General features: G+C 60.5%; 1 protein-coding gene across 2 annotated transcripts; it reads left to right on the top strand.

Moving 5' to 3' along the window:
* The first annotated feature begins 35,540 nt into the window (after nucleotides 1-35,540).
* PAX7 (paired box 7) lies at nucleotides 35,541-128,758 on the top strand. Of its 2 annotated transcripts, none has more exons than XM_051858050.2 (9): nucleotides 35,541-35,740; nucleotides 38,195-38,430; nucleotides 38,867-38,996; nucleotides 39,798-39,926; nucleotides 87,348-87,547; nucleotides 93,307-93,472; nucleotides 95,207-95,409; nucleotides 121,677-121,923; nucleotides 128,499-128,758. In XM_051858050.2, exons 1-9 carry the CDS (start codon nucleotides 35,656-35,658, stop codon nucleotides 128,612-128,614), a joined length of 1,512 nt encoding a protein of 503 aa, XP_051714010.1. In that variant the 5' UTR covers nucleotides 35,541-35,655; the 3' UTR covers nucleotides 128,615-128,758. The 2 variants fall into 2 exon arrangements, with proteins under 2 accessions (XP_051714010.1, XP_051714008.1); XM_051858048.2 differs by having other exon boundaries at nucleotides 39,792-39,926.
* The last annotated feature ends 9,755 nt before the right edge of the window (nucleotides 128,759-138,513 follow it).

The raw sequence follows: 138,513 nt of genomic DNA, 5'->3' as shown, positions 1-138,513 counted from the left end.
CGTCGGAGTTCCTGGCTCCTGGCTTCAACCTGGCCCAGCCCCAGCTGTTGCAAGCATTTGGGAAGCGCTGTGGTGTAGAGGGCAAAGCCGCCGCCTGCAATGCCGGCCTCCCATATCGGTGCTGTTTTGAGTCCTGGCTGCTCCACTTCTGATCCAGCTCTCTGCTATGGCCTGGGAAAGCAGTGGAAGATGGCCCAAGTCCTTGGGCCCCTGCACCTGTGTGGGAGACCCAGAGGAAGCTCCTGGCTTCTGGCTTCAGATTGGGGCAGCTCCAGCCTTTGCGGCCAATTGGGGAGTGAACCAGCAGATGGAAGATGGAAGACCTCTCTCCCTCTCTCTCTCTCTCCCTCCCTCTCTGTAGCTCTGCTTTTTAAATGGATAAATAAAATCTTTTTAAAAAACAAAAGAAGGAAGAAGGAAGAAAATAAAGACATACTCTGATGCTAAGCATCCCAGAGGTCCATAAGGATGTCCCTGAACTTGGGTCTGAACCAGCGGCTCTGCAGGCCCCACGTGACACCGACCCCCACCACAAAGTCTGCAATGTCAGAAGGAGGCACAGAGGTGAATTCATGGCAGGCTTAGCCCAGCAGCAGCTCAGGGTGTGGACGAGACACGGGTTCTTTTCCTCGTTGTTCTCCGTCTTTGGACGCGAGGGCTCTCCCCTGAGCTGGCCGCCCCCATGATCCCAACATACCAGACAGCTCTTCCCCCGGGCTGTCGGCACCTGGTTCATGCCCCGTGTGGCCAGGATGGCATCTTTATCCAGGCATCCCCAGTACGGGCAGCCTCGCACAGTGCCAGGGTGCCGGGCGGGTGTGCACAGTGCGGGTGTGGACAGGAGGCGTCTATCCCTTGGTGACCAAAGGGTGGGGCTCTGGGCATGGCGAGGGAGGGGGAGACAGGAAGCAGGAGTGTAACTGGCCCCAGACGGTCTCTGGTTGCCCCAGGAAGGCTCTTTGGAATGGGTGAGGGTTGTCTGCTCCCGGGCAGGGAGTAGGGGAGACAGAGAGAGGTCACGCCCAGGCTTGTCAGAGGACGCATTTGAGAGCAGACACCAGAGGGTGCGGCCTGCAGCATGGCCTTGGCAGTTTGGGGTTCCTCCCTCCCTCCTGCCCGCCCTCCCTGCATCCCTATTTGAAAAGGAGGGAAGGAGAGAGAGAGAGAGAGAGAGAGAGAGAGAGAGAGATCAGAGAGAGAATGCTCTGGTCTGCTGGTTCACTTCTGAAAGGCTGGAGCAGGCAAGGCTGGGCCCAGGCGAGAGCCGGGAGCCCCACACTCAGTGCAGGTCTCCCCTGTGGGTACAGAACCCACCCCCTTGAGCCGTCACCGCTTCCTCCCCGGGTCTGCGGTAGCAGGGGCTGGGGGGGAAGGGATTAAACCCAGGCAACCCCGAGCGGGCGTGGCAGCTTCGTCACTGGGCTGAGCACTCACTCACCCTTAGGCCATGCTATGTTTTATTTTCACTTCCTTTCAATTTGTTAAAAGATTTATTTATTTATTTATTTATTTGAAAGGCAGAGTTACAGAGATAGGGAGGGAGAGAGAGAGGTCTTCCATCCGCTGCTTCACTCCCCAAATGGCCACAAGAGCTAGGACTGGGCCAGGTTGAAGCCAGGAGCCAGGAGCTTCTTCCAGGTCTCCCATGGGGTGCAGGTGCCCAAGGACTTGGGCCATCTTCCACTGCTTTCCCAGGCCACAGCAGAGAGCTGGATCGGAAGTGGAGCAGCCGGGACTTGACTGGCACCTACATGGGATGCTGGCACTGCAGGCAGGGACTTAACCCACCACGCCACAGCACCAGCCCTCAATTTTAATTTTAAAAAATCAAATGCACTCATCTGCTTCAGAAAGTAGAGGACATAAAAATGCACATCCTGACAATTCTTGTTCCAAACCTCCCGCCTGCATCCGGGTTCCCAGCCCGGCCCCACAGCGGACCGCCCATCCGAGCTCCTCCAGGGTCTCTCCAGGGTCTGTTCTGCAAATCCACTCGGGATGATAGCCACGGGTTCCTGGCCAGCCCCCTTTCCACCCAAAACGTGAAGCAGTAAACACCATCTCTCTCTGTAGCTGGCTCGCTGAGCACCACTGTTCTGCTGAACGGATGGCCCACGTTTAATCTGCCCCGAGCTCTGGGCAATGGGTGGCTTCTCCCACCTGGCTGGCAGAAACAGGGCCGACATGAACAGCCTTGCGTGCACTGTCATTCATGTGTGTGCACGCTCTCCGCAGGCTACGTCCCCACGGGGAGTCACCGGTCCCAGAGAGCCTGCACTTGACATTGGGGTGGCCTTGCCCGCGGCACAGCCGCCCGCACGGGCAGCACAGGAGAGTGGCTGCCTCCCCTGCAGATCCAGCCTCGGAAGGCCTCGCCCTGCACCCGGATGCTTGTCAGTTAGGTAAGGGGAGGCGCCCCAGGCCGCGCTGCTCCGCCTGCACCTCAGCACCGCCCGCTGCGCCCCAGCCTCTGTCCGACTTCCTCATCCGTGTCCGGGGGCTCTTCCCAGGGAGGAAGGCGAGCCCTGTGCCCCGGAAAAGCTGCAAATGTCGTTCCCGGGGTCTGTCACTGGCGTCTTTTTGCCTTTGCTCACGGCAGGGTTCTTACACAGCACGCAGAATAGTTTTTCTTGTTTTAATTTTTTTCAGGTTTATTTATTTATTTGAAAGGCAGAGTGACAGAGAGAAGGAGACACACAGAGAGCAGAGAGAGAGAGAGAGAGATCTTCCATCGGCTGGCTCTCTCCCCAAATGCCTGCAATGGCCAGGGCTGGGCCAGGCCAAAGCCCGGAGCCAAGAGCTCCATGCTGGGTCTCCCACGAGGGAGGCAGAGGCCCAAGCACTTGGCCCACGTTCTGCTGCCTTCCCCGCACATCAGCAGGGAGCTGGATCAGAAGTGGAGCAGCCAGGACTCAAACTCACACTCAGACGTGGGACCCTGGCTTGCAAGTAGCAGTGTAACCAGCTGCACTGCAACGCCAGGCTGGCGGTTTGTTGTTTTTTTAATGTAAACAAATCGGGCCGGCGCCGCAGCTCAATAGGCTAATCCTCCGCCTTGCGGCGCCGGCACACCGGGTTCTAGTCCCGGTCGGGGCGCCGGATTCTGTCCCGGTTGCCCCTCTTCCAGGCCAGCTCTCTGCTGTGGCCTGGGAGTGCAGTGGAGGATGGCCCAGGTCCTTGGGCCCTGCACCCCATGGGAGACCAGGATAAGTACCTGGCTCCTGGCTTCGGATCAGCGTGGTGCGCCAGCCGCGGAGGCCATTGGAGGGTGAACCAACAGCAAAGGAAGACCTTTCTCTCTGTCTCTCTCTCTCTCTCACTGTCCACTCTGCCTGTCAAAAAAAAAATGTAAACAAATCCGTTAGTCTTTCTTAACAGCCTCTAGATTTTTTTTAAAAAGATTTTTATTTATTTATTTGACAGGTAGAGTTACGGACATTGAGAGTGAGAGACAGAGAGAAAGGTCTTCGCTGGTTCACTCCCCAGATGGCCACAACGGCCGGAGACGTGCCGATCCAGAGCCAGGAGCCAGGAGCTTCCTCCGGGTCTCCCACACGGGTGCAGGGGCCCAAAGACTTGGGTCATCCTCCACTGCTTTCCCGGGACGTAGCAGAGAGCTGGATCCGAAGAGGAGCAGCCGGGGCTAGAACCAGTGCCCGTATGGGATGCCAGCACTGCAGGCGGAGGATTAACCTCCTGCGCCGCAGCGCGGGCCCCAGCAGCCTCTGGATTTTTGAGTCGTAACTGTAAAGTCTCCCCTGGCCGTGCCCTGCTTTCCTGTCGTAAAGGAATTCTCCCATATTTTCTCCTAAAACGTTGAAGGCTTCCTCCGCACACTCCGCTCTCAGATTCCTCCGTAATTTATTTTCGGTACAAAGTGGGAATCCAGATTTTTCCCCAGGTGGCTCCCCGCTTGTTCCTGCGGCCTGTGTTGAACAACTCAGCGTCTATGCTCCGGCTTCGGAGTCCTGTACAAATACGCAGCCCTGTCCTCATGTGGAGCCGGGGCAGGGATTTCGGGCGTGTGTCACCGTCCCACTGAGAGTACACGGGTCAGCCTGCATGGCCGAGGGCCGGCGTCAAGCTGCCACCTGCAATGATGGACCCCACATCGAAGTGCTGGTTCGAGTCCCGGCTGCGCCACTTCCTGTCTGCTTCCTGCCAATGCACCTGGGAAGGCAGCAAGTGCTTGGGCCCCTGCTACCCACGTGGGAGACCCGGCTTGGAGCCCCAGGCTCCTGGCTTCGGCCTGGCCCAGCCCTGGCCATTGTGGCATTAGGGGAAGGAAGCAGAGGATGGAAGACTCCTGCCCCAAGTCCCGCATGACTCTTTTAAATGAATGAATAACTCTTTAAAAAATACCAAGCGTCACACGGGTTAATGATTTAGCCTTCACAGCGTGTCTGACCCTTCTCCCTTGGCAGTCTCATTTTCCAGAATTTTCCTGGCTGTGCTTTCTGGTTAATTTTTCAAAGGCATTTTCAGATAAAGGAACCGGGCTCAGCAAAAGCTATTGATATTGTTATCAGAATCCAAGTACACTTATCAATGAGCTGAGAGAATTCCTACTTCCTGGAGCGGAGTCTCGCTCCTGAACCGTGCCGCGTCTCCCTGCTGGCTCACATCCTCTTATCGCCTCGTAGTTTTGTTAATTAAAATGTTGATGGAAACTGAGCCACGTCTACAGGGTCGTCTCCAGTCATTCGGGAGCAGCTCAACGCATCTGCAAAGTGAGCGCCCTCGTGGAACGGCTGCCCAGGCTGAACACGGGAGCCGGACCAGGGACCCACGAGCCCCCTCTGCTGTCTTCCCCAGCCACCTCGCACCTGCTCCTCGTAGGAGCCACCTTCCCCGCCCACGGCATCGTGAGTGTTGCCAGTGTTTGAACTTGAAGACGGAAGTCAAACTGCTGGCACTCTTTGGTATCTGACTGCTTTTACGCCACGCCGGGCCTGGTGCACCTGTGTCCATGTGCGTCACTGGGAGTTTTCCGTGTCATGGGTGTGTCCAAGCAGTCTGCCTCTCCTGGGCATTCGGGCTATTAGGAAGAGGATTATGGTATTGGTAATGCTGCTAATAATGAATAATAGGAATTAGTAATCGCAAATAATAGCATTAGGGAAAGAGCAGTCTAGTCCGCAGTGTACCAAAAATAAGGGTCCTTTACAAAGCCCACAGAAAATGGAATTAAAAGAGAAGCTCAGGGGCTGGCACCATGGTGTAGTGGGCTCAGCCTCCACCTGTGGTGCCAGCATCCCATATGGGCCTTGGTGCGAGTCCCGGCTGCTCCTCTTCCAATCCAGCTCTCTGCTGTGGCCTAGGAAAGCAGTGGAAGATGGCCCAAGTCCTTGGGCCCCTGCATCCATGTGGGAGACCTGGAAGAAGCTCCTGGCTCCTGGCTTCAGATCGGTTCAGCTCTGGCCATTACAGCCTTATGGAAAACCTTTCTCTCTCTGTTTCTCTCTCTGTCTTTAACTCTGCCTCTCAAATAAATCAATAAAATATCTTAAAAAAAAAAAAGAAGCTTATTTTGTACAAGAAATTTTTGAAATCCATGCCCAGTTTTTTTTTTACGCTCCACGTTTTCTGTGAAGTTTTCAAAGCCCCCTCGTAGGTGCTCCTTTCTGTGTGCCTCCCCCCCCCCCGGCCCCGCAGGGACTCCACAGGGGCTCCCAGGCGGGGGCAATGCCTCCACCCCACCCAGCTGTCTGGCTGACCCAGCACCAAGCATGCAAACAACGGCAACACCCCAGGGCAAGACAGAGAAACACGTTGGAGGGCGCGGGCTTCCAGGAGACCCCTTGGGAGCAGAGCTGCCCCACCAGGCAAATAGCTCGGCTCGTACTGCCTAGACTTTGTCCATCAAGCCAATATGTCTTGGCACCTTTTAGTTACAGCAGTTAGATTTTGGTTTTAAATATTTTATTTATTTCTTTGAGGGGCAGTTACAGAGAGAGACAGAGCCAGGTCTTCCATCTGCTGGTTCACTCCCCAAATGGCCATAACAGCCAGAGCTGGGCCAATCCAAAGCCAGGAGCCAGGAGCTTCCTCCTGGTCTACCATGTGGGTGCAGGGGCCCAAGGAATTGGGCCATCTTCCACAGCTTTCCGATGCCACAGTAGAGAGCTGGATCAGAAGAGAAGCAGCCAGGACAAGAACCAGAGCCCATATGGGATGCCGGAGCCACAGCCAGGAGTCGGATCTTTAATCCCCGGCAACACAGGAATTGGCAGCCGGAGTGGGGTACCGACTTGTGACGTTTTCTTGACACCCAGGCCATGGAGGAGGGCTACTGGTCACACTATGAGGATGTCCTACACCTCTGTCTGCCATCTAATGCGGAGTTAAATGGCGTGTGCCCCTCCTTGCATCTTTATAGATACATCTACAGATAGGTAGACAGATTTATTCACTTGAAAGTCAGAGTTACAGAGAGAAAGGGAGAGACAGAGAGAGGCCTTCCATCCTCTGGCTCAGTCCCCAGATGGCCACAACAGCCAGGCTGGGCCAGCCTGAAGCCAGGAGCCAGAAGCTTCACCCGGGTCTCCCTGCGGGTGGTAGGGGCCCAAGTTCTTAGGCAGTCTTCTGTTGCTTTCCCCAGGCCAGGAGCTGGATCAGAAGCGGAGCAGCCAGGACTCAAACTGGTGCCCATGTGGGATGCCAGCACTGCAGGCGGCGGCTTCACCTGCTATGCTACAATGCCGGCCCCTTCTCCTTGCGTCTTATGTGATCACTTTTTTATAAATGCACCTGCTATGTTGTTTATAAATGCACCTGCCGTGTTGTTTAGAGCATAGGTGGTCATAACTGCTATCTTCACTGTGAAGTATATGCTTTAAAATTCCTTTCTTTGTCTTATTAAATACTTTTTATCTGAACTCCACATTGTATAGTGTTAATCTTATAATGTTAATTTTATGATATGCTATATAAAATCTTATATATTATTAATCTTTTGATAAATTTTGTTTTATGTATTTTGTATAACATACTTATATAATGTATAATATAGATTGATCATATCTTCCTAATTTATGATACATTTTATCTTATGTTTATATATTTTATACAGCTTATATGTTATATAATGTTATGATCTTATGATATAATAATCAGATCCTATTAACTTTATGATATATTTTATCTGCATCTGCCTAGTGTATTTTGCCCAACTTCTATGTTCAACCATTCTGAATTATTTTGATTTAGGTGAACTTCCTGTAGATGGCACAGAATTGGATTGGATTTGGTAATCCAATTTGAATTTTTTTTTTACTAGAAAAGTTAAGCCTATTTATATGGATTGACATTTCTAATATTCTGTATTAGAATATTAGAAATCTGCATTCTGTCATATAATTTTTTTGTTTTAAAGTTCAGTTTTGGGGCCAGCTGTGGTGTAGCGGATAAAGCGCCGTCTGCAGTGCCAGCATCCCATATGGGCGCCAGTTCAAGTCCCGGCTGCTCCTCTTCCGATCCAGCTCCCTGCTATGGCCTGGGAAAGCAGTGGAAGATGGCCCAAGTCTGGGGCCCCTGCACCACGTGGGAGACCCAGAAGAAGCTCCTGGCTCCTGGCTTTGGGCTGTTGTGGCCATTTGGGGAGTGAACCAGCGGATGGAAGACCTTTCTTTCCGTCTCTCCTTCTCTCTCTCTGTAACTCTGCCTCTCAAATAAATAAATAAATCTTTGAAGAGAAAAAAGAAAGGCTAGTACAGAGCAGTTTCAAATGAAAGAGCAAACTTTGTTTGTAAAAGTTCCGTTTTAACGGATACAGACAGTACCCTCCGTGTCTGCGCTTCCAGTCCGCGCACCGGAACGCGGGCTGCCCTCGGGCGCACCGCTCGGTCAGGACGGCGCCACGGGAGTGCGACGGCGGCGCCCCGACCTCCGTCAGGAAGGAGACGTGGTGCACCGTCTCCATGGTGAATGAGAGGGCGGCGCCCCATCTCCGTCATGAGTGAGACGGCGTCACCCCATCTCATGAGTGTCACCCCGATCTCCGTCATGGACGAGGCGGCGCCCCATCTCCGTCTCCGTCTCCGTCGTGGACGAGGCGGCGCCCGGCTCCGCTCCACACCGCGCTCGTGTCGTTCCTCCTGGGCCGCCAGCAGGCGCAGCCACCCGGAATTCGCCACAGCGCAGGCGGAAGGAGACGCTCGGGTTCGGGGGTTCGGGCTGGGCGCCAGGTGGGCGCCTGCGTCCCCACCGCCATCCGCCCGGCGGCTTCTCAAAGCCCTGGGCGCTGCGCTCCGGCCCCTTCGGGCGCTCCGGGTCTCAACCTTGCGCTTCTTCCTACAGCTTTGCACAGCGGCCTCAGCCCACGGGGCCTCGGAAAACAAGAAGGCTGCCACGTCTCTGCTGTTGCTTCGCCTCCCCGCTTTCCTCTGACGCCCCTAATTAGGCTTTTTTTTTTTTTTTTTTTTTTTTTTTTGGACAGGCAGAGTGGACAGTGAGAGAGAGAGAGAGAAAGGTCTTCCTTTTTGCCGTTGGTTCACCCTCCAATGGCCGCCACGGCCAGATGATCCGAAGGCAGGAGCCAGGTGCTTCTCCTGGTCTCCCATGGGGTGCAGGGCCCAAGGACTTGGGCCATCCTCCACTGCACTCCCTGGCCACAGCAGAGAGCTGGCCTGGAAGAGGGGCAACCGGGACAGAATCTGGCGCCCCGACCGAGACTAGAACCCGGTGTGCCGGCGCCGCTAGGCGGAGGATTAACCTAGTGAGCCACGGCGCTGGCCCTAATTAGGCTTTAAGTTGCCTCTCTCAGCGGTTTCCTACACGCCCCTGCGCACAGGGCACAGGGCACAGGGTACTGATGCTGGTACTGATGCGTCAGGCCTGAATGATGAGCTTTGATGCTTTCTCCTACAGGGACCCAAGCAGATGGGCCGGCACCTGCCGGCTCCCCCGCGTGCACCAGCTGGAAGAGGCACTCGGGAGCAGGGCGAGGGCTTGAACCTGGGCGCGCCAGCTCGGGATGCCAGCAGCCCAAGCGGCATCGCACCCACTGCCTTTGCTCCTCATTCGGACTCGGCTGCGGGCCACACTCCGGGGCTACAGCTCCTTCACTGCCAAGGAGGCGGCAGTCTCCTCCCAGAGAGGGGCCCAGGAGACCTCCAAGGGGCGGTCTGGGTCCCCTCCAGCTCCCGCGCATGCACAAGTTCACCGAAATGCTCCGAAGGCCGTGGGGCAGGCAGCGCGGAAGAGAGCGATGCAGGCTTGGGGCAGAGCGCGGATGACAGGAGTGGCTGGCCATGTAGACACCTGTGAGGGGAGCATGCCACGAGGAGAAAGCAGCAGGTGCCAAGGCCTGGGGCAGGGGAGTGGCGACTGCTTAAGGGCCGGCAGGGTGCCAGGGTGGCTGGAAGGGAGCCGCCAGGGGCAGGTGAGGCCTGGGAGGAGGGCATGGACAATGGATCATCACCGCCGGGCTTAGGGTGGAGGAGTGACCTAGCCTGCCCTGCCTTGAAAGGATCATTCTAGAAGCCAAGTCGAGATCGGGGAAACAAAAGTAGAAACAGGGTTGGGATCAACAAGTGAGTTTCTTGACTTCACAATCAGAGTTGTCACTGTTCTGCCAGGTCAAGTCCGACAGCAGGGGGAGACAAGGGGCTGATTGGGAGCGGCACCCTAAGGGCAGGGGCCCTCTAGTGACCACACCCAGAGTCCTGCGCCTTGGGAGCCTCCTGGGCAGGGGCGCGGACGGTTTGCAGAGGGGCTGCAGGGGGCTTCTCCCAGAGGCTGGTGACTGAGGGTCCGGCCGGTTCCGGAAGAGAAGGGTGCAGGACGGCCACTAGGTGGCAGCATTTCCCCGCCGAGAAGGCAGCTCCCCTTCCCGGAGCTGGGGTGTGGGAGTTGCTGGAGAAAGGCGCCTCCTCCAGACCCCCGGCCTTCACCCCAACGAGGATCGCGATGGCGATTCCCTCACCCCAAGTGCTTCGTGTGACCGCGCAGGTGCAGCGCATGGGGGCAGACACGCACCTGGGGACGCTGCAGGGGCCACCGAACCCTCACGGCAGCGGGCACGGGGGTGTCTGGAGTCACCCCAGGTAAAATGAAATCAGGACCAAACACAAAGGCAACGAAGGACCCGTGCGTGCTTGCCTGCCGCTCCCTGCCCGCCTAACCCACGGGCCCCATCCACGCAGGGGCTGAGCCCTCAGCACAGATGTGCACCAGATCCGGAAACATCCCCCGCCCCCACCCAGCTATGAGCACCGGCAAGCCCAGGACCTGGTCCCTCGGGGCTGCCCGCGGCCTCCGGGGCAGGACATGTGTGTGGCACACGGGAGCGGCTCAGTGCACGTGGATAAGCGTGTGCACGTGTGAACAAATGCACGTATGAATGAATGAATGCAGGCACGAGGGCACGAAAGTCCAGGCCTGGCCCCCGGCCCTCCTTCCTGCCTCAGCTTTGCAAAGCCCAGCGGGCACCTGCCACACATGGACCCACACCAAAGCTAGTTCCACCGCCAAAGCTCCCCGCTCCGGCTCTGAGCCTGGCCTTGGCAGATGGGGCAGGAGGCGAGATGACGCAGCCAGGCCAGCCCCTGCCCATCCTGCCCCGCCCCCGCGGCCTCCCCCCAGGACGCAGGACCGGATGAGACCCCGGGAGAGGCTGGCTCATAAATTATGGGGGGCAGGCTTGGAGCTGGGTTCTCGTGAGCTTCCCTGCAGGAGTGTGGCTCAGGGATAAACAGACCCAGCGTGGAGGGGAGAGGAGTGGGGGGGAGAGGAGGGGGAGAGGGAAGGGGGAGAGAAAGGCAGAGCAAGAGAGACGGCAAGCAGAAGTCACAGCAGTGGCGCGGCTGGGGGGCGCCAGGGTGTGCACGGCCCCTCTGGGCCCCCTTCCCCCAGGCTGGGTGCTGGGGGGCGTGTCCATCACGTCTCCCAAGGACAAGGCTGACGGTCTTCCAGGTCCTAGGAGCCAGAGGAGAAAGCTTCTAGCCCACCAAGGCCCAGACACGGGGAAACGTTGGCCCGAGGCCACACAGCGGCCCTGGAGGCAGACCCCGAGGCTTCAGGACAGGCCCTGGGGCCCCCTGGCTTGCCCCGGCCCTGTGCTGGGGACCTGCGAGTGGCCGGGCTCACCACCGTCTCCCCTGCACTGCAAGGCCTCTGGGGACAACGATGACCAGACTTGCTGCCGTGAGCGGGCAGAGCAGCAAACCAGGGCTCCAGCTCAGCTCAGCCACAAACTCACTGAGCGGCTGCGGGGGCGTCCGCGTGCGGCGTCTGGGCTGATCTCCTGGAGGACGGGCAGCGGGAATGAGGGTCCCCAAGGAGATTTTCCGGCTCCTCCACGATCCTGAACGTACACACGCCTTTGGCAGAGTCCGGGGAGGCTTCACCGAGGGCGGGAGCACTGGACGAGGAGTCTGGAGCCGCCCCGGCCCAGCGGCCTCAGCTCACAGCTCCCTGGCAGGCTTCACGCAGGCGCGGTCTGCCGCCCCGCCCCCACGGCTCCCAGGGCCCGTGGTCCTCCCTGCTGGGTCCACTGCTGTCTCCCCAGGGTGGACAGTGGCGCCTGGCACGTAGCAGGCTCTCTGCACCCAGCTGTGGAGAAGCGAATGCACGGGGGCGGGGCCGGCGTTGTGGTGCAGAGGGTTAAGCCGCCACCTGCAACATGGGCATCCCAGGATGCTCCACTTCCGATCAGCGCCCTGCTGACGCTCTGGGAAAACAGCCAAGGGCAGGCCCAGTGCTTGGGCTCCTGCACCCGTGTGCAAGACCAGATGAAGCTCTGGGCTCGTGGCTTTGGCCTGGCCCAGTGCTGGCCGGTGCAGCCATCTGGGGAGTGAACCAGCAGATAAAAGATTCTCTCTCTCTCTCTCTCTCTCTCTCTCTCTCTTTCTCTTCCCCACCCGTGTGTGTGTGTGTGTGTGTGTGTGTGTACCCCTCCCTGTCTCTCCCTCTCTCCCTGTAACTCTGCCTTTCCAATAAATAAGGCTTATTTTTAAAAGAAGGCAAACCTTCCAAACACAAAAGCACTGTACTGGGTGAGTGCCATTTTCATCCCCTTCTGCAGAAGAGGAAACAGCGGGGAGCGGTGAAGGCAGTGGCCCTGCGAGCTCACGGAGGGAGTGCATTCGACGGCAGCCTGACTCCAGAGCCCAGCGCGCGCCCAAAACAACCCAGGGTGCGTGGAAGCCTGCGTGCATGTGTGAGTGCGTGCACCAGCCTGCACCGCCCACACCGCTCCCTCTGGGGCCTGCGTCCTGCCCCAGCGTGGGGCAAAGCAACCCCTACCAATCTGCCAGCCTGGACGTCAGCTCTCAGGGACCCACTCAGAGACAGACAACAACGACGCTGAGTCACACAGCACACTGGCAGGAGCCCAGCGCTCCTGTCCCCCGGGCCCTCGCAGCTCCGCTGACGCTGCTGTGTGCCCACTGGCTGGGGGTCACCTCCCAGGCTTGCTTTTTCCAGCTGGGCGACGTGACGCCAGCGGCTGCCCCTCTCCAAGTCTCTCGCGTTGTACCACGGGAAGACTGCCGCAGGTCCGCCTGGAAACCTCACAGCTGGGACAAGCTCTATGGGAGGACAAGGCTCTGCCCAGCCAGCTCCACCGCCCTGCCAGACCTGGGCCGGCAGCCCCCTACCACCAACAAACCCAAACCCACCTGACAACTCAGCCAAGGCAGAACCCAGGGATTTAGCAGTTGATAGCGGCATTGTCCGGCAGAGGGCATGGAGACCCCTGCAGGGAGAGCCCTGGGGACCGGAGCAGCCTGCCTTCTGCACTTGACCCTGGAAGAAGTAGGCAAGGGCAGGCGGGTGCTGGTGGCACAGGCCTGAGACGTTCTGGCTTGCTGTGCAGCCTTGGGAACTCCACAGGCCCTCTCTGAGCCTCCTTTCCCTGCAAACCGATAGACCAGGTCGGCCCCACGTGGCCCTGCAGCTCTGCATCAGGGCTGGCTCTAGCCACCCATGGGTGCCAGCCCAGGGAGGAAGGCAGGGATCTGAACTCTCAGCCCAAGTTCCCAAGGCCTCAAGCGAGGGAGCCGGCGGCCGGGGCTCGGCCCCAGAGAGTCCAGCTCCAAACACAGTGACTGCCCGGCAGAGGCCTCAGAGGACATGCCCCGGCCTCGTGGCCCCCGCTGTTCTGCCCAGAACTTCCCCGCAAGGGCACCCAGCCACTGGCCCCAACCCCTTCTGATAATACCCCTCCCCCAACACAGCAGGCTCTGTGCTCGGCGCTACAGAGCGCACCTCCCAGGAGAGGTGGGACTGCACCCCCATTGTACAGGTGAAGCACTTGAGGCACGGGAAGGAGTAATTCATCCAGGTCAGAGCTACGCTGGCCGTTCCGCCGCCAACAGCGCCTCCTGGTCTCACCGCCTCTGCGGCGCTCCGCCTGCTCCCACTGGGTCTTTCCTCGCACTGTCACAGGAAGGAGTTCATCCCAGCCGCCCTGACTTTGTCCAGGGGCCGTCTGCTCCGCTCTCTTCCACGCCGGGGCCCCAGTGCTGGGGACAGGCCCAGGCACTGAGCAGGTGCTCAACGGATATTTGCAAAGCAGGGTTGGAAGCAAGAGACCCGCAGGCTGCTGGGTCCTGGGCTGGACCTGGAACCTGCACGGACCCAAAGCCCACGGTCCCTCGGGCCAGACACGCAGTGCAGCCCACAGGGAGGACGCACCAGGCAGCGGGGGGCCTCCAGGGCTCTCCCTGCCAGCCCCTGCACCACCCATCACGCCTCAGTCTCGGCAGCCCTTCCGGGTGCCGCCGGGGCCCTCGCCCCCTTCCGCACACCCCTCATCCGGGCCCCGTCCTCATCCTCCTCCTCTGCTCCCCCCACCTGCCTGCGCCACCCATCAGAAGTTAATTCCTTGGGGACTTTCCTCAGGAACAATTTCGAGTTCTCATTATGCCCGCTGCGCTGGCCGGCTCGGCTCGGCGCTATCTGGCTCCGTGCAGTGGGGAAGCGGGCTGACACTTACCTGCCGCAGCAGAGGTGACGGAGCGGGGGCGGCTCCTGGGATTACGATAAGGGCCGGCAGGCGCTTGGTATGCCGGCCCAGGCCGCAGGCTCTCCCTGCCATATTGGGGTGATAAAGACAATTCTCCATGCTGGTCCCTATCTCCTATCAAGACCAAACATTCTAACGCAGCCCTGCGTTTTAAGTCCACACGGCCCGTGAGATCCCACCTCCTCCAAAGGAAATGGAACATGACGATTTGAGAGGCAAAAAAAAAAAAAAAAAAAAGTTAATTGAAGTAGCCAGGTCATTCCCTCCATGTCGGCTCCAGGACTTAATGAAAAAATGGAGTCGGCCTTGCAGCCAGGTGGCTTGGGGGTGCGGGAGCACGAGGGGGCGGGGAGGCGGGTATCCGCTCCGCTTCCAGGCCATCGGAAGGGACCCAGGCCAGGGCGCCAGGTCCGAACCCCCCTGCAGGTGCTCGGGCCTCAGCGTTGGCAAATCCCGGCCTGGGAAGGAGACCTTGACCTGGAAGAGAGGATCCTGGGTGGGAGGGGCTGGAGGAGGAGCAGGACTCCACGTCCCATCTTCATCAAATTCCACCAAAGAAACTAGAGACTTCAGGAAGGCTTGGGCGCACTCGTCACATTATTATGATTGCTGTTATTATTATTACCATCATTATTATTTTAGGGCTTCAGAGTTGCGTCCTGGGTCCGACTCCTGTCAGCAGAATATAGATTGCACTTTCCGGGCATTAGGGCTGAGACTGTCTTCCCTCTGCACCCCCCCCCCCCCAGTCTCTCTGGCAGGAGAGTGCATTAGCGGGAGGATTTCTCTTTTTTTGCCAAAGTCAGCAGCTGTGACAGACGCCCAACTCCCGGAACTGGCGGCGGCGGGCGGTGGCATCGCCCACGGGGAGAGGAGGGGGAGGCAGCCGCCCTGTCCCACCCTCCCCCTCAGCATCTCCTGAGCTTTGCCCGGCCCCTGCGTGCCTGCTGTGGGGGCAGGGTGGGGCCCAGGATGGCTACAGGGCTCGAGGGTCTGCCCCCTGCGCCTCCCCACCCACCCCCCAAGCAGAGCACGGCACCCCAAAAGGCCCCAGCGCCAGCCGCAGAGGGCCCTGGCGTGCTGACCAGCAGGGGAGGGCTGGGGGCCCAGGACAAAGGGGTGGGACAGAGAGGCCGCCCGCCCACTGCTGGTCTGACCAGCTTCTCATACAGGTTTTACAGGTCTGCCCGGAGGAGGAGGCGGGAGCCAGCACAAGCCACTAATTACAAATTGGTTCAGGGAGAGCGAGGCTGGAGAAAGGGTTCCACAGCCAGGCTCATCCTCACGTGGGGATTGCTACAGGTGCCCCCACAAGCCCTGAGCTGGGGGTTGGGCCCCAGCACCCCTGGGCCTCGCTTCCCCACACATCCATCACAGAACGGGAGATCATGGAGGGGGCGCAGCACCCTGCGGGAGGAGCTGTCCAGGCGCCGTCTCACGTCTCACCGGACGCTCCCAACAACTCCAGGGACTGAGTACTGGGTTCTCCTCGCAGCGCAAACGGGCAGGGAGGGAACAGCAAGCGGAGGGGGAGGAGGGACCCTGGGCGAGGCGGATGAGCCTCGTCGGGGGCAGGCAGTGAGGGTGCAGGGTGCAGGCCCCCTCGAGACCCTCACATACCCCCCCACCCCAGATGGTTCGAGTCTCAGAGTCTACGTTTCTCTCCCAACTCGGCCTCATGCACTCCAGATGAGTGGAGAGATGTGTCCAGAATCTTAAAGACTTCTGGGTAAGTTCCCAGGCAGCGGCGAGCTGTAATGTGGGAACATTCTAGGTGCTGGAGAAGCTAGGGGCACCTTGGAGGTGCCGTGGCTTAGGCAGTTTCCTGGGGCTAGCCCAATTACCTGATGCCAGGCAATGCATAAAAACGTGGGTCTCACACGCGGCTCCAGAGGTGCCAGAGCAGGTTCAGGGTCTCTGCCAGGCTCCGGTGAGGGCCTCATGGCTGCATCACAGCATGCCGATGGCTCCAAGGAGGGAGCAGGTGCAGAGGCTGCCACTCAGTGAGACAGGAAGCCGGTGAGATTCGGGGGCCTGCCTCGCTCTTTTGGGAACTGCTTGGAGACCTGAAAGAGCCACACCACTCTTCTGAGTGTGAGGTCCCAGGGACCCAACTGCTTTGCACCGGGCCCCACCTCTGACAGCCGCCACCAAGCTCCAGCATCAGACGCCGGGGGAGACACACTCCCTCCGCAGCCACTGCGTGCCAGCCGCCAGTCATCTGCCCTCCTCACCCAATGCCCATCTACCACTCACGGGGCTCACAAGGCCATAGATGGACATGCCCTGTAGATCCTGCACATAAAGCCTCCCGGGTGGACAGCAGGTGCTCAGCCCAGCACCTGGCAAATGGGTGCAACCAGAAAAAACTGCCCTGGAATGGGGGTGACATCCCTCGGAGGTCAGCTGCAGTGCCGGAGGCTGCAGAGCTGGGGCTGCTGTCCACGTGGCTCAGGCGCCACGCAGGCTGAGAAGGTGTCTGCACACTCTGGGATCCTCTGAGGGCATCAGGGCCTGACGCTCACTGCCCAGGCCTTCGTCTGAAGACCCCACGCTGAGGTTGGCGTCCTGTCGCTGGCTCAGCCATTCCCAACCCACGGCCTGCCCTTCAGGACACTCTCACAGCCGGGAGGGGGAACAGGGAGGTGTTGCTGTCATCTTCCCAATAGCAGGAGCCAGGGACACGGCTAAGCATCCTGCAACGCACCGAGCAGCCCCGCAGCAAAGAATTCTCCAGCCCCAAATAGCGACGGGGGCATGGCTGAGACGCCCTGCGTCAGATTGCTTCCACGCCTCTTGTCTTTCTCTTTTTGTCTTGGCCACCAGGAAGCTCACAGCAAAGTTTTATACGCAACTGACACAGCTTCTCTCAGCCTAGCTTTCTGATTCGTCTCTCTCCCCAAACCCATCTTCAATTGTTCTTTAATTCTTTTATCCTTCTGTCAAGAGGCCTATAGAAAGACGGTAGAGAAGCCAGAACCAAAAGGAATTCCTGCTGTTGGTTTGTAACTTTTGTGCGGTTTTCCCTTTCTGGTATAAGTTATTTCATTCTCGACGCTCACAGCAAGCAGGGGAGGAAACAGGCTTGGCCAGGCGGCCGTGAGGGGAAGTGGTGGAGTCGGAGCCTAATGTACACAGCGCGGACACTCACCTGAGCCGGTCTGTGTGCGGACATGCGCAATACAACAGCTCCTCGCGACAGCAGTGAGGAACCGGCCGATTAATCCCCGCAGCGACCTTCGAAACACAGGATTATACGCAGATAAATGTATCTGTTTGAAAAGCAGCGTGACAGAGAGAGAGAGGGAGAGACGGGTGGGGAGGGGGAGCCATTTGCTGGTTCACTCCCCAAATGGCTGCAATGGCCAGGGCTGGGTCAGGGCAAAGCCAGGAGCCAGGAGCTCCATCCAGGTCTCCCACGTGGATGCGGGGGCCCTGGCACTGAGGCCGTCTTCTGCTGCTTTCCCAGGCCATTGGCAGGGAGCTGGATCAGAAGCAGAGTCGGTGGGACTGGAACCAGTGCTCACGTGGGACGACGATGTCGCGAGAGGCGGCAGCTTAACCCGCTATGCCACGGTGTTGTCCCTGATATTTTCTTTAAATGCTAAAGACAACCAGTGTCCCCAGCCTACGCGGATGCCTGCCTTAGACAGTGAATCCTGAGGTCCACACAGGCTGAACTTCCCCGTCTGACACATCCGTGTAACTCTGCTCATTTCCTGGGCCGCCTCGTCACCCAGAGTCCCCCGCCGTGGCCCGATGCACCAGCAGCTCCGGCCGTGCAGTGGACCACTATTCAGCCATCAAAAAGGAATGAGGTGGTGCTTCAGGCCATGAGCATGAGGGAGCCCTGGAAACTGTGCAGAATGAAGACCTCGGGCCCTAAGGTGCACATTAGATGATTCTGCCGTCTGAACATCCAACCCAGGCCACTTCACAGACACAAGAAGTACATTAGTGGGCGCCCGGGGCTGGGGTCAGCAGGAGGAGCGGGGAGTGACGGCCAGGAAGCTCGGGCTCTGTTTTTGGGTGTGGTGAGAATGTTCTAGAAGGGGATGGCGGTCAGGACCGCACAGACGGCGAATGTACTCAGTGCCGCGGAACGGCATAGCTTGAAACGGTGACGGTGGTTACGTGAAACGCATTTGACCGCACATTTTTTTTTTTTAATGTAAGAAAAAGGATAAAGGAAGAAGCAGAGGAGGGAGGGAGGGAGGGAGGGAGGCAGAGCCCCCCAGCTCCTGCTCCAGGAGACAGTCTAAGCATCTTCTTCCCTCTTTTCATCCTGGCTTTTCATAGTGGAATACCGTTTGCACAACAAACCGGCCAAAAAAGAGAAAGGCTGGAACAAAAGCCGCGCCGGGCCGGAGCAGCTGCGGCCCCGCCGCCGCCTCGCAGCCGCGGTCACGGAGCCGCCCGGCTCGCGGTCAGGGCTGACTTGGTCCGCACAACGCGGCCCAGCTGCTCCGGCTCCAGGTTTTGTTTTCTTTCCCCTACTTGGGCTGCTCTCGCTTGGCGAATTAGCAATTTGAGAATGACTGGGGAAAAATAATATTTTCACTCCAGCCCAGGCTTCCAATTTGCCCAATTAATAGGAGAGGGGAGGGGCTGACTTTGAAGGGTCTGGCCTCCAGCATCCAAAACCAAAGTGAGTTTTGGTCCCACGCCAAGCGCTACAAAAATGACGCAATGGGGGGCACACGGGGCTCCGGGCCTGCCCAGGGCCAGGAGAAGGGGTTCCATCTAACAGGTGTACTGGGGCTCCATCCCAGGATGGTCTTTAAAATTTTGTACTCATTTATTTGAAAGGCAGTGACAGCGAAGGAGAGAGAGAGAGAGAGAGAGAGAGAGAGAGAGATCGCCCATCCATTGGTTCACTCCGTAAAATGCCCGTGACAGCCAGGGCTGGGCCGGGCTGAACCCAGACTCCACTGCAGTCCTGAGCCCTCACCTGCCGCCCCCCAGGTGTGCATCAGCAGGGAGCTGGAATCAGAAGCAGAGCGGAGACTTGCACCCAGGGACTCGCATACGGGGTGCGGGTGCCCCAAGCAGCGTCTTTACCACTGCGCCAAGTGCACCCCCTGCTCCAGCAGGGCGTTAGTTACCCCAGGGGCCGGAGGAGCCCACAAAAACAGCTCAGGGGTGGCTAAGAACCTTGCTGCGCCCGCACAATGGCCCAGTGTGCAGCTAATGCATGTGGCGTCTGCAAAAATGAAAACCTAAAGCCATGACGCAATAGCGTCTATAGATTTGAGTAAAGCAGCACTAGGGGCCAGCACTGTAGCACAGCACTATGGCAAAGCCTCTGCCCGTGAAGCCGACATCCCACCTGGGTGCTGGTTCAACTCCCGGCTGCTCCACTTCCAACCCAGCCCTGTGTTCACAAGCCTGGGACAGCAGCAGAAGATGGCCCAAGTCCCTGGGCCCCTGCACCCACGTGGGAGACCTGGAAGAAGCTCCTGGCTCCTGGCTTCCGTCTGGCCCAGCCCTGGCTTTTGCAGCCATCTGGGGAGTGAACCAGCAGGTGGAAGACCTCTCTCTCTCTCTGTCTCTCCCTCTCCCTCTAACTCTGCCTTTCAAATAAATAAAACACATCTTTAAAAAAAAAAATGCAGCACCTGAGCCCATCGCGCAACGGCGGGCACAGATGAGGACAAACACCGGACGCAGACACACGGATACGTCAGAAATTGCTCGGCTGGGTGGTCTTTATTTCACTCTACATACTTTGCAAGGAACGATGCTGCCTTTCTGATCCACCAACAGGATGTCTCCCCCCAGATAGTTCCAGAAAACATCAAGCGCTGGCTTCCTTTGAAAGGGCTCCCAGCTAGCAAACGGCCCAGGCGTGCCTCTGCTCCAGGCCTGGCACCGCGGCCGCCGAGGGGGAGGCGAGCTCCCAGCCAGAGAGGCAGCGTGGCTGCAGGCCGCTGCTGGCCCCGCTGTGCTGCCCCTCGGCCGCCAGCACCAGAGAAGCCCCACCCTAGGAGAGGCCGTGGGGAGCCCGCAGGACACCCAGCCTCCCTCCGGCTGTCTCAGAGGAATTCAGAGCTGTCTCAGATTTATAGACAGCTCTGAATCTTCTGTCTTCCTTGTTGTTGTTGTTTGTTTGTTTATTTGTTTTTGAGAGGCAAAGCAATAGAGTCCCCATCACTGGTTCACTCCCCAAATCTGCAACAGCTGGGGCTGGGCCAGTCCGAACCTGAGAGCCAGGAACTCCATCCACATCTGCCATGTGGGTGGCAGAGCCCCCTACTCGGGCCAGTACCTGCTGCCCCCCAGGGTGCACGTTAGCAGGAAGCTGGAGTGAGGATGCAGAGTCGGGAACAGAACCAAGTACGCCGACATGGATGCAGGCCTGTTAGCCACCAAGCTAAATGCCTGCCCCAAATCTTCTTTCCGAAGCCCTCCACATGAGTTGGCTCAAGTCCCGGCTGCTCCACTTACTACCCAGCTCCCTGCTGCTGTGCCTGGGAAGGCAATGGGGATGGCCCAAGTGCTCGGGGCCCTGCACCCACATGGGAGACCCGGATGGGGTTCCCGGCACAGCCCCAGCCGCAGCCATTGCAGTCATTTGGGAGTGAACCAGCAGATGGAGATCTGGTTTCTCTTGGGCTCGCTCTCTCTCTAACTCTCTTTCAAATGAATAAAATAAACCTTTACAAAGGAAAGAAAAGAAAGTTGTTCCAACAAGGGTCATACTATCTAACCTCAAAAAGCTTGTGGAAATGAGATTTAAAAAGATTACGAGTTTGTTATAAAACCATTGAAATCATCTATAATTTTTTAATTATAGCCATTTTCATGAACTTCTTGAAGATCTCTCACATGCTTGGACTCCAAAATTTTTTGCACCAAAATGAAAAATTTTTTTACAGGTAGAGAGAGGGAGAGATGGAGAGAGAAGTCCTCCATCCTCTGGTTCACTCCTCAAAAGGCCACAACAGCCAGAGTTGCACCGATCTGGAGCCAGGAGCCTTGAGCTTCTTCCAGGTCTCCCACGTGGGTGCAGGGGCCCAAGCACTTGGGCCATCTCCCACTGCTTTCCCAGGCCACAGCAGAGAGCTGGATGGGAAGAGGAGCAGCCGGGAATTGAACCAGCACCCATATGGGATGTCGATGGTGCAGGCGAAGGCTTAGCCTTCTACTCCACAGTGCTGGCCCTCCCCAGATGAACTTTTAGTTATATTTTTCATGAACATTGTAAAGTATCTTCAAATAAGCAAGTCCTGTCCTGCCTGGGCGTTGGGCCACCCTGGTCTGATCGTCTGCGTCTCCGACAGCCGGTGAGGCAGACGCAGCAGTGTTGCCGAGGAGACACGGGCTCCCAGGAGTCCTGCGTGCCACGTGGGCAGAGCAGCAGCACCAGCGCTCACGCTCAGAGCCCCCTCGGCCGCAGGGCCCCAGCCCGTCTGAACTGCTTCCCGGTTGGCGTCCACGTGGTCCGCTCGCTGCAGAGGGGCTTCAGAGCCAACGCCGCGCTGGGCTCAGCAGTTAGTGAGCCCAGGGCAGCTCTTACGGCATCAGCGCTGTGCCAAGCGCTTTTCCTCTATTACCTCATTCCTTCCTTCCAGGCATCTTAAGTCTCCCCATTTACAGAGGAGCAGCTGAAGACACAGAAAGGGGCACCGACACACCCAGCATCACACAGCTGGTGGGTCAGGAAGCCTCTGAACCCCGCGGCGGGGGAGGGGAGGTCCAGTGTGTTAAAGATCATTAGCTCTGTGCTTGGGGACCACAGTTGGTCTCCATGAAGGACCAGGGTGATAGTTTCTAAACCCACAATTTGCCAAGAGGGCCCCCGGAAACCTTGGTCCCTGGTTCCTGTTCCTAGCTGGGGGCCCAGAGCAGCTGGTACCTTGGGCCTCCCTTACCCAGGCGGAGGCTGGGGGGAGGCAGGTGCACACGTGGCCTGACTGCAGGTCGATGCACAGGACACAGAGTGGGCTGCAGGCTCCCTGGCGGAGTAGGGAATCAAGCCACTGAAAGCGGAGCTCTCTGCTTCCTTTGGTCACCACGGCACACACAGACTCTGACGCTATTTGGGAGAGGCAAGACCACCTGCAGATGGAGGCAGCTGGCTCAGCCAACTCACTGCCCGCCCGCACACTCTGCTCCACGTCCCGGGCATCCAGATCTTGGCACAGGATGTGAGAGGCCGAGTTCAGGAACATCCTTCTCCCGTCTCTACCCTCGAGGGCTTCCTTTGCTTTTTGCTCCTTTTTAAAAGATTTCTTTCTTTATTTGAAAGACAGAGAGGGACAGACAGAGAGGGAGAGCCAGAGAGATCTTCCACTCACTGGTTCACTCCCCAGATGGCCACAACAGCTGGCACTGGGCTTGGCTGAAGCCAGGGGCCTGGAACTCCATCCGGGTCTCCTACATGGGCAGCAGGGGCCCAAGGACTTGGGCCATCTTCCACTGCTTTCCCAGGTGCATTAGCAGGGAGCTGGATGGAAGTGGAGCAGCCGGGACTCGAACAGGCGCCCACACGGGATGCTGGCTCCCCGGGCAGCATAACTTGCTGGCCCCTCTAGGATCTACTTTTCAGCCACAGGGAAACAAAGAATTAGCTCACAAAGGCTTTTATTTGTATTTTTTAGAAGGCTTTTAAAGAGCTGCCGGTTCATCCCAAGAAAGCCCTGCTTTCATGTAGATCCATGGCTGTAACGCTACGCCAGGGCGCCCACGAGCAGATGAAAATGTTTGACTTCCCGGCCGGCGCCGCAGCTCACTAGGCTAATCCTCGCCTAGCGGCGCCAGCACACCGGGTTCTAGTCCCGGTCGGGGCGCCGGATTCTGTCCCGGTTGCCCCTCTTCCAGGCCAGCTCTCTGCTGTGGCCAGGGAGTGCAGTGGAGGATGGCCCAGGTGCTTGGGCCCTGCACCCCAGGGGAGACCAGGAAAAGCACCTGGCTCCTGGCTCCTGCCATCGGATCAGCGCGGTGCGCCGGCCGCAGCGCACCGGCCGCGGCAGCCATTGGAGGGTGAACCAGCGGCAAAGGAAGACCTTTCTCTCTGTCTCTCTCACTGTCCACTCTGCCTGTCAAAAAAAAAAAAAAAAAAAAGCTTGACTTCCCAATGAGCACATTTGACTGGTCCGTATTTTGCAACTCACTGCAGCCCAGTGTTGGTCAGCACATTTTGTTAACACATCTCAGGGAATAAAGACAACTGGAACATTCTCTCTCTCTCTCTCTCTCTTTTTTAAAGATTTATTTATTTATTTATTTGAAAATCAGAAATACAGAGACAGAGAGAGGGACAGAGAAATCTTCCATCTGCTGGTTCACTCCCCAAAAGGCCTCAACAGCCAGAGCTGGGCCAGACCTAAGCCGGGAGCTTCATCAGGGTCTCTCTCTCTCTCTCTCTTTTTTAAGATTTATTTATTTATTTGCAAGTCAGAGTTACACAGAGAGAGGAGAGACAGAGAGAGAGAGAGAGAGAGAGAGAGAGAGAGAGAGAAAGGTCTTCCATCTGCTGGTTCACTCCCCAGTTGGCCTCAATGGCTGGAACTGCGCAGATCTGAAGCCAGGAGCCAGGAGCTTCCTCCAGGTCTCCCATGCGGGTGCAGGGGCCCAAGCACTCAGGCCATCCTCTGCTGCTTTCCCAGGTGCATTAGCAGGGGGCCAGACTGGAAGTGGAGCAGCTGGGACTCAAACCATCGTCCACATGAGAAGCCGGCACTGAAGACCATGGCTTAACCCACTGCGCCACAGCCCCTGCCCTTGGAATATGCTCTTTCTACATGCATCAGCTCTTACTTGTGGGCACACAAGCAAACACCACACCTCTGTGAGCCGTTTCAATATCACCCAGCTCTGAAAATTCAGAACAAAATAACGATTCCGGGTTTCAAATCTCGGATGCAACCGTAGGAAGCATCTGACCCCCATAATGAACCAGAGAAGCACACCAAGACCCTGTGGGAAGTGACTTGCCCAAGGTCACACGGTGCATCTGTGCTGGAGCCCCAGTGGGCCCCAGGCCCCTGGGCTCACAGCACTGCCCAGAGAGGTACAAGAATGGAGGTCATTGTCAAAATCGCAAGGAGACCAAGCCAAGCGCTCCCTCCCCGAGGAGAACCAACAGAGGGGATCTTTGCAGGCACAATCGGCACAAAAGTTTTCAAAGACTTTCCTGGCCTAATGTATGTAAAGAAATCTTCAGAGAGTCCTCCGCCATTAATCAGCTGTCAGCGGGGGTGGGGAGGGGGGGCCGCGCTGACTCATTTCCCAGCGCCTGTCTTCCAGGATTTCAAAGATGAGTTTCGCAGAGCCGGCCGCTGTGGAGGCCTTGGAGAAAATGAGAAACGCTTCTAACACCCTCCCGTGCGCCGCACTCCCTCCGCTTCGTGACTCCAGCGCTTCGGGGGGCCTCGGAGTCCTGCGCAAGGCTGGGGGAGCACAGAGGCAGCCTCCCGCCCCCGCCCCCACCCCCACCCGCCGGTGCGTCCGGTCCACACGGACTGGGGCACGGCCCGAGAATGTACATTTCCGCCAGGCTCCCAGGGAGGTGCCGCCGCTGCTGGTCCCTGGCGCACGCTTCGAGAATCATCCAGGTTTGCTGCCGGAGCGACCTGGGGAGGTCAGATGCGAGGGCGAAGAAAACAACTTTGGAAGCAGAATGCTGCCGCGGGGCAGCTCAGAGCAGCTGTGGCCGGGACTGGGGCTCCGCGTGTCTGCCTGGTTACCGCCACTCCCGGGCACCTGGCCGTCACTGACGTCTTGGGTATCCAAGAACTGTGTGTGTCTGGTTGCAACCTTTGTTTTTGAGTGGAGGGGAATCACGCCAGGCCCTCCCACCCCTAAGAGGAAAAGAAGGGAGAGATGGCACAGGGCGTGCAGGGACACCCACAGTGGCCAGGCGGGGCCGGCGCTTCCGATGCCAGAATCCTGTATCAGAGCGCCGGTTCAAGTCCCGGCTGCTCCACGAACCGTCCAGCTTCCTGCCAGTTCACGTCCTGGGAAGGCGGCAGAAGATGGCCCGAGTACTGGGATCCCTGTCACCCAGGGCAGTTCTGGGCCCCTGGCTTTGGCCCAGCCCTGACTGCTGCAGGCATTTGGGGAGTGTGAAATAGCAGACAGAAGATGCCTCTCTGCCTTTCAAATAAAATGAAAATAAATAAGCAAATACACACACACACACACACACACACTAACAGAACACGGGCTCTGGAGCTAGGCTGCCTGAAGTCTCACTGGCATCTGTCACTCACCGGGTTCTCGACCTTGGACGAGTTAACGTCTTCATGCCTCAGTTTCTCTGCCGATAGTGCTGGTTTTAGTTGTTGTGAGGATCAGGCAAGCCCTCGCTTGTCCAGCATTTAGCGTGGTTTTAGCACAGAACGGGAGAGACAGTACACAGACCTTACCTCTTTTGTGCTCCGTGCTGGTTCCGGAGTATTCTGTGATAGTCACATTTGTCAGGACCCTACTAGTGATGTTTGCTCTTTCCCAGTCTTCCCTTTTATAAAAACCTATGATGGCCTTCCATCTTCACTCATACGTGTTATACACTCCCGGACAAATGAGTGATGGGCCGAGGATGCTCTAAACATTTCTGGAGCTTTTTCCAAACCGCCTTTATCCTGCCACAGACCTGTAAGAGTTGCGATGTCCAGAACCGTCTGCAATCGGATAGCATCCTACACCCCCTCTCAACTGCCACTTTGTTTTCCTTAGCTACTGGCGATTTTTCCTATGCACCCAGTCCTCAAGTGTATCTTGCACGAATTGCCTGTCCTTGTCCCTCCCCAGGGTTGTTCAACATCCTTATTGATTTGCAAGAACTCTTTATATAGCAAAGTTGTCCACCTCTGCAGCAGTTGTTGCAAGTGTATCTTGCATTTGCCATTTGCTCTCAGCTGCACTTTCCCTGAGTCCCCCCCCCCAACCCCCGCCCCAGTGTTGCTTTGTTCTCCTCAAATCCCTTTGGCACGGAGCCAGGAGCTCCAGCCCCCCCCCCCCCATCGGCATCCTGCCTCTGCCCAGCCCTAGGCCCTTTTAAGTTCACAGCCTGGGGCAGTGCCTTTAATTTGCTGCCCCCTACATAATGAAAAACCCCAGATTGAAAAGTGGTCGGGCAGGTCTTTCCAGAAGTCTGAGATGACCCCAAATCCACTGGGCTCCTACCCCTGCTGGCTGCCTTATAGGTCACAGGTCACAGGTCATCACGCCCCAGTGACCCCCAAAAAAGGGATAACGCGAGCCCGCCTGGTGACATCAGTTGATGCCAGCCAACTGGTTTGACTGCTTCCTTCTCTAAATTTCCCCGAGAAGTTTTGGTGGAATGTAGGTTGCCGCCTAGGACTGCAAGAAGAAACATAATATTCCACTGAGGATAAGCCATGAGAGGCGCCCCTCCCTGAGCCCCGCTCCGTGCCAGCTGCCCTACAAGGGCAGTCCCTACAAGGTGAATGCTCCCGCGCTCATGTCGGACAAGAGCGCAGGGAGGTTCAAGGGGGTGAAGCGACTTGCCCCCGGAATTCCAGCTCCCCAGGGGGGCCCCTGGCTGAGCCCCACTCTCGGGGTTTCACACTCGCTCTGTGACGCCAGGAAACACTTGACTACGCCAGACTCCCTTCATCGAGGCTGACATCGCCTCCACCCCGTACTAGATCGAGGTGAGAATCGGGCTCGCGAAAGGTGAGCCCAGAGACTGGAGCCCCAAAGGCATAGCTGAACTCTCTCATGCCGTGTAGCCCCTTGCTCCCTTCCCCGCCCCGGCTTCTCTGAGTCAGCACAGCCCACCGAGCCCTCCCCACCCTCACGGCCACAGTCCTGGAGAGAGGGGGACTGTGGCTGTGCCCCTCAGGGGTTCACATTAATGCGCAGGCTCACGTGCTCCTCTCCACGTGAGTTTTCCTTTTCAGTGTCTTTCGCCTCCTGGCCTGGGCTGGGCTGGGCTCTCCAGAGTCTGAGACGCGATCCCTGGGTTCACAAGAAGCCAGCTCCCCTCGGTGCCCAGCCTTCGTGCCGTGTGGCAGATCTGTGTGCACCTGTGCCCCCCCCCCCAACCTGGGGGAAGAGGCGAGCAAGTGTCGTTCTGCCTTTTCAGAACGTGGCAGCCACAGCTGCCTCCACATCTGCCCAGAACATTCTACGGAGACAAGAACGCCGCTGCTCAGGTCTAACCACACCTGCCCGAGAAGTCGACCGTTTTTTTCTGATGATTTGTACATCTATTTATTTGAAGGGCAGACCCAGAGAGAGAAGGAGAGAGAGAGAGAGAGAGAGAGAGAGATCTCCATCCACCAGTTCTCTCCCTAAATGGCTGCATCAGCTGGGCTGGGCCAGGCTGAACCAGGAGCTGGGACTCCTTCCTGGTCTCCCACATGGGTGGCAGAGCCACCTGCCGCTGTAATACCAGTAGCTTTAGCACCACTTGGGATACGTCTATCCCGCATCAGAGGGCCGGGTTCTAGTCCCAGCTGCTCTGCTTCTGATCCAGCTTCTTCTTTGTGTGCACTCGGGAGGCAGCAGACAGTGGCTCAAGCATGTGGGTCCCTGCCACCCGCGTGGGAGACTCAGACTGATTCTGACTCCTGGCTGAACTGCAGCCCTGGCTGTTGCCAGCATTTGAGGAGCGAACCGACAGGAGATATCTCTCTCTCTCTCTCTCTTTCCCCTTCAAATAAAAAAAAGTGTATAAAATATTTATTTCTAATATTTTTCATTTAACTATTGACTAATGCAGTTGACACCCTCAGCCATCATTTGCTGCCTTCCCAGATGCATCAGCAGGAAGCTGCAGCATAAGTGGAGTAGCCAGGACTCAAACCGGCACTCTGATCCGGGACGCGGGCATCCCATGCGGCAGCCTAATCCACCGTGCCCCAACATGGAGCCCAAACAACACTATTTTAAATGTTAAGCCCTGGGGCCAGCACTATTGCATAGTGCGTAAAGCCGCTGCCTGCAGTGCCGGCATCCCATATGGGTGCTGGTTCGAGTCCCAGCTGCTATGACCTGGGAAAGCAGTGGAGGATGGCCCAAGTCCTTGGGCTTCTGCACCTGCGTGGGAGACCTGGAAGAAGCTCCTGGCTCCTGGCTTCGGATCTGCCCAGCTCTGGCTATTGCAGGCATTTGGGGGAGTGAACCAGCAGATGGAAGATTCTCTCTCTCTCTCTCTCTCTCTCTCTCTCTCTCTCTCTGCCTCTGCTTCTCTGTAGCTCTACCTTTCAAATAAAATAAATAAATCTTAAAAAAAAAAGATAAATGTGAAGCCCCACCACCTCCCAGCTGTGTGGCCCTGGATGATCTATCTCACAGCCCTGGCCCTTTCTCTCCCCACGTGCGGGATGAGGATTCTGGCATCTTCTTCATGGATTTGTGTGTGGGCTAAAAGCATGAGGCATGCAAGGTGCCCAGCAGAGCACCCGGCTCCTTGCCGGCACCGAGACACCTTTGTCATCACGGCTACTCACAGCTGAGGAGCCTCCCACCACACACCCGCCTGCACGCACCGGGCATGCTCGTGTGCACACGCACGCACGCACGCACACCCCTTCCCGCGCCAGAGAAATAAGTTCTCCTGCTCCAGGCCCCGCTTCTCCCCGCACCTCGGCACTGGGGGGATGGGGTGCCGGGGCGAGCGAGCCGAGACGACAATGGTGGGAGCGGGGGGAGCCCCTTCACCAAGGCGCTTTTTGATCTGCTCTAACTGCTGCTATAGAGAATTAGATGGAATTCATTTTCATGATGAAGGAATTAATGGTTGTGGAGAGAATCAGGTTCAGGTGGAAGACTTGAATCCAAAGAAGGGAATAAAGCCTTGAAATTCAAATGAAAAATTATTATATAAGCATAAAGGAAACCTATTTTACACCTGTAAGACTAAATGTATAAATATGAACCAACGGCTCCCTCTGGGAAATGGGGATTGTGCTTCTAATTCACCTAGACAAATACGCAGTGCCTTCTCCCTTCCACCCAGACATGCCAATGAGGACCGGGTGCCGGCGGGGGCTCGGCACTCCCCAGCCTGGCCACCTGCTCCCACGGGCCCAGCACCTCCTGGCCTCCCCAGGCCCCCAGAGAGCAGGCAGGCACCTAAGGGCACAAAGTCCTTGACAAGGTCATGGCAAAGGCTCCCTCCCAGCCCCTACCGCCTCCGGCCCCAAGGTCCTCACCCCTCCAGGAGCCCCGGATGGCACAGAACCCTAGGTCCGGTGTTTCTCCTACAAGCTTCCATTCCATTCGCTCAGCTGCCCTCAGGGCTGGGGGTCCTCTCATGTACCAAAGGAGAGGCGGGGGCTGCAGGGGAGGGGCAGCACTGGCTGTGTCTCCATCAGAGAGCTCACTGACCTCGGGCCGGCCTCTGGGCCTCAGTTTCCTCTATAAAACAGAGGGGCCGACAGCTCGCCCACAGGTGGCCCTGCGGTGAAGCAGACTCGCTGAGAGACGGCCGGCACCGAGCGGATATCCCCGCACGGTGGCCCTGGGTGCTGGCGTCCAGGGTGAAGGGGCAGCGTGCACATTCGGCCTGGCGCTTCCCGGAGCTTCCACCGTGCTCTCCCAGAACTGCTCAGCCCCAGCATTGCCCAGGTGAACGCTGGAAGGTGTCAGCGGGACGCGGGGCGAGCCGGGGTGGAGGGCCGCAGGCGTGGATGCCCACAGCAGACCGATGCCCCGTTAGGTGTCCTCACTCAGCACAAGACAGGGCCTGTGAGCTCTCCCGAGCAGCGAGCACCGTTTACAACGCGGAGGCAGCCGTTCGCCCTCCTGCTGCCGCAAGGGGTCAGTCTCCACTGACCCTCTGAACAAGGGTCTGATGTCACACAGCAGACATCTGGCTGCACAGGATCCCGGCCCCTGTCTGGCAGCCTCTTCCCAAGGCTGGAAGTCCTGCTGATCCTGGGGTCGTTCATTCACTCGTTCACCCAGCAAAGACGGAGCTTCTACCCCAGGACGTGACACACAGCCCCGGAAACACAGCTGAGCCGGCACACTCCTCTGCCCTGGTAGGGTGCCCAGCACGTCCTCTGCTCTTGCACCCAGAGGACAAGGAGCAAGCCATGACAGAGGAGGGGGCCTCCTAAGGACAGGAGGAAGCAGCTGCCCTGGGGACCAGAGCAGCCCAACCCCACTAGCTTCCCCCGAGCAGCACGTGATGAGAGGTGGAGAACAGGCAGTGTCTGATCCTTTCGTCCTGATTCCCATCATTCCCTGCCCTCCTGAAAGCCCAGGGTGGGGAGGGGGCGGCGCCTGCAGGGAAAGTTAAGTCTGTGCCCAGGACTTGCCGGGACCCTGCGTGCAGCCCTGGGCTGGGCGCCGCCACCCCCCTGTGATTTGTTTAATGAAAACATTTGCCCGTTCCGTAGATGCTGCACTGTGATAGGTAACTGTCCAAGGACAGAGTCTACAGCGCATTAAGGCTGGACTCATTGCAGACTGAACTTGGAGAAGCGGTCTAAAGGGGCCGGGGGCAGGCAGCCCAGCGCCATCTGACACTCGGTCTTTTGTTCAGGCGGCTGGAAGCCTGGGAGGAGGCTTCCCAGGCTCTCAGATGGTGCCAGGAAGCAGGAATTCCCGTGACATACACCCCTCGTGGCCTCTGTGCACACACACGCGTGCACGCACACATGCATGGAGGGACGGGGGCACCTTTGTGTGGGCTCAGCCTCACCTGTCCACACCAACAAATTCCCGCACTTGCAGTCCCCTCCATCCCACTCCACTCCCTGCAGGAAGGCCCCTTCCAGGAACGCAAAGGCTCCAGCAGAGAAGAAGAAAGGTTTTCACGGATCCCGCGGAGCATCCTATAGCTTGGCCTTGACCGCAAGGCGGGAGGCAAAGCAGGGAGCGGGGCAGGGAGCCAGAGCAGGAGACCGGGCATCGGCAATGCCAGGTGTGCCGCAAGGACATCGCACACCTCCCAGGTGTCCCTCTGAGCGTGGCCTCCCAGGTCTGTGACTGCAGAACCGCGGGCGGTCAGCGGCTCCCTGGGCCAGCCTGGGAAGGAGAAGAGGGGAGAAGGGAGGGGACAGCACGAGGGGGAGGAGAGGAGGAGGAGAAGGCAGAAGGTGATGGAAGAGGCAGATGCGGGGAGTGGGGAAGGAGAGGAGGAGGGGCAAGAGGAGGGGGAGGGGAGGGAGGAAGAGGGTCAGGAAGAAACACACCTGGGGCCGCCTGGTTCCTGTTACTCTTGTTGGGCTTTACCTTGAGAACTAGATTCCTAGGCAATTCGTTCACTTTTTCTGGGGAAAATAAGAAAAAAAAAAGTCAAGCCAGAAAACAACTGCGTTTTCCTTTCCTCCTATTCCGGTTTGACCAGATATTTCAAGGTCACTCTGCGAAGAACTCTGCTTCTTCAAAGAAGGGGAAATGCAATCGAAGACCCGGGGAGCGGGGAAGAGGGGCTCGGTTCCCAAGGCTGCCTCCTCCAGACTGAGGCCCTGGGGAGCCCCGAGGGGGCCTGGGCAAGCTGCTTTGCTCCCCGGAGCTTCCAGCCCTCTCCCCTCGAAGACCAAAGCACGCCAAGTGTCCACATCTTTGGCCTCTGAAATTTGCAAAAGGCCCCGGGAAACCCAAACCCCTGGCCTCAAGGTGGATTTCCCACACTTTAAAGGAAGATTTACTGGGTGATCGCTTGCAAAAGGTGTGCAGTGCACAGAGGTCTGAAAAGTGTGCAGTCCCCCCCCCCCGGGGGGGGCTAGGGGAAGACGCGACTCTAGCCAGGACTCTAGCCACTTCTTGGGAGAAGGCAGCCCCACGCCTCCTTCCAGCACTTCATCCCGGGGAGGCACACACAGAGGTCAAGTTTCCTGGGCTGAACTCCACCTGGGGTCTCGCTCCTCTAGCCTCAGTCTATTTTTTCTCTTCCCTTTGAGTGGGTTAGGAGGGTTCAGTTTGGAAGCCTGGGGGAGGGGGGGATTCCTATTAACATTGTTACCATGTAAAAGAAGAAAAAAAAAGTGTGTGTGTGTGTGTGTGTGTGGAGAGAGAGAGAGAGAGAGAGAGAGAGAGAGAGAGATTTCAGAGCATGCAGAGTGCAGGCAGGGGACAAGTGTCCAAGCCATCCAGTACTAGAAAGGCAGACTCCTGGGGCTGCGGAGGCCCGGGCGCTGCACCTTTGGACGGAGCGCGCAGGACGGGGAGCTCTTCGCAAAGGTCTCTGCCCAATGCCTTCTGGACCAAAGGCTCCGCCCGTCCCGGGGATTCAGGGCTGAATTACAGCCCCTAGAGCCACGGAGGCCCATGCGTGCCTCAGGAAACCATGGAGATGGGGAGGGGCCGGACAAGACAGCGGAGAGGAGCCCACTGGGGAGAAGTCAGAAAGGCCAGGAGGAAAAAGCAAAACAAAACACAGAGGAGAGACGCAGACAGATGGGGGGGGGGGGGGGACGGAGACGGACGGAAGAGACGGCGAGGGAGGGGGAGGAAGAAGGGGGTGAGGGGCTGCGGGAAGAAGTTTCCAGGCCAAGTCCAGCCCAGCTCCCGCAATCTGGACAGGAGCCGCTCCGCCTCGCCCTGACCGGGTCTTAGAAGCTGACGGATGACTGCTTGGGGAGCGCATTTGGGCCAGGGGTTAGCAGCCGGGAAAGAGGGGAGGGGGGGATGTTCTCCTCCACCCCAGCTGCGGCTGCCCCAGTCCCCAGGTGAGCCCCCCTTCCTCCCGCTGGATGTGAAATCGCCATTTCACCCCGCCACACTTCTTAATTGTTGCAAAAATCATTTGTGAAATTGGTCTCCAACCGGTGAGAATGGCCACGCTCATTCCAACAGACACCCCTCACCCCCACCCCTGCCCGCCCTACCAGGGCCCTTGGATTCCCCAGGCTGCTGCCAAGCACGGGGTCTGGGGGAACCTGTGTCACCTCAGGACCCACTGCAGCGGCAAGGAGGGAGAGGGGACCGCAGCAATGTGGCCTGGAGCTGGAGAGTCCCGCAGTATGGGTCCCACCCCGAGGTGACCCCACTTGGCTGAGGAAACTCAGATGCAGGCAGCGGAGTCCATGAGGGAGGGAGGAGGCCTCCAGGGGCCCTGGGCTTTGTACCCGAAGTCTCTGCACACCCGGAAATGGACAAAAACACACACTCTCACCTTCCTGCGCGATGCCCGCGCAACCTGGGTGTGGCTTCAGAAGGTAAAGGCAGACACAGCCCACACCGGGAAACCCTGACTGGCCACACACAGACCTGCACCCAAACCCAGCGCGTGGACACGCACTGCAGCCCACGCTCGGGCACTAACACACAGGTCCATCCCGCAGACGTAACAACTGCTTCCAGGCAAAGACGGGGGTCAGGGAAGAAGGAAAGAGCACCGGCACGTGCGGTGTACATGTGTGGATGTGTGCGTCTGCCTACACAGGAAGGGCCCCAAAAAGCGCACGGAAAATAGAACCAGAAGATACCTTTCTTTTCAACGTAGACATTTTGGAAACCCATGCATTTATTTTTTTATTTCATTTGCCATGAACTTTTCAAAGATCCCTCTATGCACAGATTTCAAAACAAACATTGCACCAAAATGAACTTCCATTCCATGAGCTGGTATTCACATACAGGTGTGTGTATGTATGTGTGTACTTGTATATGCAAATATATACATACAGATTCATCTCTGGGGTTCAGGGCAGGCCAGAGCCCCCAGTGAGATGTAAGGTGGGGTGACCATCTTCCCTGGACACATATACTCTGGTTCAAGCCTTCACCATCCAATCCCTTTTGGGGGACGGGCCCTCTAACAGGCGCAGCCCAGCAGTCCGGTTGTAAGTACCCCCCCCCATCCCAACCTAAAGCCAGTTGGCCTAACCTTTCCCAATTCTGGGGCCACTGGAGGGTGTGAATTTAACAGAGTTTTCAACAGGGCCCTCATTCCCTCCCAGAGGGCCCCCTAAAAGTCCGATGAGCCCCTCCTGCTAGGAGAAAGGGGGTCTGTCGCTTGCCAAGAGGGACAAAGGTCACAGGTGAGAAGGGGAGGGAGGGGTACCTCCCGCTGAAAGCCCCCAGGCTCAGGGAAGGCAGACTCCCGGGCAGGCGGGGGAGGGGGCAGGGGGTGGACACGATTGTATTTTCGCTTCCAGTGCTTAGCCAGAGACGCTCTTTCTCGGGAGGGTTGGGGGGAGACAAAAGGCCAGCAGCCACGGCGTCCTGTCCCGCTGAGAGGGCGTTTCGCCCCCAGACTCCCTGTCCCCAGGCTAAGGCTACTGGCCATTCCGGTCACAGTACAGAACTGCTGCCTTCTAATCCTCCCACCTCCCAGCTCCTGACAGCCTAACGGAGCACCTCCTCCTCACAGCCACCCCCGCGGGGCTCCAGAGGGGGACCAGGTCCCCCTCCCCAGCTCTCCTCTCCCTGTTTTGTGGTCAACTCCTGTACAGCCTCAGGACGCCCATACCTGCTGGAAAAAGTCCTGGGCCGTGGCCTGAAGGGCTAACTGAGAAAAGGGGGTGAGCCCCTGCTGCAGGTGGCCCACAGGTGGGGCAGGGGCTGAGAAACCGTCCACAGCCCCAGGCAGCCCCAGTTTTCCAAGCCTTGGGCCCGGACACCGTATCCGGGCGGGAGGCCGGCCGGGAACGGGACATCATCTCACTGAGAAAGTCACTATCCCTCCCGAAGTGGCCCGAGCCCTCCCCCCCCCCCCGCCGGAGGGGGGTCCCACCCGGAGCCTGCCAGCGCGGCAGACAAGGAACTGCACTGGGGCTGTGTCCCCCGGAGGCCGGAGAGGCCGCGGCCGTCCCAGATGTTGTCACGGGCGCGAGGGACGCTTGGATCCGGCCCATTCATCAAAGGAAGACGCCCGCTTGAAGCCGGGCCCCCTCTTCGGCGGCCCAGCCCCCAGCTCCGCGGGCTGCGCTCGCTCCGTTTGCACGGGCAGTTCGGATTCGCCCCCAAAACGAGGTCGAGCCGGGAATTAGAAGAAAAAAAAAATTCGTTGGCGATTTCTTTTCGTTATTGGTCCTACGCTCCCCTCGGTCCTGGCCCCCTTCCCTCCTCATGAATAAAGAAAAGTCCGAACCTATCAGATCTCGACGGCCGCCGCCTCCTCCTCCTCGGGCTCCGGGGGAGCACTTTTGCACAATTTACCCAGCGCACCACTCGCGCCCCCTCGCTTCTCCTCTTCTCTCCCCCGGCCCCGTCCCTCCCCGTCGCCTGCCCGCAAGCCCCGAGCCCGGAGCAGGCATCTGCCTCCTCCTCCTCCTGCAGTCCTCCCCGGGACCGGGGAGCAGCCCGCGCGCTCCGCCGCAAGAAGGCGCGGGGCCGAGGGAGGGAGCCAGCCGCGGGAGCACAGACACGCCGCCAGCGGCCCGCTCGGCAGCCTCGCGGCTCCGAAACTTTGGCTCGCGGGCCTGAGCCCCGGGGACCCCGCTGCCCCGCGCGCCCCCGAGCCGCTCCGCGGGTCTCGCCGTGCGCGTCGGCGCGCGCAGCTCGCGGCCGAGCGGAGCTGGCGGAGGCGGCCTTGGGGCCCGAGTGCTTGTTTGCGTGAACTTCCTCGTCGCCACCTTCCCTCCCCCCCCCCGCCAGCCTCCGCCCCCGCCTCCCCCCCCCCCAGCTCCTGGACGCGTTCGCCTGCAGCCGGGGGTGGGGGGTGGGGTAGGGAGTGAGTGTGCAGGGGAGGGGGGAGAGGTTAAAAAAAAAGAAGAAGAAGGAGGGAAGAAAGAAAGAGCGCAGCAGGGGTAGAGGGAGCGGACGGGAAGCGAATTTTGCCGACTCCGGACGCGTCCCCGGTGTGCGCAGGAATGGCTGCCCTGCCCGGCGCGGTCCCGAGGATGATGCGGCCGGCTCCGGGGCAGAGCTACCCGCGCACGGGATTTCCCCTGGAAGGTAAGCGCGGCCCGGCCGGCCTCGCCCGCCCGCGCCCGGAGCCCGCAGCCCCCGGGCCCGGGCGAGGAGGCAGTCTCCAGGGGCGGGGGGCGGCGGCGGCAGCCAGAGCCCCCTGCTCTCCCGGGTCCGAGCCGGGCGCGGGACTCGGCAAGTTTCTGGCTCGGCGCTTGTCGGTTTCTGCGTGGGTCTCTCTGCCCCGCGCGCGGCCTCCGCTTCTCAGGGCGGACACCGCTGGCCTTCACCGCCGGCTTGACCTCCTGGGAGCCGCAGGCTCCCGGCCCCGGCCAGGTCCCAGTGCCTGTCCGCGCCTTAGGCGGTGTCAGAGACGTCTCCTCAGGTGGTTTCTCGGCGGGCTCCGGCGCTCACCGGCCACCGGGATGCTCGTCCGAGCCCTTTTATTTCGAAACTCCAGCCCTGTGTGATCCTTGATCTGCCCGCGCTGCCAAGGATCCTCGCTTTTCCGGAGCCGCCCTCAGACGCGCCTGCTTCCCGGCCGAGAAACAAACTAAGATTAAAAAAAAAAAAAAAAAAAGTAACGATTTTTCCACCCCCAAAAACTTTTCTCTCGGATTCTGGAAGCCTCCGGGGAGAAAACCTGGAGACAGCGCGAGGGCACGGCCTTGTGCAAAGCGGGACAAGTGTTGCTTTGTAACGCGCGGTTCCCAAGTAGCCAGCGCCCGCCCAGGCGAGCGCGGTGTGGACCCAGGGCGCCCCGGCCCCCGGCCGGAGACCTGGCGGCGAGCGTGGGCGGAGACCCTGTCCTGTGTTTTGGGGACCGTTTTAAACTCACGGGAGGCCTTCAACCAGTCACCCAGGAGGCGCCCGGCTTCTGGGGGTGCCGGAGCGAAGTGCTCAGACCTAACGCGCAAAGAGTTTTGTTTTTTAATTACTCGCGTGTGTAATTGTCTGAGCCCCTCGTGCTGGCTGCAGGGGAGGGAAGGCTGGGAGGGGGTGGGCGGGCAGGCAGCCCGCCCGCGCTCCGGGGAGGGGGCCCCGCGGGCAGCGAGACGGCACCGGGTCCCCGCGTTAGAACGAGGCGCAGAGGGCGGCTCCGTGATCAAGTGCGCGCGGGCAGCCACGCAGGCGGCGGAGCGCGCAAGCCCGGGGATTTGCCGAGGCTCTCCTGGAGCGAACGCCAGTGAGACAGGCGGCTGAGGACGCGCGGCGGATTAGGACAATATTTGCCCAACATGACGCGGAATACGGAGGAGAGGCGAGCGCCGGGCGCTGGAGAGGCTCTTGAATACAAAGTTTGGCGCTCGAGAGCTCTCCAGCGCTAATGGCATACCCCGCCGCGGAGACCCAGGGACTCGGGCTCGGCGACGCACGATTTCTGATTAAATCCGAGGGTGGCTTCAGATACCTACTTTTACAGAGAGAGGTGGGGGGACCGCGAGAGCGAGGGAGGGGGCGGCCGGCACAGCTCGGCAGCCCGAGCCTCTTCTCGCCTCCTCCCTTCCAATTAACGCTGTCAGCTCCCTGCGCTCGGGCGGCTGTGAAATCGCTCTAATCTTACGGATCTCCGCAGCCGCCGAGTGCCCAAATTGGGGGGATCGAGGCCGGATTAGTGCACCGGGTGCCCCCCAACCTTCCGTGAGGAAATTGTGTAGACTTTGCATTGAGGCTGCCGGGGCGCCGTCTCCTCCCCGCTCGCGCCAGTCCTGGTTCCCAAAGCGCCCCGCGACCCGGGACTCTGACCAGGTCGCCGTGCCAGCCTCTCCGAGCCTGCAAGGGACAGTGGTTTCAGAGACCGAGTCGGGTATTTGATTCAGGAGCTTGCCGAGGGCACAGTGTGTACCCCCAAATTATCCCAAAACGAAATGAGAACTTTGAGAGTGAGTGCAAGCAGAGGGACAGCCAGGTGACCCCAGAGGCAGGGCCAGCAGCCCGGTGCCACCAGCCCCTCGGCGGTGTCTCGGCTGTAAAAGCACCAGGAGCCCGGTAAACGCTAGCTAGTCAGCAGCCAGCGCCTGCTGGGCCCCTGAAGTGGCTGCAGCGAGCCTGGAGCTGACCAGATGGGCCCCATCTCAGGGGTTCTTGGCTGTTCTGAGGGCAGGAACAAGGCAGCCCCACCGCCCGCCCGCGCCGGAGCCCTGTGTGCGGAAAGCCGCCACTCCCAAGGTCTCCATGGCCCCACCAGCCTTGCCGATCTGCTCCCCGGCCTGTCTCTATACACCCCCCCTTCTCAGCGGCATTCCCCAGGTGTGGCCTCATTCCCTGCAGAGTAGCAGGAGGTGGGGGCGCGGCACTGTGACCCCTCTGCCCACATGCGCAGGACCCTCTCGGAGTGGTTTTCTGATCTCTGAGCCACCAAAGCCCCGGGCTGGCCAACCTCTAGGATCGGCTGTTGGCGGTGTGCGGGTTCAGACAGCACTAAAGTCAGGGTGCACGCTCCTCCTCATCCTTACTTACCCCGTGCCTCTCTCTCTGTCTCGCCTCCCTGCCCTTCTGCAGTGTCCACCCCGCTGGGCCAAGGCCGGGTCAATCAGCTCGGTGGGGTCTTCATCAACGGGCGACCCCTGCCTAACCACATCCGCCACAAGATCGTGGAGATGGCCCACCATGGCATCCGGCCCTGTGTCATCTCCCGCCAGCTGCGCGTCTCCCACGGCTGTGTCTCCAAGATCTTGTGCCGCTACCAGGAGACCGGCTCCATCCGGCCGGGGGCCATCGGCGGCAGCAAACCCAGAGTGAGTGTCTCCGCCACAGAGGCTGGCGGCAGATCTCCCCGCGGGGGCCAGGGGGTCCTGGCTGCAGCCCCTCACCCCAGTAGCACCGGGTGTCTCCCTGCTGCCTGCGGGAAGTACTTGGAGAGAGTACTCCTACTTCCGCACGGCCTCCCATCATTTTTCCATTTCTTGAAACCCCCAGAGATAGTATGGGGGGACCTTAAGAGGGTCTTAGTTGGGTTTTACTTTGTTAGCTCTGTCTCCCTGCCCCTGGCTGTCCTCTTGGGAACCAGGAGTTGGCTGCTTGAAAGGATAGAGGCAACCTCAAAACGGGGGGGCGGGAGGGGGGCTATCAAAGCCACCAGCCCGGCCTGGGGCTCCAGGGAGGTTGATACTGAAAGTGTCCCCCTCCCCGCCCCATCTCTCCACTCCCGCTCTCCCGCCTCCACCTCTGAAGCAGGTGGCGACCCCGGATGTGGAGAAAAAGATTGAGGAGTACAAACGGGAAAACCCGGGCATGTTCAGCTGGGAGATCCGGGACCGGCTGCTGAAGGACGGGCACTGCGACCGCAGCACCGTGCCCTCAGGTGAGAAGGCAGCTGAGCCGCGCTGAGCTGAGCTCCGTCCCCTCGGGACTCCCGCGGCGGGAGACGGTGGGAGACCGAGAACTTGGAGGAAACTTAGGGAGGAAGGGAAACAAGAAAGAGTGTCAGAGCAAATCAAAACTGAAAGGAAGATGGGAAGGGGGGAGAAGGAAGAGAAAGAAGCAAAGGGGAGGAGGGGAAGGGAGAGGGGGAGGCTGGCAGGCCGGGGCAGGCGGCAGCAAGTTCACCTAGAGGGTGTGTGACAAGGGAGGACCCTGGGAGCGAGGCGGGTGTGTCCCGGGAGAGGTGGTGTCTGGGGGCTTCTCTGACCACCTCCCTGAGTAGGCATTCCCCTTCTGTTGCCAGCGCCGGCCGCTGGGTCCTGAGTTCGGAGGCGCCAAACCCTCCTGCCTGTGAGAGAGAAAGTGGCCCGAGTGTGTGTGTGTGTGTATGTGTATAAGAGACAGACAGATGTCCTGGTGCGTGCAGGCCCGCCGGGCTGGGACACACACCTGAGTGTGAGTGTGGCAGTGCAGGCTATGAAGGGGCTGGGAGATGGCGGGAGGCACAGACAAGTGAAGGAATGCACCAGGCGGGTGCGCAGGTGTGAGCGCCCAGCTGTGGGGCGGGTGTGCCCGTCCGTGACTGTGCGATGCCCAACTGCCTGGTGGGGGCGGAATGGAAGGGAGCGGAAGGGAGGAGGGGGCTTCCTGACTTTCTCCCAGGGGCCCCCGGTGGTTTGGGCTCCCCGTGCCCCCCAACGACTTATACGCGCTCTTTTGCCTTTGAATTTCTGAGGTTTAGTGAGTTCGATTAGCCGTGTGCTCAGAATCAAGTTCGGGAAGAAAGAGGAGGAAGATGAGGCCGACAAGAAGGAGGAGGACGGTGAGAAGAAGGCTAAACACAGCATCGACGGCATCCTGGGCGACAAAGGTAGGGATGCGGCTCCAGGCCGGCCGCTGCTCCCGCCGCCCCAGCGCACAGGCCGCTGGGTCCCCTCCGTGCACCCCCACCCCAGGCCCTGGTGGGATGGAGAGCCCAGCGCCCGGGGCCTCCTCCTTCTAGGGGGAGCCAGGCTGTGGGAGCGCTGGGGTCACTGTGAGCCGTGCACCTGAACCCCCGCATGCTCCCGAGCGGGATCTGCCCGTGTACCCCGGGTCCTGAGTCCTCTGGGGCTGGCGTTTTGGCTGCTGTTCCGATGTTGATCAATTATTTATAGGAAACTGGTGAGGAGGCGGGGGTGGGGGTGGGGGATGCGGCAGGAGGAGTCGGCCCCGCGGCTCCCTAAATGAATTTGTTAACCAGAGCCGCACACGCTCGCTAAACGGTCCCTGGAAACCCCGCCTGACAGTTGACTGACCGCCCCAATCAATAAAAATTAGCCAGGGCCAGCGCCGGCCGGAGTGGGGGGCTGGGGGTGCTTTCCTCTTTGGCGCGCGTGCTGCCGGGGCAGAGGAGAATTGAGGTCAAGTTCCCAGATGCCAGGGGTCGGAGGACCCCAGGGGGACAGAGATCTGGGTGCCCCACAGCCTTGCCCACCCCGACAGGCAGGCTTGGGTATGCGCCCGGCGCCCTGCGCTTCCTCGTCTGCCTGCTTTGTTTCTGCCCCCGGGGACATTTCAGCAGACAGGGGCTAGCCCTCCTCTCATCCCCTGTCTTTCGCAGCTCTCTTTCAGGCTCCGTTTGTGGGTGCAAAGTAGGGACTTGGGGAGGGGAGAAAGAAACGGGAGACCTGCAGCCACAGAGGCTGCCGGGGAAAGGAGGGTCCCAGAGACCCGGGCTGCGAGGTGGCAGCAGAGAGAATCGGAAAGACAGCCGCCCTGAGAACCTGCCGAGCCCTGGCTCTGGGCAAAGCTGGGGGCGGTCCTGGACCCTGGAAGCTGAGCCGAGCCTGTTGTGTGTGACTGTCTTTCTGGGGTCCCCTCCCGGCACTCCTAGGTGGGGTCTCTCTGAAGTTCTGGTCCCTCCAACCTTGAAGATGAACTTCACGGACAAAGCCTCCGCAGGCCAGGTCGTCGATGGTGTGTGTGTGTGTGCCGGGGGAATTGGGGGCCGCACAGCCCCCAGTGAGCCTGCAGCCGAGAGCTGGGGCAGGGGCGGGCGATTGACATTGAGGGCCCCAGCGGAGCGGCAGCCCCGCTCGGGACAAAAGGGCAGGGGAAGAAAGGGAGGGAGCTGTGCCTGGCACCCCGCTGTGCGGGGCCTGCCGAGGGGCCTGGGATCTGTGGGAGGAGGCAGCGCTGCACTACCAAGTAGCTCCCGGCCCAGGCCAGTCAGCCCAAGGCGCCGAGACCCCCGCGGGGGGACCCAGTCCTTATTCCAGTTCCCACTGGACAGGGCTACAGGGACTTGGTGTGGGCAGGTCGGTACCTAGAACTTGAGCGGCTTTTCCCAAACACTGCATGCCCGCGGGACACCTCTGCTGAGCGACCCCAGCAAAGCAGAAAGGGGCTCGGTTTGATTTTGGAGAGATTTGATTTGGAGAGATTTTGGGTGCGAAGAAATACAAATAGGGCTACTTCCGGGGATGGAAGGGAAGGAGGTCACCTGCGCCCCCCCTGGGGGGGATTCCTTTGACTCTAGGGGGCTTGGGGGGCTTCCAGAAGGGGCCTGCGGGTGCTTCCAAGACCACCAGCTCGGAAGCGACTTCGCTGGATGGAGGCTTTCTCTGCAGCAGAACCAGGAAGCTGCAAGTCTGCGAGGGTGGAAAGAGGAGCCCTGAGGCTCGAGGTGGGGGAAGACTGAGCTTACGGGTGCCGGGACCACAGAGGGTCTGCAGGAAGGCCTGGTGTCCAAACACACCCCACAGGTTTTGAGTGACAGCAGGCGCGTGGGTCCCTGCGACTGTGTGCCAGATGCCGTGGCATCTCTCGGTGTGATCGCCCCCCTTGGGTCTTTGGGTCAGGATGCCCTGGGCTGTGTGTCCATGCGGGGGTGAGGGGTGGGGTGGGAAGGGGCTGCTTCTGCAGGAGGGTGCTGCGTGGTGGCGGAGAGTGAGCGTGGACCGCGCGGTGCTGGGGATGCCAGGGCTGTCTGTCCATCTGCGGACAGTCTGTTTCGGCCCCTGTGTTGTGTGCCTGGGCGGTTGGCAGGCTCCTCCCCTCTGGCCCTGGACCCAGACAGGACCTCAGTGACTGAGTTAGAAGGTGAAGACACCTCTCAGCCTCCGGCCGCGCCGTCCGGGTCGGGAGGGGCAGAGATGCGCAGTGGGCAGAGCAGGGGGAAAGGTGCACACCGGAAACTTTGTTTTGGCTTCTTGCTCTTGACAAATGCTTTCTCCGGGGGCTGCCCCTCTCGTGGCGGGGAGCCGCCAAAGAAGGGGTTTAAGAGCTCTCCTCTTTAAGCGCTAAAGAGAGATCCCTCCCTGAGTCCGTTTTTTTCCTATCGTCCGCTTGGCATTTAATAATGTTAAGACTTATTAGAGCTGGTAATGAAAACTGGGACTGCTGAATAGGAAACTGTGTTGGAGAGGGGTGTAATAGCTTCCAGGCATGGTAAGAAACTATTTATCCCCAATCAGTCCTCACTCTCAGAGTTGGAAGCACAAACGTTAAGTTGAAGGGTTTTAAAGCAGATTAAATTGAGCTTTTATTTCTGTGCACTTTCATCTCTGTACAGCTCACTCCTGCTCCCCTTGGGCAGAGATATTCATGAGGCTGTGCGTATTTTTTTTTTTTTTTTTGCTCTTATCCTTGTTAAGACTGAGTTATTAGGATTGTTGGTGGTGAGTCCCCCAGACCGCTGCCGACAGGGGCTCTGGCCAGGCTCTGGTCACCTGCAGAGGGAAGTGGACAGTTCTCTGTCCCCAACCCCACAGCCTCCCCTCCTTACCCCTCTCTCCAAGGACCAGGGCCCACCCCCAACCCCTGCTGGGCCCCAGGGAGCCAACAGGGGAAGGATTTGAGGGGAGGGAAAGGCAAAGATGTTCCCAGAATCTGAGCCCAGAGAGATCCTCGTGGGGAATTGGCTAGGGGCTTGCAAAGGGTCAAATCGCTTCTCTCCTAGGAGCCAAGGAGTGAATGTGGAAGAAGTGAGAGGTAGGATAAACAACAATAGCAACACTAACAAGCAGTAGGAACTGGGGCTCTCGCGGGCCACAGACTCACAAGACACAAGCTGAAGCCCAAACTGGCGAGATCAGACGCGGCCCCAGTGGGGCGATTAAATATGGGGAGAGGTTGCACAGCAGCAGCAGATGGAGGAGGAGGAAGGCGGTGGAGGGTGCCGGAGCCCAGTGGGAGAATTTGCCGCTTCCCAAGCTCCCGCCTGGGGAGGGGCCGGCAAGTGAGGCAGATTTATTTTTCTTCCCCTTCTCCATTTATTTTTACAGTAGCTGACTTACAGGTGTGGCGGGGGCACTGCCCGGGGGAGGGTGGGAGAGGAGGGGAGACCCGAGGTGTGGGTTTTAGACACTTGTAAAAGGAGGTGGGAAACAATTTAATTTGGCAGCCCCGATAGCTGCTAATGCGGTTTTCGGTCGTTTGCTACACTGGAGGAGGCTGGTTTGATTGTGTGTACAAGGACCTGCCAAATTTAATTAGGCTCCGGGGGAGCGGATGAAGAGGAGGAGGGGGCACGGCTCCGCTCAGCCCACACCGCCTTTCGGTTCTGTTTCCTCCGCCCAGCTTCACACCTGGAAGGGAAGAGGTTTCTGGGCTTAGGTGAGGAGGGGAGGGGCGGGGGCGCGGGGGCGCGGGGCGCGGGAGGTGCCGGAGCCGGTCGGTGTGTCCAGAAACAATCTGCGTTGATTTAAACCAACAAGTTCGCGCCTCTGTAAATGTGTGTTTAGAGAAAGGTAATTGACACTCCACCAAATCAAAGGATTACCCGGGGTTGGCAATCTAATCAAACAGAGCCCAGGCGGGATTTGAGGCTGTTCAGAGTGGGATCAGCTTCGCATAATGGGGGCTCCGAGGAAGATGGGGGGGGGGTGTCGGGCAAGTCCTCCGCTGCAGGCAGCGCTCGGCGGTGGATCTCGAGTGAGACCCGAGGGGCCGAGCGCGGGGGATGGGGCGAGCGGAGAGGGGGTGTGGAGCCAGGGCGCGCGCCCCCCTCCACCTTTCTCCCACCCACCCCGCCCCCCTCCATCGCAGCGGGGCGAGGGGCGGAGGGAGCCGGGGCTGACGAGCAGCGACAATGGGGAGATAAGTCGCACAAAGCGCGGCGGCGCGCGCGCTCGCGGCCCCGGAACCCGCGGTAAACAAAGTCGGCAAAGTGTTTGCCAGATAAACTCGCGCCTAAATCAAGTGTGACGGGCCGGGAGAGAAGAGACAGAAGGAGATAAGGTTGGAGGGGGGATGAACGAGCGTAATCTAATAGAAGACATTTAGAAAACAAACTTTAAACAAGGGCGAACAGGCGAGCCCAGGGTAATTATCCGCCCCAGAGCGCGGGGGAAGCCGGCGGAGGGCTGGGAGGGGTGCGGGGACTGGGAGCCGCCGAGGAGCTGCGTGTAGGCGGTGGGGTGCCTTTGCGGCTCCACGGGGAACCAGGACCGGGGGCCCCGGGCGGTGTGGGGGGGGGCGCGGCGAGAGGGGCCTGGCTCGGCTAAGGAGGATGCGGCGCACGCAGCCCGCGTCCCCCCCTGTGCGCGCTGTCCCGCCTAAGCCGCGCGGGGCCCCCGCCGCGAGGGCGCGCGGATGCTGTGTGCTCCGCCGGGCACGCACGGCCGCACACCGCCTGTTTGCAGCCGTTTGTACCTAAAAGACGCGTGTGCACGGCGCGGCGGTTAAAGGCATTAGATATTTACCAGTTTGAAATAAGCCTGGCTAAGAAGCAGAGGGAAGAGGGAGACACTGCAAAGGCGAGGCCGGGGGAAGACTTCAAACGAATTCATCATCAGGAATGGCAGAGGGGAGATTTTACCAGGCAGTATTGGGAAGTTATTTAGATATTAATAACACATTTTCCTGAGGCGCGCCGCCGCAGCCATCTGCGCCGCTCTGCGAGCTATTTGGCTGGGTAGAATCTGGGCGTCTCAAATGTTGGGGCGAGATAACGCAATCAGGCTCACCCTGGTCCTAGGACTGCGTGGCAGCGCTAAACCCGGATTAACCTCCCCCCACCCCCGTCGCCCCCTCCCCTTTCACAGCTTTCCAAATTTTCAGTGGAATTTACATGGGAGGATTTGATAGCATATATAACAGCAGCCTTAAGCGGTAAGGTGATTATTGGGCTCGTTCTCTCTCTCTCTTTAAAGAATGCTTTTCTGAAAATGATAGTTGTCACACACTACACGATACGTAAAGAATATTCTATAAAGCATACATATATTATATGTGTGTATGTATGTGTGTGTGTGTGTATATATATGTATATACACAGAGAGAGAGAGGGAGAGAGAGAGGGGGGACTAGGTCTTTGGAGTCTCCAGGACCCACACCCGGTTCTCCAGAGCGAAGTTGATGGGCGTCCTTGTGTGGTGCAGGGTGGATAAGGGCACGAAGCAGTAAGCATGGAAGGTACAAGGGCCTGGCTCTGGCCATGGAGTCTGCAGCCAAGCAGAGCCCACTGAGAAGGGACCGTGTCCGGTGCAGAGAGGGGTTCCTGCACAGAGGGGACCGGCCAGGAGCTCTGGGGCCTTGAAGACCAAGCCTTGGTGGTGGTGGGGGGTGTGGCGGGGATCGCTCTTCTCCCCCTGCTCGCGACTAGAGGGGTGGCCGGGAAACTCAGTTGAGGAAGGGGGTGAGGGGCTCCGGGAAGACTGGGAGGCCCCCCTCAGTTTTCGCTGCCCCGGCCTTCCCTCTTGTCCTCCTCCCCCCAACTCTTGACTGAAAGAGGAAAAGGTGGAAATGGGGTCAGTGCTTTCTGACCTGCTCCGGAGGGATTGGCCCCGTCTGGGGTCGGGCAGGGGGAGGGAGGAGAACTCGGCGGCCCAAATCGAATCAAGGCAGAACGGTGACCTAAGGGGGAAGCTGCGCCGTTAGTAGAGGGAACTCGCCAAAACTTCAAACAAAGTGGGGTAGGGGGAGCGCGCGCGGGGGCGGGGGGACTGCTAGCATGCCCCGGGGAGGGGCTCCGAGGAGGAAGAGATGGGGTCGAGGGCAAAGGGGAGGTGGGGGCCAAAGGAAGGGGTGTGGGGAAAGGGATGCGCCAGGGGTCGCCGGCGACGCAACCGCAGCCTCTGGGGGGTACAGGGAGGAAGGGCGTCCGTCGGGCGCGCGCTGTGGGCTGGCGGGGCGGGGTGGGGTGTGTGCTCCCCAAGTGCAGCTCCGAAGAGGCCTCAAGGGCGGTCCAGGAGGCCTGGGGCGCGCGAGTCTGGGCCTCCCGCCCGGCAGCCTCGCCGAGTGCGGGCGGATGGCGAGGGGCCGCGGGACTCCGCAAGTGACTGCGGGTGAATGGCCCGGCTTCCCCGAGTCCTCGGGTCAGCTCCTGGGCCTTTCGGTATCGTGGTCGCCGGGGCCCTGGAGGTGCGCTGGGCCCGAACCCGGGGTGGGAAGGGGGCGACGTGGCAAGAGGGCGGCGACGATGGAGAGCCGCAGAGCTGGGGTGAGAGCTCAGCGGAGAGCGCGCGGGGAAATTCAGCGCGCGCGAGCGGAACCCGCGTGGCGAGCCGAGGACGCCGAGCGGCGCGCAGGGGCCCGGGGAGGCGCTCAGCAGCAGGAAGAAAGACAAAGAGACGCAGAGGCCCCGAGAGGCCGGCCCCGGGACCGGCAGGGCGGCGGCGGCGGCGGGACCTGGAGCAGAGCCCGCGGGAGAGCGCCAGCGCGCAGAGCCGGGCGGCGGCGGGGGAAGGCGGGAGGCGGGCGAGCCGCGGCCGCCCTTTTGATCCTCGGCGGCTTCCCCTTATCAGGAGCGCTTTCGGTGACACAGGCACAAAGGCAGTTCATCATATTACAGCGCGGCCCGGCGGCTCGCTGCCATCCCGCCGCTTAATTAGAGGCGAGCGAGCGGGGCCGGCGGGGCGGGAGGGAGGCCGGCCCGAGGCGGGGGCCCGGGCTCCGCGCTCCGATCCGGGGCGCCGCCGGGAAGGCCCAGCCCGCGCGCCCGGCGGGGTCCGGACGCGGGGTGAGGGGGCAGGGACCCCGTGTTCAGAGCGTCCCTAAACAGCAGGCCGGGCATCGCTGGGGCAGCAGCCGCTCCCGCTAAATTCTTGGCTTTGGAAAGGGGTCGGGTGGGCCACTCTCCCCCCTCCGCTCGCTCGGGGCGCTGCGCACAGGAGGAGGGCGAGAAAGGCCGAGGCTGCAGCCCAGCGAGCTGAAGGCCTGGTGCCGGTGGCTGAGTGCTCCACGGCTTCCTGATCCCCAGAACTCAGGTGTAGCAGCCTGGGCAAATCCCGGAGGAGCAGGGTCCCTTGTGGGAAGCCGTCTAGTGTCCTCCCTGCCCCAGCTCACTAGCAGTGTAGACTTGGGCCACTCTCAGCCTCTCTGGGCCTCAGTGTCCTCTCATGGGGAAAAAGAAAAACAGACAAAGGTTCTTATCTTTGTGGGGAATCCCAGACCCCTTTGGGAACCGGAGTAAAGACCCAAACAACTGGCCATACACTCGTGTCCACCAGGTAGAATTTTGCAAACCATATTAAGGGGTCCCTGTGCTCTGTCCTGCTTGCTGTCTGTAGGGAGTGGCTGGTTCCGGGAGCAGGGTCCGCTGAGAGCCTGCGCCCCTCTGGCCCTTCCCATCCCCAAATAGAGAAGTGCCCCTCCCCCACGTGGTCCTTTCTGCAGCTTGTGTCTGTGTGCAGAAATCGGCCAGCACACAAGCTGTGTTCCCTTTACGTCTGTACCAGCGTAAGAATGGAATCTCCCTCTGGGGCTGAACACGAGTTTCTTCGTGTTATCATTTGTTGAACACCTACTATGTGTTAAAGACCAGGCCCTTGTCCTCGTGAAGTGGGGAGCAAATGAACCAAGGCCGGGGTGCGTGTGCTGGGTTCACCTGGCCTCTCTGCTAGGCTGCCCCATGGGGGTGTTTGCGCAGGTCCATGCCGGTGATTGGGGTTGGGGCTGACTTTGGCAGGCGGTGGCCCCCAACCTGACCTCTGGACTGGCAGACAAGGACCGCTGGGGCCTTGCTGAGCCGAGCCCCGGGTAGCAGGGAGAGGCCTCCAATAGGCGGGAGATCAAAGGGGTCCCTGGATGGGACAGAAAAAGGGGCTGGGTGAAGTCGCTTAGAAAACACCCTGTTTTTCTGGGGTCCTTGTTGTGAAACCCACCTGAGGGGCAGCCTTCGTTCTGCGGGTGACAGGTGGAGGGGGCAGCTTGCTGGCACCGTCTTTAGGTCACTGGGGAGGGGCCGCAGCTGGGAGGCGTTCCGTGAGGTGTCTCTTGTGTAGGCAAACTTTGCGGTAGAATTTGTGGGTCTGGGCTGAAGGTTTTTGGGTCCCTGGAAACTCCAAACGCACAGTGGATTGATCTGGGTTGCAGACCCAAAATTCAGATACAAGCTCAAGTTCGCCTCCAAGGTGATCCTTTTGGGGGGGGAGTCCCCTGGAAGTGCCTGAACCCTCTGGCTACCAGCAGAAGCAGAAGTGCCCTCCCTGCTGACCCCACCCGCTCCAGCCAGGACCCCCACCTGCTCCTGCACCCCACATCCTTGTTGTCTTCCTCCTCCTCCTCCTCCTTGCTCTTCTTGGGCTAAGATTACACTTCCGAGGGTCCACAAACCTGGTAGAAGAAATTCCAGTGGGGGGGGGGGCAGGGAAGGGGTGCAGCTGGGAGAAACTTTCCTGCCACTCGAGTCCCTTCTGCTCCTGCTGGCCAGCACCCCCCACCCCGTCCTCTGTCCCCCAGCCCCGGTCCCCTGTCCCCCAGCCCCGCTGCTGCCTGCCAGTGCCAGCACTCGGGATGAGACTGCATTGTTGCAGATTCCTGCAGTTCTGTTTATTTGTTTCCTTGGAGGTGCTCAGAGAGTGAACCCTCCATAAAAAGGCTCGGGAACTTTCTCTAATAAATGGGACCAAACTTCCCTCTCTCCCTTCGGGGTTAGGGGACTGCCATGGGGCCGCTGGCTCAGAGCTTCTCAAAGTGGCCCTTTAAGTCGCCACCCCCACTCCCGCCCCAGAAGACCCCTCTTTCCCCTCGGGGCTGGGTCCTGGGTTTGAATCCCCCCGGCGCGGGTCGCTCACGGCTCCTGAGCCCGTTTCCATCTCTGATGAGCGGGGCCGGAGCCCCGCGCGGCCTGGGAAGCTCCCAGGAATCTGGGCCGCGGACCCCGGGCGCCCGAGGGCGGGGAGGCTCGGCGCTTGGCCGCCGCCCCCTGCCCGCCTCCCCCTCGGCGAAGCCCGACTCGCGCCTCAATGGCCACTTTAGAAATACAAACAACTTTAGAAATAAAGTAACCAAACCCGCGAAAGGCGCTTTGAAGGGGCGAATGCCTGGTGGCGCTTTACTGTGGTGTGGCCGAGGCCCCGGCCTAATCCGGCTTTCATTTCCACCGACGGCCGCGGGGGAAGCGCTGCCGGCCCCGCGGCCCCTCAGGAGGCTGATTAGGCCACAAAGAGCCCCCATTATCACGAGAAGAAAACCGGGGGGCGGGGGGCGGCCGCCCGCGCCCGGCTATTGACTTAGCGGATGAAGTCAAGAGCGGGCGCGCCGGGGCGGCGGGGCCGGGGGCGGGGCCGCGGCCCCTCGGGGCGCGCAGAACCCGCTGCAGCCCCCAGCTCAGCCCTGGCTGCCGCTGCGGGGGCGGGGGCGCGGAGGTGCGACCGGGCCGGGAGTCGGGGGCGGGTGGGCCGCGCAGCTCTGCCTCCCCGGTCTGACCCTCACGACCTGGGTTCTGGGGTCTCCGAAAGCCACCCCGACTTTGGCCCCTGAGGGTCTGTGATGGGCTTCCGACTCCTCTTGGGTGTTGTGGAGTCTGTGTCCGATGGCGGGGGGGGGGGGTGCGGAAAAAGGGAGAAAGAAAAAGGGGCACCCTGGACCCAGAACCTTGGGATCCCCTGAGAACCTCCATGGCGCAAGTGAAGGGTTCCGTTATTTAAAGCATTGGCCGGCTGTGCTGCTAGATAAATATTACCCCAACCACCCCCTGCCTCTTCTCTTCCCCTAACCCACAGGCTGCTCCCTTGGCACTGGGGACCTTGGAAGATAGAGGGCTGTAAGTCCCCAAGTGGTCCCTAGGGTGGGAGCAGAGACCCAACCCTTACAGGCGAGGGGTCTCCGGGGACGCTGGGAGATGGCGTGGACTCTCCTCCCCCTGGTCGTTTCTGTCCCCTCCCAGGTAGATGCTGGGCAGCTCTGGGGACAGTGGGGGCGGCACTAGCTGGTGATTGAGTCTCCGGCTATAAAGGAGGCAGGTAGGAGCCTGTGACACAGACCCCAGGGTGAGCTGAGCAGGTCCCTGTGGCACTCGCTCCCTCCCTAGCCACCCCTTAGGAATGACCCGGAAGTGCTAGGAAGCCCCCTCACCTCTTTACCCCTCCTCTGATGAGAGGTCACTCCCTGCTTGGAAGACTCAGGAGGGAAGTGAGGACCCGTTTCGTGGGCAGAGGGGTGCTTGGAGGGTGTCCATAGCGGAGTGAGGGACTGAGCAGAGAATGTGATGAAGGGGTAAGGGGCGGGGGTGTTAATGCTGTGGCCTAGGAGCAGAGGGGGCAGGAGAGGGCTGCCCCAGGAGTGCTGAGCCCTTGACTGGCTCTCAAGCCTTTTCCTGGCTGAAATCCCAAAGAACAGAGTCAGAGGCCAATAGGCCTTTGCGTCATCTGGCCATTTCACAGATGGAAAAACCGAGGGCTGGAGCCCCAGAGGAGAGACCGCTCGCTCCACCTGGGCGCTGGCAGAAGTCTGGCTTCTAGGAAGCTGGACAGCCCTGGGCAATAAGGTCCTTTTGCATCCTTGCAGTCTCCATCACCCGCTGTGTAATGCCGTCCATTTCACTGGGGAAACACAGGCGCAAGGAAGTGGTGGGGGGCTGTCCCCTAGCAGGCCTGCAGGACCCTGAGAGATTGCTCCAAAGAGGCCAGGAGGGCCCCAGTGCAGCCCCTCTTCTTGACCCATCTGGACAGTTGGCACCCTCCCTGGTTCTTTGGGCCCAGGAGAGACTGGGGGTCTCAAGCCAGTCCTGCCTCCTGTCACTCATCCCCACTTCCGGCACCTGTGAGCGCCTGCTGGGGTCTGGAGACTTGGTCACTGCCACAGTTTAGCACTGAAGGATCTGTTCATCCTGGGAAAAGTTCTTTGAGCTACGAGGCAGAGTGATCTGGCTTGGACTGGCGTTCACATCTGCCTGCAGACGCCCCGTGCAGAGACCCTGGCCTTGCCCCGGCCGCCATGCAGTTCCGGCTGAGACGCTTGGTCTCTCCAGCCCTGGGTCCCTTGGTCTGAACCGTGGAAAGCCAGGGTCAGCCTGGTGGTTTTCCAGCTGTGTTCCCTGGAGACGCGGGGTTCCCCGAGGGAGCCCTGCTGCTCGGAGCAGGTGCCCGTGGGAGGAGATGTGCGGGGGGGCCTTGCTGCCCAGTGCTAGAGGCTGCTTGCTGGGTGAGACAGGGCTGTCTTCTGTCCCCGGCTACTTGGCGGGGCGGAGGGGGCGGAAGCTCTGTGTCGCCTGGAATTGGAGCCTGGGGCTCTGGTTATTGGTCTTTAGAGATAAGGTGATAGTGCTTATCTGGTGACAAATGATTTCCCTCCACTTCAGTTCCCCGGAGTAGCCAACTTTCTCTCCTGGCTGGAGAGTCCACACCCACCTCTGCCTCATCAGTCCCCCGCCCAGCCTGTGTGCCAGCAGGGGAGGCAAGGACCTGCTCTGGGCTGCCCTGGAGGCCTTGTGGTCCTGCTGGGCTTGGACACCAAGCCGCAGCCGCTGGGATGGGGCTGGAAGGAGGAGTCCGGGCAGACGGTGGGTGATGGAAAGAGAGGTGAGCAGCGGAGTTGCCAGGGTGGTTTTGCAAAAAAAAAAAAAAAAGGGGGGGGGTATCTGGCCCCTCCCGGAGCACCGGCTTTTGAGTGGTCCTCCTGGGTCATTTCGACGGCCACCCCAGTGGAGAGGCGCAGGTCTAGTGCAGTACCCAGTTTGCAGGTGGAGAGACTGAGGTCCAGAGAGAGGAAAGGACTTGTTCCTTGTTGCACAGCAAATCGAGAGCAGAATCAGAGCAGGCATGCGGTCTCCAGGCTGGAGAGCCCGCATCCTGACTGGGGCACGTATCCCACAGTGGCTGGGTCCCTCTCCTTTTGTCACTGTCAGGGTCCAGTCTGCCCAGGCACCAGGCTGGGAACAGTGAGGCCAATAGAGCCAGCTCTCTGCCCGGTCCCCTGTTCCCAATCCCCTTCTTGTGCCGCGGGCACCCACTTTTACCCAGATTCGTAAAAGTAGCTAAAGCGCCATGAAAGGCGCCCTGGGGGCAGGTGTTTGGCCTCACCACGGAGGTCCTGGCGGGGATGCCCTCACCTGGTATCAGAGTGCCCGGGTGCCAGTCCTGGCTCCACTGCCAAGTCCAGCTTCCTGCCAATGAGCGCTGGGAGGCAGCAGCGATGACTCAAGTACGTGGGTCCCTGCCGCCCACATGGGGGACTGGACTGAGTTCCCAACTCCCAGCTTCAGCCTGGCTCAGCCTTGGCTGTCGCGGGCATTTGGGGAGTGAACCAGCAGATGAGAGAGATCTTTGTCTCTGTCTCTCAAAGAAAAATAAATTAATTGAAAAAGACACCCCAGCAGGCTCCACACTGAGCAGGTCCCTTAGGTCTGCCTCAGTTAGCTCACGCAGCCCATAAAGGGGCAAATGAGTTTCTGTGCAGAAGGGGTCCCTGGCACACAGGAAGTGGGTGATGCGAGACCGGAAGTACTTTGAGTGGGATTGATGACCTCCAGGGTTGTGAGATGCGGATTCCCCGCATCTGGTGCCTGGTGTTTCTTGAGGGGCTCTAACACGTATGTATGTTGTTGCTGCGTTTTAAAAAGACTCGCTGCAGGGTTACGTGATCCTGCAACATTTCGGATCATAAAAAGCATAGGAAATAAAAGTAGGGCTTCCCCAGCACAGCTACGGTCTTGTTGAGCTTGGGGGCATAGCTCTCTGCATCTGTCCACCAGCTAGGGGGGCTGCACAAAGTTTATGGAAAAAATGGAATAAAAAGATGTTTATTTTAGTGCAAAATATTTTGAAATCTGACTTTTTTATAATACACATTTTCACAGGTCTTGTACGTTACCCTCGTATCTGTCTACTTTTTTAAAAAAAGATTTATTTATTTGAAAAGCAGGAGGAGTAAGTGTGGCGGGAGAGAGAGAGAACAAGCTTCCACCCGCTGGTTCATGTCCCAAATGCCCGAGACAGCCAGGGCTGGGCAGCGCCAGAGCCAGGAGCCGGGAGCTCCACATGGGTGGCAGGGACCCCATCCTTGTGCCGTCACCTGCTGCTGGCCAGGATGCACACGGGCGGGAAGTGGGGCGGGAAGGAGAGTGCTGGCCTGGAGTTGAATTGGACACTGTGATGTGGGATGCGGGTGCCCAAGTGGTGGCTTAACTCATGGTGCCACAACACTGGTGCCTCTGTGGATTTAAAGGAAAGTGGCACCATATTAGCTTGGCATGGGGACTTTAGAGGCTTCAGGGGTGACTGTGAGCCCCCAGAATCAGCTCTCAGTCATGGGTATGTGTGCGTGTGATAGCCCTGGAGAGGCGTCCTTCGCTTTGACTGAGTCCCCCCCACCACCGCCTCGAGCTCAAGGTCCCCCAAAGGTTAAGCATCCTGAGTTAGAAAACTTGCAGGTGTTTGCTGTGTCAGAGCCCCTTCCTCCCGGAGCCTCCCTCCCAGCCCTGTGCACCTGCTCCGGCTTCCGGCCTCCTGTGCTTCAAAGCATCGGGCCAAGCTCTACCTGCCTGCCTCGGAGAACAGCGCCGGGGCTTGAAAGGGGAAGTGGCATTTCAGGCACTTAATTAGACCCAGGACAAGAAAGGAGGCTGCCTCTTGGGTCAGGCCAGGGGAGGGGGATTGTTGGGGGATTAACACTCAGGTAAAGCCATCCAGGCTCACAGCCCCCTGGCAGGAGGCGGCTGGGGGGCAGCGGAAAGGCTGGGCCACTGCACAGGAGCCGCAGGCAGGCGGGGAGTGGGGGGGGGGGAGGGTGTAGGGGGCTTCGCATTCCGGAGGGAGGTAGGGGTGTGTGCAGAGAAGGTGGAAGGAGACGCTCCCCCTATCCTGTAACATGGACTTCCCTCCCTCCCCTCCCCCGCCGCAGTTGTCGGGAGGCTGGAGCTGGAGCTGTGATGTTTATTCCCATAGCGACGACGACGTGTACTTTTTGTCTTGTGTGCCCGGCACAGTTCTAGGAGCTGTGAGTGGTGCAGAGACCTGGCTGCACCGGGGCTTCTGTGCTGGGGGAGGAGAGGCAGTGAACAGGTCTGCTTCCAGAGGCGGATAAGGGTTTGAAGAATATACAGACGGTGCCAGGAGGTGACTGGTGGTGCAAGTGTGCTGCTGGGGAGGCCTGCCTGGAGGAGGTGGTGTTCGAGCTGTGCCCTGGCAGGAAGGAGGCCGTCGTGGATTGGAAATGTCCTCTACTTGGTCCAGTAGCCAGAGCTGACCGCGTCCCAAGCACTGGGCTAAGCTCTGCAAGTTGAAATCATCAGATCTCGCCAAGGACACCTTGAAGGGGGCATGATTCAGAAGCCCATTTTCAGATACGGAAACGGAGGCCTAGAGAGACGCCTTGGCCCTTTGAACCCACGACGGGCAAGGACATCTCAGTGGAAGGAAGGCTGCATTCTTAGCCGGCCCAGGTGCACTGTGGACCTCATCCCGCTTAACCATCCCCGCCTTGCCGGGCGGGTACCCATCACGCCGACTTTGTAGATGAAGGCAGAGCTCAAAGAGGTTCACTCAGTTGCCTGGAGTCACACAGCTGGCGGGCGGCAAAGCAGGTGCACCAGCTCTCTCTCCTGGGACACCGGCCAGCGTCTGACCTTGGACGCTGCTCTGCTAGTTCACAGGGCCCGGTGTCCCTGCGCGCTGGCCTTCCCCAGGGAAAGGGTTCGTCCCTCGGACACCCATCCTGGGGGTTGGCTGATGCATTTTCTCTGCCGGGGGCCCGGCTCACAGTTTGGACCTTTAGTTGCGGGTGAAGGAGTCCCAGTGGGCCCTGGGCATGTGTTGGAAGACAGTTGCTGGGGCCCCGCTGGAGGGAGGGTGGTCTCTCATAGCCGAGGCTGTGGTGGCTGTTGGTGCGCCTGTCCTGGGTGCCCATGTAACAGATGGGCCACATCTGGGGAGTCCACATGGGGGTGGGGCTGCTTCCTGCTGCTCTTTGGCGTGCGTGCAGGTACATTCTTGGGCGGTATGCGGCCGAGTGAGAACTGTTCAGGGCCGTGTGGTGGGGTGCAGCTGTTGGTGATGTGGGGGTGGGGCGGAAGCTGGGGTACACCCACGCAGGCGGCCTTGTCCATCCTTCAATGTCTGGTGGCAGGTCCGTGGCTTTGGCCGTGGCTCTGAATTTACCTGGTCCGTGGGTTTGTCCGTGGCTCCGCATTTGCCTGCCCCCATTCTGCAGATAGGAAACTGAGGCCTGGAGAGGCTGAGCTGTTGGCCCACAGCCGTCCAGCCGGTCCGTGGCTGAGTCTGGACGGAAAACCAGGGGCGCCTTCCGAGTCCAGCCTTTTTCCCCTGCTCCCCAGGACGGCTTTAAGTCACAACAAAAGGTTTAAATGCCAGCGCGCGGCGCCGCCACGGCGGTCACGGGACCTGGCGGACGTGTGTGCAGTCACATGCAGGTCCCCCTCCTCGCTCTGGTGTCTTAGCCCCTGCCCGTTCCCTGGGCCCCCAGCCCAGCCCCGTCACACGAGGGCCTTTCTTTCTCGGGATTGCAAATACGCCAAAGATTAACGCCCGCAGCTGGCTGCAGCCCCGAACAATGGCGAGACCTAGGAGGAGAAAGAAATCAGCAGAGGCGCACAGCAGCCCTGTGCAGAGAGGCGTTCACAGCCAGCCCCCTCAACTTGAAGTGACCCCCCCCGGCCCCGCCCCCGCCCGCCAGCTCCATGCTCCCGGCTGGAGGCGTAAACAGAGTCCAAAAATTCTCACTCTGCACAAGTCTGCAGCCTGAGACCAGAGAGGATGGGGAACGTTACACAGAAGGAGGGACCCCCCCCCTCCGAGGGAAATATTCCGTAAAGAATCCCATGGGGGGGTGGGGGAGTGCTGGAGCGGGGTGGCCACACTGCCCGCTGGGTGCTGTGACCCCGCCTGAGATCTGGCCAGGCCAGCTCTGTCTGTAGCGGCCGGCAGCACAGGACGTGCAGACACGCTGCTTCTCCTTCCTGCTCGCCCACTTCCTTCTGTGACGGCAGGAGTGGCAGGTGCCACCTGAGAACTTCACGGAGAGCTTCCTGGGAGGCGGGGAGTCCGTGGGGTGGCCGAGGGCGGCTGGCCCTCATTTCAGCTGTGATAATTAGGGAGGAACTGACTGTGCTCTGGAAGACAGATCGGGAACTGGGGAGGATTTAGCATACTTCCGGTCCAGCCCCTTCCGTCCTCAGAACGCTGTGAATGAATGGCGTAGGCTTCAGCGATCCCATTCTACAGATGAGGAGACGGAGGCTCGGGGAGGTCAAGTCACCTGCCCCAGGTCACAGGTTCAGGGAAGGAGGTGGAAGGGGTGTTTGGTGGGTGCAGGAGTTGGGTCACCCCCGGGGTAGCTCAGGGGTACCTGATCAAAGGGAGAACGGACGTGACTTGGCAGTGCCTACAGTGCCACGAGGCACAGCCGATACCTGCGTAGGTGTATATTCCTACTTAGTTCTGCTGAATCTGAACTCTGCCCCTTTGTCTGAGCTCATGGAGTTTGTGCAGACTCCTTCTCCCTTCATCTGATCACTGCAAAAAAAATTTTTTAAAATAATACTGTGTTAAGCCCAGGCGCCATAGCTGCCTGCAGCGCTAGAAGCTGCTCTCCCCGGATCCCGGTTTCCACGGTCAGAAACGAGGGCTGCGGTGGTCCCAGCCCGTGACTGCGCGCTCAGAAATGCAGGTGGCCAGTCCCCTCCGCAGATGAAGCCACTTAATTACCGCGCAATCAATATGCAAACAAGTGCCAAACTGGGTTTGAATCAAATTTCTCATTGGGGACTCAGTGGGGGGGAGCGTCCAGCAGGCGGGGGGTGGGGGGTGGGGGTGGGGGGGGGCACCGGGGTGGGCTGCGGAGTGGAGTCAGGGTTCGGCCGGGACCCGGGCACCCGAGGGCGGCTGGGAGGCCGGGGGAGTCCCCAGGGTCTGGCGAGGGGCCCGGCTCCCGCGGAGGGGAGCCGGGGTCTGCGGCTCGCTTCCAGGGCTGTCAGTCGCAGTCTGGCGGCCTCCCCTAATTCATTTGACTCGGAAATCTCAACTTGACCAGGTCCCCCCTCCCCGCTTTAAAACAAACTCATTAAACTTGTCAACACTCATTAGGCCTGTAAAACATTGAACTAGGGCCACTGGGGAGGCTTGGAGAGGGGGTGTGCGTGCGTGCGTGCGTGTGCCGGGGAGCGTGCGCTCCAGAGCCGGACCAGGCCCTGGGAGACCCGGCTGGGAGGCTTGGCGGGGGCAGAAGTCACACGCGTTTGTTCTGCTTCCTGCTGCCTGCATGGGGCGGGGAGGCCGGGCGGCGTGGGGGTGGGAGAGGCCGGGCCGGAGTCAGGTTCGGGGCTGCTTCTGCCCTCCCACTGCCTGCCGCGCCCGTGTCTGTGCCTCAGTGTGCCCCATCTGTGATACGGGCATTGCAGCAGCAGGCAGGGTGTCCCTGACTGTGTGGCTGGCCCTGAGCTCACGGCTACTGGGAGACGCTGTGCTGTCTTCCAGGCGGGAGGTTGTAGAACCTCATGGAGTTGGCCCCCCACATCCCGCCGTGAGGTTCTGGATCCCAGGCCGTTTCTCAACTGCCCCTATTTAAAAGAAGCAAGATAAAATGCATGTTTTTTTTTTTTTTTTCAAAAGGTTGTACGTAGAGGGGAGTTAACACAAACAGAGCGGAGCCTAGGGTGGCGCCCAGGCTGCCCGATACCCTGCCTCCTTTGTCCCTCCCCCAATCACCAGGGGCCAGTCCAGACCCTCTTCCTCTGGTGGGGAGCACTGGTGGGCGTCAGGGGATGCCTTCCTCTAGTCCCCTCCAAAGCTGGGGTGTGGGGAGGAGGGAAGCTTCCCCGGGAGGGGTGGGCCCTGAGACTCCACAGCAGCCTACGGGTGGAGGTCACTGTGCTCCGGAAAGTCTCCTTTAGGGAGAAAAAAAACAACACTCAGGGGAGACCAGCCTGCCCCACCCCAAGGAAGGCACCTCTTGCTTAAAAAACAAACAAGGGACACTGGGCGCGTGACCCCGGACCTGAGGGAGAAGCTGGCGTGTTCGGAGCCTGCTGTCGCCGTGTGTGCCTCGCTTTGCTCCCCAGAACCACCCCGCTCAGCCGGCTCCCAGCACAGGGGGCGTCTCCTGCCTCCTCCAGGCTGCCCTCCGGGAGACCCAGCTCCCGCGGGCCGGGGACTCCTTAAAGGGAGGCAGAATTCAGGGGCCCGATGAATGGCGGTTTTTGTCCTGGTGGATCCCTTTTAGGCTTGGCGACAGAAGTGCTGGTGTGTTCTTTCTTCCCTTTAAAGTAGGGTGTTTGCAGGCTCTCGCTCGCTCTCTCCTTCATGCTCCCTTTAAAAAAAAAAAAAGACGCCAGCCTTTTGCTATTTTCCTGCCCCCTCTGAAAATGAGAACATCAGCTATTGAGGCAGATTGATGAACTCTTCCCAAAAGTTTATTAAGGGAAAGATAGACAAAGCCCCGAGGCCTGCGGCCAACTGAGCAGTCACTACATCCACTGGGCCCTTTTGTCCCCCCGGGGCGGACGCTTGAATACCTCTCAATGGCACTCTTTAGAGTGACAAGATCAAGCCAGACAACGGCTTGTTAAAAGGAGCCGTGCGCTGCTCCTCTGTGCCCAGCCGCAGCGCCTCCACCCCCCTGCATTAATGTACATCTGCAGCCGGAGGAATAATCGGCTGGAATTCTGTGGGGTTTGTGTGGGTTTTTCTCTTTTCTTAAAGACGCCCTTCCTCCTCCTCCTCCGCCCTGCCCCCACCTGCCCCCCCGCCCCTCCCCCTCCCCAAGCAACGGTCCTGGAGCCATATGTTGCCCAGTGCAGCCTGTCTGGTGTCCTGGAGGGACCCCAGGGTGGCTATTTCTGGGGGAAGAAGAGGAGAAGGGGACCCAGGAGCCTTTCTGTCCCTTGTCGTCCGTCCCCATGAGAACAGATCACTGGCTGGTGCTGGACACTCGCTGTGTACCGGGGGCTGAGCAGGGACCTGGGTCTGTTACATCAAGGCATGGACCGTTGGTCCCCAGGTGACCGATGGCAAAGCAAGGCATTGAGAGAGAGCCCGTCCCCTAGGAGCCTCTGGGATGGCGCGCCAAGCCTGGCAGATTCCTGGGGCCTTGCCCAGTTTTTGACGCGGCTGCATTCGGGGCGAGAGTGAAGCCCAAAGCCAATCCTAGCCCTGGTTCCGGTTTGGGCGTCTGGTTCGGCTGGTGATGGCTCCGTCAGCTCAGACATTGTGTCCTGAGAGGGAGGTGATCTGGGAGAAGCCTGACACGTGGGACGGGCAGTGCGGCGGATGGACGTGAAGGGACGCGAACTTGCCGTGGGAGAATCTTCTCTTGATAAGGGAGAGAGAGTGGTGGGGCTCAGATGAGCTGCAGCCACGGAGAAACCGGATTCCCTCACCTGGCTGGGGAGTGTGTGTGTGAAGGTGTGTGCTGGTGTGTACTTGCGAGTGTGCAGGAATGTGTGCGTGTGCCCCTGCAGGTGTGCACGTGTGTGACACGCGCCTGTGCACGCAGGGCAGATTTGCTGCCCTAGTGAGTTTTGTTTGCGTTTTCACCTCTGTGCCAGATGAGGGCTTTGTTTGAGGACAGAGATCGGTTAACCGCGCGTTGTTCTGTCGCTCCCCCCATTTCAGTGCTGGGCAGAGCCTGCGTGTGGAGTAGGCTCAGTAAGTGCTCCTCGTGTCTGGAATTTTCTGGAGGTGCACAAGCAGTGAACGGGACGGGGCGGCCGGCCTCAGCTCAGGGCCCCTCCCCTCTCTTGCTTCCTTCTCCCCTCTCTCCCCCCTCACATCTGTCTTCATTTGGGTCCTAGAGGGCGCTGAGAAGGGAGTGTCCCCGAGGGTCATGGGTTAGAGAATCTGACCCCTGTCAGTGCCTTCACCTTCGCTGCTGGGCCAGGAAGGGGCTGTGCCTGTCTTTCCCGTGGTCCCCCCCTCCAAGGGACTGGGGACAGAGGGCCTGGAAGGGAAGTGGCCGTGAGCCAGCAGCAGGTGTGAACAGTTGCCCTGGCCTCTGAATCCCGGCGCCCTCCTCGGTGGCGGCAGCGAGACCCACGGTCCCGTCTTGCCTGGGGCTTTGCTGACTGTAGCACTGAGGGCCTACACCCCCAGAGAAGTCCACAGCCCAGGCACCCTGGAGTGCTTGGTCAGCTGCGCCCCGCTGCACGAGGACCAGTCCCTCTCCCACGTGGGGTCCTCGGCCGCTCACCCTGGTCGGTAAAGGGAAAAGACTTGGAGAGGCATGTGGGCTGCGTGCCACGGAGGTGCCCCTCCCGGGAAGACCCCCACAGGGGTGCAGGGGGAGCTGGGCCGTGATGTCAGAGGCCGTCTATCCCCAGAGGCAGAACTGGAGCTCAGCAACAGGTCCTGGGGTGCTGCGGCATCTCTGACCTCGGAGCTGGCGTTGGGAAGTGCCACCGCGGGGGGACCCGTCCCTGATTTGGGGACCAGCCTGGGCTGTCCCACCTCCGCCCTTTCCTGGCTGGGAGTGTGGGCCAGGTCGTCACCGGCCTCTGTGAAGGGGACCTGAGTCCCCTGGAGTCCCTCTCTGCCCAGAACGGAGGCTGCCGCCTGCAGAGACCAGAGTCCAGGTCTTCCTCGCTGCCGTCTCCCGCCAGGCCCTGACTTCCTCCAGCCCCAGGACAGAATGCGGAGAGGAGAGAAGGGGAAATCCAGATGCCAGGTCCACACCGGAGAGGCCGAGCGGGGCGGGGCGGTGATGAGCGAGGCAGCGGCTGCAGGGTCAACACAATTTCACAACCCCTCCCCCAGATGAAAGTGGCTCGTTCTGGGATGAGTCAAGTGGAGCTTCCCCCAGGAAGGGCTGTGACCCCTGACCCCTTAACCTGCATTTAGCACCTTCAAAAGCCCCTCCCGGCCCCAGAGAGCTGACCTGAGCTGGGATCCAGGCCACAGGGCCAGCAGCGCTATAAACAAGCTCAGCTCCTCCGCTCGGCTCAGAATCCTGAACGAAAAAACAGAAGGGAGGTGGGGGGGGGGGGCGGTGAGGCTGGAGATGGGCGGGGGAGGATGGTCACGGCTCACGGCTAGGCAAGAGAATTCGGAGAGGAAGTGGAAAGCCAACCCCTCAAGTGAGAATGTATTTCCTCTCCCTGACCCTCAGTTTGGTCGTCTGTGAAATGGAACTGCAGGCACTTTCCTGGTGGGGAGTTTGTGAGGACTAAGAGAAAGCAGAGGGGTGGCGGCAGCCCCCACGGGCCTGGCCGGCTAGAAGGGTCCCGCGGTGCCGGCCTGGAGTGGTGCAAATGCTTGATCAGGCAGGCGCGTGGCCCGACGACTGAGGGTTTGCGGCGGCCGGTCCCTGTGTCTGTGGCTGCCTCTGTGGCTGGACAGAGAACAGCTCTGGGGCCCCTTGTTTGGTAGGGTCAACAGGCAAATGGACATTGCCCTGTTCCGTGTAGGGACGGTCGAGGGGGCTGGCAGCCCAGGGACAGTGGTGGATCCGGGCTGGAAATGAGTGTTTTCACCTGTCTTCCCCACTCAGCCCCTTGCCTTGCTCTGTAACCTCCAACCTCTGCGAGCCCCAGTCTTCTCATTTGTGAAACAGGGCTAATGACACCGACCACGCTGTGCGGGAAAAAGCCAAAGGCCCGATGCGGTACCTGGCACCCAGGAGGTCCTTGGAGTACAGGTGCCGGTGTCGGTGAGGGCCTGGAGCAGGCTGCACGCAGGAGCCAGGGCTTCCGTGGCCCCGCCTGGTCTTTGAAGCTAAGTGCAGCCCCTTGTACCGCAGTCACTTCCCTGGGGACAATGGTGCGGGACCGCCCTCTGCCCGGGCCTTCAAGTGGCAGGGGGTGGGCGGAGGGCAGCTGAGCCTGTTTGTTTACGGGCACAGGAAACTATTGGCTTTACTCTCCAGCCTGTTTTGAAATCAAAGACCCTCGCCAGGGAGGGGTGGGAGCCGCCTGGAGCTGGGAGAGTGGCTTTATTTATTGTTTGGCTCCTGAGAGTCCAGCCTGGCCCCCTGCCTGCACCAGTGCTCTCCTGGTTGGTTCTGGGGTGAGACAGCGGGGTGAGTGCTTTGCTGGGCGTGGGCTGGGCACCCGGGGACCGTGGAAGCAGGCTCTGGGCCCCCAGGCGTGTGGTGAGCACTAGGAGTCCTGTGACCCGTCCTGGCTGGGCGTTGGGGATCTTGTCTCAGGACAGCCCTGTAGAGGGGCCCTGGAAGGACGTGGAAGGGGCCGGCCCTGGCGTGGGCCCGTCTGGTGCCCGGAGGAAGCGATGGCGTTTGCCGTTGCGCCTCGGCTCCTTTTTGAGTTCGCTCATACATTCGTTCACCCTCTCATTCTCTCACCCGGGAAAGAGCCTGCCGCTTCAGGTCAGACTTCTGCTTGGAATTACAAAAAAGAGCGCTGTTTTCTAGCCCCCCCCCCCCAACTTGATCAGCTCTTGGCAGGGAAAGCATCGCACACTTGGAACAAGCAGAGCAGGGGCCATGCGCACAGGGGTTACGGCTGCGCCGGGACTCCGGCAACCCAGATCTGAGCGTCGGTTCCAGTCCCGGCTGCTCCACTTCCAATCAGCTCCCCACCAATACGCCTGGGAAAGCAGTGGAAGATGGCCCAAGTGCTTGGCCCCTGGCACCCGCATGGGAGACCTGGAAGAAGCTCCTGGCTCCTGGCTTCGGCCTGGCCCAGCCTCAGCCGTTGACAGCCATCTGGGGAGGGAACTGGGAGATGGAAGATCTCTCTCTCTCTCTCTCTAACTCTGCCTTTCAAATATATAAATAAGTCTTTAAAGAAACAAGGAACATACCCGGAATATAGAGAGTAGTTTCCTTCCCCTGCTTCTTCCCCTCCAGAGTTAGAGGTTGCGGATGATTTGGGTGTCTGATCTTCTAGATGTTTCTGTGCTGAGAAGATGCCTACGTCCGTCCTCCTGTTTGTTTTGACCAAGTCAGGACTGTGTGGCAGACCCTGCTCGGGTTAACAGCGGGTCAAGGGCGGCGTCTACTGGAGGTTGTTCCGTCCTCGGCCCTCTCTCTGCCAACACTGAGTCCTGCCCATCATATCAGTCACTGTCAGTCTGACAGGTGCAACGGAAGTGCCCACCCCTCTGCTGGTCCCAGGCAGCTGTTTAACTTAGGGAGTTATTCCTGTCCCGTTTTACAGGTGATAAGATTGAGATCCAGAGAACAGAACAGGTCCCCTGCTAAAAAGTAGCTGGGTTGACTTGGGGTGTGGTTTTTTTGTTTTTTGGTTTTGTTTTCGGTGAGTCTTATGGCCTGAGTACTCTGGGCTGCAGGGGAAATGACCCCATCCCGAGCTTAGAGGTTGGTCCACAGAAAGGAACTGCAGCCCTGCCTGGCGCTGTGGCAAAAGACACGTGGCGCTGATACTGCCCGGACGGCCCGGGGACGGTTGTGTCACTGGCATGGCCTTGGAGGGCACCTACGGCCACCAGCGCATCCGAGGTGGCTGCCTGTGCCACTGTCCTCTCTCCTAGGGAGAGAGCACGGAGGAGAGAGCCCTGGGGAGCCCCTCCCCCATCCCCTGGCCTTGAGAAGGCGGAATCCCCGCCTCAGCTTCCTTTCCTGGCAGAATCCTGAAGGCATGGCCGGCCGCGGCGGCCGGTTCGCCCAGCCCGGGGTCTGGAGCTGAGGAACGCGTTCCCTCCACCAGCCCCTGCTCAGATGTCAGACCTGGAAGGCTCGGCCTGACCCTCTCACTTTCACAGATGCAGGGCCAGAGGCCCCCGCAGAGGTTAAGTGACTTGCCCAAGGTCACACGGCTAATGGGCTAATGAGCGGCGGGGCAGGCATGGATTCCAACTCCCTGGAAAGCCGATCTGCTTCCCTGGGGGCGGTGCGACCCCTCCCCTGGCCCCTCACGGCCGCTGGTCACATCTGGGTTTTTCCTTCTCGACTGTTGAGAGTTTTCCAAGGCTGGAGGTGGCCATGACAAATGGGGAGCCGGTGACCCGGAAAAGGGGAGACAAAGCCTGGGGGGCGGGTGGGGGAGGGGCGGAGGGGGCTGCTCGCGGGCCCGGGTGCTGGGCGTCCAGGTACGCAGGCTCTCTGCCCTCTCCTGCACCAGCGCTTTGCAATTCACAGAGCCGCTCCAGGCTGTGGGCCTCACACCCAGTCCCTGGGCGAGCAGTAGGGAAACTGAGGCTCACGGGCCACAGCAGTTGCTCATGGTCAGGGTTACCTGATGAGAGAGGAGGCTGGAGAGGAGGTTTTGGAACCTTCTAGTTCTTTTTTTTGTTTGTTTTGTTTTTGCTTTTTAAGTTTTTTATTTAAAAACAGCTTTATTCGGCAGAATTAGAGAGAGAGAGATCTTGCATTCACTGGTTCTCTCCCCAGATGGCCACAACATCCGGGGCTGGACCAGGCCAAAGCCAGAGCCAGAAACTCTATCCGGGTCTCCCACATAGGTGGCAGGGGCCCAAGCACTTGGGCCATCAGCAGCTGCTGCCTTCCAAGGCGCATTAGCAGCACCCTGGATCAGAAGTGGAGCAGCCAGGACTTGAACCAGTGCTCTGCTATGGGAGGCAGCCTAACCCCCCCCCCCCCACAGGGCCAGCTCAGGACCATCTGGTTCTGGGCCCTACCCCCACCCCTTCCTGACTTCACAAAGCAGGAGGGGAGGCCAGGAGCTGCTGGGTCTGGGGCGCGCTGCCCCGGACCGTGGGGAACCCCAGTCCCAGCCCAGATATTGTGTCATCCTCTTGGCAATCCCAGCCCAAGACGCTGGCCTTCGGTTCCGGTGATTCCAGTGGGACTGCTCAGCTTCCAGGGAGTCAGCTGGACCTGAGTTCCGATCTGGACTCTGCTGTGTGTCCTTAGGAGAACAGCGTCATCTGTGTGTGCCTCGGTTTCCCAATGTGCATCGTGCAGTTCCGAGGGTTCGGTGACATCTCACATGCTCACGGGTGGCTGACAGCCCACTCATTGTCAGTGCCCAACAGATGCCAGTGGCTTCTCATCCTTATTGTCAGGATCTACCGAGAAGGGCTGCGGGTCCCAGCTTTCAGCCTCAGAGGCTTCGACCACGCGCCAGTGGTGTGCTCTCTGGCCGACCCCTGCAAAGCGAGGTAGGAGGTGGACTTGTGCCTGGGGCTGCAGGGCTGTGGGCCTGGGCTGGCTCTGGGGCATCTGAGCTGCAGAAATGGTGCTGTTTTTGTAAAGCAAGACAGCAAGGTGGCTGTGCACGTGCTCCCGCTGCCCGCTGGCCTGGGCCAGCTCCACCTGTCCTGCTTCAAAACGGACATTCCATTTGGAGGGGAGAGAACTGTTCCGCGGATCTGGTTTAAAAGTTGCTTCTGAACCTGGGCTCCACCCCCTACCCACTCAGTGGTATGTTGTGGCCATGAGGATACCCTGAGCTTGCTCTGGCCTGGGGGACCCCGTGGGCATGCAGTTTGTTGGGGGAGCTGCCTGAAGCCCTGGGATGGCGGATGGCACGGGAACACACCTGCTGGTGCCGTTCTCTCTAGTAGCGTCCCAGGCCCCTCCCTGGGAGCTGGCTTTGCCCATCTTGACTCCCAGTCGGAGCGAAGGCCGTGCCAGCCAGTGACTGTGGGAAGGGCTTTGGGGTGGGGCCAAGGGTGGGGGGGGGGCCTAGGGTGGCTGGGAAAGCATCTGGCCGATCCTGGAGCCGGGACACCTCCCCTCCCCGGCCCCTGGTGCAGTCCTCGGGGCTCAGCCCTTCACCCAGGTGGTGTGTGGCAATGATCACCCCGAGACAGGCTTTGAAAGTCAATTATCAGAACCGAGGAAGCCAAGGCCTCACGGGCCTCTCCATGTTCTCAGAGCAAACAAGCTTTTGGCAAATCCACAGAAAAGGAAACAGGATTGAATTTCCCTCTGACTCACCTGGGGACGCAGGCAGTGTGGAGGCCGGGGAACGGCAACCTGGCTCCATGAGTTTTGGGGCCAGGGGTCCTTTGGGGTCACCGAGAAAGACCCTTAACACGTTGTACCGCTCCCCCCCGGGACAGCTGGTTCCAGCGCTTAGGATTACCAAGGCTGGACAGTTCTCTGTTTGGTCTGACTTCGTGCCCTCTTGCTTCAGATCAAAAGACACTTTGCCCCTGGCTCAGCAGCTGAGTGCGGGGTCGAGTCCCGGTCCTGCCCCATACCCCAGCGGGCTGTGCGTGTGCTGGCCGGGCAGGCTGCTTGGCCTCTCCGTGCCATTTGCTGTCTGTAAGTGCGAGGATGGTGCTGTCGCACTCAGAGGTTCTTGTCACCTGGTACAGGCCGGGAAGGCGTGGGGAGAAGTCTGTGGGAGACTGGGCCCTGCCTGCACCCTTCGGAGTTGGGATTAGAACTCAGGTCTGCACACACCCCTGACTTAGTAGTACCCTCAGAAGTACTCCCTGACTTAGTAGTACCCCGGAAGTACTCCCTGACTTAGCAGTACCCTCAGAAGTACTCCCTGACTTAGTAGTGCGCCCAGAAGTACTCCCTGACTTAGTAGTGCGCCCAGAAGTACTCCCTGACTTAGTAGTACCCCCAGAAGTACTCCCTTAGTAGTGCTCCCAGAAGTACCCCCGACTTAGTAGTACCCCCGGAAGTACTCCCTGACTTAGTAGTACCCCCAGAAAGGACTTTGCTGGCAGTGGAGCACAAAAAAAGAGTCCCAGCAGGTGGTTCTGGAGCACGCGGTGGGAGGGAGGGGCGTGAGACATGCGCACACCTCTGAGTGTCTGGAGGTCCTGGGGCCGGGAGAAGGCTGAGTTCCAGGTGGGTGGATTTGAGGACCAATGGGAAGGACTCAGAACGTGACGGGGCAGGGAAAGGTCGGAGCGACCTCCCACCCACTCTAGGAGCTCTGGCCCCTGCCCGTCCTCTTGGGCCGAGACGCTTCCTCTGAGCCAGGCTAAGCCACAGTAGGGCTTGGAGGGGCCAATCACTGCTCTTCTTTTCCTCCAGCCAAGGCCTGTGAGACCCCTGTCCTCTCCCCAGCGCGCACCCCTCTCTTCCCCCTGGCAGCTCCATGACTCTGTCCTGTCCCAGTTTTGTAGCTACATGGGCTGCGCCTGGCGCTGAGTTAGAAGGGCCCATTCAGAGCTAAGCTCAGGGGCCCTAAGCAGTGGTTCCCAACTGCACGTGACCTTCCAGTGTCAGAGCCCCAGATCAGTGGCATCAAAAAGGGGGGCAAGACTTTTAAAAACTCCCCAGGTGACCACCTGTGGCCCAGACTCAGAGCTGTGGATGCCACAGCCTCGGAGGTGCCTGAGCCCCCCACCCCGCCCCGAGTGTCACAGAGCAGGGACACTGTCGGGGCCTCTCACAGAGCTGTGAGGCAGATTGGTAGAGACCCCGGTGAGAAAGTGCCTGGTGCCTATAGCAGGTGCTCATTAAATACTCGCTAAGCGTCATAATGGTTCCCATTTGGGAGCACCTGCTGGGGGTCAGGCACTTTGCATATATTTACATACACTTTTCTCTAGACACACATGAATAGTTCCAGGAGTCTCTCCCGAAATGGAGGGCGCCCTTTGCCCCGGTGAGGGGCAGCCGGGTGTGTCTGGGAGCCCTGGGACGGGACCCTGGCTGTTTCTTGTTTGGACACATCTTAGGTAACCTTCAGCAAACAGTGACTCAGCCGCCTTGGCCACAGATGAGTGCCTTCTCGGGCTGGGCCCTGCTGCCTCAAGTTTCCTCCTGCAACATGTCAGGGCCCACGGGGATGTGGCAAGAGCCTGTGTCGGTTTTCCTTGGGGGCCCTTAGGAGGGGATCGGGGCGGGGGGAGTCTCTCTTTTCCCTGCACTTTCTCAGACACTGGCTTTGCCTGCACACCCTTGTGCCTCCTGGGTGCTGGGATTCAGAGAGGCCAAGTGACCGGTGGCCCTGGGCACCGGTCACCAGCCCTGCTGTCACCACCCAGTTCCCATGGCTCAGCTGCTCTCCCCACTCCGAGTGGCTCTGTAGGGGCGGGCAGGAGCCTCTTCACTCCTGAGCCTGTGGCCCGAGGACGTGGCCGTGTACACAGTGGTCACGCCGGTGGCTCCTCTGCAGATGCCTATCTGGTGAGACCTGCTTGTCGACCACCCTGCCTCCACCAGACGGTGACATACCCCCAAAATGTCTGGGACTAGACAGGAGCCTCAGGACCAGTCCAGGCTCCCCAGTGGGCTGCTGTGTAGCCTCTGGCAAGTGACCGCCTCTCTCTGGCTTTCATTTTTTCTCACCTGGACTACAATGAGTTAGGACTACATTTGCTCCCCACTTGAACTGACCGTGTGGACTGCATATATTTGAGACCGAGGCCATCCCAGATAGGAACGCTGGTGCCGGCGTCTGCCTCGCCTTCAACCCTGTATGCTGCTTGCTTAGAAGCTTCAGACAGGGAAGGTAGCTTAGCCTCTCTGAGGGCTTTATCTGAAAATGCAAGGGCACTAGTTGCAACATTGTTGCAATGGTTAAATGAGCTAATCCCCAAAAAGCCCTCAACCGGGCCTGGTACAGTGGCAGAGCTTCCTGCGAGCTGTAATTATCACTGATAAGGCTTCCTCTGCACTTCCAGCGCCTGTGTCTAGCGTGGGGATAATGGTACCTACCTCGTGGAGCTATTGCAAGGATTAAGTGAGACAATAAGCGCCTGTGGCTGGGAGCCTGGCAGATGGCCCCAGTTGTTGTAAAATCAATTATTTTTTGCACGGGTGTGGCTGAGTCTCTTTCCCAAGCCCATCACAGGAGCAGGGGCAGAAGCAGCCCGGGAGTAGAGTGCAGGGGTGGGGTGGCTTCTGGCTGTCCCGCTCAGGGTGCCAAAGACGTTCTGCTCTGTGCACTGTGAGTGCCCAGCCCGGTGCACCTGCCTGCTCCCTTCCCATCCTCTCACCCCCCCACCCCGCCCCCAGCTGTGGCCACGCCCAGCCCAGCCCCTCCTCCACCCTCTTGCTTCCCTTTGGGCCAGAGCACTCAACCCTTAATTCATGAAACCTGTCGACTCAGGACCGGGACCCTGACAGTCTGTCCGTGTGCGTCCTTCACACGGGAAACCTGGCTGGTCTGGCTCCAGGGCCCGAAGGGCGGGTGTGAGCCGGCTAGCAGGGGCCGCCGGCGGTGCAGGAGGCCGCCCGGGCCTGTGTGACACTGCACACCTGGCGCTTCGTCCCATCAGGCACTACTTAAGAGGATGTAGCCTGGACCTTGGAGGGCTGGGCAGGGCTGGGGACGCCTTCAGAAATGGAAATGGGGCCCATTTGTTTATGATTTACCCCCTGACACTTAACGGGAACCCGATGGGCCCAATAAAGGCTCCACGCTCTTCCAGCTCCTGCCCTTGAGTGCTGGAGCCAGGCCAGGGCTCCGGGGGCCAACGCGTCTCCAAGTGGAGCGGAGCGGTCTGCTCCCCCGGCCCGTGCTGCCCCTCCCCCACCCTCGCCGTGCCCAAGATCAGCCAGGGTCTGCCAGCCTTTCCGAGCTATGGGGCAGGAAGGCAGGTAGACAGCAGGCAGGCTGGCAGTTTGGGAAAGAACTCGAGTATTCTGGGCAGAGGGAGGGGCCGGTGATAGAGGAAAAAATCCAGTTTTCAATTTTCCTCACGAGGAAAAATGAGCGCAGGAGAGACGGAGTAATTTTCCAGTATGCAGGCCCTAAGTAAAACCTCCTTGAGACATTACGAGTTATTAAAGAGGAAGAAAGAAAAGAAATTGGGAAATCCATTTGCCTTCCGCAGGAGTGTACAATGCACCCTTATTTTCAGGGAATCTAATTAGAGGGTAGGCAGCCAGCCTGGGGAGGGATGGAAGCTGGGGTTTGGGGCTGGGGGCCCGAGGTGACCCACGAGGGTGCAGGCTGGACCTTGTATTGATGCTCTCCCTCCCAGCCTCACCGGGGCCCAGCCGCCCAAATCCTGGATCCTGGCTCTGCCTAGTGCCTTAGCCTGAGCCTCCTGTACTCTATTTATCTATTTATTTATTTTAAATATTTATTTATTTATGTGAAAGGCACAGTTACAGAGAGGTCTTCCATCCACTGGTTCACTCTCCAGATGGCCGCAACAGCTGGACCTGCACTGATCTGAAGTTCCTCCGGGTCTCCCATGTGGGTGCAGGGGCCCAAGGACTTGAGCCATCTTCCACTGTTCTCCCAGGCCATAGCAGAGAGCTGGATTTGGAAGTGGAGCAGCCGGGACTCGAACTGGCGCCCATGTGGAATGCGGCCCTGCAGGTGGGGGCTTTACCCGCTGTGCCACAGCACTAGCCCCCTGTACTTCATTTACAAATAGGGATGCTATAAGCATGTGTTTGGCCCAGTGGTTAAGATGGCGTCGTCCCATGTGGGAGGGCCTAGGTTTGGTTCCCAGCTCCGCCTGCTGACTCCAGTTTTCTGCTCTGGACCCTGGGAGGCAGCAGTGATGGCCCAAGTATTCAGTGCCTGCTACCACATGGGCGCCCTGGATTCACTTCCCGGCTCCTGGTTCTGGCCCAGCGCAGCCCTGACTGTCAGAGGCGTTTGGGGAGTGAACCCAGTGCCTGGGCGCTTAGTGTCTATGAGACACGAAGACACTAAAAGTCTGTCGGGACCACGAGAGGTGCTACGTGTGCCGGGCAGAACCCCTCCTGGACACTCAGCGAGTGCTCGTCACTGTCTTGGCCTCCGGCGCAAACCCTGTCCTCGTCCCAGGCGCAGGCGATGACCCCTTGCTTCCAGGACCCCCCTTCCCCGTCTCTGCCCTTCTCACCGCTGCTTCCCTGAACCCAGCCGGCAGATGCCAAGCATCCTGGGAAGTCAGGTGTAGCCCAGCCTCTGAGGCCACCAGCTGTTCTTCCCCTGCCCCCTAAACTCTTGTAGGATGCACCTGTTCCTATAGATAGATGATAGATAGACAGACAGATATAAAATTTATTTGAAAGGCAGAATTACAGAGACAGGGAGAGATAGAGAGAGGGAGAGAGGTCTTCAACCACTGGCTCACTCCCCAGATGGCCACAATGGCCAGGGCTGGGCCAGGGCAAAGCCAGGAACTGGGAACTTCTTTATGGTCTCCCACATCAGTGCGGGGGCCTGAGAACTTGGGCTATCCTCTGCTGCTTTCTGAGGTGCATTAGCCGGAAGCCGTATTGGAAGTGGAGCAGCCGGGACTCCAGCTGGTGCCCGTATGGGATGCTGACATGGCAGGTGGCAGTTTAACCTGTTACACCACAACACAGCCCTCAACACCGGATTTCTTTTAACAGAAGCTCAAATTGCTTGCTCAGACTATAGAATAAACACCCCTGGCATTGTACATACACACACACACACACACGCGCACGCGCGCCCATGCTCTGTGCCTGCCGCAGCCCCACAGCTTGCACAGCTGTTTCACTACATGCAGGACACAGCACCTGCCCACCGCATGCATCCCTGCCTCGGATGCTGCATCCGTCACATCAAACGCCGCCCCAATCCGTAGAGCACTGGCCTTTTTCTTTTTTATGATTTATGTTACTTATTTGAAAAGCAGAGTTAGAGAGAGGCAGAGAGAGAGAGAGGTCTTCCATCCACTGATTCACTCCCCAAATGGCTGCAATGGCCAGAGCTGGGACAATCCGAAGCCCAGAGCCAGGAGCTTCTTCTGGGTCTCCCACGTGGGTGCAGGGACCAAAGGACTTGGTCCATCTTCTTCTGCTATCCCAGGCCACAGCAGAGAGCTGGATCAGAAGTGGAGCAGCCAGGACTCGAACCAGTGCTCATATGGGATGCTGGTGTCGCAGGTGGCGGCTTTACCGGCTACGCCATAGTGCTGGCCCCAGAGCACTGGTTCGTAAGCAGCTCCTCTGAGGGCCCTGCGGAGTGAGCACAGGATGGCTCGGCCGGGGGTGGGCGGTGGTTGTAAAAGGAGGGCCGGAGCGGCAGCATCTGGTGCGCATGCTCCATGCTTTCTGTGGCCTTTCGTGACCCTCCCTTAGTGGAAGGGAGGCGAAGTGGCAGATGGGTCTGTGCCCTGGGTTTGGGCTGGGTTCCCGTCCTGAAACAGCCACGCACAGCTGTGTGACCTTGGGTAAGTCTCGGGCCCTCTCTGATCTTAGAACCGGGTTAATATCAGCACCCACCGGCTCTGCTGCCGGCGGAGGTGCCAGATGTGGGCCAAGTGCAGTACCTGACACAAGACGAGGGCAGCCCAGAGCCCCATCACTGTTGTGTCTCCAGGGAGAGAGTTGCCTGTCCCAACCCCTACCCCAGCTCCTTAAACCCCAGAACAGGGGGACTCAGGACCTCCACCGTCAGCCCCAGTGTGCAACCAGGCTGCACCGTCTCCCGCCATTTTAATGTAACTAAACCTGTGGCTGGCACATTTTGGGAAAATAACATTATTCATTCTATCAAGTTCAGCAAACTGGGCTCAGAGCAGTAATTGCCCCAGGGTGCGAGTAACAGATTTTATTTTTATTGATCAAAAAAATCTTTTTATCAAAAACACATCAAACTAGAAAAGGCGTAAGCAGCAGGATCAAATTGGATTTTAACTCCTTTTAAGAGTGGCTCCCTCCAGCAGGTCGTTTCCAAAGACGCCTGGCCCTTCACGGGGACAGGCTCTGAGGCGTGAGCGGGTGGGGCGTGCCCTGGGCAGGGGCAGCCGATCACCAAGGCGCCCCGTGTGCATGTGGGGGGCCCTGAGTGGGTCCAACATCTGGCTGCAGCTGGGGGAATTCGGTGGCGTGTCTGTGTGTGGGTTTCTGGAGTGCCGGTCCTCCAGACCTCCTGGCCCTGCTCAGCTGGCTGTCTGGGGCTTTTCAGCATGGGCCAGGTGTCTGGCGTCGCATAAATACATCTTTAATGAGATGCTTATACAAGGTGGTCCTCACACCCTCATCAGCACTCACGCTGGCTCCGAGAGCAGACTGTTGCAAGCCTCTATCCAAACAAGGCGAGCTGTTGCACAGATCCCTGCATCTAGAAGGCCATTCATTCATTCCTTCATTCACTTACTCAGCAAGTGTGTGTGGAGCTCTTGCCATCGGCCACGCCCCTTTCTGGGCACTGGGGACAAAGGCTTTGAACAAAACAGAGAAAATCTTTGTCCTCTGGGGCCAGAGCGTGGCTCACTTGGTTGATCCTCCGCCTGCGGTGCCGGCATCCCATATGGGTGCTGGGTTCTAGTCCCGGTTGCTCCTCCTCCAGTCCGGCTCTCCACTGTGGCCCGAGAGAGCAATGGAGGATGGCCCAAGTGCTTGGGCCCCTGTACCCGCATGGGAGACCAGGAAGAAGCACCTGGCTCCTGGCTTCAGATGGGTGCAGCGCCAGCCATGGGGAGTGAACCAGCGGAGGGAGGACCTTTCTCTTTGTCTCTCACTGTCTGTAACTCTACCTGTCAAATACAAAAAAAAAAAAAAAAAAAAAAAAAAAGGAAAAGAAAGAAAATCTTTGTCCTCATGGGATGGAAACGATTCAGGCCAGGAGGCTACCAGACAGGTGTGGGTGAGGCAGGTGCCAGGTGTGGTCCCTGACGTCAGCCTTTGAAAGGACTGTCCTGACACTGTGGCAAGCACTGTCCCCTTGCACACGCCAGTAAACAGGTGAGCAGAGCCGGGTGCCGACCCTGGGCGCTTGCTCCGTGTCACAGAGCCGCACAGTTTCTGAGCTCCTGCAGAGCAGTGGCTCCCAGCACTCCCCAGCAACAACAACTCAGCTCTGCCTGCTGATTCAGGGACCCCCACGTGGGACCCGGTATCCTGGGTGTCCCCACGGGTGCACCTGCTGATTCCGCGGCGGGGAAGGCTTAGAGCCGCTGGTCTGGAAGATGGCTTTGCTGGACGTTGCAGTCGCTGGCTTTGGTGCCCAGCTCACCTGGGTTCCCCTGGAGCCTTGGCTGAGCCAGCCCCCACGCCTCCCTGAGCCTGTAGCAGAGAATCCTGGCATCCCTAGATTATACTGAGGGTCCTATGAAAGGAGGGAACGTGTGTTGAGTTCCCTGGCAGGAGCGAACCACGCAAAGAGGCTGCAGGTGTCTGACTGGCACGTGCCCATCCCCTTAGCAAAATCCACCTCACCAGCTCCGACAGCAACAGCATCATGGCCTCTTAGAATCACACAGCCACGAGCTGCTACAGCCCCCAAGGGACAATTTATCCCAGGGTCGCTGCCCCCTTTGGTTTGCTTTTCAAGATTTATTTATTCGAAATGCAGTTACAGAGAGATGTCTTCCATCTGCTGGTTCACTCCCCAGATGGCAGCAATGACCGGGACTAGACCAGGCAAAAGCCAGGAGCCTGGAACTCCGTCTGGGTCTCCTGTAAGGGTGCAGGGGCCCAAGCACTTGGGACATCATCTGCTGCCTTCCCCGCACATTAGCAGGGAGCTGGATCGGAAGTGGAGCCGCTGGGACTCGAGCCCGTGCCCATGTGGGATGCTGATGTCCCAGGTGGTGGCTTAGCCTGTTGCACCGCAGTGCTGGCTGCTGCCACCTCCTTTTCTTTCCGAGTGAGTCAGGAACAGACTCAGGCCACGTCCCAGGCTTGGGTGACGCTGCACGTGGGGGCCATCTCTTTCCTTCCCAGCACTCTGGCTGCCTCCTTCCACCACCAGCGGGGCCCTCTGAGCGGCTTTGTGAAGGCTCTCGTGCTGGGAGCCTCCGGGGAGCCCCCGACTGCCTTCTGCGCACAGCTTTGAAGTCCATCAGTTTTCTGCCGTCCCTCCCACGGCAGGCTCGGACCCCGGCTGCTGCTGCACTGGGCGCCAGAAATCAGGACCCACAAGGCACGGCCCAAGTTGGAGTCTCTCCCTTCTCCTCCATGGCCAGCGCATGGGCAGGGGGCGGGCAGAGGCAGGTCCAGGGGCCCCCAGTCTGCTGGGGGCAGGTGCCGGCTCTCCCTCGGCACCCCCAGCTGCCCGTCAGCGCTGGGACCTGGCTCCAGGGCGGTGTGTATCTTCCCAGGACCAAGTTTTCCAGGGCTGGGGTGTCCGCCTGACATAATACGTAACAGTAATTAAGCAATAAGCTGCCTTACCCAGCTTCACAGCGATCATTTGGCTAAGTAACCACCATGGTCCAGTGCCTCAAAAATCACCATTAGAGTACGCTTCTTATGGCCATAAAATTTCTCGTTTTCTGCCTTTCATCAGCCTCCCCCTGCAATCTTCGCCTTGCTTTATTTACACACTCGTCCGCAAACAATGGCAATAAACTCTGTCCCAGAGTGTTGCAAATCAGAAATTTGTCCACATTTTTCCACCGCCTTCCACTGTGGACCTGCTCTGCCTGGGAACGGCCCGGCCGGGCCAGCTGGCGAGGGCTGGGTGGCTGTAGATTGATGGGGGCACGACAGGATGGGGTTGCTGGGGAGGGGGCAGCCACAGAATGCACCATGAAAGGCCTCTGCTGCCCAGCGAGCGGCCCAGCAGCACAGGAGGCGCGGGGGGCGGGGGGCACGGCGGGGGAGGGGAGGGGGAGCGGGGGAAGGGAGGGGACTGCTGGGCTGGCCCCAGGCAGAGTGTGAGGGTGATCAAGTGTGTCCTTCCCCTCCCCCACAGGGCTCAGGGGGCTCAGGGTGGGCAAGTGGCTCTGCACCACCAACTTAGAATCCTGGTACCTTCTGGAAGTCCTGCTGACCCGCCTGTCAGTCATGGCGTCTCCAGCAACAGGTGCTGCCTGGGAAGCCAGCCCTCCTGGGGGCCCGAGCTGGGCTGTGGTGGTGAAGTCAAGAATAAATCACCTGCAGCCCAGACTCCCTGATCCCAGGGAACCAGAGGGGGGCTTTGTTTCTAAGGACGGGGTTTCGAAATGGGGCTCAGAGAGGGTTGGAGTTGCCACAGGGTGCACAGCAACTTGGAGGGAAAGTCAGGGACCGGCCCCAGGAGTTCTAACCCAGCACTCGCAGTCTCCCATGTGGGTGGCAGGCGCCCACGCACTTGGGCCACCCTCTGCTGCCCTTCCAGGCGCACGAGCAGGGAGCTGGATCGGAAGCACGGCAGCCGGACCTCGGACTGGCATTGCGATGTGGGATGCGGGCGTCCCAGTGGGCAGTTTTACTCTTTGTGCCACAGCATCTGCCCTTTAACCAGCGTCGTGGCTGCTAGCTGCACCCCGCCCCCGCCCCCGCCCCCTTGCCTTTCAGTCTGGAGCTGCGCAGGCAGCAGGAGGCAGAGAAGCCGCTCCGGTTGGCTGGTGGCCGTGGTGTGGCACCAGCGAGGGTGGGGTCTGTGCTGCCAGCTGGGCGCCCAGGTCACAGGGGAGGGAGGAGGGGCCTGCATCAAAGCCACATGCTCCAGAGGCGGGGGGGGGGGGGGGCGCCTGCCCTTCCCCCGCTGGGGTCCTGCCGGGATCCTGCAGGTGCACCTGTTTTTGTGCACCGTGGTATGCAGCAGAATGCTGGGTTTTGGAGTTTTCTCGAAGGCTTATTTATTGATAATTTAAAATGTATTTATTTGAAAAATGAGAGAGACAGAGGTAGAGAGAGAGTGAGCTCCCATCTGCTGGTTCGTTCCCTGGATGCCACAATGGCTGGGTTAGGCCGGGGCTGAGCTAGGGCTGAAACCAGGAGCTGGGAACTTGGTCCCGGGCTCCCACGTGACTGCCAGGACACCAGCTGCTTGGGCCATCACTGCCGCCTCCCAGGATCTGCAGGTGACAGGAAACTGGAGTCGGGAGCCGGGGCTGGACAGCACCCCAAGTGCTCGGCTGTGGGATGCAGGTGTCCTAACCGCCCAGGGGCCTGGTGGTACTGACCCCATGAGTCCCTAAGGCAGGCTGGGGGAGGGGGCGGCGGAGGCGAGTCCCCAGGGATGAGAAAGCCTGGGGGAGGAGCTGTGGGACCGGGAGGTGTGGGTGAGCTCCCGTCTGCGTCTGTGGTGATGAGGCCCCCGGGTCCTTAGTGTAACGGACGGCGTGCGTTCCTGTGTAGGAAGATTCTAGAATTCTGGGAACCACCGCACTGTTCCCCGTCACCCTGCCCTGGGGTCGCACTCAGCGTGACAGAAGGGATCCCGTCCCCTGTGAAGCCAGGATCTCTGGGGGGTGTCCCGGGGTGAGGAGGAGCCCGGCAGGAAGTTCAGATATAGCTCCTGGGCCTGCATCACACGGTGTCCGAGGAGCTGCAGACGGGGGCCGGCGCTGTGGCGCAGCGGGTAAAGCAGCCTCCTGCGGTGCCGGCATCCCATATGAGCACCAGTTCGAGTCCCCACTGCTCCACTTCCGTTCTAGCTCCCTGCTAATGGCCTAGGGAAGCATTGGAGGTCAGCCCAAGTGCTTGAACCCCCACACCCACGTGGGAGACAGGAAGAAGCTCCTGGCTCCTGGCTTCGGCCCAGCCCAGCGCCAGCCATTGTGTCCATTTGGGGAGTGAACCAGTGGATGGAAGATTCTCTCTCTCTGTCTCTCTGTGGACAAATGCAATCAAAAGTTTATTTTGGTACAAGTTTTTGAAATCCATGCATCGACTGAGTCTTTTAAAAGTTTACAAAAATGCATTGTATGGGTTTCAAAAATTTTTTGACCAAAGTAAACAGCTTTTAATTTTGTTTTCCATGAACTTTTTGAAGTGCCCTGGTATTTGGTGAACAAAAGCTAATGTTCGCTCAAAGCTAATTCTCGGCGTTTGGTGCCGTGGCTAAGACGCCTTATGGGGGGCCCACATTTCATATTAGGGTGCCTGGGGTTGAGCGTCTGCTCCGCTTCTGATTCCAGCTTCCTGCTGCCACACACCCTGGAGGGGTGCCCCTGTCCCCACCTCACACAGAGATCGAGCCCCGGGCTCCTGGCTCGGGTGTGGGCTTGGTCTTGCCGTGGCTGTTTGGGGGCATTTGGGGAGGGAACTGGTGAATGGGGGATCCTTCTTCTCTCTGCCTTTCAAATAATATGAAAATAAGAAAGATAATTCCTATTTTCGGGCAGCAGTGGACACCAGGAGCTCAGGGTGTGGCGCGAAGGGCTGGTGCTACGGGAACCCATGGGGCCGCCCAGGGGTGGCAGCCGCACAGCCCCACGAGCCTGGTGGCTGGTGAGCGCTGGTTGGGAACACGGGGCAGGTGGCGGCGTCCCAGACTGCCAGTGGCCCTGCAAGGTGGGGTCTGCTTGTGCAGGTGCAGGCGGGCCCTGGTCAGGCTCACAGGTGACACCGTGACAGGCAAGGTGGGGCTGCCAGCGGCCGGGACTTCCTGTTGCGCTGCCATTGAGCCACTCAGTGCCTTGGAGCCTTAGTTTGCTCACCTGAAGAATGGGGCCAGCAGTGACACATAGCTCCTGGGGTCGTAGTGATGTCAGCGACATCCACATGCGTGTTTGCAGACGTGTACTCCTGCGCCCTTCTCATCCAGCCCCGCTGGGAGAGGCTGCCCATGACCACGGAGCTCTTGTCTTTGGCAAATGCCCAGCTTTCAGTGCTGAGCTGGGAGGCCCGGGCGGGGTGGACACAGGAGGCAGGGCCACTCTGTTTTGATGACTTTCAAGCCCTCTGCTCCCCAGGGCTCCAGCAGAGCAGGGCAGGGGGTGGGGAGGGCACTCCCCAGGGTCCTGAAGGTTTGACTTTTCAAGGACGTGTTCCTTTCACAGGCACTTTGGGGGGGCACAAACGGGTGGCGGGGCTTCATGTGTCACCGGGAGAGAGAGATTGATTTTCCATCCTCTGGTTCACTCCCCAAATTGCCACAATAGCTGGGGCTGGGCCAGACTGAAGCCAGGAACTTCTTCGGCATCTCCCACCTGGTAGCGGGCACCCAAGGACTCGGGCCACTCTGCTGCTTTCCCAGGCACATTAGCAGGGAGCTGGACTGGAAGTGGAGTAGCCAGGACATTAATAGGAGTCCACATGGGACGCCGGCGCTGTGGGCGGCGGCTTTACTTGCTACTCCACAGCGCCAGCCCCCTGCCTGCATATTAGGTGACTTTGATGAGTCATTGAATGAAACAACCCAAGGACAGAGTGGAGGGAAGCTGGTCATTATTTTCAAGATGGAAGAGCGGAAACAGAGATTCTGAGCTCAGCTCCTGCCGCCAGGTGTCTGCTCGCGCTGCGCGGCCTGGGGCCTGCTCACAGGCGCCGGTGTCCCGTATCAGAGAGCGCCTGCTCCGGGTTGGCTGCTCCAATTCCCACCCAGCTGCCCGCTAATGTGCCTGGGAAGGCGGTGGAAGACGGGAGACCTGGCTGGAGTTCTGGGCTCCCGTTTCAGCCTGGCTCCCCCCAGCCATTGTGGCCATTGGGGAGTGAACCAGCAGAGGGAAGATACTCATATTCTCTCTCTCTCTCTCTCTCTCTCTCTCTCTCTCTCTGACTCTGCCTTTCAAGAAAATAAGTCTTAAAACAAGAGCTCTGCTGCTCCCCGCCCCAGTCTGTAGCGCTGCCCCTCCCCCACCTCACAGGTCTGTGACGTCGGCCTGTCAGAAGGACCCAGCTGGGTCCTGCTGGCCTCTGCAGCTTCAGCCTTGGCCTTAGGCAGCTGAGCCTCAGGTTTGAGCTCTGCACTCAGAAAGTCTTCCCCGCCCGAGAGCCCGTTCGCGCAGGTGCACCAGCCCTCTGCGCTCCCTCCCTTCTGTCCCATCTGTAACCTGGGCGTGCCTCACGCCTTGATGCAGAAGGAAGAGCCCTCAGTCGGCCACGGGAACGCCAGGCTCAACTACACAGTGCCGCCGCCCGCGGTGCTACTTCCTTCTTCCTCCGTATGCCCCTTCCTGGCAAGGATGTGTGCACAGCGCCCTCTAGTGAAGAACGGCACTGCTGTCTGCACAGAGATCTGGGGAGAGAAGGGCCCAGGTTTTGTAGTCTGTACCTCCGACTCAGAAGTTCGCAGAGCCTGCCGGGGTTAGATGGGGACTTCCTGGGGAAGGAGGAGGTGTCTCAAGTTCAGGCTGTGAACAGGTGCGAGTCGCAGCTCTGGCTTCCTAAGGACGCTCTGCTCCCTGCTTTCTGCCCAGCTGGGAGAGAGAAACTCTCCCGTTAACGTCTCTCGGTCATCAGGAAGTAACGGGGGATACAGAGTTGCACAGAGCCCGTGTGGATCCCACCTCGCCAGTGCCTCCCACCACCAGGGAAGCCTTGTGGGGGAAGCGGGAGGGCGGGAGGGCGCCGGGCAGAGAGCCTGGAGGCCTAGGCTCTGGTTCTGGGTCCGTGAGGCCCCTCAGACATCAGCATGGGGGAATCTCACCCTGGCTGAGACTGGGCTTGGGTTGGAGGGAGGGGCGGGGTTAGCCCCTCCTGGGTTAGAGCTAGCCCTGTCTCCTTCCCAGGGAGTTGCTGAGGGTGGGGGCAGCAGCCTGAAGCAGGTTCCCGGCTCCAGAAAACTCTGCCTGGCTGTCGAGGCCCTGCCACCTTCTGGCTGAGGCCCTGGGCATGAGCTTTGGGTTCCTCCTCTCCTCTCTGTAGCCTTGGCCCAAGGGTCAGAGATCACAGACTCCCCCGATGTCCTGCAGCCACGGGACAGTAGCTCCTATGGGGTACAAGGGCCGTGGGGCCACCAGAGGATTGGCGGGGCCTGGGGACTTGCTGGAGACCCCGTCTGCCTGGGAGGGGTCTCAGGAGGCACTGTGGACTCGTCCTGCTCCTGGACCCCACACTCGGTCCAGGGCTGTGTAGCCTATATGGGTGGGGCAGGGCACCTGGCCAGGGTCCCGGCTCCCAGGACGGGAGAGTGTGTGTGTGTGTGTGTGTGTGTGTGTGTGTACACGGGCAGAGGGTCAGGCAGAGCCTGAACCGAGAGCAGAGCTAACAAGTCAGCCCCGGGGGATGCTCCAGCACTTGGCGCCTCTCCACCCTCGCCTGCTGCCTCCAGAGCCAGGCTGGGTCCATTTTGCCTTTGAACTCCCACGCGCTGGGGACAGAGTGGGTGCCCTGACACATCTGAGATGAGTCCGCAGGAGTCTGGTTTGTGCTGGCTCGGCAGTGTGACCACAGAGGCTGGCAACCTGGACCCAGGTGGAGGGGGACACTGCAGGGGAGGCTTCCTCACCCTGGGCACTGTTTCCTGCATCTTAAGATGCTCACTCCATCATTCATTCATTCATTTGTGCAGCAAATCTTCCAGGCACTCATTTTGTGCCAAGTGCTAGAGATTCAGCAATGAACAAAAAGACAAGGACGCCCAGCCTCGTGGAGCTTGCTGTGGGGTAGCGGTGTCGGGAACGGACATCAAAGGGACTTCTTAGCACGTCTGATGGTGACATGTGCTGTGCGAAGGGGCAGCCCTTACTATGACCCAGATTGGTGCACGAGGAGTCTGCAGGATGCAGGCGGCACAGCCTGGAGCCTGTGCACCCTGATGCTGCCAACTGTGGGGGCTTACAGGACAAGAGGGGCTTGGGGAGGGTGCCCCGGGTGGAGGGCACAGCCTGCAGAGACCTGCAGAGGGAGGGCGGCCGCTGCTGGAGTCCAGGGAGAGGTGGGGAGGACAGGGCCAGGGATGGGCTGTGGGGCGATCCCCCCACCTGACAGGGATGCGGTTTCTCCTGGTGTTGGCCCTGGGCTGGTTGCACATGCGCCGTGAGCGGGTGCAGAGGGGACTAAGGACGTGTGTGGCTGGGTGGTGTTGCTCAGAGCAGAGATGGGACCCATAGGAGTGTGAGCAGAAGAGGTAGACGAGGCGGGGCCGCTTCTTCCTCCTGCCCCTTGTCCTGTGCCCGGTGAGGGGTGGGAGGCTTTGCCTGGGGCCCAAGCCCTTGCCCCAGCCTCGCGTGCAGGCAGCTGCCGCCGACCGGCCTGAGCAGGTGCACCGCACCAGTTACAGTTGAGCGGTTTGCACGAAGGGGCCGGGAGGGCGCCCGCCGCCACGGCCCCGGCTCTGCAGGCCCCCAGCTGAGCTGTAGATGACTTTTCCATTCTCCAAGGCCGGCGCCCAGGCCTGCTTGGTATTCAGGGACGCCCGGCCCACACTCGCCGGCTCTCGGCTCTGCCCGAATTACTTGATTAAAACGCATATCAACTATTATGTGATTCGTTTCTCTGCCGCAGCTCCACGCCGGGCCTATGTTAAACTGTAATAAAGGCTGGGCTGGGAGGCTGTGGGAGAGGGAGCGCGGGAGGGGGCGGCAGGGCGGAGAGGAGGACCCCAGACCTCAGGGCCATTGCGGCTTCCACCGACTCGGGGTTGGAGATCAGTCAGCTCCTTCCTGCCTCGCGTGAGGTGGAAATGTCCAGAAATGGGACCGTCTGAATTCACGGCTTCTCCCTCTGGCCAGAGACGGGTGGAGGGAGATCAGAACAGAGTCTCGGTCACCCAGGAACTTACTGGAGCCAGGTTGCCTCTCATGGGCCTGGGGGTCTCTTGGCAGCCTCACGGCCCTGGGGCTCCACCGAGCATCTGTGAAATGGGGCTGCTGCCACCTGTTTCAGCCCCCGAGGTGGCTGTGTGGGGCTCTGCTGGGCCAGCAACGAGCCTGCAGGCCGTGGGGTGCCACACACAGGTGGTGGAGTTCAGAAAGGACCCTGATGACCTGGGTGCTGCCAAGCTCTGCTCATTGAGAGGCCTTTACGGAGCACCTGCTGGATGCCTGGCAGAGACCCTGCGTACTCACGGCTCTCCCAGCCCAGTGATGCCGGCAGGTGCACAGTCAGGCGAGCTCAGTGTCTCTTGTGAGCCTTGAGAGCCCCAAGGCGGGGCGTGGAACCCTCCGGGCGGGCCCAGGACGCTGTGCTGGGGGACGCTGCCCACGCTCTGGGTTGTCTGGGGCGAGCAGGGGTGAGCAAGGGTGTGGGGGGCGGGGAAGCAGGAGGGAACTCCAAGCAGAGGACACAGTGTTCATGGGTGTGGACGGCGGGAGACAGCTGCAGGACAGGGAACCGCGTGGAATCGTGAACTGTGTGGACACGGAGCAGGACCCGTGGTGCTGGGGTTTCTCAGTGTAGCTGCAGCCGCCTGGCCCTCCCCGGCCATCAGCCTTGGCTCTGAGAGGAGGCTTGCCGGAGCCCGAGGCTGGCGATGAGACAGTGAGAGCTGCCCTGCCACTCGCCAGCCACCACCCTCAGCCTGGCCGGCACCTGCTCTGGGCAGGATTTGCTCTTGCCCTCCCTCTGACCCCCAACTGTGACAGACCCAGTGTCCTGTCACCCCGTTGGACTGGGACACCTCCTCCACCAGACGGGGAGCTTCTTAAACCAGAGAGGCTGCCTGTCCATCATGAGATTGGCAGGGTCCCACGGGAGGGACTGGGTGTCCTCTGTGCTCAGGGAACCTCCCTGCCCGCTAAGTGGAGACAGGATGCAGAAAGCCGGAGAGAGGGGCCCTCTCAGGACCACCCCCCCTCCCATCTGGGGACCATTTTCAGCTCTACCCCGGCTCTGCCCCACCCCCTTGGGGCTGTCCCGTCACACAGCGGGACAGAAGCCCGGGCCGTCCCGGGACTGCTCCTCGCTGCCCACCTCGAATCTGGCCTCTGCTTAATGTCTGTTCCCATGGCTGCGCCTCCCCATGCTCTCCACCCAAAGAACCAAACAACTGGCCATACACGTGCGGTGCGTGGGGGACCCAGCCGGCCGGCAGGGTCTCCCGCAACCAGTTCCAGCCACTGCTGTTGATGAGTTTGTCCCTGAGGCTCAGGGAATCCCTGGGGTGGGGAGCGGAAAAGAAGCCCCCAGGGCTGGGGTGCAGGAGGCTGGCAGGAAGACACGGTGGTGGTGCCCTGGGCCCTTGGTGGCCCTTCTCGTGGTGCTGCAGCCGGTCCCCCGGCCCCTCCCTTTCTGCAGTCACCACTGCCTTGTCTGTGGCCACCCAGTGAGGGAAAGACGGAGCCAGAACCCGGATCTCAGGTCCCCTCAGACCAGAGCTGCTAGCGAGACCAGGGCTGTCCCAGAGGGCCCTCACACCCCTTCCCGATCTGTCCCTGCCTCCTCGTTGCTCTCCAGCGAGGGAGCACGGGCTTCCTGGCGGTGTGGCTCCGACAGGTGGCTCAGCCTCTCTGCGTCTCGTTTTCCTTATTCAGAGGCTTGTCACGAGGCTACTGCAGAAAAGACTCCTGGAACGGGGCGGGGGGGGGGGGCTCTTCTCCTGGGCTGCTGGCTCTTTTGTCTTTTTTTTTTAATTATTATTTTTTTTGACAGGCAGAGTGGATAGTGAGAGAGAGAGACAGAGAGAAAGGCCTTCCTTTTGCCGTTGGTTCACCCCCCCCCCCAATGGCTGCCGCGGCCGGTGCGCTGTGGCCGGCGCACCGCGCTGATCCGATGGCAGGAGCCAGGTGCTTCTCCTGGTCTCCCATGGGGTACAGGGCCCAAGCACTTGGGCCATCCTCCACTGCACTCCCGGGCCACAGCAGAGAGCTGGCCTGGAAGAGGGGCAACCGGGACAGAATCTGGCGCCCCGACAGGGACTAGAACCCGGTGTGCCGGCGCCGCAAGGCGGAGGATTAGCCTAGTGAGCCACGGCACTGGCCTCTTTTGTCTTTTAAGATTTATTTATGCATTTGAGAGGCAGAGGTACCGAGAGAGCGAGAGCGAGAGTAGCAGCTCTGTCTGCTGGCTCACTCCCCAGGTGCCCGCAGCAGCAGGGGCTGAGCAGTGGTAGGAGTCAGGACCTCCATCGGGGTCTTGAGTGTGAGTGGCTGGGCCCCGAGGACCTGAGCTGTTGTCAGCTGCCTCCCAGGTTCGTTGGCAGGAAGCTGGATCAGAAGCGGAGTAGCAAGACTGAAACCAGACTCCAGTATAGGACGCGAGCGTCCCACACTGTGGCTCAGCTCACTGCGCCACCACGCCCACCCCGGGGGCTGCAGTCACCTGCAGAACGCAGCCCTGTTCTCTTGAGATCTTTCTGGAACCCCGTGGGCAGCATCCACAGGGTCGTTACGGCAACCCCAGGTCTGAGAGGCCCTCTCCAGATCCTGCGTGCGACACACACCTGAGGGTCCTGCCTCGCCCGCCTCAGTCTGGGCTTCTGGCTGGCGTGGCTGCATCCACGGAGCTCTCCAGATCCCCGCTGAGTGAGGGAGGGGAGGGACAGGGACCCTGGGCTCAATGGGACCCGGAGCTCAGTGACGCATGCATCCAGAAAGCACAGTCGCGGGGGGACCAGAGGCGACAAGGTGGGGCCTTGGCACCACCACCCTGAATTTTGTTTTTGGGTCAACAGAAAGCAAATGTTGGTCCCTCGCTCACTGCGCTCAGCGTTTTGGTCCCAGCCCGAGAGCCCATCCTAGGTTTGCCTTTATATTTCACATGGGACAAAAGCAGCTTTAAAAGCCTAATTCAAGGCAACGGGCGCTTGGATGTGGAACGTGAGGGTCATGTCCAGAGATACCTGTGGGTGGGAATCAGAAAACAGTAGCGTGAAAGCAGCGTCGGTGGGTGTTGGCTGGAGGCTGTGGGTACTGGAACCCCTGAGCGTGAGCCTGACCCCTTCGGCTAAGGAGGGAGAGCGGCTGTGTTGAATGCTGGCCAGGACTGTGCCCTTCCAGCCCCATGTGGCATGCACGTTTTTAAAATAAAATTTTTATTTTACTTTATAAAAATATGCATGTGTTTATTTGAAAGGCAGGCTGGGAGAGAGGGAGACAGAGATAATGGATGGATGGATGGATGGAGATAGGTAGATATAGATAATAGATACATACACACATAGATGGATGGAGATATTCCATCTGCTGCTTCACTCCCCAAATGGCCACAATAGCTAGGGCTGGGCCAGGCAGAGCCCGGTGGCAGGAATTCTGTTCTGGCCTCCCAAGTGGGTGGCGGGAAGCAAGCACTTGGCCGTCTTTGGCTGCTTTCCCAGGGGCATTAGCAGGAACCTGGGTCAGAAGCAGAGCAGCCAGCTCTCCTCTGTGGGCTGCCAGGGTCGCGGGCTGCAGCTTAACCCCCAGCAGGACAGTGCCAACCCTGCGGCTGCGCACACTGGAATTTATTTATTTATTTATTTTTTTTTTGACAGGCAGAGTGGACAGTGAGAGAGAGAGACAGAGACAGAGAGAAAGGTCTTCCTTTGCCGTTGGTTCACCCTCCAATGGCCGCCGCTGCAGCCGGCGCACCGCGCTGATCCGATGGCAGGAGCCAGGAGCCAGGTGCTTTTCCTGGTCTCCCATGGGGTGCAGGGCCCAAGCACCTGGGCCATCCTCCACTGCACTCCCTGGCCATAGCAGAGAGCTGGCCTGGAAGAGGGGCAACCGGGACAGAATCCGGCGCCCCAACCGGGACTAGAACCCGGTGTGCCGGCGCCGCAAGGTGGAGGATTAGCCTATTGAGCCACGGCGCCGGCTCCACACTGGAATTTAAATGAAGTAAAACGGCAAGTTCAGTTCGTCGGTTGCAGGGGGTGATCGTAAGTGCTTGGCGCAGGTGACCAGCACCACCTGTGTTGAATGGCCTGGCAGCTCTGCTGGACAGCGCCGGGCTGGAACTAAATGGAGGACTCAAGGCATGGGGCCCCCATGACAGAGCTGCGCCTCCTCCATCAGACTGGGGCTCCCCTCCCGCTCCGGCCTCAAGGCTCTGAGGACAGCCTCCGCCTGTGGATTCTGCCCCCACTGCACTCAGCTCCTATCTGAGTTCCAAGGCCCCCGCTGGAGGCACCCAGCCCGGTGCCTGTCCCCTTCTGCTGGGCTGGCCTCCCTGCCTGCCCGCCAAGGCCTGCTTGCTCCCCCTAAAAGCCCCAAGAGCTCACTCTCCCTGTCCCCGTCAGAAAACCAGGGCTGCTAGTCTTTCAGGAACTGGACCCTTGGGATGAGTTGAGCTTGGCTCAGAGCCCCAGATGTGCCAGGCACGGGCCCGGAGTGCCCGGTGTGCCCGCTGCAGCCTCCTCTTGGAGATGCGGTCGGGGGAGGCCGGGCACCTGGCAGCCCTGGCTGGGAGAGAGCAGAGGAAGGAGGCAGGTCTGACCCGGGGTCCTTGCCCTCGGGATGAGAAGGGCAGCCGAGAGGGGACGGCTCCCTTGCCGACGGTTCCCTGGTGATGTGGCGCACAGGACATACCATAAAATGCTACTTTGGAGAATGTGGTTCTATGAATTCTGACAACATAACATAAATAAACATTCCCCCGTGAAACCATCCTCTCCCTCCCCAGCCCTACCTGTGACAGAGGCATGGAAATAACCTAAATGCCCAACCACAGGGGAGGCTGCGCCAGGAAGTATTGGATCAGCCCCTGGGCTGGACCTGGAGGTTGCTGCCTGTCTGCCAGGCTGATAAACAACGCCGCGGTGAACATCCTTCCGCCTCGGCTCAGGAGGGACCAGGTCCTCGGTCCCAAGGCACAAGCGTGCCGCCGGGCCTTCCCCCGCCCCGGACCCCGGCTCCCCAGCCTCACCAGCTCCTCCCCCCCGCCTCTCCCTCCCTGTCCCTGGCTGTAGGGAACCGGCTGGACGAGGGCTCAGACGTGGAGTCGGAACCCGACCTCCCACTGAAGCGCAAGCAGCGCCGGAGCCGGACCACGTTCACGGCCGAGCAGCTGGAGGAGCTGGAGAAGGCCTTCGAGCGGACGCACTACCCTGACATCTACACCCGCGAGGAGCTGGCGCAGAGGACCAAGCTGACCGAGGCGCGCGTCCAGGTGAGGGGCAGCGCGGGGGGTCCACACTGCAGGTGTGCTGCCGAGGCGCTCAGTGCGTGCTCCCTGGGCGACGCTTGCAGCAGGTGCTCCGGGGACCACATGGGCAGTACCACCAGTGCACGTGTTTGCTGGATACAGCCCGGGGGAGGGGGAGGGAGGGCAGAGGGAGGAAGGGAGGGCAGAGGGAGGAAGCGAGGGCGTCCGTCCCGTCAGAAGAGGAAGTGTATGGTTCTCCAAGTGCCTGATGGGAAAAGGGAGACATCCTGACTGCCTGGGTGTCCTCGGGTGGCTGACAAGGCTCCCGTTAGGAGCGTTAGGGAGGTGCGCGAGCAGACGGGGCAGGTGCATCCTGGTAGGTCCGAAGCGTCAGGGAAGAGTGGGCAGACTGGAGACCTGGACGTCCCCTCTGCCCTCACTGCGTGTGGCTCCTCATCAGAGGGGCTGAGGAAAGGGAGTGGAGCCTGCTGGGGGGCAGGGATCACCCCTCATCCCCACCCCCGCCCTGGGCCTCGCTCCCCTCCCCTCTGGCTGAGCCCTCAGATTCCTGGAGCCTGTGCAGGGAGGCGGGGCAGAAGCCCCTGATGTGTGGCTCTCCTGGGAGCCCGTTCCGGTCAGTCCTCTCCCTCGATGGGGGCGTCGGGCCTGAGAGGCTCCGCCCCTGGCTGCTTCTGGGTGGGGGGTGCTCCTCTCCCAGGGGAATGGGCTTCCTGGGCTCCTCCTTGGTGCCAGCTGTGCTCAGGGCTTCCCACAGTGGCCAGGTGTAGAAACTGAGGCTGGGAGCACGGCCTCCCGGGGCCCAGGGCTGGACGGTGGCTCCGTCTGTGCCCGGAAGGATAGGGTTGGCTCAGAACCCGGCACAAGCAAGCAAGCGGGGAAGCGCTGGAAACAGACTGGCGCTGAGCCCTCCAGGAACCGGTGCTCGCCCCCTGCCCTCCCCTCCCCCACCCCCAGACCAGACCATGGCCGCCTTTGAGGGAGACACCGAGGGCGGGGGCCCAGCTGCAGCAGGCAGCGTCGCCCCCCTCCCTGCCTCTGGAGGGTGACATCTGAGCCCGCCCGCACCCCCAGCCTCCCTTCCCCTCCTCCGGTCCCCTTGCAGCTGTTCCGGGCACATTCCTGGGCGCTTTCTCACTCCCACGTCTGGCGGCTGCGGCTGCCTTCCCACCACCTTGAGGCCTGGCTGCTCCTTGTAAAATGTCCTGGCTGTCAGGCCGGGGCTTTTATTGGCCCACAGGGGCAGAAGCAGGTGTCACTCAAGGTCCAGGGAGGGAGGGGCTCTGGGAATGGAAGAACAGGCAGGTTGAGGGCCGAGGCTGACCCCCCGCTCCGCGGAGACCCCCTTCCATCATAGCGGGGCTTCCCCAGGGCACGCCCCGGCTCTGCCCTTGGGCCACGTGCTCCCCAGGGCAGCACAGGGGCTCCTGCCTAAGCCTGAGAGCTTTCTCAGTAGCGAAGCAAACAGAAAACGTAGAGTTTTCCAGAAGGAACAAGGGCCGGCCGAGAGCAGAAGTCAGGACATTCAGCCTGGGGAAGGGAGAGCTGGGGCCTGTTTTGGGGTGCGCCGGGGGGAGAGGGGAACGCGTGCCGCCCAGCAGCACCCGCGGGTTCCTATGATGTCACCGACTTCCTTCTTCTGACTTAGCGTCCCACTAAGTGCAGAAGTGACCGCCAAGAGCCCTTAAAGGTTCTAGGGTCCGTCCTTAGTGACTGTCAGGGATGCCTGGGAGGTGGTGAGATCCCCGTCACTAAAGTGTTCAAGCCAAAATGGGTTTACCTGGACCAGGGATGCTGGGGAGAGGGGTCCTGTGCAGACGACGGGGCAGGGTCCTCACAGCCCGGGGCACCGCTGAGCTTCGCGGCTCTGTACGGCCTGGGTCTTGGTCTTTGACTCTGGGACCCGTGCGTCCCGGTGGCCCTGGGAGGTGAAGGGGTGAGGGGAGTGGTTCAGAGCAGACCAGCTTCCTCGCTGGCCTGCCTCAGTCCCCCCATCTGCAGAATGGACAGGCCCGTAGCACGTGTCCCTTGCTCTGAGCAGTGGTTCAGCGCAGGCGCACAGGCGCCAAGTTCGGAGGCTCTGGCGCACAGAGGCACTGTCCCCAGGGGCTGTTCCTGCAGAGTCCCAGCCTGCTCCCCGCGGCTCCTGGGCTGGCCGCCCTCGCGCCCCTGCGCTCTTTCGCGGGGTCCTCACTGTGTGCCTGATGCTTTCGGGGCCACTGGGCGCCTGCCACCATGAGCAGGTGTTCCAGCAGAAACTAAGCTTGTAGACGCGAGGCCCGGCCAGGGTGGGGCTCCGGAGCCGGCCTGATCGCCTCCTCCTGCTTCCCTCCAGCTCGGGGCTTGCTGGGGCCTGGAACCTCCTCCCAGGCACAGGAGGGGCCGGGAAGGGGCGCTGGGCAGGAGACCCACGCCTGTTTTTTTTGTTTGTTTGTTTGTTTGTTTGTTTGTTTTTGACAGGCAGAGTGGACAGTGAGAGAGAGAGAGACAGAGAGAAAGGTCTTCCTTTGCCGTTGGTTCACATTCCAATGGCCGCCGCGGCCGGCGCACTGCGCTGATCCGAAGGCAGGAGCCAGGTGCTTCTCCTGGTCTCCCATGGGGTGCAGGGACCAAGTACTTGGGCCATCCTCCACTGCACTCCCGGGCCACAGCAGAGAGCTGGCCTGGAAGAGGGGCAGCCGGGACAGAATCTGGCGCCCTGACCGGGACTAGAACCCTGGGTGCCGGCGCTGCTAGGTGGAGGATTAGCCTAGTGAGCCACGGTGCGGGCCAAGGGATGTCCGTTTTTAAACTGTGGGTGACCCCACCCCAACCTTGCGTGCATCCTCCTGGGAGGGGAACGGATGCCTGGGCTGTGAGCGCCACGGTCCCGAGCCTGTTGAGTTTCTCCTAGAAACAGGGGCCATAGACTGAGGCCCGGGTCAGCCCGTGGAGTCTCGCGCCCAGGAGTTGGGCAGTGGGGCCACAGCTCTGGATGCCGAGCCGACTGGGACTCCCTCGCCCATGCTTTCTCTGAGCAGAGATCCCATTTGGGAGGCACGGAGGAGCTGGTTCATGGGAGTCCTAGGCCACCCACCCCTGGCAGCTTAGATGGCGGTGCAGGCGGTGTGTGCCGGACACAGCACCTGCCACTCGGCGCTATTCTCCATAGCCGTCCCGGGATCTGGTCCTCCCTGCTTTTGCAGATGAGGAACTGAGAGGTGGCGAGGGGAAGTGACTTCCTGGGGACGCAGTCAGACCTGGCTGTGCTGGGGCTCAGGCCCACGGCTCTGCCCCCTCCATGCCGCCCCAGGAGAAACCTCCAGCTCCAGCAACAGGCAGCGTCTATGCGGCCCTGCTCCCCAAAAATCACAAACGAAAAATAAAACCTGGCCCTTGCTTTCAAAGAGCTCCACCCCAACCAGGGATTCTGGCCGGGGCCCTGGGGCCCATGTCGCCTCTCCTGGGGCCTCCACTTCCCCATCTGTTAAATGGGCTGCTTGCAGGAGACGCTGGCAGCAGGGTTTTCCTGTCTCGGGGTAGGAGCAGTCAAGAGGCCGGATTCAAGCCCAGGAGTTTGCTGCCGAGTCCCTGCTCCCAACTGTTGTGTTGCCCGTGGGGGGTGGGGTGGGGGGCTGGGGACATAGGATGTGGAGGGAAGAAGAGATGTATCTGCAGCAAAGGGTGTGCCCTCCTCCAGGAAGTCCTCCTGGATGCCGAGAGGTGCCCTTGGAAGCCCCTCCTTCAGTCTGCTCCTAGTAGCTTGCGCGGCAGTCTGAGCTCACTGGACCTCTGCAGCAGCTGTGAGCCCTGTGTCCAGGCAGCGGGCAGCTTGATGCTGGACTGAGACGTAGCCATAGCTCACCCCTCAGTGTCTTTCTCAGCCCAGAATCCCAGCCGGGGTCTGAGATGAGAAGGGAGGGAGTGAAGAAGGAAGAGAGGGCAGGGAAGGCCGGGGGGGGGGGGGGGGGGGAGGCGGAAGACCCGCCTCTGTGAGGGAGGGGCCGCAGAGAGGACACCGCCCCCACCTAGAGCAGCACCGCCCACGCCTCATCACTGCAGCCAGCGCCAGCGTGTACGCTGCAACTGCCTGCTGCTTGTTGAAGAGATTCCCTTATTTGAACGAGTTAGAGAGAGAGAGAGAGAGAGAGAGAGGTCTTCCATCTGCTGGTTCACTCCCCAGATGGCCACAATGGCTGGAGCTGAGCTGGTCTAAACCAGGATCCAGGAGCTTCTTCTGGGTCTCCCATGTGGGTGCAGGGCCCAAGCACTTGGGCCATCTTCTACTGCTTTCCCAGGCCACAGCAGAGAGCTGGATCGGAGTGGAGCAGCCGGGACTAGAACTGGCGCTGTGGGACGCCCGCTACGCCATAGCGTCGGCCCCTCACTACTTACCTTTAACAGAGTCAGTGTAGTCTAAAAGAGAAGTGTAAGAGGGCGCTTCAGGAAGTTCGTGGAGAAGCAGACTTGAACGGTTAACTTTATTGTGGAGCAAACACGCGAAGTCCAGGCGCAGCTTTTTCCTGGTCGCGTCTTCTCCCGTGAGTCTTTGGGCTCCTGCACTTGCAAGCCCCGCCCCCAGGGGAAGGCGGTTGCAGGCTGGCGGGAAGACGGTGCCGAGTGCACAGGGGGTCCGCAGGTGTGAGAAGGTCTGAGCCTGCAGGAGTGGAGCACAGAGCCCTGCTGTGCTGAGCCCAGCGGGCCTGGAAGGCAGGCGGAGTCACCTGGGTTCGGGGTGACTTCCTGTCTCTGTTGCTCACCACCTGGGATGTGGCTCGGATGCCCTTTGGAAAGCATTGACTTAACCCCAAGGCGGGCGCAGCCCCTCCCCGGGTGGCCAGGAGCCAGCTCGGGCTCGGGCATTCGAGCTGGGCAGCCGGGCTCGGGCAGCCTGCCCCTGGCGGGGTCCGTCCCTGCTGCAGGACTTGGATTTGATGAGGAGAGCTGCCTGTCCCTCCAGGTGTGGCCACCTCCACCCCTGCTCTGTGAATACAGCGGTCAGGGCCGCGGCTCTGTCCACTCAGCTTTCCCCATCTCCAGGAAGGACCCAGGCGAGGTGCGTGACATCAGGGCCTCCACTCAGCTGAGACTGCTCCCCCATCTTGGTGTGGGGTCCGCCCAGGAAGGCACTCCAGCTGACCCCAGCCCCAGCAGACACACCAGAGCCATCTCTGCCTTCCCTCGTTCACTCATTCATTCACCGAACACCCAGGGAGGGCCAGGCAGGGAGTCCGGGGTGCGCAGCCTCTGCCCGTGGGGACTCAGGGGAGGTGGGTTGTTCCTACTGCTGCTGCTTAAACCCTTGTGTGTGTGGTTCCCGCTTCAAGGGGCTCGCGCCGTGTGAGCAGAGTCAGGCCCTGGGCTCCACACAGACCCTGCGTCTCATTCCAGAGTTCTGGGTGTGCAGCTTCCTCCGGGGGGCTTCCTGGGGGAGGCGGGGCACGAAGCTTTGAGGCACGTGGGGTCAGGCGGGCATCGGCGCCTCTGCAGTGGGCAGAGCTCTGGACCGAGCCAGGGATTTGCTCTGTCCGTAGCCAAACCCCTGCTTCCTCTGGGCCTCAGTTTCCCCACCTGTAATGATAAGAAGCCCTCACTGTGTGGCCACAAGGGCAGAGGGGTGGCGTTCACGGAAGCATTGTGAAGCTTCATCCGGGCTGCACCAGGCTGGGTTTGCCTACCCCGCAGGAAGGATGCTGGCTGGGAGGGAGGCCGTCGGCCCGGGGCACTCGTCCCCCTGTGTCCTCAGCCAGGCTGAGGGTCCTGTCCTCTCACTTTGAATCCCCCAGGTCTGGTTCAGTAACCGCCGCGCCCGCTGGCGTAAGCAGGCAGGAGCCAACCAGCTGGCCGCCTTCAACCACCTTCTGCCAGGAGGCTTCCCCGCCAGCGGCATGCCCACGCTGCCGCCCTACCAGCTGCCGGACTCTGCCTACCCCACCTCCACCATCTCCCAGGGTGAGTGCCGCCCGCCCCGCCCTGCCCGGGCCCACCTTCCTCTCGCTGCCTCTCGTGAGAGCCCCGCCCTTGAAGGTCATGGCTCTGCCACGGAGCCTCCCAGGGGCCAGCAAGGCGGCCTCCGAGCGCCTGTGTGCACCGGGCTGCACCCACTGTGGAGCGCCCAGGATCTCCGGGGAATCGGAGGTCGTACTGAAATGCTGTTCTGGGGGCGGGGGAGGGGAGCGCGGTTCTGCCAAGTTCGTTGGTGCTGCCCAAGCTGCTGGCCCGCGGGCAGTGCTCTGAGCAGTGCGGAGTCGAGCAGCCGGCCCGAGGTGGCGAGCAGACCAGTGGCAGAGGGAATGTTCTCCAAGGACGGCAGGACTGTGTGTGGCCACAGCCTTTGATCGAAGCAAATACTTTTTATTTATTTGGAAGGCAGAGACAGAGACACACGGAGCTCCTCCATCTGCTGGTTCACTCCCCAAATGATGCGCTAGTCAGGGCTGGGCCAGGCTGAAGCCAGGAGCCAGGAGCTCCATCCGGGTCTCCCACGTGGGCGGCAGGGGCCCAAGTCCTTCAGCCATCTTCCACTGCTTTCCCGGGTGCATTAGCAGGGAGCTGGACCGGAAGTGGAGCAGCCGGGACTTGGTCTGGCTCCCACCCAAATGGGATGCTGGTGTTGGCAGCATTGGCTTAGCTCACTGAGCCGCAGCAATGGCTGGGACATGTTTTTAAGTGAGAGGGACGGTGGTGTGTGTGTGCGCGCGTGCTGGGAGGATATCGGGATAGTTACTTTAGATTGGCCTCTAATCTATGCTCCATAGGAATTCACAAAGAGGCTTCACTAATATCTGGAGTCTCATTTTTTGCCCTTCCCTCCCCTTCTGGAGAGATCCATCTCCCAAGACAGAATAAAGGTCAGGGTCCTCGGAGGACCTGCAGAGGCTTCCTCAGAGACCCCCGCCCCAGGGCCGCGGGGTCCCACTTCTCCTTCCTCTTCTGGGCGGGGCTAGCCTGGGCTAGCCTGGGCTGGGCTTGTTGAAGTACCAATGCCGGGCTGGCCTTGGAAGAGGGTGGGCTTCCTTGGGAGGAAGGCGGCTGGGCGGGGAGGGGCCTGGGGATGGCGAGCCCGAGTAGGGCTCCCTCCCGCCCTGGACCCTGCCCTGTCCGCCCTCCCACGCCCAGCGCAAGGCAGGAGCGTCACTGCGGGGCGCCTGGCCCGTGGTGCCTCCCTGCAGGGTTGGCTGGAGTCTGGGAGGCCGAGAGAGAGTGGCTGAGCAGAGGAGCCCTGTGGGAGAACAGCCGCCAAGAGCAGGAACGGCCCCACCTCTCGCTGGTCTTGGCAACTTGTGCAAGTGTACCTACCCCACCCAGCCTCAGTTTTTCTTTCTTAATCTGTAAAATGGGACTCATGTTCTTGCTTCATGCCTTCGGGGTATATTTGTAAAAGCCCCTGGAAGGTGGTTGATGCCCACAATGCTGGCAGCACGGGCCTAGGTAGATGAGCAGAGTGTGGCTTCTGGGTGAGCACCTACTGTGTGCCAAACACCGAGTGTGCAGTCGCCCAGAGGGTTTGCTGCTCGGCTGCCACCGTGGACCTGGCCAGGCCCCACTGCTCTGCCTGGGAGCCAGCTTGTCCCTGCCCAGGTAGCTGGGACCATGGCTCCTTCTGCCCCCCGCCAGCCCCTCTCAGAGGCCCAGCCCCGAGGCGGGGCCGCGCATGCTCAGGACCTCTCTTGGGTCTCTCCACAGACGGGGGCAGCACGGTGCACCGGCCCCAGCCTCTGCCGCCGTCCACCATGCACCAGGGGGGGCTGGCTGCGGCTGCTGCGGCCGCCGACAGCAGCTCTGCCTACGGAGCCCGCCACAGCTTCTCCAGCTACTCCGACAGCTTCATGAACCCGGCGGCGCCCTCCAACCACATGAACCCCGTCAGCAACGGCCTGTCTCCCCAGGTAGGTGGCCTCCCCTCCGCCCTGGGTCCCGCCACCACGCGCCGCTGCCAGCCCGGCCAGCAAGGGCACCCGGCGACCCAGGCGGTCTCCATAGAACCACTGGCTCTTGACACCTTTGTAAAAAGATTTACTTATTTATCTGTTGGAAAGGCAGAGTGACGAGAGAGAGAGAGAGAGAGAGGTTTTTTCATCCACTGGTTCACTCCCCAAATGATGCGACAGCCAGGGTTGGGCCAGCTCCATCCGGGACTCCTACGTGGGGAGCACTTGGACCATTTTGTGCCTCCCCAGGCACATTAGCAGGATGTGGGATCAGAAGTGGAGCGGCTGGGACTCAAACCTGTGCTCCCATATGGGATGCTGGTGTCGCAGGCAGAGGTTTAACCACCTGGGCCGTGATGCTGGCCCCTGGCTCTTGGTGCCTGAAGCAGGTTAAGCAGGCTGGGGGCTGCCCCCTTGGCCTTCGATGTTCAGTTTCTGGGGTCTTTCGCCTGGGGTTTGTCTTCCTCAAGCTGCGGAGCAGGATGCTGGGGTGGGGGAGGGGATGGCCGTCGTCTTTGCCGCGCAGAGCGGTCGTGTTGGAGACTTGCTCTCGGCTCGCGGGAACTGGCCCGGTGCCCCCTCAGCCACGCCCCATTTCCCACAGGCGCTGACTGTGTCTGGGGATTTGTTTTCCAACCAGGAGTCCTTCCTGGGTTCTGTCCCGCGTCCCACACTCCGCCTTTCCAGGAGGGACCAATCCACGGAAGGCGGGGCCACGTCTGGTGGTGGGGACACGTGCAGACAGGACCCTCTCCGACTGGTGTGATTGGCTGAGCCACTCCCTGGCTGTCGGTGCGGCGCCAAGCTGTGCAGGAGTCAGAAGGATGATGCTGGGTTTTGGGGTTGTTGATGGACTTGGGGGACAGAGGCGGTGATGAATTTGAGGACGCGATAGCTCATCTGTGTAGCTGCAGCAGGTTCCCTAATGTCTGGGGGGAGGGAAATTAACTCCAAGACTTCCCCCTTCTGTCCGCTCCCCCCGAGACGCCTCCCTCCATCCCTGTGCAGTGGCAACACGTTACCCATGTCGCAGACTGGTCTGAACCTCGCCACGCGAGGTGACAAGGTGTTGGCTTTGGGGGGTGGGTAAATCCCAGCTCCGCTGCTCAGGGTGACAGCAGCAAGGTGGCGTCTGGGGCCTCGGCTTGTCCCCCCTCACTGAACACCTCTTCTGATGGGTGTTTGCCTCATTTAATGAGCTAACAAGTCAGGGTGCCCAGCACTGAGCCCGGCACAAAGTAGGTGACAGGTCAGCTGTCCTGTCCTCCAGTATAACTCATACAGGAGACTCGGTACCTACATATAAAAAGGGGGTCCAGTGGGAGCGGCTGGCTACATCCGCAGGCCACATCACCCAGTGACCTGCTTTTGTCAATAAAGTTTTATTGGCACACAGCCATGCTTTTGTGCCGTCACACTAGTGGTTCTCCGAGACCGTTTGCCCACAAGACTGTCTGAGCCTTACAGAGAAGCCCTGGTGCCAAACCCCGCCCAGGCCGCTCCTCTGCTGGGTCATCTGGGCTCGTTGCTGGTTGCCAGGGTGAGTCCATGGAGCCAAAGACCCTCTGTCTTTCTGTTCTTCCTTGACTGGCGGGAAAAAACCTTCAGGAAGTTCTTCCGCTCCGGGCCTCGCTTTTCTCCTCCCCAGAATACAACTCAGCCCCTCCCTGCTTCCTGGTACTTCCCTCCCTCCGTACCTTCCTGGAATGGAGCAAGGGCGCCTGAGGGTTGAATGCGCCCAGCTGGTAAAGCCCTTAGCTTGGGTGCTGAGAGGGTGCCTGGGAGACGTCAGCAGCTCTGTGCAGGCTCCCAGTGGCCATGCACCAGGCTTCTTGAGGTCCGCGTGATGGGCTGGTGCCCCAGGCCACGCCCACTCTCACTGGTATCCCAGGAGAGCAAAGCCCTGCCCATGCAACACAGCCTGCAGGCCAATGTGTTCTCCCACCGGCACCTACTTGGTCTCTGAGTCATGAGTTCAAGAACTGGCCAAGCTAATCTTCCAGGAATCAGACACAACAGGATCTCGGGGTGCGAGGGCCCACACGGGAGAACGCAGCCCAGGCCTGGCTTCCTGGTACGGAGCAAGTGCCGGGGCAGCCTTCGAGAGCTTGGTCCCTGTCGGACAAGGCCCTGGTCCTCACTGGCCAGGCCAGAACCAGCTGTCCGGGGCACCTTGCACCTGGCTGCTACCCTGCCCAGCCCAGCCTGTCTCGCTGCTGGTTGTCCCCAAAGCAGGACTTTTGTCCCTGGGAGAGGCGAGAGTGCAGATTAGGGGCCACAGGCCTGCAGAGTGGGGTTTGGGAGTGAGATTACAGGGGGAAGGGAGAGGGGCGAGGACAAACCGCCCTGTGGCTGTGAGCAGGCGGATGGAGGGGGAGACTTCGGACCTTGCGCTTAGCAGGCTTCGGAGTTGGGGGCTGTGTTTGATTTGCTGGAAAGTCCTGGGTGAGACCCTTACCCCTGCCTGGTCCAGGGTCTCCCTGACCCTAAAAGCAAGAGGCCGGGGTGAGCTATGGGGGTTTCCAGAGGCCGGCAGCACGTGATGGACTGGGGACCCTCGAGAGCTTCCCATCCGAGGTTCGAGGACAGATGCAAGGTCGGGCGGGGGAGGAGGAGACCCCGGGAGGCGAGCAGCTGCTGGGGGAGGGGCCTGTGTCCTCTGGGCGGGGGTACCCCTGGGAAGGTGCAGCCAGGGGACAAGGTCCTGCCTGTGTCACAGTGTCCCAGCCGACCCCTGGCGCGTTCCCTCCTCTTTCTGGCAGGCAGGCACGTTTCTGTGGTCTCAGGAACAGGAGGTGTTGGGGGGGTGACCTTGGCCTTGGCCACTGACTAGGCCTGCAAGGTTGAAATTTCCCCCACCCTGTGGCCTCTCTGACAGTGGGGGTTCCTCGTTAGGAGCACAGGGCACGCAGTCTGCATGCTGGCCCCTCACCCAGGATTGCAGGTGGCCGACTGTGTCACGGGATAGCTTTGGCCCTTGAAACTTGAGGGTGATTCTGTTCTTGTAAGAGCCGGAGCCAGGAAGGGACGCCCTCCCTTCTGGGGACATGAAGTGGGGTTCTCAGAGCACCTGGCGAGCCCTGACTGTGGCTTGCAGCTGCCCGTGGGGAAGCCGTGCCCCCTGCAGCAGGGCGACCCCAGTCCCTTGTCTCAGACCAGCCTGGGAAGTGGAGGCCGCCGAGCCTCAGGGGCCCGTGGAGAGACTGCCCACGGATCAGCACTCCCCTAGCTCCGCGCCCTGCAAATATTTACCCAGTGCACTGTGTGTCAGAGGCGAAGATCCCCGCCCTCGCGGGGCTCAAGCACAGACGGTAAACACCACCGCCGAGCCGTCCACACAGGGCGTGGAGCGCCAGAGCCAACAGGACAGCTCAACTTCCGGGAGCCTGGTGACGTCCAGACCCTGTCCTGAGCATTTTGTACCCCATGTAGAGGCTACAGCCAGGATCCAGAGCCTGGGATCCTAACACTGCCCTTGCCCTCTGGTTAGGAGGAGTCACAGTCCGCGTGTCTGACCTTTCACCGCGGTGGAGGGAGGGGCTCATTCAGTCTTTGCCGCGGGGGAGAAAGGGGCAGGTGGGCAGAGCTGAGTCACAGGGCAGAAGCTGGGTCTCCCCGTAATCCCTGCAGCCCCCACACCGCAGCCTTCTGGGATCGGGGACCACGCCCGCAGTCCACACCCACAGTCCACAGGTGACCCCAGCGTGCACACTGGTTCCCCTGCAGAGGTGCAGGGCAGAGGTGTGTCCCAGGGTGGGACTCAGACCCCCGCCCCCGCCCCCTCCGCCCCCTCAGTGCTTGCAAAATGGCTCTTGGAGAGCAGCTCAAGCCAGTTAGGACAAAAGACGCACTTTGTCATGTGAATGTTTTAAGTCAGGAGCCAGGAGAGGCAGAGTTACAGAGAGAGAAGGAAAGGCAAAGAGAGAGAGAGAGAGAGAGAGAGGTCTTCCATCCGCTGGTTCACTCCCCGAATGGCTGCAACAGCCCAGAGCTGGGCAGATCTGAAGCCAGGAGCCAGGAGCTTCTTCTGGGTCTCCCACGTGGGTGCAGGGGCCCAAGCACTTGGGCCATCTTCTACTGCTTTCCCAGGTCACAGCAGGGAGCTGGATCTGAAGAGGAGCAGCCTGGACAAGAACCGGCGCCCATTTGGGATGCTGGCGCCGCAGGCAGAGGCTTAGCCCACTGAACCACGATGCTGGCCCCTTTTAGAACGGAGGCCTAGAGAGGGCCCAGTTTCCCGACATTTTTCTAGATTCACACTGCGGGTCAGAGGTCCCCAGGGCTCCGGGTCCCCCACACCCTGGGTTCCCGAGCTGCGTGGTGCTAGGGGAATTCCCCGTCTTCCCACGGCCATCGCGTGCTCCTCGTCGTCCCTCACCCACAGCGTCTCCTTCTTCCTCTCTGGCATCAAAGTGCGGGCCCCTAGGGGAGGACGCCCATGCGTATACCCCTCCCGGCGCATGCGCACTGAAGGGAGGGAAGCAGCAGCTCAGTGGGCAGCTCAGACCCATGAACAGGCCTTTCCTGTCTGCTTCCCCACCCCCGCTCTCCTGTGCCGTGGAGTGGGTGCCGGCCGGGGCTGGCACCCACAGGGCCTCAGGTTGCGCCCCTTTCACTCACTGGATCTCAACAGCCATCTCATGATCCTTGCTGTACGGATCAGGGAACTGCCCTGTCCAGGGTCATCTGCCCGTCAGACCGATAGGTGCCATGGGCCAGGCTCCATGGAAGGTTCTAGAAAGGGGCAGCGCTGGGGTGGGAACGGTGCAGCCCCCAAGGCCACCCTGCCATTGGGTTGGTTCAGTGGCCCGCACAGGGCAGGTGAGGACCGAGGCCACGGGCAGGAACGGCGAGGCTGGGTTCAGAGCCTGTTTCCGCGCGCACCAAACTCCCCCCGTGTCTGAGACCAGAATGGAGAAAGTGCAAAGCTTTACTGAGTGTCTTCATGAGCGGGGACTCCTGGGTGCCTCTCGACGCCAGAGGCCCGGCACTGCCACCCTGCGTCCTCGGAGACCTCCCGGAGTCCGCCCAGCGAGGGGAGACCCCCGCCCCCACCCCCTGTGCACCCAGGGGGCGGGGCCGCATTGGCACCTGCCGCCTGCCGTCTCGCAGGTCACGCAGGCCCCACACTTGGGGAAGCCCACAGAGGCTGAGGAACTCGCCGAAGCCACGGAGCTTGTGAGCGGCGGGGACCGGATTCTGACTCGGAGCCGCCAGGCGGGCAAGAGGGGCACGGGCGAGTCTCCGCCCCCTCTCACCTCCCCTCTGTTCCCGCCCCTTGATGGGCGACACTGCGGCTGTAATAAGCATTTAAAATAAGTCTTGCTGGACCAGGGACGAGGAAGGAGGAGGGAGCGAGAGATTTGTAGGCAGGAAGGCGGGGAGGGGGACCGAGGGGTGTTAAATAGCCCAGAATTTTTAAAAAACTGATGCAAATCACTGGTAGGAGAGAAAATTATGTGCAATTACGTCGTGATATTGGAAGGTTTTGCCTAGCCCAGGCAACAAGATCTCATTAACAAGCAGAAAATAAGATTGAAATGGTGTGTAAAAGAGCTGAAAAATGAATTTGAATGCTGCGTTTGTCCACAATTACCCCCTCCTTCACACATATTTTATTGCAATTTTTTTATTATTCTTAATCTCTGCATTCCTCAAAGCAGATTGGGGACATCCTGGCATTACCGGGGCGTCGGGAGGAGGCGCGGAGGATTTCCTGCCCCCTGAATGAGACCCCTCTCGCACACATTCTCCAAGGTTGGGTTTTGGAAGGATCAGAATTCATTTCTCCGGCTTAGCGGGTTGTAGGAACACGGGGCTTTAACCCGGGCCGCGCGCTCGCCTGTGCCCCGCCCGGCCCGCCTCGCTTCTCCCTCCCTGGGCGAGGCTCTTGCCGCCTGCTGGAGTCCCCTGGGCCTTCGCAGGGTCTCCTTGGGCCCCGCCTTGGGGGAAGCCTGCAGTGAGAGAAACTGCAAAGCCTCTGCTGCCAGCGGCGGAGTCGGGGGTCCTGGTTCTGCACTGAGCTGAATTGCTGTGTGACCCTGGGCGGCTTGCTTACCCTCTCTGAGCCTCCCTTTCCGCCTCTGAAAATGAGGGTGATGACCCCACCTTCTCAGGAGCGCTGTGAGGACCAAGGGGAAGTCTGAGCGCCTGGCGCATAGCAGGTGGTTGGTGGATATGCATCCTCTGTGCCCTCCATCTTGGCCCCGGCCCCTAACTCCCCCCCCCCCCCGCCTCTCTCTCTGTTACTGTCTCCGGTCCGCTGGGAAAGGCTTAGCTGGTTTCCCGGCCTGGGCAATGCAGGGTTGTCTGGGGAAGAGAGGGTGCCAGGGCGCAGGTGGCACCAGGCTGCAGCAGGGACAGAGGTCCCCGCCCTTGGGCCATGGGGTGGGGGAGGGGCAGCTTCGCTGGGCTGGGCTCAGGCTGCAAGGCCATGAGCGAGCCCTGAGTGATTTTTCCCAGGGTCAGGAAAAACCTGAGTCACGGCCGCACACCCCCACGGACCGTGGGGGTGCTGGGGGGGAGGGGCCCGGGGTGCGTTGGCCGCAAAGGCCAGTGGCAGTTTCAGCGTCTGCGTTCCCCAGCCGTTGTCACTGTGCCCAGCGAGAGCCTGGCCCAGAGACCTCCCACCCTCGCCCGAGCCCCGAGCAGGGCACCCACGGCGGGGAAGGGGGCACACGGCCGCTCCCCAGGCCCCTGCCCTTTCTCGCCTGGCCGGTGGAGCTGCCCGTGGCAGAGGCGATGCCTGAGTCCCCGGGCCTGGGCTCCCTGAGCCGGTCCGGACGGGGCCTGCCAAGACGCTGGTCCGGAAGCCGCCCTGCCTTTGTCCACGCTTAGCCTCCCTCGGTGGGAAAAGCTGAGTTATTTCCCCCGGCGGCTCCTCACCAAACAAAACCACCTGCCGGTGTCAATCAGGGCGCCGCTCCGGCCTCAGCCGCTGTGAAAACAGAGCCCTGTTTATGTCTCTGCCTCCCTCACCCCCTTTTCCTGGGGGCGGCGGGCAGAGGGCGGGGCTGGGATCGGGAACTTTCCAGGCTCTGGAGCTCCTGCCCACGCTTCTGGGGTGACGCTGGGCGGGGGGGGGAGGAAGAGGAAGAGGAGGAGGAGGAGGAGCGGGAGCCTGGCCTTTTCTCCTGTCTGCCCACCTCCCCGAGCCTGAGCAGGAGACACGGGTCTCCTTGGTACATCTGGGACACCTGCACCCACTCCACCCCGCACCTGCAGAAGGTGTGGGCGGAGGGAAGGCCCCGGCACGTGGGTGGGGGAGGGGAAGGGAGACTGCTTGGGGCAGGGGGCGCGGTCAAGGCGTTGCCATGTCTTGCCCGCTGGGGCGGGGCACAGTGCTCAGTCTGCACCACGGGACTCGATGTGCGACGATACATTCTGGTGACACGCATGACTCGGTGTCTGGCACGTAGTAGGCCCGCAGCAGCTGTCGGCGAGCCCTGATGAGACACAGCGGTGAGGACTCGGGGGCCGGGGACTGCCGGGGGTGCGCTTCGCTGTCGGCACGCAGGGTCCCTTTTCGGTTCCACGGCATCCAGGGAGGCTGCACACAGACACACGTGGTGCATTCTGGGGAGACCGTACCCCCGCATCCCAAAAGATGGATTACAGAAACTGCTGTGGTCCCCGCTCAGGGAGCGCAGGGCAGGTGTGGAGAAGCCAGGCCGTGGTTAAGAGAGGGCTTCCTGGAAAAGGGGGCCAGAAGGAGATTCGGCGGCATCAAGGACGCCGCAGAATGACCCTGTAGACCAGGGTTCGAATCCCGCTCTGCTCCCTGTTTGCTGTGTGATCCCAGGCAAGCGATGTGAGCTTCCGGAGCCTTGCTGTCCTCGACTGAAAACTGGGGCCTGCCCCATGCACCTTGTGGCGCTGTGACAGCCGCTGAGGCTGGGTGAGCGCCCGGTACCGCGCCTGGCACACGGAGCCTCCTGTGTCACCGGCTTCCCCTCTCTGCGAATCCGTGCCCGGAAGAGGGATTGAACTCCTGAGGTCTCGCTAGGTTTCCCTGCCCAGCCCGGGGCATTCCCGAGCCTGCAGGCCAGGGCCGGGCACAGGGTGGAAAGTCAAGCGGTCTGAGTTCCCTCCCCGCTGTGCCTCTCGCCCTCTGTGTGAGCTTCGGAGATGCCTCCCTGCTCCGGGCCTTAGTTTCCCCAACTGTGCAATGGAAGAGGCGGCCTGGGCACAAAGGGCCTGCCTTCTCAGAGCCTGAGATGCCACGGGTTTGGGGCCCACACGGGAGCCCCAGCTGCCAGCTCTGTGGGCAGGGCCGGCTCTCCCAGGCCCACGTCCTGAACCTCCTCCCTGCCCTCCTGGGGCCCTCCCCTGCAGGCCAGGGCTTAGCGGTGCAGAGCTGGCTTTCTGGGAAAGAATTCAGATAGCGGATTTGTTCTTCTTTCTGATTAGCACGAGGGCTCCAAACGAGACAGGCCCGGCAGATAGAGGGAAAGCAAATGAGGGAGATTAGCAATTAATACCGCAGGCAGACTCGGCGCGGCGCAGGCCCGTCCCTGGGGTCCCTGGTGGGAGGGAGGCTGGCTGGGACGGCCGGGCAACTGGACCTGGGAGGCCGGGCAAGGCTGCAGGTAAGAGAGGCGCCGGCGAGTGTGAGGGTCTGGCTCCGAGCTGTGCACCTGCTGCTGGCTTGGCCTGGGACACTGTCTCCACCTCCCCGTGTCCTCTCAAACCCAGCCCTGCCTTACTGTTTAAGACTTAAGCCACTTCCTGGAAGCCTTGCGGTGGGTTAGCTGTACTTGCCTGTGCGTTTGCCGTATTTTATGAGTATATTAAAAGTACCTGACAACTATTATTAAATAATGATAATAGTGGTTCAGTCTTGTTGAGCACAGCCTGCTGTGTGGATTAGCTCCCTTACGACAGGCCCTGGGGGAGGAATTATTTCTGTCTCTAAATCGGGGTTTGGGGGCAGAGGCACCAGATATTTTAAATAATTTGTCCTGGGTCGGTGGCTGACGAGTGGCGGGGCCTGGCCTTGAACCCAGCCTGCCTGACCTATGACACTGTGCTCTCAGCCAGTGTGTGCATCAGTAAAGCGGTGTTTCCCACCCTCTGGGGGAGGTCTTGGGGGTCCCCGCGCGTGCCTCTTTGATCCCCACCCCCAGGACCTGTCAGAAGCAAGAGAGCAGAGACCAAGACACAGGCTGTAGACTCCTGCAGTCGGGGCCCAACTCCAGCACGGTCCCTTCCCGCCTGTGCGACTCCAGACAAGCTCTTCCCGGCCTCGGCTCCCTGGCCCCGGGGAGGGGGCTGCCGGCAGCACACGGCAGCACACGGAGCCAGTCTGAGGCGTGCGTGTGGTCGTACAGACAAACGGGGTACGAACATGTGTACACCCTGGGGTGGGGGCTCTGGGGCTCGGGCCAAGGTCGCAGGGAGGTGGTGCAGGCCCAGGGCTTCGGCCTCCTGGTGCAGGGCGTCTTCCCCGGCCCCTCTGCGCCGGCAGCGTCTTTCCACCAGCCTGATCCAGTCTTGGCCCCTGCGCCTCCCTGCCTCCCCGCCTCCCCCCGTAGGTGCCTTCCCTGCCACACTTGAGCCCCAAGGCTCCGGCTGGTTCTTGGTCCTCCTCTCTCTGGCTCCTCTCCCCAGCTGCCACCTCCTGGCACCTTTGTCAGTGGGCACAGGTGTGAGCCCCCCGTCCCCCCCAACCAGGAAGCTGTGCCAAGGGAACTGGCTGCTGCTCGGGAGGAAACAGCTGGAGCAGTGCCTCCCCTGGGGCTCCAGGAACCCGGGGAGCTGGCGGCTGTCCCCCCAGCCCCGCATTGCTGGGGCAGGCCTGAGGGCCCCAGGAGCTCCGAGGGGAGGGGTCAGCCACCGCCCCAGCCGGGCCCTTCCACTTTCTCCTCCGGCCATGCTTGCCTCCCAGTCCTGCCCTTGAACCTAGAACTTTCCGTGATGGGACAGGCCCTTGGATGGCTGCTTTGTGTGTCCCCTCCCCCTTCTGCTGCCTACGCCTACTTCCCCCACCTCCCACCACCCCTTCCACATCATCCCCTACACCTGGTCAGGTGGGGTCCTCGCCTCCCCTCCCCCAGGCCTGCCCCTCCTCCCTCTTTCTCCCTTGGCTCATATGCAGCACCTCAATTCTTCATTTCCTGTGCCTGCTTTCGGCGACCCCCCATTCTTCCTCCACCCCTCCCACTCCTGTCCCCCTTCTCCCCGCCCCCACCCCCCGGGGCCTCTCCCGGCCGCCACGCTTGCTCTACTCCACGGCCCGCGGCCGGCGACCCAGGCCAGGCCGAGCAGGGTGCAGGAGGCGAGGCGGCGGCGTGGAGGGGGGACTGGGCCGGGTGGGACCTGTGCTCCGCCCTCCCCGCGCTCTGCCGCCATCCCCGCCGCCGCCACCGCGCCTTTGATCCATGGCCCGAGGCCGCCTGACAGTGGAAAATGCAGGGAGACAAAACCACTCAGTCAAAGTGATTCCCAACAACTGTCTCCCCGAGATAAGGGCGCGCTCGGCTCGGCGGCCGCTTAATTCCCGCGGCCCAGGCCTGGCGTCGGGGAGCCGCGCGCGGCCGCTCGCGGGGCCGCCTCCACCGTCCGCGCCCCGGCCAGGCCGCGCGAGCTCCCTGGCTTCCTTGGGAAGGCAGGGCCCATTCCCCATTCCCACCCCTTCATCCTGCCCCGCTGGCCCCTGCAGTGGACACTCCCTGGCCTGGAGCCTTCCCGCCCCTCTCCTCCCAGTTCCTGGGTCGCTTCCTCAAGTCTGGGGGCCACAGCACTGCCCTCCCGCGGGGAAGCAGCTGGGCCTCTGAGCACTCCCTCTAGAAAGCAAGCAGGAAGCTGCCTGGGGTTGGTGTCCCCGGCGCCCTGTGAGGGCCGCCTCGCCCACCTGGGCCTCCGTGGGACCCTCCTGGCGTCCCCTCTCTCCCCTGCCAGCTGCACCGAGGGTCCCAGGTGTGCTACCTGGCCCCTGGCCTCAAGAGCCTTCCAGTGCCTTTGGCCACAGACAGCAAGCAGACCAGCCTGGGTCAGGAGACTCCGGAAAGGAGGGGCTGTCCTGGCAAAGGTGGGGCGGGGGGTGGTCCTGTGGCCCCCAGTGCCTGGGTACTGCGGCTGCTCAGGGCACCTGGAGGCATGGCTTTGCCCTCTGACCCCTGTCCTTGACAAGTGGGGTTCATTGTGGAGTGGCAAAGTGAGGTGGCAAAGGAGTCCATGGGCTCCCACCCCAAACCTCCAAGCTCTGGGGCGCTGTTGGGATCTGACAAGAGCCAGTGGGTTTGGGGGGCCTGCAGGGGTCAGAGGTCAAGGGCAGGTCAGGATTCTGGTGGTGCTGGGGGCTGGGGGCTACGGGCTGCTGTGAGCAGATTCCTGACCACAGCTGACAGCCTGCAGGACCTTGCGCCCTCCTCGAGGGAGGGCAGTCACGGTCCGCAGTCTCCAGACCTTGTGTCAGAAGGATCTGGAAAGTCTAGCAAAAATCTGAGTGCCCAGGCTGCACCCTGCAGCCCACCGCTGTGGCTGTGTGCTTCAAAGTCAAGGCTCCGTGTGTTGGAAGCGCCGCGAAGCGAGGCCCCTCCCGGCCTGTGAACCTCGCCCAGGGAGAACCTGAGGCCCTGTTGCCTGCCCTCACCAGCCTTTCAAATGCCTCGGGGATCCCTGTGCACCCCAATAGCATCAGAACCTTGCTCCTCCTTCCTTTATAAAGAAAGTGATTGTTTATAAAGAAAGGTCTGTTTTCATTACTGGGGGCCCCTCGGGAAATGACCCCGCTTCATGGTCCTGGCAGAGGCCGCACCCGTCCACGGCCCAGGAAGGGCGGGGTGGCTGTGGCCGTGGCCTCACCACTTAAGGGGCCGATGGATAACTTGCGCTCCTCTCTGCCTCTGCTCCCCGGGCTCGACATCCAAGAGAGGCAGCCGTGCGGGTGTGTAGGCACCGGCCGGTGCCGCACAGGGAGGAGACCTGGGAAAGGTGTTGATGGCGGGGGAGCCGTACCTGGCTCTGCTGCTGTCCCCCCATCCTGCTGGCTGTCGCTGCAGGGGCCAGCAGAGAGCCTGAGGACTCAGAGCGCTCGGTTCCCCAGACCTTTGAGGACTGCCGGGTGGAGCTGGCCCCAAGCCAAATGAATGCGACCCTGTGACCAGACCCGGGGTCTCTGACCAGCGGCATCAGAGGATTAAGGTCCCACGAGGGCCCTGGCAAGTGTCTTATCACAAAGGGGACGTGTCCAGGCTGAAATTGAGACGTGATGCCCAGCGCAGAAGCCGCTGAGCCTCCGCCCAGGGGCTCCCCTCCCCTCCCCTACCTCCCCAGCTTGCTGACCCAACCAGCCCCATTTGCCCTCTCTTGGTCTCAAGGATGAAGCAGCTGTCCCCATGGGGGTCGTACTCTGCTTTGACCCCCAACGGGGCCGGGGGGGGGGGGGCTGCTGTCCGGCCCCAGTCCTGGCTGACGCAATAGCAGTGTCTGTACCCCTTAGCTCGGAGCCGCGTGGTCAATGAAGCGCCTTTGCTCCCATTCTCTGTTTCACCCCTGCTGAGCCCTGAGGTCTTGGGCAGACTCAAGAGAAGCAGAGCCCGCCATGAGCTGCAAGGGACAGCGGCAGGCTCCCAGGCCCGGGTCTGTGCAGGGACCACGTGCCCTTCTGCAGTCAGGAGAGGCAGGGGCTCGACCCCGGCCACTGCAGGTCTGGTGCAGGGCAGAAGACCCCCAGGGATGTGCGTGCAGGTGGCTGACGGCACACCGGGAAGCACGGCTGGGGTGAGCCTCTCATGCCCGGCTCTCCTTCCCAGCTCTCAGATGTCCCGTGGGCTCCCTGCTGTGACGCAGAGGGCACCAGCTCGGACAGCAGGCATGCAGAAGGGAAAAGTCCTGGGCGGGGGGAGCCTTGAGGCCTGGAGGCAGCCAAGGGCTCCTCCAGCCTGCAGTGTCCAAACCACACTGGCGAGCGGCTGCACCAGGGACAGGCCTGGCTTCCTGACGTGCTCCTGGGCCCGTGTGGGAGGTGCCTACCACAGGAGGGAGGCAGGGCTGGGGCAGAGGCCCGGGGAGAGCCAGGGGTGAGGTGCTGGTGGGGAGGGGACAGATGGCGCCATGCCCACACTCAGGAGGGTCAGGGACATGAGAGATGGATACAGTCGTGAAGGCAGGGGGGAGAGAGAGAGGCAGGGCGAGAGAGAGTTGGAGGGAGATCCAGAGACAGAGAAATGGGAGAAATGGGCACCCAGAGACGGGGCAGGACAGAAACAGGAGCGGAGCGGCAGGGAGAGGCGGAGGCCAGCAAGGAGGGTCGGAGGCCACATTGGGGTGCACGCCGGGGCAGGGGGCGACCCCTGAGCTGCGGGGAAGGTGCAGAGAATGGGTGCAAGGGCTCCACACGGGGGATCCAGTCACAGCTGTGCAGTCAGAAAACCCAGATTGGAAGATTCCAGTCCCACGGGCTCCCAGCTCTTGTGGCCTTGGGTTCCCCACCCCGGGGAAAGGTCCCTTTGTCCCCCACACAGTCACCTGGCACAGCCGCTCCCCTCCGCGCCCTTATTCAGCCTCTTCCTGCACTCAGAGTCCAGGTGTCCATGGCAAAGGGGCCTGCCCGGGTCTGAACCCCAGCTGGCCTGCCCCCTGGTGTGGCGGTGGCTGGTCCCAGAGCCTGGGCTGAGACGTCCTGTCCTGCCAAGTGTTTCCTTTTAGTCCCGGATGCCACCCTGACAGGTGCTCCCCTGTGATTGATGTCCCCAGCCCGCCACTCCTGGGACCAGCCCCTCCTCCCCAAGCCAGGGCTGGTGGGTGGGGGGGGGCAGCACAGGGGTAAAGCACGACCCCTCCGGGCCCTCCCTCCCTCTGGACACGCCCTCCTCTGGACACGCCCTCCCTCCCTCTGGACACGCCCTCCTCTGGCCACGCCCTCCCTCCCTCTGGACACGCCCTCCTCTGGACACGCCCTCCCTCCCTCTGGACACGCCCTCCTCTGGCCACGCCCTCCCTCCCTCTGGACACGCCCTCCTCTGGCCACCGGAAGCCGAGAGCAGAACTCTCAAAGCCACAGCTCTTGCAGCCTCTGCCTTCTGGGCTCTGGTGGTGTTGGTGATCCTGCAGCACCAGGGGCAAAGCAGAGAGGCTGCGGGGGCATCTGGGGAGCCCACAGAGCCGTGACGAGGGTGCCACGAAGGGTGGACGTGGGCTGCACACGTGGGCTGCAAACATGGACTCTGTCAGTAGTGCAGGGAGCCGTGCAGATGATAGAGGAGGGGACCGTGGATAGTGGAGACCAGATCCTTGCTGTTTGTGGCACCGCGGTCAGACTGAGGACGGAGTGCAGAGTGAGATCTGTCATGTTGGATTGGAGAGAATTATTGAAGTTGGGGGCCGTGGTTCCCAGCTGTGTGACCTTGGGCAGGTGACTTGAGCTCTCTGTGCGTCCGTTTGCTCCTCTCCTGAAACATGGCCAACAGCAGTACCTGCTTGCCGGGGTGTGTGAGAAGTAGGTGGGTTCACGGCTCAAGTGCTTACAACACCAGCTGGCGCGGAGCCGACCCGAAACGGGGTATGATTGCAAACGCTGTGTCTGGAGGTGAGGCTGGGATCGGAGCTGAGGCCGGGTTGGGGAGGGCTGCGTGGACTCCAGGACCGCGCAGGGGCCCATTCCCGGGCCCTTTCCCTTCCCGTGGAACCCACGGCACCGCCTTCCCCGCTTGCGGCGCCAGCCCCAGCAGAACGCCGCTATCTCCTCCCGCATCTCTCCCGGGCGCGGGCACTGAAACAAGACAGCATCTCTGTGCGCGTCCACAGCCTTGTTTGTTTGGTGCGTCGGTGCCGTGGGCACGGTTTTGTTAATTTTGTAGCTTTCTTTATCAAATGGGGATTCGCAGGCGCTTTATCCTCGATAAGTGGATTAGTCAGTGAGCTAAACAGAAGGTGTGGGATGGGGGGCTGCTCCAGAGAAGATACTTGTTTCGCAAAGAATGGCGCCCGCGTTCCCTGCCCTGTGCGGGCCAGGCAGGCAGGGCGGCGGCGGCGCTGGAAGGGCCGTTTCTGCTCCTTCTCCCAGGGCTTCCCTTGTGGCCTCTCCTCGGTGCCTCCTTTGTGGCACCTCGCAGGCAGGGGCGCCAGGGGCCCCTGGCTCCAGCTGGGGAGGGGCTGAGACCCTGAGCCGGCTCTGGGGAGGGAGCACTGGGCTCCTTTTGCCTTGTGTCGCCTCCCTGGGCTCAGCAGCCGCCGCCTCCTCCCCTGGCTCCCTCCCTCCCTCCCTCCCTGCCTGCCTTTTGCTTCCTTTTCGTTTCCTTTCTCCCTTCCTCAAACTCCCCCCGGGGTCCTGCTGCCAGGTACTGGGGGTCCAGACGTGGAGCAGCTTCCACTGGCGGATTTCGTGGAATTGATGAGCCCCCAGGCCCCCGAGTGGGGCCGCGAGAGGTGACTGGTCGGAGACAGCGTCTCCAGCAGCTTCCTCCCCACAATGCTCTCCAGGCTGGTGCACACAGCGCTTCCAAGCACCCTGGTGGTGGCTGAGCTTGGGGACCAGAGGCGCAGGGCTGCCTGCATCACCTTTGAGATGTGAGTGCATTTTGGGGTCCTTGCCGCCTGGAGCCCTCTGTGTTGGCTAATCATGATCTGACAAGTGAGCGTCGCGTCACGTGACTCTCTCCAGGAAGTTGCGCCATGTTTCGTTTGTGACTGCATGGCCCACGACGGCCAGCTGGCTGCTAGGAATGAAGGGGGAAAGCCAGGATGACAGGGGTGTCGAGGGTCTGCGCGATGAGGAGGTGGAGCAGTGATGGAAGCGGGGGAAGGGGGGAGCGGGGGAAGACCTGCATCGGGGGTCGCTCTTTGGAGAGCAAGGCTGGGCGGAGTCACAGGGATGCCCAGGTAGCGCGGGTTTCTGAGGCGTTGCCCTGCAGAGACCCGAGATGGAGCAAGGGGCACAGGGAAAGAGGGGAGGGAGCATGGCCGGCGCCGTGGCTCACTAGGCTAATCCTCCGCCTTGTGGCGCCAGCACACCAGGTTCTAGTCCTGGTCTGGGCACCAGATTCTGTCCCGGTTGCCCCTCTTCCAGGCCAGCTCTCTGCTGTGGCCAGGGAGTGCAGTGGAGGATGACCCAAGTGCTTGGGCCCTGCACCCGCAGGGGAGACCAGGAGAAGCACCTGGCTCCTGGCTCCTGCCTTTGGATCAGCGTGGTGCGCTGGCTGCAGCGCGCCAGCCGTGGCGGCCATTGGAGGGTGAACCAACGGCAAAGGAAGACCTTTCTCTCTCTCTCTCTCTCTCACTGTCCACTCTGCCTGTCAAAAAAAAAAAAAAAAAAAGAGGGAAGGGAGCGGCTGGGGGGCTGCTCAGTCCAGCTGTTGCTATTGCCCCCCAGCTGGATGGTGCCATTTGCAGTAGGGGGGACCCTGGATGGCACCATTTGCGAGGACAGGGGACCCACGTAGTTTCTTTTCCCTTCTGTTTGAACTGAGCAGCCAGGGTCTTGTGGATCCTCCCCTGGTTGAGGGGGAGAGGGGAGGAGACTCCAAGAAGGAGAGAGAAGAATGGAGCAGAGCCATGCGGGTCCCCAGCTGGTCCTTAGCCGCGCCTGTCTTCCCCGAGCTGCCTCCAGCTGAGTGTGATTTTGCTATTTATTTACATGTAATTATTGCTATGAGGTGCAGATATTAACGCTGTCAAGAGCAATTTGCTCTGACATTTTTCACTCGCTCAGCGCCCCCGCCGCTCTCGATGGGGCCCAGGGCTCTCCCGGCTCAGGCCGCTGCGCACTCGGTGGCCCGGCCGGGAACCACCCAGCCGGCAAAGGAGTGGCGTCAGCGCGCTCCTGCGCTGCTCTGCAAAGTCATTAAGGTTCGAAATTGAATTTGGTCCGGGAGAGGGCTGGCCGGGCCCTGCTCCTGCAGCCCAGGCTGGCTCCAGGCCTCCCTGCTCTGCCTGCCTCAGAGAAGAAGGGGCTGAGGGCTCCTGTGGCTGAGCCCGGCAGTGGGCAGTGGAGGCAGCTGATGGCGACTGTGGAGGGCTATGCGGGGCCAGCCTAGGCGTGGTCCCAGGATGGCCCTGGTGCGGGAGGTGGACATGCAGCTCAAACCCTGTCCACTCTGTCACCTGGGCACCTTGCAGGAAAGCCAGGTGGCCTCAACTTGGAGGGACAGCGTTGCACTTGACAGCCAAGTGGAGCCACTCGGCTTCTCGGTCCCCCTGTGCGGGATGGTACCATGGGGGCGGGAAGGAGGCTGAGCCGGCCCCGCAGTGAGTCCCTCCGGTCAATGACAAGAGAATCGGCGTTTGAGTCACACCTTCCGAGTCCTGATCCCCACCCCACCACTTGCTGATGGTGCGGGTGGGACAAACTGTGTTGTATCCTAAAGCCTGGTTTCTTGATCTGTAGAGTGGAGCACTTTTCACTATACCCACGTTCCTTGAATCTGGGACGGTTTGATGCTGGCCCTTTCTTGATTTTGCCAGAAGGTGTGGACAGGAGCCTTTCCCCAGCTTCCCAGCGCCCAGCCAGCACCGGGCACGGAAGCACGGCGCATCCTCGTTTCAGGGACCGAACACGTCGGTCGTTGAGCCAGTGGCTTTTAGACAGCTGGTGGTGCTGCCTGCACACAGTAGGTGCTTACTAACGGAAACCTGTGACTTCTCCATGCGAACATCTCAGTAGCCAGGGGCCAGTTCATACACGCAGAAGCTGAGGCCCACGCGCGGATGGACTTTGCTCCTTGGAGCGAGCCGGCAGGGCCTGGGCGATCATGGCCAGGAGTCCCTAACGCATTGTGATAAGTGCCAGCTTGTCTGCCCAGGCACTAACGAGGCCTTCCTGCCACCACTCAGCCCCTGCCACAGCCAATCTACATCCTCATCTGCGACAATTACCAGCCGGGACCCCCTCCCGCCACCCACGCCCGGGGTGGGGGGGCTGTGAGCCCAGGCCTCCTGGTCCTCCTCTCTCCCAACCTGGGCTGGGGCCAGAGTCAAGGAGACCCCCCCCCCCCCGCCTCCACTCAGTCAATTAGGCCCCTGACACCTGGAGCCGCTGACAAACTGTTTTTGTCACTTGCTCTCTGTCTTTCATTAGGGCTGCAGAGGAGGGGGAGTGGGGGAGGGCGGGGGAGACGGGCTCTTTCATGCTTAGTAAGGCAAGATACATTAATTACAAAACGGCCATTTGCCGCGTGAAAGTGTGCTAATTAAATTTATGCAATCATTATCTTTAAATAGTCATATCTTTGCCGGCGATCGGCCCCTTCCGTCCCCAGCGCCGCCGCTGCTCCAGTCGCTCTAATCCCCCGGCTGCCATTTATCGCGCCATCAGAGATGGGTTCTGAATCCCCCTGCATCCCACCAGCTCCAGCAACTGTCGGGGGCCCAGAGCCCCTGGACCCATCCTGGCACGGGTGGGCGTCTTCAGACTGGGGCCAACCCAGGATCCGCCTGGGGAGTGGAGGGGGGGGCACAAAAGTCTCAGATGTTTCTAGATTTTTCTAGATACTCAGAGGTTGCCGCCTTATAGACCAAACATTGGAAGTGTGTGTGTGTGTGTGTGTGTGTGTGTGTGTGTGAGATTCTTAGTGAGTGAGAAGCCATTCTGTCCACCCTCTCCTCCACCACCTGCAGGCAACCTTTAACTAAAAGCCTCTGAGGACCCCCAGGGTGGGGAAGGGGCTTTTTGAAATCCACTGGGTTGGGGAGGGGTTGTGAGCATGCCACAGGACCCCTCAGCTCATTGTTTTCACTCAGCCAACCGTGGGCCAGGCCCTGTGCTGGGGATCTGCAGATAAATTCACTCATTCATCCGTACATTTGCTCGCTCACTCATTCATTCATGAATTTGCTCATTCATTTTCTCACTCATTCATCAGTCTGCGCACTCAGCAAATGTTTGTTGGGCACCTACTATGTGCCAGACACTGAGAGTAGGACAAGTCTGCCCCGAGCACCCGGGCCCAGTCCACAAGGGAACACGTTGTGGGTGTGCATGCGTGTGTGGGTGTGTGCACATAGGAGTATGTGAATACATGTGTGGGTGTGAGTTTCGTCTCATGAGCAGTGCACCGGGTTAGGGTCAGCCTGCATCAGCTGGAGGCGGGGCTGCAGCCCAGGGATGGGCTGTCTCTGCGCTCAGCCCTTCTGGGTCTTTGCACACGCCCGGAGGTTCTCACCGAGGGGAGCCGAGTCCCTTCTGCTGCAGACTGGCACAGCGCCTGCCCAGGAGTCTTCCCCAGTCGGCTCTGGGGAGCCCCGTGCTAATCAGACATGGTGGTCGGTGACCTGGCTTTCCCCGGGCCCCTTCGAGCTGCCGAGGGCCTGAGCCCACCCGTGCTCTCGGTGAGAGTTTCGGCTGGAAGGACAAACAGGACATGTGCCTCATGCGTGTGCAGCGCTCACCCCCCACGCAATCCTCATGCACACACAGACTCACAAGCACACACACAGATGCACCCTTACAGCACACACATAGGCAGTGCTCACACATGCACGCGGGAGGTACTCAATACACACAGCACACACAAATACACACGGTAGTGCCATGTGCACACGCATGCACACTCCATGTGCTCACACGTGAAAACTGCGCACACACAGTTTTTGAGCCGTCTATGGTAAATGAAGGCCACAGCTGGGTACGAGGGGAGCCCTGGGCTGGAAGTCAGGGTCCGGAGTTCTTGCCCCAGTCCTGCCGCTCATCCCTTAGGTGATTGTAGATAGGCCTCAGTTTCCCCATCTGAGCAGTGGGGTAACGGCTTCCAGGGGGTGCTGAGTTTGTGCAGGGAGCCGCAGCAGCCGGGTGGGCTGACGGAGGAGAGGGGAGGGCGGCATGTGGTGGCCGGGCTGGCTGGTGGGGGCGGTGGGCAGTGCAGGGATGGGGTGTGAGGCTGCGAGCAGAGCTGGAAGGCGGCAGCGGTGGGGGGGGGGGCTGGAGCCCTGCAGGAAATCTTGTTTGGAAGCTCCAAGTCAGCACCCGAAGCCCATTACTGCTGTCCACAGGGGGCAGGCAGAGGGGAGGGGCCCAGATCCTCTTAGTGCAGAATTGAGAGGCAGAGCCGGGGCGCGGTGGTGGCCGCTGGCTGGCTGGGCGATTTCTCCGCTTGCGGTAATCCCAGCGTGGAGCTGGGGCCGGCAGGAGGACCGGCAAGGCGGGGGGGGGGGGCGGGGGGGGTGTTGGGGGCTGCACGGGCTGGATCTGGGCAGGCAGGTGAGCTGTGGCATTGTGAGGCTGCGGTGTCCGTGAACATACATGCGTCCATGAGTGGGATGACCACTGCAGCGTGGCCGATGTGCGGTTCACTGAGTGTTCCCACCGTGCCGTGTGAGTGGCCGTGTCTGTGCGGCCGTCTTGTGTGCGCTGGTCTTGGCCCTTTGGGGTGTGCATGTGTGCACCCACTGTGTGTATATAGCAACCATGATGACTTGAAAGCCGTGGTTGTCAGACTTGTCTGCAGTTAGTTACCTGGGGGACTTGACCATGTCACTGTGCAGGCCGTGGAGCGGCCCCGGCCCCCTGGCCCCACGGGCTCCGGGCGCTTAGAAGCCAGAGCCAGCTATGAGCTGGGCGGTGTTGGCCGACTCCCCAGGCTGGGGACAGTTCCCCACCCCGTCCAGACAAGCATTCCCAGCTCGGCAAGCTGCCCCCACCCCCAGTGATGGAAAGAGGCTCCCCCCGGAGGTCACGCCGCACCCCAACTCTTGTGGAAGCCAAGGGGATGAACAAGAGAGATAGGGAACCAGGGCCCCAGCTGGACCTGCGTGCCGGGTGGGTGGGCCCTGTTAGACACCAGCTGGGGACTGAGGCAGGGCCACATGGCACTGTTTGCTGTCACTCCCCCTGTGTCTGTGGCTGTCCTACAAGTCGCCTCCCCGGTCTTGGGTGTGTGTGCAGGTACATATGTGTGTGTGTGTGTGTGTGGTGAGTTTTAAGAAAAGGGAGTGTGCACTTGAAGGCCGATCGTGACCCTTGGTGGGGGTTTTGGTGCAAAGCCACCCGGCGTGCGTGTCCCGTGGTGCTGGGTGCGTGCTGCTCGGCGCCGTGTGCGGCGCGGAGCTGGGTGCGTCTGCCTTTGCACAGGGAACGTCATGGACCCCCAGCGGCACCATGTCCTTGGCGGCTCCCTCCGCTCGGGAGATGCGCACCTGCAGGCCGGGCGTGCTGGGGCTTGTGTGCCCGGGGTGCCCACTGCCCTGGGGAAAAACGGAAAAGAGGGATGACCCCCGACCTGGGGCGACCCCCGATCCTGCTCCTCAGCGATCATTTTCTAGTCAGGCCAGGGCGCCGGGCCCCTTCTCTCCCCCACCTCCCTCCTCATCCAGGTAGAAGAGACCTTGAAGGAGGGGAAAGGGGACCTCGCGTTTACCGGGAGCAGACTTTGCACCAGCACTGTTGTAGGGTCCTAGGGGCTCATTTTACCCCTGCAGGAAGCCCAGTTAGGTACCTACAGTTATTATAGTCCCCATCACACAGATGAGAAGACCGAGGCACAGAGTTTCAAGACATGGGCCAGGGTCCCAGTGGGTCAGTGGCAGAGTACGGACGCTTGCGTGGGCCCCCAGGCTGCACGGCGTGGCCGAGTGTCCTCTGCTGTCCTCTCGGAGTCCCTCCCCCACACCAGGCAGCGTGCTGTCTGACCTGCAGCTGATCCTGGCGCCCAGCCCCTGCGCCCCCCTTTCCCGTCCGCACCCTGCTGCGGCCCCCACCCACCCGGCCCCTGCCACGGAGCCCCCATGCTGGCGATCGCCCCTTCTAATTGCTGCAGTGCCCCCAAAGCCGCGCTGGGTTATCACAGAGGGTGCAGATCTCACAGCTCAGCCTCCTCGGTCCCAGGCCCTCAGGGCCAGCTCAGGAACGGAGGGAATTAATTACATTTTCCCCATCCCCTTCTTTTAAAGTAGGGGAGCGCGGCGGCGAGCGGAGGCTGTGGAAGGGGGGCCCCACCCCCGAGACCTGCCAGCCTCTCCCCAGCGGGCGGGCGGAAGGGAGGGTGGGGCTGGCCCCTCGTTGGTTTAGTCTGGTTGAGGCTGGGACTGATTTGGAGCACAGGGAGAGGAAGAGGCTGGGGGCCGGGTGGGGGAGGGGCGGGGGGAGAGGAAGGGATGGCTGTCAGTCAGCCTGATGGACAGCCCTGAGATTTGCCTTCAGATAAAACCTTACAGATGTGGAGGTCGGTATTGATTTTGAGTTAGTAACGGTAACGTAGCAAGAAGTGATACATTAGTGAGAGCAAGGTCACCGGGAACGCGGGGACCCACCCGGGGAGAGGCCTGAGCATTCTTGAGGGGGGGGATGACCGCAGCAGGCCGGGACTTCCTCAAGTTCAAAAGTTTGCAGGCCCCAGGCCTCGGCGGGGCCCCGCCCCGTGGGCAAGTGCTTCCTGCATCTGTGCCGAGCGGGACCGCCAACTCCCCGGGCCAGCCGGGCTGCGGGTGTGGGCCCCCCGTGGGCCTGCAGGGCTGTGGGCGTGCTGGGGGGCCGTGGTGGGGAGAGAGGGCGCCTGGCCCCGCTTCGTCTCGGCGGCCTGATCTCAGGTGAGCCTGGCCGCTGCCCGGTGCCTCAGTTTCCCCGTCTGCAGTACAGGAGCGATATCAGCCCGTCGGTTTGAGGACTTGAGGAGGGGCCAGGGCAGCTGCGTGGTGCTGCCCTGCCTGGAGACGGGGTGTGTGTGCACGTGGGAGTGTGCATGTGTGCATAAGTGTGTGTGTGCACACGAGTGTGTGCATGCATGTATTTGTGTGTGCACGTGAGTGTATGTGTGCGTGTGCACATGTGTACATGTGAGTGCATGTGTGTGCATGTGAGCGCGTGTATCCATATGTGCACACATGAGTGTGCAGGCACATGTGTGTGCGTGCGTGTACATGTGAACACATGTGTGTCCATGCATCTGTGTGTGCGAGTGTGTGCATGTGCGTGTGTGTGTGTCCCATGCAAGGCAAGTCCTTGGTCCTCAGGCCTCCGGGGACTCAGAAGAGCCACAGATGTGGATTTGCTTGGATGTTCCAGGGCGAATCCCATTGAGCAAATCCCATTACAGGAAAAGCTCCTGGGCCGAGCTGTTTCTGAGCTGCTGGTGACGGCCAGGGTCCAAGGCCTCTGGAGCCCCTGGGCGCCTCGCTAGCCCCTGTGAACAAAGGACTGCAGGAGGCCTGCGGCGTCCGGGCTTCTGCTCTCAACCTTGACCTTCCTGCTATTTCTTAAGCCTGCAGGGTGTTCCCACCCCAGGGCCTTTGCACTTGCTGATTCACCTGCCTGCCTGGAAAGCTCGTCTGCTGTATCTTGCCATGACTGGTTCTTTCTGGCCCTGTTGACCATCACCTCCCTGGGGAAGCCTTGCCCAACTCTCCCCCCCAATCCATATCCCCTTGTTTTTCCTCCGAAGCATTTATCAGGATCGGAAATTGTCACTTATCTGGTTGCTCTCAGCTCCTGCATTAGCCTGAGAGCTCCCGGAACCAGGGCACTGGTGCATAACACGTGCTCCAAAACACCGATGCGGTGAACGCGCACGCATTCGGCAGAGCTGCTCGGAGCCCATTGCACACAACAGACACAGTGCAGGCCCCGAGGCTGCAGGCCTGGCTGAAAGCCAGCTCTGTGCTGTCCTCACGGTCCCGCCCTGCCCCTGGCCCAGCACAAGTACCCCCCGGTGAGATTTGTTTGTTGAATGAATACGTGAGCGAGTGCAGGAAGCGCATGGTGTTTTGTGTAGCTGGGATATAGAGTGTGGGGTAGGTGGGGTGGGGGGAGCCGGGGTAGGGGGCCGAGGTCGGATCACAGGAAGCCTTTGCTGGAAGGTTCCAAGGGGCCGTGGAGAATTCCCGAGAGATGAGGTCAGGTTTGCCGCAGTTCTGTGCATATTGTCGTCTCACAGGACGAGCGCTCAGCCTGTCCAAGGCACCTGTGTCCTCTCCCCACCCCCCACCCCCGCCACCTTCGTCGCATCTGGATGGCGTGCAGCAGGGACGGCCGGAAGCAGGGCTGGGGGTCCTGCACCTGCCATAGCCCCGGAAGCTGGGACCCGCACGTTCTCCCCGAGCTGCTAGGTCTGCTCTTAGGGCCCGGGCCTCCTGCGAACAGGGAGCAGCGTCCATGCTTGTGTGGGGTGGGGCTTGGCGTGCGTGCTGGCTTCTCACTGTAGGTGGAAAGGGAGGTCTAGCCTGGGAACCTGTCTCCTAACCCTCAGGGTGGAATCAGATTCCTGAGATGCCCCCCTGGGATGCCCTCCTCCCCCTCCCCATTGTCCCCCGCAGCAAATTCCTGGGCCGAGCACGAGGACTTCCCACCCAGATGGTCGCAGTTGGTCGCAGCTGCTCCCCGCTGCTGGCCTCTGCTCCCCACGATACTGGGCATGGCCAGAGTAACGCACACGGTGCCCGCCGCTCCTGCCTCCCTGCTGGGCTTCTCTCTCCTTCTGGAAAACTCAAGACAGCTACCTGTGCACCTGTGCCGGCTGCATGGGACTGCGATGCCGCTTCATCCGCCTAAATCCCACCCGCTAAGTGGAGACGCCTCTGGGAGGCAAAGGATAAAGGAGGGGACTTCAGGGCCCCAGAGTGACACCCAGAGGCGGAAGTCAGTGGGGGGCTCTGCCCCGGCCTTCCAGAGGGACCAGGCCCCCCGGTGAGGGACCCCATCCCACCTGCCGCCCGGGAAGATGTTGGCTGCTGGTCCCTGGAGGGAGGGCCTTCCTGGAGAGGCAGCTCTGACCAGGCAGGTGAACGGGGCCTGAGCTGCTGCTCCCTTGCAGGCCTGCCGCGAGATCTGGGGAAGCCAAGGGCCCTTTGCGGGCCTCAGTGTTTACACAAGAGAAATGGGCGTTGTAGCTCTGCCCCTGCGGCTCCCTGGGCCTCTGGATTGGGAGAGGCACAGGAGGGAGCTAAGAGGAGGGGGAGGGAGGGAGGAGGGGAGGCACTTCCTGAGCGATTCCAAGCTGAGCTCGACTCAGTCCCAGCCACCGGCATCCCCTCTCCCCCTGCGTGCTAGTTAAGGGACCTTGCTCTTCCCACCCCGCCCTTGGTCCCGCAGGAACCGGGGGTTTGTCCCTGGGGAGTCCGTGTCTGTGGCCAGGCCTTGGTGCCTGTGCCAGGGGTGGGGGCAGCGGAAAGGTCGTGTCTCCACGGCCGAGGCTGGCTGTCTCCTGGCGGCCCTGGGGAAGGCAGGCAGCAGAGCGCGTGCCTGGTGGGGACTGCCCTGTGCGTCTGGAGCTCAGGCTGGGCAGGTGACCAGCGGGGCCTCCCCCCTGCACTGCCTCGTGGAACGAATGGCATCACCAGGAGGTCACCAGGGCCCCGCAAAGACTTGCCCCTCGCCCCTGCCCTCGCCCGCCTCCCCTGGACTCCCAGGCCCCGAGCCCTCCCAGTCTCCAGGGACTCCTGCTGCCCACATGGCCCCTCCCGCGGATGCGTTTCTGGACCCACAGGATGGGCGAGTGCCCCCGTGAGCGGCCTCTTCGTGGCCTGCATCGCTCTGGGCCTTTGCTAGGTCCTCCCCGACCAGGTCCGGGCTCCCCCCCTCCCTTCCTGCCAGCCCTCCCCACCCCCCTCCGGCCAAGGGCAGGGACCGTGGCTTGCTCTTTGGCATCTGGGGACACAGTCACCACCCATGCATGTTTGTTGAATGAGTAAGTGAAGGCCCAGCGACCCAAGCACCTGGTTTTTGAGCTGAGTTTCTGGAGATGGGCTTCTTCCTGGCAGGCTGCCCGCTGGTCCTGATGGGGAGGGCCTGTTTGCTGAGCCGGGCCAGGCGGGGCGGGGGTGGGCACGGGCGTCGGGGGCTGGCAGCGCCACAGGAGGCGGTTGGAAAGCTTTGGCTCTGACTTGGTGCTGTGGGGCAGGAGGCGCCAAGTCCAGAGACGCTGAGAGCAGAGCCAGGCTGGCACAGGAAGGGGCATGAAGCTGGGCAGATCCAGAAGCGTACTCGCGTGTTTGTGTTGGAAGGTGGGGGCGCCCCAGTCTGATGGAGGAGGCACGGTTCTGATTTAGCAGAGCCCCCCGGGCGGATGGGAGAGGCGCCCCTATGTGGGTAGCTCACGCGTGCGTAGACTCATTCACTAGTTCAGGGTGCGTCTCAGAGCCAGTCCCTGGGGAGCATGGGGTGATCAGGCCCTGTGCCCTGGGGTCAGGACTTCGCAGGAGAAATGCTGCAGACTGGGAACCTCCTCAGGCATGGGACGCGCAAGGCAGATAAACCGCAGCCCCACGGCACGCTGCAGGGACCTGCAGGGAGGAACCGGCACAGGCCGCGCCCCTCCCCCAGGGCCGTCCTGCCGGCGACACTGACCGTCTGTCCCCCGCAGGTGATGAGCATCCTGAGCAACCCCGGCGCGGTGGCCCCGCAGCCGCAGGCCGACTTCTCCCTGTCCCCGCTGCACGGCGGCCTGGACTCGGCCACCTCCATCTCGGCCAGCTGCAGCCAGCGGGCGGACTCCATCAAGCCGGGAGACAGCCTACCCACCTCCCAGTCCTACTGCCCGCCCACCTACAGCACCACCGGCTACAGCGTGGACCCCGTGGCTGGCTACCAGTACGGCCAGTACGGCCAGAGTGAGTGCCCCTCCCCTCCCCTCCCCTCCTCCCACTGCCGCTTGTGGGGCCTCCATGTGTTTCTAGAGAGGGCAAGATGGTGTTGGGGTGTGGGCACGCATGTCACAGATGGTTGAGTTCAAGTCCAGAAAGGAGACAGGGTTGGCCCAAGGGGACGCTAAGCCGGGCATCAGTCAAGGTTGTCTCCTTGACCTTGTGACCAGGCCCCAGCCCCTCCACCTGGGTTTCTGTGGCCACAGATGTCATTGCATGAGTTTCAGTCGCCACATTTTAAACTGTATAAAGAAACAAGTGGCATCGCTTTTGCTAACGTATTTTATTTAATCCCATATATCCAAAAGAGGATTGTTTCCATGTAAAATAGTGGGAGACTTCATGTTCTTTTTTGTGCTGGATGGGTGAATGAATGAATGAGTGAGTGAATGACTTAGTGTCTGTGACAAGCAGTACGTGTTTTACAGGTACAGCCCCTTTAAATCCAGACACCGCAAGTTTCGCTGGAAATACTCAAACTGTATAAACTTAACAATCAGGAAAGTAGATTTGCACACCCAAGTTGCTCCAAATAGAATTCCAAGTTTCCCAACCACGAAATAGCTAAATTGAAGGCCAGCTTTAAAATTCAAATTAGATCAATGTAAAACAAACACTTGGAGTTTGCTTTCCCAGTTGTGCTCAGTCGCCGAGGGGCCGAGGGGCTGCTCACCCTTCCCGCCCCAGGTGTGGCTGGGAGCCAAGCCTGGAGCTCTTTCCCTCACCTCCATCTCCCTGGACTGTGTGTGCAGTGGCCACTGTCCCCTTGGCACCACGTGCCTGGAGCTAGGACCCGCAGACCCCCAGACCGACGGCTGGAGGAGGCCTCCGTACGGGGCCAGTGGCAAGGCAGGCCCTGGGCCGGGGGCAGGGAGCAGGGTGTCGCCAGGCTCCCCTCCTGCCCCACCTCCCTACAGAGGCCTCACCTGCTGGTGTCAAACTAATCAGAAGGGCCCACGGGGGGAGAGGGCGGGGCCTCTGAGCCCGAGGGACCCTCTGCCCTCGCCCCGGCCCTGGCCTGGCCTCTCTGCCCTCTGCTTCCTGTACCGCCCCCCAGCTCTTCCTCACATGACCTTGGCCTCCATGGCTAAATGAGAGCCAGCTGTGCGGGCCTCCGCCTCCCAGCTGTGTGCGTGGACCCTCCGTGCGTGTGTGCACGCTTGCACATGTGCGTGGAGGTGGCTGTCCCGGATGTGTGATGACTCGTGTGTGGCCGTGCACGCATCCTGTGTGTGGGGTGTGTCTGAGTATTTTAGCATGTGTGTGTGTGTGCGTGCGTCTTGGCATATAGGTGTGTGTGTGTGAGTATGACAGCCGTGTGTAGGAATGTGCACAGGGCCATTCCTGTACACACACACAATAGCACACAGCACACATAGGATGCACATGTGTGGTTGTATGTGAATGTGTGTGCACACGTATGGTTACAGTGCATTCCGGCATGTGCATATGGATGTGTGTACACGTGCTTGTGTGTGCGTGAGTACATACATGTGCGTGTGTGTGCAGGCAGGCACATGGTGTGTGTCTGGGGCTGTGTGTGCAAGGTCAGGTGCCCTGTGGGCTGTGGGTCAGTAGGAGTGCAGCACCAGCAGCAGGGGGTGTGAGTGTGCCATGCCTGTGTGCCCCACAGGGCTGTGGGACCGCATGCGTGTCTGAGAGGGTGCACACGTGTGCATGGGCGAGTGTCCAAGGGCCCCGGCGACCCCCCTGACCCCGCCCATGCGCCCGAGCGTGGCGCGGGACACACATGCTCTTCATCAGAGCGGCAGCCGGCCTGGGGCGGGCGTTAGTCACACCCGGAGCCCGTGCCCTGCTCCAGAGGCGCCTGCCCGATTCGGAAATAAAATTAACCCCGCAGCCGGCATGGGGCGCTGGGGGAGGGGGATCAAAAAAGGGAAGGGGCCCAGGAGGCGAGAAAGGCGCGTTTGTTCCCACTGCTGGAGGAGTGGGGCGTGGGGAGGCCAGGAGCTCCTCCTGCCTCAACTTTTCCCTCCCCTCGCCCCCCAGCTCCTCCAGGGAGAGCTAGAGCTGCCCTTGGGCCGCTTTCTCCAGGCCTACCCAAAGGGACTGGGCTGTGGGCTGGGGCTGGCCGGGCCCGGAGGGCAGCCTGCTCTTCTGCCACCTGCTTGTTTGGGTGAGGCACACACTTGCCTCTCTGGGCCTCAGTCTTCCCATCTGTGAAATGGCATTCGGGGACCAGACTCCACCACCTCCAGTTTCCATTGTGCCATCTCCCTGACCTCTGTCATTGGAGGACAGGTGTGTCCCACGGCCGCGGGCCCGGGCTCCCTCAGCATGTGTGCAGGAGCTGTGCGTCCACACTGCCTGGGGCACGCCCAGCCTGGCCGCTCACCTGCTCACTTCTGTCCTGGGCACCAGTTTAGCGTGTTTCTCATTGACATGACTTTCTTATTTATTTATTTGACAGGCAGAGTTAGACAGTGAGAGAGAGAGAGACAGAGAGAAAGCTCTTTCTTTTTCCGTTAGTTCACCCCCCCCTCAAGTGGCCACTACGGCCAGTGTGTTGTGGCAGGTGCGCTGCACCAATCTGAAGCCAGGAGCCAGGTGCTTCTCCTGGTCTCCCATGGGGTGCAGGGCCCAAGGACCTGGGCCATCCTCCACTGCACTCCCTGGCCACAGCAGAGGGCTGGCCTGGAAGAGGGGCAACTGGGACAGAATCTGGCGCCCCAACCGGGACTAGAACCCGGGGTGCCGGCGCCGCAAGGTGGAGGATTAGCCTAGTGAGCCGCAGTGCCGGCCATTGACATGACTTCAAAGTTACTGTTCCCAGATAAGCGTAGCGCAGGTGCAAAGACGACAGGTTAAGGGGAGCCGGGCAGCTTTCCCGGAGTCCGCAGCCAGGGCCGGTGGGCTCCGTGCCCCCTGACTCCAAGTCACAGAGCAGAGTGAGAGACACTCAGGCCAGACGGCGGCACCCGCCCACGCATGGATTGGTGCTCGTAGGTGCACCTGCAGCCGGACCGACGCACACAGAGGTGGATCGGATGGGAGCCCTGGCCCGCGAGAGTGTACGCACAGCCACCTAAGTCCTACACACATACACTGTGGGTGAAGGAACCGCTTACCGGCACCTGCTCCGGGTCTGGCATTCCGCCGTCTCGGCCTCTCCGTGTACGTGGCTGTGCCCATTGCACAGATGAGGAAGTAGAGCCCGAGAGCGGTTGTTTGCCTGACGGCACCCGGCAGCGAGAATCCTTGAACTCAGTGAGCGCAGAGCCGCACCTGCAGCCCCGCCCACGCGGGCCCCCTTCCAGGTGTGCCCGGATGGCACAGGCACGTGGGCCAGACGCAAGCCACGGAGGCCTCCCCTCTCCCCGCGCCTCTGCTGCTGCCAGGGGGCACCTTCACACCTTCCTTCCCACCCCGGCCATTGTCCGTCCATCTGTCTGTCACTCCCTGTCCCTGCAGTGGGTGGGGGCAGGGGGCCAGGGCCAGGGGCACCCGGCAGATTAATATGGCCCCGGTGTTCCCAGAGGCCGGGGCTGTGCTAATGATGGGGCTGATAGGACGCAGAAGTGTGAAAAGAATTTTAATAGATCTGACAAGTCTAATAAGAATTTGTGTCTAGAAGGGTCCTCTGGGGCCGCGGGCTGGCGAGGCGTTGACGGCTGAGATTTGTTTACTGGTTGGCATCACCACCGCATCTCCTGCCACCTCCCGGTTAATCTAATTTGAGATGTGTAGAGCTCGGGCGCGGGTGTGAAGCAGAGGAGTGAAGACACGGAGAGACAGAGGCACAGGGAGGGCCCCTGACAGTGGCCATGCTGAGAGTCAGCACAGCCTTGCCCCCACCAGTCCCTGGGCTCCGCACGGCGCCCTTGACATTGGCAGGGGCACCGGTGACGTTGGGCTTCCCAGCATTTCCTTGGGCACCTGGATGGGGCCGGGGTAAGCGCCTACTGTGTGCTGGTCCGCGGGCTGACTGAGAGAGGCAAAAGAGGGGACACACAGAGTAGCCAGAGGCGCGAGCAGGATCCAGCCCGGCTCCTCCTGCTGATACGCTGTTCCCGTGATCTTTTGGCCCTCAGTTTCCACATCCATACAATGGGAGCAGTCAGACCCAAAGCTCACACGCAGCGCTGCTCTGTGCAGGGGGAGCAGTAGCTGGCGTCCGATGGCATCCTGGCTCCGCAGGTCACGAGCCTTGTGGTCTTGCGGGTTGGGCAGCTGCTCACGGCCTCAGTTCTGACCTCTCTACAATGGGGACGTCAGCACTTGGTGCCTCATAGAGCTGTGGTGTGCCCTAAGAGCTTAGAACAAGGCCTGGCACCAGCGAACTCTGGGGATACCAGGGCCTCCCCTGCCAGAGGCCGCTACCCCACCAAGAGCAGGGCGGGGTGGACCCTGGTGCCCAGGTGAGCCTGGCTTGAGGTGGCAGAGGAGATGTGGCCAGGGACCCAAGGTCTCCCCCAGACCAGAGATGGAAGTGCCTCACCCCCTCCCGGAATTAGGGACAGGCCCCAGGCAAGACTGGCCAGAACCCTCACTGCTGTGCCGTCTGGAGCTTGGAGACCCCGCAAATCAGAGGACGGCAGCCCCTGGGGCTCAGCTCAGCCATATGTGGGCTGTAACTTTGCTCTCGTCACCCACCTGGGGGCTTGGCAAGCTCCAGACACCCCCCTCCTCCCTCAGAGAGACCCCAGGGCATTTGCACATGCTTTTGAAATCCAGGTGGTTGTGCCTCTAAGCCTCTCAGGTTACCACCTTGAAGAACATTTTCTCATGAGGGTGTTAGCAGCGGCCTTGGAGGAAGCCGGAACTGGCTCCCCAGGAAACAGACCTAATGAGGCAAAGGGGCTTGCCCGAGGCCACGCAAGCCAGGAGGAGCTGGGACTGCCAGCCTCCCATTTGCCACCCTGTCCTGCCTGTCCTCATCAGGGGTCCCACTGGTCTACCCAGTGCCAGCTCTGGGGTCCCCCTGCGTTTGAGCCCATGGGGCTTGAACTCATCGCCGGTGTGCCAGGCACCTGCCACTGACCTTCACAGGCAGGTTCTTGTGGACCCTTGACCACAGCTCTGCAGCCTCCTGCTGGGACCATCCCCACTTTACAGACTAGCACACTGAGGCTTGGCTGGTGGTGTGCTCCAGACTGCAAACCACAGGCGGCAGGCCCGGGTTTGATCGTAGGTCATTCAGACCGCGAGGCAGTAATGCCTTTTGTGGCTCGGTGACCAGCATTGCCCACTTGCCTTTCTCAGCCCCACCCTCGGTGTTTATCACCTGATGGCTCCACCCACCTGCCCTCGGCGGGAGCCTCCCACTTAGGGCAAGCATCTAGAGTGTGGTCCCTCTTGGGCTGGCGGTAGAGCGAGTGGTGGGCTTAGCACGGTGTTGTCTTTGCCTTTGTCTCACTCCTGGTCCTCGAGGCCCTGGGGCGTTGGATTGGCCACAGTACCGGACCCTGGCTTCGGAGGCAGCAACTCTGTCTGACCGCAGAAGCCACAGTTAGGAAAGAAAGACACACGCACTCAAGCGCATGGCATGGCTGTACCAAACAGGCACACATCCCTGGCTCGGGTGGCGCTCGCCTAGATGTGGTGCCAGCGCCCGCCCAGGCATCCCCACTGTCCCACCCTCTCCCGAGGGTGCACAACGCAGACACGGATGTGCTAGAGCAGGTATTGCCCTCAGGTGAAGTTCACGGCCACACTCATCATTACTCCATAGGTCGTCTTGTGCCCGCTGTTCACACACGCACGTGCACACACCCTCACACACTCGTCTGCCCCCTCTGGGTGGCCAGACCTGGCTCCTGCGTGTTGGTGTCTCAGCTCGAGCCTGGCTCTTGCTTCTGCGTGGAGCCCTCAGGCCACTTGCTGAGGCTGCCTTGGCTTTGGAGCGGGAGTCTTGCGTTGTCTCAACCGGGGGGAGCTGAGCTCATGGCCGAGAGAGGGCAGAGGACCTGGCCTCCCGACGGCCTGGACTCAGTGGGACTTGCCGGATGTCCTCCGTAGCAGGGCTTTCTGGAAGAGGGGTGGGCGCCTGAACTTCTTGAGGGACCTGAGCAAATAAGTGTTTGGTGGACGTTTGCTGCATGATTGGAGAGGAGTGGAAGAAAGAGCTTCAGGAAGAGGTGTAAGGATGGATGAATGGGAGGGCGGATGGATGGACAGAAGGACGTATGGGTCGGTGGGCGGGTGGATGGATGGATGGATAGGTGGGTGGGTGGATGGGTGGGTGGATGGGTGGATGGATGGGTGGATGGATGGATAGGTGGGCGGGTGGATGGATGGGTGGATGGATAGCTGGATAGGTGGATGGATGGATAGGTGGGTGGATGGATAGGTGGGTGGATGGATGGGTGGATGGCTGGATAGGTAGGTGGATGGATGGATGGATAGGTGGGTGAGTGCATGGATGGGTGGGTGGATATATGGGTGGGCAGGTGGGTATAGGGATGGAAGGATGAGTAGAGGGATGGTTGGCTGGGTGGATGGACAGAGAGGAGGAAGGAGGAGGAAGATGGAGGGACAAAGAAAGAACACCAGTCTCTACAAGTGTCTCTCTCTCTCCCCAGCTGCTGTTGACTACCTGGCCAAAAACGTGAGTCTGTCCACACAGCGCCGCATGAAGCTGGGGGAGCACTCCGCCGTGCTGGGACTGCTGCCTGTGGAGACCGGCCAAGCCTACTAGGGCCCGGGCAACCTGCCCCCCGCCCAGCCCCGCCCAGCCCCCTCCCCGCTTCAGCCCGCTCCTGCCCCTGGTGTCTCAGGAGGCCACAAGGGGAGCCCAGTCCCTTCTCATCGCCGGCCCCTGGAGGTGCACAGCCCGTGTGTGTTCCCCTGCGCTTCCGGACCCAGAGTGACCCCCTTGGTTTCTCCCTCTCAGCCCCCGCCCTGCACTCTCCCCAGAGGGTGTGGCCAGCCCATGGTGCTCTCGCCGTGCAGCCTGTCCTGGGCTCCGGGCCACCTCTGGCTCACCCTGAACAGGCTCCCAGAGGAGAAGGATGGTGCCTGAGACTCGGGCCGGGGTGCAGGGGGTGCCCTGGCGGACGTGGAGAATAAGGCCCCAGGGCCGCTCTCAGCTGCAGGTGCTGGGGGCCGGCCCTCCCAGGTGGGTCAGTGGCCCAGTGTCGGCAGCACAGCCTTTGCCGCCTCTGCGCACTGGGGCTCCAGCAGAGGGGGTACCCGGCCCTGGGCTCTTCCCGGGGAGTAAGCGAGGCAACAGTCTGGCCTCCACGCAGGGATCAGGAGGGCTTCAGGACCTTCCCCACACACCCCTGCTGGGTAGGGGGAGACACAGCCCAGGCAGGAAGAGGCTCTGTCAGGGAGCGGGGCCACATGGGGTGGGGGCAGGGCTGGTTAGCCCCAAAGCAGACACCTGGAAGCCGAGGACTCTGCCTGAAGCCCCACCTCCAACTTGTCTACTCCACGTGGGGCCTGGACCTGCAGAACCTGCCGGCTTCCTTGGGGAAGGGGGCCCGGGTGAGAGGAGGCTCAGGATGGACCCTGCATACCCAGGACCCCTCTGCTTGGGGGTGCGAGCCTTGGTTGGCTAAGGTGGCAGCTCGCAGCCTTCAGATCCACAGCCCATGGAGCTGAGATTCTGCCCAAAGCCTCCGGCAGAGCCCCCAGCCCCGCCCACACATGCCTGATCTCAGAAGGGGCTCCCTGGGGGCTGCAAAGACCTTTGGAGCTGGGCTCCTGCACCCAGCAGGGGTCCCCCCCCCCACTTACCCACAGATAAGACCTCCCAGTCCCCTCGCATCAGGGCATGTGGCTGTCTTCGCAGAGTGGCACGGTTCAGTGTTGACGCACGCCCAGCCCGTGACGCAGCACAGCTGAGCTGAGGTCCGGTCCGTGTGGCCGCTTTGCAAGGCACCACCCCCTGCAGAGGGAGATACCAAAGGTTCCAGAGACGAGGGAGAAGCACCCTCCTTCACCACTCAAGCTCCATTCTCTTGAAGAGCTGGGCCCTTCGGGGGCCCTCCAAGCCCCTGTTCACTCCTCCCACGAGGCTTCTCGCCACCTTTGTCTAGTTGCCAGCGTCGTGTGCGTCTTCCCTGTCAGCATCGTTGTCTGTTCTGCCCTTGGCTCACCTTTGTCAAGTGCTGCTGGAGGGCAGGGCACCCGCCTTGTGCACCCGGCACCTGTGATGTGCACACGGCACTGAATGCATAAACATTGGACCCGATTGTCCCCACCTGGGCGCGAGAAGCCAGCCCTATGCTCAGTCCATGTCTCTTGTCCCCACCCAGCACAGCGCCCCCCAGAGGGGAGGGCTGTTGCCTCAGTGTCTCCCGAGGTCTCCAGGAAGGCTGGACGGGCAGGACCCGAAGTCGCTTGTCTGCGTGGACATCACCGCTGTGACAAATGCTCACCTGCTTCTCGTCCTCGGCTGTCCTGGGCGTGGCCACAGCAGCTCAGATCTCTGAGAAGAGCCTGGTCAAGTGAGTGGGGGCCGGACAGACTGTGGTCGCAGTGGACACCCAGACGCCTGTGGCCCGTCAGGGTCAGCCGAGGCTTCAGCTGGGGCTCCAGCTCCAGGAACCCCGGTTCTCCAAGCTCCGGACGAGAGAAAAGGCGTGGTGAGCTCCTCCCGACGACCAACCACTTCATCCGCATTCCTGGAATGGTGCATCTGTCCCTGGAGGCCTTCTCAGGACGTGTCTGAGGAGCAGGGATCTCAGGTGACATCAGGACCATGCAGCCCGACCCCTGACTCCCCCCAGAAGGTGGCATTCCAACGCTAGGACCAACGCCGAGTGTCTATCCCCTAGGGAGAAATGGACCCCACACCTGCCTGGGCGTATCCAGACGGCTTCACCCGGCACCTCTGAGCCCGTCCCAGGCCACGGTCTCAGTAGGACTGAGGAGCCCCGCCCTCCTCAGCAGGATGCCCTTGACCCGGACAGGTTGTCCCTAAAACCTTCCGTATTGATGTGTGTGACCGGCTCTGTCCATGAAGCTCCACCTTGAGCCGGCAGTTTCACCAGCGACGACGCTGGACGAGTGGCTCCAGGCCTCCATCTCAGTGGGGGCTGGGGGCCACAGTCGGAAACAGAAGGCCTGGCCACCCCAGAAGCCAGCCTCAGCCACCCCTGTACATAGAGTCCATAGCAGATAAGAGATGTTCCCTTCAACTGATCGCCCGTAGCTGTCGGTCCTGCTTGCGGCGGGGGCGAGGGGGGCGGGGCCTCTGCCGAGTTCATTGTACATTAGTTGGAAATGTGGTGACGTGCTGTTTGTTTATAGGAAGTGGACTTTTTTATACATATATAAATATATATACACACACACGCTACAACAGGAAAGCCTGCGGTGTGTGTCGTGTTAGTGCCAGGGACCACCTGTAGGGACCTCTCTGCGTATCGTGCGTTTCAGAGTATACATTCCTGGCTCGGCCGGGTCCCTCCGGTCTTGTCGCTTTGTGTCTCCATTCGGCGTGTCGCTTCCTCCTGCCGTGACGAAGAGCCTCGGGGTGAGGCGTGGGAGCACTTGCTCTTCTACACCTGGCGGACCGTGGCTGTGCCTTGGCCAGAGGAACGAGCAAGAGAAGAAGAGGGGCGGGGAGGAGGCGAGAGCGAGCGAGGCCCGAGTGGAGCTCAGGTCGGGCTCCTGACTGTGGCCGCCCCGCCCAAATCCAGGCAGCTGGGGAGACCTGGACTGTGGATCCTGGGGCTCCATGAAACTCCACGGTTGTCACTGGGGCCTCTCAGGTCAATGCTGCCACCAAACCCCCCCAATGTGTCCTTCTGAACTGAGTGCTTTTGGGGGCACGCAGGTCTCGCCTCCCTCCCCTTGCAAAATGGGAAGCAGCGAATGGGGTCCACCAGCCGCCATCTCGAGACGCTTCCAGACCCCCACGTATCTGATGCTTCTTCTGTTGATTCGGACGCAGCCCCGCCCTGCCTGGGGAATGGCCACAGAGTTCTCTCTAGATCATTCCTTCCTTGTAACTACCACGTTGCTGCTTCCGCGTTTTCCAGCCATTTTCCTCCCCACGGAAGCGAGTGTGTGTGCGTGTGAGTGGGGTGCGTGCGTGGGTGCGTGCGTGGGTGTGTGTTTAAATATAATCGCACCATAATTTATTCAGCTATATGGAGTAGTACACTAGGAAGAGAAACTGGTATTTGCTTTAACTACCTGCTGCTTGTACGTGCTTCCTCTGTAACTCAGGCGTAACTGTTACACATTAAAAGAAATTAAAAGCATTTGCAAGTTTCTCTGTGCTCAGTGGATTATCGCTATGTGGCTGCCCCACGCGGGATGGGTGGGGGTGGGGGTTCTGACCTGCTTTGGAAGGTCAGGGGAGGAAGTGGGTTTCTCCTGCACCCTGCTGGCTCCCCCAGTGCCGACCGTGCAATGGTTGTCTATTCGGCGTTCGACCAGAGGATGCTGGGACTGAAGAGTCGTTGGGCAGCTGAGAGCAGCGCAGTGCCAGGGGAGGCGGCCATGCTCCGTTCTCTTTGCCGGGACGTGACTGTCCTGTTGCTAAGCTTGGAACCTGGAAGTGGAGACAGCAGGAAGCTTCCACGTTGTCTTAGAAGCAGAGCCGGATGCAGGGTGGATTCTTGGTGGAGCCAAGGGAGTGAAGGGCAGGGGAGAAGCTCAGCCAGGGGACGACCTCCGCCACTGGCTTCAGCCCGGTGCCACAGAGAGCTCGCAGTGTGGGCTGCGGCACCAGTGTTAGCCCCAGCTGGGGGTGGAGGAGGGGCTGGGCATTTTGTACCGTGACACCATTCAGTCGCTGGCTGCTGGCTGTTCCAGGGTGACAAGCAAGTGACTTAGAAGGCACGCCTGCCCAAGCAGCTGTGTTGCTCTAACAGAGTAGCCGATACTAGGCAATTTATGAGGAACAGTGCTTATTCGCCTCATAGGTCTGATGGCTGGAAAGTTCTAGAATGTGACACCAGCATCTACTGAGGGCCTCTTTGCTGCATCGTCATGGGGCTGAGGACACCCCGAGGGGGCACAGCAAGCGCTGACTCTGCTCTCTTATAAAGCCACTCATGCCATGGCAGGGCCCCACCCTCATGACCTCATCTAATGACCTCCCAGAGGTTCCGTCTCCAAATACCGTTCACATCCTCATCCGGGGGTTCAGTGTGCAGCAATGCACTTCCGGGGTCACCTGCAACCCCGCCCTCCTTGCAGCAGGTGGAGAAGGGCGCTGTCCCGAGCACCGCTGGCGCTGGAGCCGGCGGGAAGGAGGGTTCTGGGGACTCCCACTCCAGCTCTTAGGATTCCACCGGAGTCAGGCCACGCCCACTCATACTCGTGGTCCTGCTGCACTTGAGCCCAGAGGGGCTGGCAGGTGGGAAGCAAGACCCAGTGGACGCCGCTAGGGACTGCCCCCCAGAACACATTCACAGCACTACCCTGAGGGTCAGACGCATGGGGGACAGGAGAAGGGACATGGACACGTTCCTGGGGCTCCCCTCTGCTGTGTCCCTGCGGGACCTGGAGGGGACTGCGGGAGGGGTGACCCCTGAGTCCCGTTAGGAACACGCACCAGCGGATTAGGGAGGAGCTTTTACCCCCTCATCACTGTCACAGCCCGAGATGGGGCTTTAACCCCGATGCCCAGGGAAGGAGGTCAAGGGTCAGAAAGGAAAGGTCAGGTCACCTGCCCAAGCCCCATACCCAGCTGGTGGTGGGGACCAAGCTCTTCCACAAAGGTCACCATGTCACATTTTATTAAATATTTTTTATTTGAGAGGCAGAGTTACAGACAGAGGGAGAGAGAGAGACAGAGGTCTTCCATCTGCTGGCTCACTCTCCAAATGGCCACAAAAGCCTGAGCTGGGCCAATCTGAAGCCAGGAACCGGAGTGTCTTCTGGGTCTCCCATGGGAGTGCAGGAGTCCAAGCTCTTGGGCCGTCTTCTACTGCTTTCCCAGGCCACAGCAGAGAGCTGGATCGGAAGTGGAGCAGCCAGGATGTGAACTGGTGCCCATGTGGGATGCTGGTGCCGCAGACGGAAGTTTATCCTACTACGCCACAGTGCCAGCCCCACCTTTTAATACTGCAGGGGTCTGTGAGGGTGGGTGTCCAGGGTCTCTACCCTACAGAAACCAGGCAGGGCTGCCCTCTGCCAACTGGCTCACGCTCCAGAGTCGGCCCAGGGACAGAGCCCTGCAGGTCACCCTGTCATCCGGTGGTGTCACCAGCCAGCAACCCAGGACATCAGCAGTGCAGTGGCCCCTCAAGAATTCATAGTACATTCACCACCGCCCCCACCGCGCCCAGAAAGACGTTCACCACCACGCCCAGAAAGACGTTCACCACCACGCCCAGAAAGACGGGCACGTGGAGCTGGGAGAGGAAATTCGTGTTTGCAATCCGCTTCTGCACATCCGTTGTCAGTCCTCTCAACAACCCGATGAGGGCGCTGTGCTGGGTTTCCTGACCCTGGAGTGAAGTCGCTGGCCACAGCCCCTCGGCTGGAAGGCACGGGAGTCAAGATTCAAACCCAGACCCAACTGATCCTGAATGCCCTATCGCACAATCACCTGACCACACGGTGGACAGGAGTGTGTGAGCGGGAGGGACAGTGCTGCCTGAACAGAACTGTCCCCATCAGCTCCTGTCACAGGGCTGCTGCCCGAGGAGTCCAGGGCTCAGTGACTCACCGCTGCAGAAGCTAAATCTCACGGTCAGGGTGTGTAGGCCAGCCACGATCAGCTAGCGTGGGCTTGGACGGTGGGGGAGGCAAGTGGCTCTCCAGGGTGGCTCCCAAGATTCCTGCCTCTGGCTACGCACACGCCTTGAGGGTCGGTGGAATCTGTGACTGATGGGCCTCGACATGTGATGGCATCGGAAACGCTGATGGGACAGCCGCTGGTGGGCTTGTGTTAGGCCACGTAAGTCAAGCCTGGAGGGAGAGTTGCCTGCTGGCTTGACAGACAGGCACTGCTACTGGGGCCAGCGTTGAGGCGTAGTGGGTAAAGACGCTGCCTGCAGTGCTGGCATCCCATAGGGGCTGCAGTTCAAGTCCCAGCTTCCAATCCAGCTTCCTGCTAATGCACCTGGGAGAGCAGCTGAAGATGGTCCAAGTCCTTGGGCCCCTGCCATGCACATAGGAGACCCAGATGGAGCTCCTGGCTCCAGGTTTGGGCCCAGCCCCAGCTGTTCTGGACATTTGAGGTGTGAACCAGCAGACGGAAGACCTTTCTTTCTCTTTTTCTTTCTCCCTCTCTGTAACTGCCTTTCAAATGAGAATAAATCTTTTTTTAAAAGACTTATTTATTTTGAAAGGCAGAATTAGAGAAAGGCAGAGAGAGAGAGAGAGAGAGAGAGAGATCTTCCATCAGCTGGTTCACTCCCCAAATGGCAACAATGGCCACAGCTAAGCTGAGCCAGGAGCTTCTTCCAGGTCTCCTACGCGGGTGCAGGGGCCCAAGGACTTGGGCCATCTTCTACTGCTTTCCCAGGCCATGGCAGAGACCTGGAATGGAAGTGGAGCAGCCGGGACTAGAACCGGCGACCATATGGGATGCTGGCACTGCTGGCCGTGGCTTTACCCACTACACCATAGCATCAGCCCCAAGAATAAATCTACTTGTCTAAAGAAACACACTGCTGTGACGTGTGAGGGCCACGTAGTTGGGACGTGGAGGCACCTCCAGGAGCTGAGGGTGTCCCTTGTCCCACAGCCAGCAAGGAGTCACTGCTGCCCAGAGCCTGGGTGAACCTGGAAACAGATTCTCCCCTGTCAGGCTTTCGGATGAGAGCACAGCCCCCGCCCAGCCCTGATTTCCTCCCGGTGAGACCCCGCAGCAACTTGGGAGTGATAAGTGGGCGTGGCCTTCACCCATTAATAGAAAACTAGTTCAAATGGGCAGCTCAGCTCCAGGCCAGAGACTTGGGCAGTTTGTTCTGGGGGCCCATGACGGCAGACCGCCCGAGGTCAAACGTGCTATGGGGTCCCCTCCACAGTCTCCACTTCAAGCTTCTTCTCTTGCAAGCCTCTTGGCCAAGCTCAAAGTCAAGGCACGGGTGGGGGAGGGGGAGAATGCCCCAGCCACATCAGGGTCTGGAAAGGGCGGGGCTGTCTATAGGTGGAGGTGGCTGCCTCCCCGAGACCTCGTCAGGGCCAGGCCTCCCTGCCCACAAGTCTCACCCTTTGGTGAAGCCAGGCTTGAGACAAGCGACAGCTGCCCATGCTGTAAGGATTGGCGCTTCTCTCTGTGCTGGGCACTGGGTTTTCAATGGTTTTTGAAATTTTTGTTTAGTTGAGAGATGGAGAGAGAGAGAACGCCCATCTGTTGCTTCACTGTGCTAATGCCTGCAACAGCCGGGGCTGGGCCCAGCAAAAGCCAGGCGCCAGGAACTCAGTCCAGGTCTCCCGTGTGGGTGGCAGGAACCCAAGCACTTGAGCCCTCGCTGCTGCTTCCCGGGAGGCTGGGGGTCGAACCCGGGTACTCCGATCTGGGACCCGAGCATCTGAGTTGGTGTCTTAGTCGCAGGCTGAATGCCCGCCCCACCACGTGCTTCATGTGTGAGATTTGCCAAAAGTTCTTCTTCCTTTTTAGGGGGGGATTTATTTATTTATTTGAAAGGCAGGGTTACAGAGAGGCAGAGAGAGAAAGAGGTCTTCCAACCACTGGTTCACTCCCCAAACGGCAGTAATGACCGGAGCTGGGTCAATCTGAAACCAAGAGCCAGGAGCTTATTCCAGATTTCCCACGTGGGTGCAGGGGCCCAAGGACTTCGGCCACCTTCTACTGCTTTCCCAGGCCGTAGCAGAGAGCCGGATCAGAAGAGGAGCAGCCGGGACTTGAACCAGCACCCATATGGGATGCCGGCAGTGTAGGTGGTGGCTTTACCCTCTATGCCACAGCACTGACTCTGCCACAAGTTCTGAGAGGAGTGTTGGAGGCAAACCTTCTCTCTGGAAGCTGATTGCCCAGTCCTGGATCATCCTGGATAATCACGCACACGCTGTCTGAACTTCAGTGTCGTCCTCTGTCAATCTGCCATAAAGACAGCACCATCTTCCCAGGTGACTGCGAGGACTACATAAGGCAGAGAAAAAGAAACTGACCTAACTGTCCTTAGACCTGTGTGTCCTAACCTTACTAGACCAGTGGGTGTGCTTGTTGGCATTGCTGGGGAGAACCTGAGCTTCCTAGCAGCCAGGGGGAGAGCGGATGAGTTACGAAGATCTGGTGTTGGTGAGAAGACGCACAGCTGGGTAGGGGAAGGACACTGCACGGCGCTTTGCGTTAGTCTGCTTTTCATTACCTTAACTGAAACACCCGAGAGGAACTTCTCCGGGAAAGAAAAGTTTATTTGCGGTGGAGGTTACAGGGTGGGGTGGCCCCAGAACGTGGCGTCTGATGTGGCCTTGTTATGGTAGATAATAGGCACAGTGATTACACGGTGAGCCAGAGAGGAGCAGAGACAACCTAGGCTGAACTGGAACTCGAAACATCAAACCCCATCCAAGAACCTCCCTGCAAGGGCACACCACCCCCCTCCCCCCCAAATCCAGACTTCCCATCAGCCCCATCACTAGAGCAAGTCTCCATCCTTAACCTGTCAATCATGAAGACATCAGAGTTTAAACAACAGGGAAGACAAATCCTGCTCAACCCAAAATGTATACACATTACAACTCAAGAGCAAACAAGGGGCCGGCGCTGTGGCGTAGCGGGTAAAGCTGGCGCCTGCAATGCCGGCATCCCATACGGGTGCTGTTTTGAGTCCTGGATGCTCCACTTCCTACCCGGCTCTCTGCTATGGCCTGGGAAAGCAGTAGAAGACGGCCCAAGTCCTTGGGCCCCTGCACCCAAGTGGGAGACCTGGAGGAAGCTCCTGGCTCCTGGCTTCAGGCTGGCCCAGCACCAGCCATCATGGCCATTTGGGGAGTAACCCAACGGATGGAAGATCAATTGATCTCTCTCTGTAACTCTGCCTTTCAAATAAATCTTGAAAAAAAAAAAAAAGAAGAAGAAGAACAGACTTGTGAAATACCTGAAGATGTGTGGGGAGGTGTTTTTCACACCCTAGTCTTCAATACAGGTTGAGAGCAATTTGATGCTTTTAATTTTCATTTTATTTGAAAGGCAGAGAGATGGGGAGAGAGAGCGTGGCGCTCCCTCCAGCAGTCCACTCTCCCGAGTGACTGCAGGACTCCAAGCTGGGCCAGACTGAAGCCGGGAGCCCAGAACGCCCAAATGGACGCAGGGACCCAAGTGCTTGAGCCGTCCCTGCTGCCTCCCAGGGTGCACGTTAGCCGGAAGCTGCATCGGAAGTGGAGCAACCAGGACTCAAACCAGGCGTCTGACATGGGCTGTGGGTGCCCCAAGCAGGGACTTCACCCCTGCACCAGAACTCGCCCCATTGGTAGCAACTTAGCCAAAGAAGTCCTGGCGGCAGGTGAGGAGACAACAGGATGTGATCCAGGTGACGAGTTCCTTCGTGGCTTCCTTCTTCCAAGGCTCATTTGGTGATGTCTGGAGGAGGAGAGTAAGCCCTTTAAGAAAGCCACACTTAGCATGACCTTTTCAGGTGGCCACATGGCCCAACCACCGGTGCCAGCCCCACCCCCATCCTAATGGGACTCGCTGCTCTACTTCCCTGCCCG

The sequence above is a fragment of the Oryctolagus cuniculus genome, chromosome 7, assembly GCF_964237555.1.
Source record: "Oryctolagus cuniculus chromosome 7, mOryCun1.1, whole genome shotgun sequence".
Classification (NCBI taxonomy): domain Eukaryota; kingdom Metazoa; phylum Chordata; class Mammalia; order Lagomorpha; family Leporidae; genus Oryctolagus; species Oryctolagus cuniculus.
Note: the sequence above shows the minus strand (reverse complement) of the source record. Positions and strands in the feature narration are given on the sequence as shown.

What these genes read in the sequence shown, in the direction of transcription:
- PAX7 (XM_051858048.2), top strand. Translation starts at nt 35,656, where the DNA reads ATGGCTGCCCTGCCCGGCGCGGTCCCGAGGATGATGCGGCCGGCTCCG. An exon ending in GCAACGGCCTGTCTCCCCAG is followed by an intron (nt 95,410 to 121,676) that starts GTAGGTGGCCTC and finishes TGTCCCCCGCAG; the next exon opens with GTGATGAGCATCCTGAGCAA. An exon ending in GTACGGCCAGTACGGCCAGA is followed by an intron (nt 121,924 to 128,498) that starts GTGAGTGCCCCT and finishes CTCTCTCCCCAG; the next exon opens with CTGCTGTTGACTACCTGGCC.